Genomic DNA, 128650 nt, shown 5'->3' on the forward strand with positions numbered 1-128650 from the left:
ATATCGGACGGTCTGGGTTCGTTATTCTCGGCACGATTTACTTAATCAGCGGGATACTAAGATCGTGGAGATATTATCCACAATCTTGGGATCATGTAGCGTATCGTGACCAAAGTAACCGGTCATGTTCGCTTATGGTAGTTTCCAAGTTTGGTGTGAGGAGCTCATACCTCGCTTCGGGCTCGGCTTGGGTCGGACAGTTGGGGGTGTCCGGTTACGGGCATCTACCTCGGACGTGCTCGGGCCTTCGTCATAGAGTTCACTTGACGCCGATCATGTCACGAGCCAAGCTTCGGCACGGAGGGGACGTGTCAGGGCAGAGCTTCAATTTGAGCATTCTGAAAGCTCTCCCTCTGAATTCTGAGGCAAGCATCGGTCCTTGCCCAGTCGTGATGAGTCTTCCTGCTATCTAAGCGGATGGTAATATTTGTTTCTGGTCGGACAGTAGGACGGCCTAGAATATTTGTTCTGAGTGTTACACCAACTACTCTGGGCCCAATCCGAGTCGACTACTGACCTCGGAGTAGAAGCGCCAATATGACTTAACTGGGATTCTTCTTCAGTCGTGCTTATCATGTCAGATTCCTGTATGTCCGACTTAATTAGGAAGACGTCAGTCCTCAGAATCGTAAGGGGCCCGGATCTTCTCATAACAGAAGTCCCCTACTCTTCGAGGTCAGCCACGGACTCGGCGAGTAATCACACGGAAGATCAACCGCCTCATTTGCTAAACATTCCACGCATGCCGATATCATTATGATTTCAGCATTCGAAGTGTTGCCTCCTCAAGGTTTCATGCCTGCAGACTGTTCTTTAGTGGACACGTGGCGGTGGTTACGATTTCGAATAATTACTGAGCCTATGATAGTTTGCCACGTACGCCCGAGGAGGCGTCCAAGCGACGCTTCCCCTGCTCAGGCGCCATTTCATATACCGGAGCGCGCTGTTCGACGTCAGAACCATACCGTCCGGTAGTGACCAAGCCAATAGCAAACGGCCACGTGTGTTCTTGAGTCGGCTCACGATGATTCGGCTGCGGCTATCATTCCTCGTCATTAATGCAAAGATTCTATATGGCCTATATAAACTCCTTTCGGAATCGTTCTCCCCACTTGTATTCTGAATTCGAGTGTGTGCCGGAGGAGGCGATTTCCGGTGAAAGCGATTCCGACCGATTTCAAGTTTCCGACAAGGCGATTCCGGCCGATTAAACATTCCTGGCAGAGGCAATTCCCGGTGATCGTCTGGTGAGTCTTTTTTTTTCTTGTGCTTCTCTAAATTCCTTCCAAGATATCATCCGATCTGGAGACGGTCCAGGATTTGAATGATGACTCCGAGCAGGGGAGCTCTAATGATGAAAGAGGGGCATCTGAAGGCCCCTTTGAAGTTGTGCCTCTCTTCCCTCCACCCCTGTAACACCCTGAAAATCGGGGGTCGAGTAGAAGTCTAACTCCCGAGTTCCAACGCATCACTTATGCAACATATTTAATGATGATTAAATGTTGTCTGTATTAGTGCATAAAACATGAATAAGGTTAAGTCAAATCAGCAATACATAATCCAAGGACAGTTGTAATACGCAAGCGGAAGACTTACTCAAATATGTATATCGTTATAACTCAGTATAGGTCCCCAAAGTATGTATGCATTGCTAGGTCAATAATTACATGTATTGTTTCAAATTACAAAATGTCAAAATATAATAGTCCACTACAAGTATAACCCTGAAGCCCCGCCGATCAGAACGGTTTAGGTAAACCCGCCAGAATACTGCATATATGAGAAGGCATCCTCATCGTTTACGAAGTCCGCCTTCGCCTCCTTAGTCGGGTCTCCATCTGTAACTAAGACAGAGACTGGTTGGTGTGTACAACACCATCCCAAAACGTGGGAGTGAGTGATCAACTCAGTGGAACAATAAAGCAAAGGTTAACATGTTCTCAATTCAGTCAAGCAGTAATGATAAAACAATACAATCAAACATACCTAAGTACTCTGATTAATGCAAGAATGGTATGAATAAATGATGCATGCCCTCGCTTGCACTCCCTCTGCGATCTTTATCTAACGATCGCGCATGTCAGTCACTTTCTCAGTGCTCTGCCCAACGCTAAATGACACATGCAGTGCGTTCTATGAACGTGATTACCAAGTTCTTATTAGTCCTTTTCATACAGCAGGATTGGAAAGCTAAGGTACCTCCCTTATATCAATTCTCAAACGGTGATCCATTCTAGGGTCGTCAATCCTAGTGAATCTCATATGATGTTACGGTTCTAGGTCATTGCAAAGGGCTCGTCACCTTATCAGTGCAGGGCTAGTATGTACTCTTGTTGCTACGTAAGGGCTCGTCGCCTCTACGCATCTTAGCGTACACTCGAGGTCACTACAAAGGGCTCGTCACCTTATTAGTGTAGGCCGACAGCTCGAATACAGTGTCCTATACCACCGTATTCGGCTCACTAGACTGTGTTGCTCACTGGACACTATGGGGAGGCTCGTCACCCTGCGTAGGCCGATAACTCGACCACGGTATCCCATACCACCATGCTCAGTTCATGAGTCTTAGTGGATCGAGGTACCAAGGTTTAACGAAGTTTTTACTGGTGAGTTTAGTACCTTAGATTCAAGCAGTAACATCCATACAGGGTGAACATACATCGGGTCAATCAGGTTACTTGACGAGCTCGACTAGTATGAGCGCACGTTGAGTTGACCGACATGAAGTACGTAAGTACTCCGTATGGCCTCACCATTGCCGACATCCCAAGTATGGCTCGGATTCATCGATCACGTCCTATGTGGCGAGATAACCTCAGCCACCTATTCAGTGCCTATTACCGATTGCCTGGACTATTCCGTAGTCCTAAATACATTCAATTATAACAGATAATCATATAAGATAATTAGAACAGTAATGGATCAACAATTCCAATCATACAAGCATGTGAGCATTTGATGAATTTCAACTTAAACATGAATTCACACATATGCAATCCTTAAGTCAAACAGACAAAGAATATATGTTACATGGAGGAAATCATACACATCATTAAGGTAGTTGAGAATCTCTTCTCAACGCCCATATAAGGTACAATTTATTACACACTTGTTCATTCAGACATTTCTACAAATACTTAGACTACATATTTCAACATACATGATGTATGTTGGTGATAGCACGTATTAGGGCAAATCCTTTCACTAAGGAATTGTCACATATACCTCAACCATATGTCTACAACAGTTAATCATGGCAAATTCATATCCAGAATCCATACTCATACAAACATTTCAACAAACACAAGAATACACTATATTCACACAGTTCATATATATGTGTAAAGTACGGGAACAACATATCTAAGCATGTGATAGCAATTCAAGTCAGTCATAAATCATTAACTGACATTGAAAGCCTTGAAAACCATAACCTAAACATTTATAGTCCATACCTTTCGCCGGTAGACTCGTAGCGAACTCAGTTTTAAAAGCTAAGTCTTTGTCTACGGCACCACAATAACCTATAATAGGGAATAAGTTAGCTAATTCATTTATTACGCTCGTCGAAAACCCTAAGACAAGTTAGAGTTAGGTTTTCTTACCCAAGTACGGAGTCGAAATCGCCTGTATAGCGATACAGGAATGGCGGTTGAGTGCGTGGAGTAGCGGGATCGGATCTCAGGAAGAATCTCCAACTCTCACTCTCACTTTCTTTCTTTTCCCTTCTCTTTTCTCTTCTCTCTCCCTAGGGTTTCTCAAATTCGTATGAAATATGGGAGAGAGTGTTTAAGGTCCTTATATAGGGCCAGGACTGATGGAAATGGCCCCAGGGCCAAGGTATACTTAGGTTATATCCAAAGGGCGTCTGTTTCAGCCCAACGGAGCACTTCTGGTGGCCCCTTTTCTGCGTGCGGTCGGACTTAAGCTCCCTGACATTGGATCTAGGTCAGGCTGAGTTTTCGTTCCGATCGGATTTACAGATCGACCGTGGCGGACCAGTTTCAGTTCAACGGTCACGGTCACTCGATCAGGGTCACAAGTACACCGACATGTGTGGGACATTTCTCCTGATCCGAGGGTGTATTTGGGTCAGATTCTGACAGTCTGAATCCTTATATTTGGCCCGCAAGCGACACAACTCAGATTACTTAAATTCAGATTTTATTTCTAAATATTTTCACGTTTCTCACACACTTCGCTTCAGGCTCAAGTTGTACGTTTCTATACACAATTAAGACTTGATTTTTGAGGAAGTTGTCAAGTCCAGTAATGCGGTCATAACTGTATAGTTTTGCGGTTATCGGACTTTCAACGTGCGGTCTAGGTCCGATACGAAGTTTCAAGATGCTCCCGAGAGCAACTGGGTTTTGAGATGGATTCTAGATTTCAAGGTAATGTAGCATCAATGATACTGCACGGTTTGGGTCCTGCAAATCACATTTAAAGTGATTAGTATTAATTTCACAAGCACACTAGTTTAGCACTTGCTAATACTAGCTTAATTTCTAAAGGATTTGGCCCCGCGTGATTTCTGCCTGAGGTGGTACTCGGGTCCTTGTACGGATTTTTTCGAGACGTTACAACCCGGGAGATAGAAAGAGACGGGGGCTCGGACTCACCAAGCTGGCAAGAAGAAAGCAGCTAGAGCCACCCGAGCCCCAGTCATAGAGGCCACCGAGATGCCCGCGAGTGGGCGGGCCTCAGAGGCTGTCCCGAGAGGCTCCGTGTTGACGGAGTCTCAGATGGGGTGGATCCGCTTGTAGTTCGATATCCCGGACACTGTATGGATAAGGGCACTCGAGGCCCTACACACTTCTGGCAAGCCTACCGAAGGGGAGGTCGCTATTTTTCTCTATGCACTGCAACGTGGGCTCCGACTCCCTTTGCATCCTTTCGTCCGAGCCCTAACAGCTTACCTCGGACTAGCTCCCGGCAATTCACCTCCAATGCTTGGAGGATGTTGATTTCTTCCTTCATCATCTAGCATAAAGTCGGGAATTCGAAGCTGACCCTAGAGGAGTTGATAAGCCTGTACCTGGTCAAGCACGACAGCCAAGAACCATGGTACTACTTCGCGACCCGAGGCAGCAAGGGGTCGGAGCTGGTAATGAATCTTTCGTCCTCCAATAAGGACTGAAAGAATAAGTGGTTCTAGGCTGTAGGCGAATGGGAGGCACCGACGGCTAAGCTCGAGACTCTAACGACTTAGTTCCCCACCCAATTTTCAAAATCAGGTCGGACTCTAGGCATTCCCTCCTTTTTTTGTGCCCTTCTCTTTTACTCCAGTCAAACTGAAGCTTTCTTTATCCTTATAGATTTCCCAAGGGGCCTGCCTCTCTTCGACTAGGACCAGAAGAACCGCATTGCCAAGGCTAGGGCGCGATCGGGAGAGCTTCGCTCTTGGTCAAACCTAATCACAACCGCTAACCTTCACTGGTCCGGGCTTTACAAGTCCTAACCTCTCCCAACATCTTTTAGTAAGTTTCTCCCTTCCGTTCCCTTTTGAGAGGTCAAACTTATTTACTTGGTTGTTGATTTCTTATTTTATACACAGGCATGGCCGAGGCATCTGGTTCTCAGAGGAGGAAAGCTAACCCAACGGCAGAGGAGATGTTGAGGGTTGAGCCCCGGACGAAGACCACCGTTCGGAGGAGGCAGACTGGTCCTCACGTGGAGGGCCTCTCAGGTCCAGTTTCTATTACTGCAGCTCCGACTGCAGCCCCAATTTCCACTACTGCAACTCTAACTGTGGCACCCGCCAAGGCCCGAGTCCCAGTAATCATTGTTCCGACTCCGATAATCATTATTCTTACTCCTTCCCTCCCGCCTACCGTCACTCCCTCTACTGTGGAGGTTCCTCCTATAGGCTCCGAGCCTTGCATCGCCGTGCCTTCTTCTTCCAAACGAGAGGAAGCCGTTCGGATGACTGATGACATGCTTTCTCCTCCCGACGCCGGGAATAATCTCAGGGCCGAGGCTGAAGTCTCGGCAGGCAGCCGAATCGGGGTTAGGGAAGCTGTGGGCTCGACTCAGGTGGGGATGAGCGGTGGGAGGTTCGAGTCGGGCTACCATATGTCTTGCTTGGTTCCCTTGGCCACCAAGCATGCTCCGGAGGAGGAGATAACCAGCCTCCTCACTAAATCGGACGACTATTTTCTGAATGACATGGCTTCTGTATTTTACAGGGTATCTTCTTCAACTGTTTCTCAGCTTCCATTTCCATTTTTTTATTCATGTGCTCATACTTTCATTTTTCATTCAGTCTGTCCCGAGGCTTCTTTTAACTCGGTAGAGGGTGTGGGAGCTGAAAAAGAGAGATGCCGAGGTGGAGGTCCTCAAGACCGAAGCAGGGATCTTGCGGGATGAAGCCACTTTTCTCCGACTTGAGCAGGGTGAGCTGCGCCGGCAGCTTGAGGATGGGAAGGCTAGAGAGCTCCAGCTGTAGGGGGTCGTGAATGATCTCGAGGCTCGATGCGGTGCGGCGGCGGCTGAATTAACACAAGTCAGGGCCAATGTGGATTCATTAGCCAAGGAGAACGCCTGATTAGGTGAAGTCCTGGAGTGGACTAGGGCCGAGGTGGTAGAAGAATGAAGCCGAGCTGTCTCTCAAGCAATGGAAGCTCAGTGGGCCGAAGATGAGGCCTCTACGGCTGTGACGGTGGCCGCTGTGGTGGACGCCTTCAAGGCTTTAAAGGAGAGAGAAGTCGAAGCCACCAAGTTTTACAAATGTGGCTTCGATGCTTGTATTGAGGCGATCCAGGATTTGTATCCGGACCTCAACCTCGAACCTTTGTTGTTCGAAGACGCCAGAGAGGAGCCCGTCGAAGATGTCTGCCCGGACCAAGTCCTCGATTCCCAAGCTCCTCCGACAGCAGAGTTTTTAGTACTTCTTGACAGAAACTCGGTTTCTTTTTTTGTATGGATTTTATTTTTTGACCCTCTGGAGAGGGCGCTTAGATGATGATGATTTTTGTATTAATTGGTAGTTAATCTTTGGATGTTGCCTGCTAGTTGTTGATTGCTGAACCAACTTACTGATAAGTAGGTTTGCTTTAGGTCATTGTTGAGCCGATTTCCTGACGCATCAGCTCATCCTAATGCCGTTTTGTAGAATTTTAAACTTTTATGGTCTTATTATTATTGAGTCCAGATCTCCAGGGGATTGGCTCGTCCCACGATTGGCGAGAAACCTCTGTTTCATCCGTTAGTTGGGTGATGAGCCGACTCTTCCATTGGTGAGCCAGGTCATCTTTTAGCTTTTCCCCTAAGTAAGAGGGGATGCCTTGTCGAGTTTATTGTGGGATAACGCTCTGACTCATTCTTTAAGGGATCAACTCGTTTAGTTCCCTCCTGCGTATAAGAGGTAACTTTCACTTAGCAGATAATCCGTGTAGGAAAGATAAATTTTATCGAGGGCCTTAAAGGCTGGTCGTTTGGAGGCGTACACTTATTGGGGGCCTTAAAGGCTAGTACATCAGGGATAGTAGATTTTCAGGTGCTCGGCATTCCATGGGTGCGGGAGCTGACGGCCCTCGAGATCTTCCAAGTGGTAAGAGCTCGGTTTGGTCGATCGGACCACATGGTAGGGTCCTTCCCAGTTAGGTTCGAGCGCTTCAACTCCCGGCTCAGCGGTATTCTGGAATACACGCCAAAGGACCAGGTCCTCGGGGCGGAACCTCCTGATCCTGACCTTGGAATTGTAGAATCGCGCCACCTGCTGACGCCAAGAAGTGACCCGGAGCCTTGAGATCTCTCTGACTTCTTCAAGCAGGTCCAGGTTTGCCGCAATCTGCTAGGAATTCTGGTTTTCTTAATAATTCCTTACCCAAGCCGTAGGGAGGCCAATCTCAACCGGCACCATTGCCTTTGAGCCGTAGGAAAGCGAGAATGGAGTTTCCCTAGTTGAGGACTGAGCAATGGTCATGTAGGCCCAGAGGACGAACGGGAGCTCTTCGGCTAAACTACCTTTCGCTTTCTCCAACTTCGTTTTGAGATGGTGCTTGATAATCTTGTTGACCGCTTTCACCTATCCATTGGACTGTGGGTGCCGAGGCAAAGAATATGCATTTGTGATGCCAAATCCTTAACACATGCTTTGGAACTTGTCGTTGTCAAACTGCCGACCATTATCTAACATGATGGTGCGCGGAATCCAAAACCGGTAAATGATGTTTTTCCAGACAAAATCAATCACCTTCTATTCTGTAATTTTCGCAACGAGCTCAGCCTCGGCCCATTTAATGAAGTAGTCGACTGGGACGATGGCGAACTTGACTTACCCCTTTCGTGTGGGCAATGGGCCAATGAGGTCAATTCCCCACTGAGTGAACGACCACGGATCGCTCATGGGAGTTATTTCCTCTATAGGTTGCCTCGGCACAGCTGCATCGTGCTGGCATTTGTTGTACATTTAAACGTAGTTCTTTGAGTCCTCCCTGAGGGTTGGCCAGAAGTACCCTTGTCGGAGTATCTTCAGGGCGAGGGCTTGGCTGCTAGAATGGTTTCCTGTAACGTCTCGGAAAAATTCGTATAAAGACTCAAGCACCACCTCAGGCAAAAATCACTAAGGACCAAATCCTTTAGAAATTAAGCGAGAATTAACTAGTGCTAACTAGGTTATCTGTGAAATTAACACTAATCACTTTAAATACGATCTGTATGACCCAAAATCGGCAGGATCGCTAACGCTATATTGCCTAAAAACTTAGGATCCATCTTTAAACCTGGTTGCTCTCGGGAGCGTATCGAAACTCCATATCGGACCTGTACTGCATGTTGAAAGTCTGATTTCCCTAAAATCTATACGGTTATGACCGCCTTGCTGGACTTGACAACCATCTCAAAAATCAAGTCCTAAAGGTATCCAGAAGTACATAACATGAGCCTAGAGCGAAGTGTGTGAGAAACGCGAATATCTTTATAAAATGAACTGAAACTTAAGTGAATTGAGTCGTTCGCTTACAGGCCAGATCTAAGGATTCAAACTGTTAGATTCTAGCCCAAATACACCCTCGGATAAGGAAAAATTTCTAACACATGTTAGTGCACTCGTGACCCTGATCGAGTACCGGTGACCATTGAACTGAAACTGGTTCGCCACTGTCGATCCACAAATCCAATCAGATCGAAAACTTAGCCTGACCTAGATCCAATGTCAGGGAGCTTAAGTTCGACTGCATGTACAAAAGGGGCCTCCAAAACAGCTCCGTTGGACCGAAACGGCCACTATTTGGCTATAACCCAAGTATACCATGGCCCTGGGGCCATTCCCATCAGTTCTAGGCCTATATAAGCCCCTTAAACCCTCTCTGTCTTTCATTCCATACGAATTTGAAAAACCCTAAGAGAGAAGAAAAAAAGAGAGAGAAAGTGAGAGAGAATTGGTGTTTGTTCCTGGGATTTAATCCCGTCGCTCCACGTGCTTTACCACCTCATTTGTATCACTATACCAGCGATTTTGATTCCGTTCTTAGGTAAGAAAACCTAATCCTAACCTATTTTAGGGTTTCAAATAGTGTAAGTGATGAAATAGCTAACCTATTTCATGCTATAGGTTGTCGTTGTGCCGTAAACATAAACTTAGCATACGAACTGAGTTCGTTACGTGTCTACCACCGTAAGGTGCGGACTATAAACATTTAGGTTATGGTTTTCAAGGCTTTCAATGTCAGTTAATGACTTATGACTAACTTGAGTGCTATCACATATGCGTAGTTAGGATGTTTCAACATTATATATATATATATATATGTAGGTTAGGCTATTTCCAATGCATTCTAAGTGTTTGTTAAAATGTTTGAATGAATATAGAATTATGTTTTGTACTTTTTATGATTATTGATTGCTAATACATGATCATTGTGCGTGTGGGAACTCCTATGTAGGAAGATTTGCTATAACATGTGTTTTAACTGATTTATTATATGTATGTAATATGTGTAGACTAAGTGTTCGATAAAATACCTGAATGAGAAAATGCTGGTTTAAATGTATGTAATGAGGGTGTTGAGATGAGATTCTCAATCCCCTTATCTATGGTTACAGTTTCTTTATATAACCTACCTTACTACTATGTGATTGATGGATGAATTGCCTATGAATTGTAACATGTGTAGTATGTGTCATGTTGAAATGCTCAGATAAGATTTATATTCAGATTTGGTTGTCACATGCTCGCTTTGGTTGTTACACGTGAATGTTAATATTTGAAGTGTGATTGGGGCTACAATGTAGCCCACGTAATAGGTAACAGTTTACGATCGGTGGCCGAGTTGATTTGGCCACGACGAATACGTTCAACGAATCTGAGTCATACGTTGTTTGATGGTAGTGGTTAGGCCACGCGGAATGCTTATGCATTTCATGTCAATTAGGTTGATGTAAGCTCGTACTAGTCGAGCTTGTCAAGTAACCGGATTAGCCCGATATATGTTCACCATGTATGGACGTTACTATTTGAATCTAAGGTACCAACTTACCGGTGTCAAACCCATTTAACCTTGGTACCTCGATCTGATAAGACTCATGAGTTAGACATGGGGGTGTATGAGACACCGTGGTCGAGCTGTCGGCCTACGTTGGGGTGATGAGCCTTCCCGTAGTGACCAGTGAGTCTTCCCGTAGTGACTAGTGAGCAACTCATGAGTCGAATATGGTAGTGTATGAGATACTGTATTCGAGCTATCGGCCTACGACTAAGTGACGAGCCATTTGTAGTGACCTCGAGCACACTCTGAAACTGCACTGAAGTGATGAGCCTTTCCATAGCAAGTAGAGTATAAGCTAGACCTGCATTGAGGTGACGAGCCCTTTATAGCGACCTATTACCGCAACATCGTATGAGACTAACTAGGACTGACGACCCTAGAATGGATCATTGTTTGGGAAATGATATAAGGGAGGTACCTTAGCTTTCCAATCCTGCTGTATGAAAATGTCTAATAAGAATTCGGTAATCATGCTCATACACTGCATTACATGTGCCTTTGGTGTTGGTGTTGAGCACAGAGGAAGGGGTGCATGCCGCGACCGTAAGAGGAAGATCGCAGAGAGAGTGCAGGTGAGGGCATGCATCATTAATACATATCATTTTTTACATTAATACTTAGGGATGCTTGATTGTATTGCTTTATCATTACTGCTTGATTGAATTGATAACATATTAACCTTTGCCTTATAGCTCCACTGAGTTGATCACTCACTCTCACGTTTTGGGATGGTGTTTTGAATACCAACCAGACTCTTTCTTAGCTATAGGTGATGGCGATGCTTATGAGATAGAGCCGGACTATTACGATGACGAGGAGGAGTTATCCTATATGCAACTCTCTGGCGGGTCTATGTAGACCTGAAGTTGCGGGGTTACAGGGTTTTGGATAGAGAACATTGCACAATCTAACTTTGTATATTTTGAATTAAATTTGTAATTATTTAACCTAGTCACATTCATACTCTGAGGGCTTGCTATTACTTTTGCACATTTTATATACATATCATAGTCTTCCGCTAGCATACTTTAAATGCCTCTGGAGTATGATATGCTGTTTTGGTATAATCGCATTCATGTTTAAGGCACTAATACAGACAACATTTAATCATTATTATCTATGTTGCATAAGTGATGTGTTGGAACTCGGGAGTTGAGTTTATGCTCGACCCTCGATTTTCAAGGCGTTACGTTTTCACAAATTCCTTCGTGAATCTCCCGAATCACATAATCTTCTTCGTCGGGTCGGAGGCACCTAAGGTAGGATTGAGAATGCCCTTTCTTATACAGGATACCATCTAAGATGACGTACCGCGCCGCTCTGACTCTCAGGCACCTAGCTTTCAACCGATCCGAGAGGACTTCGCCAGACGTGAGGTAGTCATAGATCGGGTCCATCCAGCTCGGAGTAGCATCTATTAGATTGAGCACTTTCTTCTCCGCCTGATCGATGCTCGGATGTTCTATGAACTCGACGGGGATGATTCGCGGGATCTTCCCTTCTGTGGCTAAGACGAGTTTCGCTAGAGCGTCGGGCCACGACTTTTCTGCTCTAGGGATCTGATGAATTGTGCAACTCTAAAATCTTTCAATTAACTTTCTCGCCTTGTCTAGATAAGCAATCATCCTCGTCTCCTTAACTTCATATTCAGTGGAGATGTGGTTCACCAGCTGCTGAGAATCGCATCGGACCTGGAGGGACTTAACTCCCAGGCTTACTGCCAGTCTGAGTGCTGCAAGCAGGGCCTCATACTCTGCTTCATTATTCGAGGCTTTAAAACCAAGCCTGATCGCATACTGGATGGGTATGGAATCATGCACAATTAAGACAATCCCTGCTCTGGCACGCTTGACATTAGACGACCCGTCTACATAGAGAACCCATCCTGGCTCTGATGTCACCTTTTGATCACTTGGGGGAATAGGCGGAGTCATCTCGACTTTGGTGCTGATCTCTTCTGCACTCGGAGTGGTGAATTCGGCAATGAAGTCGGTCACGGCTTGGCCCTTAATCACTGTCCTTGGACGAAACTGGATGTTGAACTCACCAAGTTCGATGGCCCACTTGGTTAATCAACCCGAAACTTTGGGCCTCTGGAGAACTTGTTTGAGAGGAGAGTCAGTCAACACCACGACAGAATGAGCTTGGAAGTACGGACGTAACCTCCGAGCTGAGAAGACGAGACTAAGTGCAAACTTCTCTAGAGCTGGATACCTCGTCTCGGAGGGCACCATAGCCTTACTCACGTAGTATAAGGGATGCTACTTCCCTCCTACTTCTCTGATTAGGGCTGAGTTAACAGCTGAGGCCGAGACTGCGAGATATAGGAATAGAGGCTCGCCCTCTTCGGGTTTGGATAGCAGTGGTTGTGAGCCTAAATACTGTTTCAATTGTTGGAAGGCATGCTCGCATTCTGACGTTATTCTACCTTCGTATGACCCTTCAACTGCTAAAAGAAGGGGAGGCATTTTTCCATAGCTTTGGAGATAAATTGTCCGAGTGCTGCTACTCGTCCAGTAAGGCATTGTATTTCCTTGACAGTCCAAGGCGAACTCATGTCGAGGAGCGCTTTTATTTTGTCAGGATTTACTTCAATGCCTCTCTGGCTGACCTGAAACCCGAGAAAATTTTCAGAGCCGACTCCGAAGGCGCACTTCACGGGATTCAGCTTCATCCAGTACTCCCAGAGGACAATGAAGGTCTCTCCGAGATTTGTCAAGTGATTGGATGCTCTGATGCTTTTCACCAGCATATCGTTGACGTACACCTCCATAGTGTGTCCGATCTGTTGAGCGAACATCTGATTTATCAGCCTTTGATACGTGGCCCCAACATTTTTCAGGCCAAATGGCATGACCTGGTAACAGTAGAGTCCCTTGTCCATGATGAAGGTAGTCTTATACTTGTCTGGGGGGTGCATCGCGATCTAATTATACCCAGAGTAAGCATCCAGGAAGGAGAGTAATTCATGGCCTGCTGTACTGTCTACCAGCTGATCACTCCGAGGTAATGGGAAGTTATCCTTCGGACATGCCTTATTCAGATTCGAGTAGTCTACACAGACCCGTCATTTTCTGTTGGCTTTTTTGACAAGTACCACGTTTGTAATCCAGTCGGGGTAATACACCTCCTCTATGAAACCAGCGTCGAGCAGGATGGAGACCTCGTCGGCAATGACCTCATACCGCTCAGCATCGAATGGTCTTCTCTTTTGCTTTACCGGTTTATGGTCTGGGTCCACGTTCAGCCTATGGACCAAGACGTCAGGAGAGATCCCTGACATGTCCGCATGCGACCATGCAAAGACGTCCCTGTGTTGCCGTAGAAAAGTTAGCATTTCGGACCGTTGCTCGGAACTTAGTGACGTTCCAAGCTGGATGGTCTTGCTCGGGTCTGCTTCATCAAGGGGCACTTTCTCCAGGTCTTCTATAGATGAGTTCTCTGCAGGTCCTTGGGGATCTAAGATGTTGATAGCAAGCGTTTGCTTCACGGATCCCTTTTTGACTGTTGTTGCATAACATCTTCGAGCCTCGTGCTGGTCCCCTCAAAGGTATCCTATTCAACCCTCGGCTAAGAACTTCATCATTAGGTGATGGTGGAGACGACTGCCCTCATTGTGTTGAGAGAGGGTCTGCGATGACGTTGTGTACGGATGGTACATTGACAACAAGGAAGTCTACCATAAGGGTGACTTGATGTTGCCTTTCTCCCGCAGTTACTTTAACGCCTTGAAAATCGAGGGTCGAGTAGGAGCCTAACTCCCGAGTTTCGATACATCACTTATGCAACATGGATAAAAATGATTAAATGTTGTCTGTATTAGCATATTAAACATGAATGAGATTACACTAAATCAGCATATCATACTCCAGGGACAATTAAATTACGCAAGTGGAAGATTGTGATAAGTATATAGAGCATATAAGTGGTAAGTCCCCAGAGTATCAACATGTCGCCAGGTTAAATAAATTACATATATAGTTCTCAAAATTACAAAATGATAAAGTTTAACGTCATCTATCCATATCTCTGTAGTCCCGATGCGTAACTCTAGGTCTACATAGGCCCGCCAGAGAGTTACATGTAGGAGAACTCCTCCTCGTCATCATAGAAGTCAGGTTCCATCTCGTAAGGCTTGACATCACCTGAAACTACAACTGAGTCTGGTTGGTGTTTTAAAACACTGTCCCAGAGTGGGAGCGAGTGATCAACTCAATGGAGCTATAAGGCAAAGGTTAACATGTTATCAATTCAGTCAAGCAGTAATGACAAAGTAATACAACAAGCATTCCTAGGTACTCTAGTTAATGCAAGGATGATATGTGTTAATGATGCATGCCATCACCTACACTCTCTCTACGGCATCATCTCACGGTCGCGGCATGCATCTCTTCCACTGTGCTCAACTCCTAGGCCAAAGGCACATGTAATGCAGTGCATGATTGTGATTAGTCAAGTTCTTAATTAGTCTTATTTATACAGCAGGTTGGGAAGCTAAGGCACCTCCCTTTATATCATTTACCCAAACAATGATCCATCTAGGGTCGTCAATCCTAGTTAATCTCATACGATAGCAGTTCTAGGTCGATATGGAGAGGCTTGTCACCTCAACGCATGCCTAGTTTATACTTGAAGTCACTACGGAAAAGCTCGTCACCTTAACGTAGTCCTAGTGTATACTCGAGGTCACTACGAGAGGCTCGTCACCTGATCGTAGGCTGACAGCTCGAATACAGTGTCCCATACCACCATATTCGGCTCACGAGTTTAGTTTGCTCACTGGACACTACGAGGAGGCTCGTCACCCCAGCGTAGGCCGACAGCTCGACCACGGTGTCCCATACCATCATGCCCGGCTCATAAGTCTTAGCGGATCGTGGTGCCAAGGTTAAATGAGCTTTTCACTGGTAAGTTGGTACCTTAGATTCAAATAATAGCGTCCATATAAGGTGAACATACATTAGGTCAATCGGGTTACTTGACAAGCTTGACTAGTATGAACTCACGTTGAATTAATCGACATGGAGCGCATACGCACTCCTTGTGGCCTAACCACTGTCAATAATCACCGTACGACTTAGATTCATTGAATGTGTCCATAGTGGCTAAAACAGTTCGGCCACTAATCGTAAACCATTACCGATTGCCTGGACTATATCGTAGCCCCAATCACACTTCAAACAATAGCATTCACATGTGATAGTTAAAGATAGCATGTGACAACCAATCTAAATATAAACCTCATTTGAGCATTTCAACAAATAAATAGTACACATGTTATCATACATATGCATTTCATCCATAAATCACATAGTAGTAAGATAGGTTACATAAAGGAAACTGTAACTATAAATAAGGGAATTGAGAATCCTATCTCAACACCCTCATTAAACACATTTCAACAAGCATTCTCTTATTCAAGTATTTTATCAAACACTTAGACTACACATATCACATACATGTAATAATTTAGTTAAACCACATATTATAGCAAATCCTTCCACATAGGAGTTGCCACATGTACAAAAATCATGTATGCCTAAACAACAATCATGGGAATCACAAATCATAATTCCATACTCATACAAACATTTCAATAAACACATGGAATGCATTAAAATCAACATAGTTCATATATATATATGTAATATACGTAAAACATCGCATCTAAGCATATGTGAGAGCAATCAAGTCAGTCATAAATCATTTCTGACAATGAAAGCCTTGAAAACCATAACCTAAACATTTATAGTCCGCACTTTTTACCGGTAAACTCGTATCGAACTCAGTTTGAACACTAAGTCTTCGTCTATGGCACAACGACAACCTATAGCATAAAATACGTTAACTATTTCACTATTTACTCTATCTAGATACCTAAAACAGGTTACGGTTAGAATTTCTTACCCAACAACGGAATCAGAATTATTGGTGTAGCAATACGGGATAGGAGATTCAGCACGTAGAGCAATGGGAATGAATCCCAGCAACTCTCTCTCACTTTCTCTCACTTCTCCTCACTCTTTCCTTCTCTTTTCTCTCTTCTCTCTCCTAGGGTTTAGGGATTTCGTATGGAATGAGAGAAGGGTGGGTAAAGGCCCTTATATAGGCTCAGAACTGGTCTCAATAGCCCCAGGGCTATGGTATACTTAGGTTATAGCCAAAGAGTAGTTGTTTCGGGCTAACGGAGCTCATCTGGAGGCCCATTTTTTGCATACGGTCCGGTGAAAGTTCCCTGACAATGGATCTACGTCAGGTTAAGTTCTCGTTTCGATCGGATTGACGGATCAACCGCGGAGGACCAGTTTCAGTTCAACGGTCATCGTTACTCGATCAGGGTCACAAGTACACTGACATGTGTTGAAAATTTTTCCTAATCCAAGGGTGTAGTTGGGTCAGAATCTGAGGGTCTAAACCCTTAAATTTGGCCTGCAAGTGAATAACCCAATTCACTTAAGTTTGAGTCTATTTTCTAAAGATATTCGCGTTTCTCACACACTTCGCTCTGGGCTCAAGTAGTGCGTTTCTGGATACTATTGAGACTTAATTTCTGAGATAGTTGTCAAGCCCAGTAAGGCAGTCACAACCACATAGTTTCGCATTAATCAGACTTTCGACGCGTAGTCCAGGTCCGATACGGAGTTTCATGATGCTCCCGAGAGCAATTGAGTTTTGAGATTGATCATAGGTTTTTAGGTAATATAACGTTAGCGATTCTACTGATTTTGGGTCTTACAGATCGTATATAAAGTGGTTCACGCTAATCTACCGATTAATTCAGTTTAACACTTACTTTATTTTCATCTAATTTTTAAAGGATTCGGTCCTTAGCGATTTCTGCCTAAGGTGGCACTCGGGTCTTTGTACGGACTTTTTCGAGACGTTACAGTTACTGGGAGAGAGATGGCTCCCTCAAAGTTCACTCTTTCTCTGGCAAAGCCGTGTAGGGAGGTCTTCACAGGTCGGAAGGGTGATTGTGGAATCCTCATTCTTTCGAAAGCCTTGGAGTAGACCACGTCGGCTGAGCTTCCAGTGTCGATCAGTATACGGTATACCTTATGGTTAGTTATGGTCATAGTAACCACAAGGGCATCGTCGTGTGGATGATAGATTCCGCGTGCGTCGTCCTCTGTGAAGGTCAGGCTATATGGGCTGACCCGAAGTTCCTTATTAGGCCGGGTCAGATGGATGTGGTGCTCCAGACTCTTTCGAGAGTGGGCTTTCCGAGCCCTATTTGAATCTCCCCCACCGGAGGAGCCCCCAAAGATGGTGCGAATCTTGGCTGGCTCTTCCATGGCGTTCTTCGGCTGTTCTCGTTTTCGCTCTTCTTTCCGAGTAGTTCTTTCTCCCTTAGTATAACGGCGCAGATGACCCTTACGAATAAGGGTCTCGATCTCGTCCTTGATGTCCACGCAGTCGACCGTGTTGTGACCGTGATCCCGATGAAAGAGGCAATATTTGCATTTGTTGCGATGTTCCGGGTTGACCTTCATGCACACAGGCTAATTCAGAAGCTTCTCTTCACGGATGTCCAGTAAAATTTGCTTGGTAGATGTGTTGAGGAGGGGTGTATGAATGAAATTTTCCCTCCGGCCTTCTGCTTGGGCACCGATCACAAGGGGTGCGATCATCGGGTCCCTTGCCAGACGGCTGAGACTCCTCATTCCTAGGCTTCTTCCCTTTACCGGTCTGGTCAGTTACTTGGACATTCTTGTGGGCATTAGTGAACTCCTCGGCATTGGTGTATTTCTGAGCTCTGGCGATGAGGTCAGCCAACGTCTTTGGCGGATTCTTCCCAATAGAGAAGATGAATCTTCCCTCTTTCAAGCAGCCGAACACTGCAGAAAGTGCCATCTTATCATTATAGTCTTCCCCCCTATAACGCTTCCTCATTGAAGCATGCAATGTAATCTTTCAGTGATTTCTTGGGCTCTTGTTTGATGGTGAACAGGTGAGTATTTGGCTTCTGACTCTTCTTACCACTAATGAACTGGGTAAGGAATAATCAGTTAAGTTCTGCGAAGGATCCGATAGAGTTTGGCTTGAGTTGATGGTACCAGCTCCGAGTGGATCTTGTGAGTGTATTCGAGAACCCCCTACACATCATCGCGTCTATTGCTGTCTGGATTTGCATCAACAAACGATAAGCTTCCACTTGCTTAGACGGGTCACCCGACCCAGAGTATTGGATGACGGGAGGTATCCGGAACCTCTATGGCATCACCTCATTCTTGATTGTTAAGGTGAAGGGAGGCTCAGTCTCTTCCATCATTGCCTGGACGATGGCGGGAACTGATGATAGCTGCTGCTTCTTTTCCAGCATCGGGAATTTATTGTTGAGCTCTGCTAACTGTTTTTCCCAAGGGTCTTTGTTCTCAGCTACAATCTCTTGGGTGTTTTCTATTTCTAGAGTCCTCCTTCCCCTCCTCCGTTCTAGCTGATGACAGAGATCCATAGGTGTCAAGGTTGAAGTGACCGAAGCATTGGTCGGAGCTCGAGTAGCTGTGTTCCAAGCTGAGACTCGGATTTGGGTCAGGGGAGGATTCTGACCCGAAACCGGCGCTTGAGGGCGTTAGGGCACCTCGGGCCTTATACTCCTCAGTGCGGAGTGAGCTTCCATGACCAGACCGACCAGTTTGGGAATAAGATTTTCCTGAGTCAGGCGTGGTTGTGGCTCCTGTTGCTGCTTCATCCTATTCACCTTATCACGCAGGGCCTGTATCTCATTCTGTATGGCTCGATACTTACTCGCCCGATTGTGAGAACAGTAGGAAGGCCCCGGGGCTGATTCGGCATGAAGTAGTGAGGAAGAGCGAGTCTGATCATTTGGCTCTGGTTTTGCAGCTACTACTTTCTTCTTTCCTCTCGCCATTATGCTTAAGAATAGGAACCTGACTTTTTTATCAGATTCCCATAGATGGCGCCCAAAAATTTTAATGACAAAATTTGCACCACCCTCCACTCAGCGCGGCAAACCTCCAAGGAGCCTTGGTCCTGCACAAAGGTTTAGCAAAGAAGACCCTGGCTAAGCCGGAGGACCCTCCGATGCCTAAGTCAAGTCAAAGGAATCTGGGTCTAAGTTGATTGTAGAGAGATGGTGTGAGATCTTGCGTCCCTGTAGCAATGGGGTTTCATTGTATTTATACCTGAACATCGAACGGTCTGGGTCTGTTATTCTCGGCATGATTTACTCAATCAGCAGGATACTAAGATCATGGAGATATTATCCGCAATCCTAGGATCATACAGCATATCGCGGCCAAAGTAATCGGTCACGTTCGCTTATGGTAGTTTCTGAATTCAGTGTGAGGAGCCCATACCTCGCTTTGGGCTCGGCTTGGGTTGGGCAGCTGAGGGTGTTCGGTTACGAGGATCTGCCTCGGACGTGCTCGGGCCTTCGTCATAGAGTTCACTTGACGCGGATCGTGTCACGAGCTGAGCTTCGGCACGGAGGAGACATGTCAAGGCAGAGCCTCATTTTGAGCATTCTGAAAGCTCTCTCCGAATTCCGAGGCGAGCGTCGGTCCTTGCCTAGTCGTGCGAGTCTTCCTGCTATCTAGGCGGATGGTAATATTTGTTTCTAGTCGGATAGTAGGACGGCCTGAAATATTTGTTCTGAGCGTTACACCAACTACTCTGGGCCCAATCCGAGCCGACTACTGACCTCGGAGTAGAAGTGCCAATATGACTTAACTGAGATTCTTCTTCAATCGTGCTTATCATTTCAGATTCCTGTATGTCCGACTTGATCAGGAAGATGTCAGTCCTCGGAATTGTAAGGGGCCCGGATCTTCCCATAACATAAACCATTAGTACTCTTATTTTCGATGAGATGAGCTGATACCATAGATACTACTTAAATCAAAGCTGCCCCTCTTGAAAATTTCAATGGTGGCATTTGCATTTTAACTGGGAGCGGATTAGGTAAGACCCAGCTTCACCCAAGACAGTGAGGCTGGCCGTGGGGCCCACCTTGATGTGTGTATTCTGTGTCTAGACTGTCCATGTGCTTTTCCAAATCATTTATGGCATTATCTTAAAAATAAAGCAGTTCCAATTATCAAGTGGACCATGCCATAGTAAACCGTGGTGATTGACCATTAATGGGCCACAAAAGTTTTGGATCAAGTCGATATTTGTGTTTGCCCTTCATTCATGCTTATTTGACCTTATGAACAAATTGGATGGCTAATAAACACTAAGAAACATTAAGGGGCATCCTAAGAAGTTTTTAATGGTAGGGCGTCCAATCACCAATATGGTCCAATTGAGATTTGTATCTTCTTCATTTTTTGGATCATGCCTAAAATGAAACGAGAAATGGATGGATGGTTTGGATGTAGAATATATATACGTCAAGGTGGGTGAGGCTGGGGTCTCACCTAAACTGCTCCCCTTCTATCTCTGTTTTGTCAGTTGGCCCACTTGGGTTCCGGATCTATTTCAATTTTTGGCTTCTTCTATCGTGAGCGTGCAAAATTGATGGACCGTATAAGTTGATTGCTGACATTGCAGGCCTGTTTTGGCTTATGCTTTATCCAAAAAGAACAGGCTTCATCAATGGCCCAAACATTAGCTAGCATGCTGGTATAAAAGCTCTATGAACCCCCAATGACGTATGTGTTTTACCTATGCTAGCTGTCAGTTCATTTTTTATGTCATTTTAGAGAAGAAGCTTAAAAATCATGAGACATATCCAAGTCTCAAATGGACCACACCATAGTAAATATTGAGGATTGAAGGCTTATCATTAAAAACATTTTGGTGGCCACGGAAGTTTTAGATCAAGCTTATATTTGTGTTTTCCTTTCATCTAAGTTTAGGCGACATTATCAATAGGTTGGAAAATAAAAATTACAGAAGGCCTCGGAAAGTTTTCAACGGTGGATATTCATTCAAAACTGTTTTCTTATAATGTGGACCATATGAGGTTTGGATCCGTGAGCCCACGGAGCTTTGGCACTAGCCGACGAGGATTTCCAAAGAAAGCCTTTCACATGAAGTTCGTGCACTGGGAACCCAGGTGGGGCGCCACGGTTATGTTTGTGAGATATGCACTCCATTCATCCATTTTGTGAGTTCATTTTAAGAAATTAGTAATAAACCTGATCCAATGCTCAATTGGCCGAAAACATGAGAATTAAACATTCATAATTGAAATATTCGTGCGGCCATATAAATTTTGAATCATGCTAATAGTGGTTTTTTCAATTTATTTCCGTACGAATGATATAGATGGCATGTAAGCATCACTGTCAGCACCAGGGGCTAAGAATTTCCATAACCTTCTTTTCCTTTATCTTTGGTACGGCCACCTTTTACTTTACCTTTAGTATGACTCACTTTAGTCTTGGATCTGATCAATTTTGATTTCATATCCTAAGATTAGCTCACAAATAGATGAAGGGAGGTGGATTCATCCAAACATCAAGTTGGCCTCACCTCGGTTTCCAGCGCAACAGGAACTTTCCGCGAAATGCTTTAACATGTGGGCGCGGACTAGGTACTACCGCCGCCTGTTCGGAGTAGGCTGAGGCTCTGAGGGCCGCTGAGGGGCCACCGTGATGTTTGAATTCTAACCGCACCTTCCATTCATTTTTATATATAATTTTAAATTATAAACCCTAAAATTGAGAAGATCAAATGCTCAAATGGACCACACGGTGGGCATTAAATTCCTACCGTTGAATTATTCTTGGTACCACAAAAGTTTTAAATCAAGATGATATTTGTTTTCTCAATTCACCCAGGTGTGTATGACGGTATCAACAGGTTGGATTGCAAATAAAAAACACGGAGGACCCTAAGAAAGTTTCAATGGTGGGCATCCTTAGCACTGCTGCTTCTTGTGGTGTGGTCCATTTGAACCTTTGATCAGTTTTATTTTTCAGCCAATACTCTAAAATGATATGGAAAAATGGATGAACGGTTTGGATAAAATTCACACATAACGGTGTCATGTCAATGGCCCTTGGAGCCTCCTCCCGTCCCAAGCTCCGAACAGTCAGGGGTCAGGGGTGGTACCTAATCCATGGAAGTGGATTGCATATGGAGAAGCTCAATATGCTTTGGGCCTATTTGGATTAACGTATAAGGGTGTATTGTATTGTATTCAGCTACTGTTCATGTATGCGTTCGATCAATTTCAGAATATATCTAAATCAACATGTCATAAATTAATGTTTGGATAAGAGGTATTGTTTGGGTAAATATACAAATTCTTATACAGATCAATGTTTGGATACGACATATTAGTGTTGCGTATTGTATATACGTATAATATTGATAGCACTTGTACGACGGTAGCTATTTTTAAGTTCTCAAAATGGAAACCTAGGTGGGGCCCACTGTCATGTTTGTAAATAATTTTACTTGTCCATCCATTTTATAATTGAATTTTAGTACATGTTGCCAAAATTGAACTGTCTCAAAAGCTTTGTATGTGTAATCCAGGATAATTCGATGTCCACAGTTGAAATTGGTATGGGGCCACGAAAGTTTTGATTTATGCTAACATTGAATTATTTTCAGTTCATCCCAATAGGAATGACGTTATTAGCGGTATGGATGACATCTAAAATTGTAACATGTCTTAAAATGAACTCATAGAACCGATGAACGAATCAGATCATTCACAAACATGAAAGTGGGCCCCACCCATACCAGCATAGGAACTTCCTACGAAAGGTGATCACAGGAAAGTGGGCCCACCCGATTTGAAAGGTGATTGTAGGCGTCCGATTTGACTTACCAAATCTCTACTCCGTCCCTTCCAAGAGCTCAAGGAGAGATTCAACTGTATAACGAACCTCAGACTTTTGGAGAAGAAACGGAGAACGTTAACGCTCATATGCAATGGAATGGAGATGATACATGGTGATGCTGGTGTAGAATATTTTCATTCTTCATAGATAGAAAACGTTCAAAGAGAGCTACGATGTCTGGCAAAAATACAGCGCGATGACTACACTGCACTGCACGATGCAATACCGTCTGAAATTACACTACTACCTTTTGAAAAATTTGAGATGCTGATGTATTCATGTGCATGGATGGCTACAATACTATCGTATTTCCTGACATACAATTATTATGCAATAATGATGTTAATCCCATTTAATATAATTCAGTACCATTCAATTCCACGGACCATACATGCCCGTAAATTCTGCATGGGACAAAATGCAATTCCATGTGACTAACTGCAGTTACTTGCCACCTAATTCCAGGCTTTTTCATTCTCTCTAAACGGTAGATGAACTTGCACAGGACCAAATGTAATTCTATCCCCCCTAATCCCATCTGATACCCTGCACCAAATGCCCTTAGGCCTAAAATGGAGAAGATCAAAGCCTCAAATGGACCACATGGTGGGAATTAGATTCCTACAGTTGAAAATTTCTTGAGGACCGTGGAAGTTTTGGATCAAGATGATATCTGGTTTTTCAATTCACCCAGGTGTATATGACCGTATCAAAGGTTGGATGGCAAATAAAAAATGAGTCGGGATCCTCTGTTTGCCATAACCACGACTTTCCTGCTTTTTGATTGGTCCATCTCAGTCAGCGATGCATCATTCAATGCATTACACAATCACACGGACGGAAACATAGGATCCGTATTCATAAAAAATACGACGGACCTTAAGAAGATTTCAATGGTGGGCATCCTTAGCACCACTGCTTCCTTTGGTGTGGTCCACTTGAGCCTTAAATCTGTTTTATTTTTGTTCGGTATTCTAAAATGATATGGAAAAATGGATGGATGGTTTCTATAAAATTCATACATCACAGGTAACCCCTCGGTGCCCCTCAGAGCCTCCTCCTGTCCCGAACAGGTAGGGATAGTACCTAATCCGCGTCCAGCTGTGCACGTGCGTAGACATTCAAGCATAAAACTAACCATTTTACCGTCCTTGATTAACCCACTCATTAGGCCCACATTGCCACAAGAAAGTCTATAAAAAGGAGGAAAGAAGAAATGACAAGTGCACAAAGAGCAGATGGAGGTAGGGAAGAACAAGAAGCACTTCGTTCTAGTCCATGGTGCTTGTCATGGAGCATGGTGTTGGTATAAGGTGGCCACACTACTAACATCTGCAGGCAACCGCGTAACGGCCGTCGATCTTGCAGCTTCGGGCATCAACCCCAAGAAGTTCGAGGACGAGGTCCTCAAGTTTTCCGAGTATTCTCAGCCGTTGTTGGACATCATGGCATCTCTCCCTCCACAAGAGAGGGTGATCCTGGTGGGCCACAGCCTTGGAGGTTTGAACTTGGCTTTAGCCATGGATAAGTACCCAGAGAGGGTCTCCGTTGCCGTCTTCCTGACGGCGTTCATGCCAGATTCGTCTAACAGGCCCTCTTATATCTTGGATAAGGTATGTGAATTTCAACGCGTAGTTTTCGAAAAGAAAATATCTTTTCAAGGACTCCCTTATCCTCCGTTTGGAAAACGATCTGGGCGTGGATTTATTTATTTATTTATTTTAATTTTTTTTTAAATTTCTTCAGAGTACTCTTGTTAGAGCTTTTCTAAGCCTATCCACGTCTTCATATGCCTACACATATGCCAACATAGTAGACAGGTCAAAATCCCAGCCATCCATCAGAAGGGTTCCACTATGTAGATGGGAACGGATTCGGTGAGACCCCGGCTTCACCCAAGACGGTGCGGCCATTACCGTTTGGCCCACCTTGATGTATGTATTATCCACGCGGTTCATCCGTTTTCTCCCATCATTTTAGGGTATCATCCAAAAAAAATGAAGTAGATTCAATTATCAGGTGGACCATATCATAGGAAACAGTGGTGATTGACCATCACTGGGCCCCACAAGTTTTGGATCAAGCAGATATTTGGTTTTTTTTTTTCCCTTCATCTAGGCTCATGTAGGATGGCAAATAAGTACCGTAGAAACATTAATTGCCTCCTAAGAAGTTTTTAATGGTAGGATGTCCACTGTTTCCTACGGTATGGTCCACTTTTTTATTTTTTATTTTTTTATTTTTTTGAAAATGAATTTCATATAGATAAAACTATACAGCCAGCTACACATTCGGGCTGGACCGCCTCGACAAAACTGAGGGCCAGGAAGAAATATCTAGCATCTCCAAACCGAACCTAGACCCCCGCGCGCGGATTAGATACTGGCAAGTCGAGTAGCGAGAGTCGCTACTGGAGTGACGTCACCAAGTTCTGTGTACCCCACTATTATGTATGTTTTGTATCCACGCCGTTCATCCGTTTGGAGAGATAATTTTAAGGCATGAATTAGAGAATGAGGCAGATCTAAACCTTTATTGGACCACACCACAGAAAACAGCGGGAAGATTGATGCCCACCATTGAAACCTTTCTAATGCCCACCAGGATGTTTTTTCGAAATCCAACCTGTTCAAAAGTTAGCAAAGACATTAAAGAAGGGAAAACACAAATATTATCTTGATCAAAAACTTTTGTGGCATTTAGAAGTTTTTAATGTTGGCGTCACTCTCCCCTCTGTTTTCTTTGGTGGGATCCACTAGAGCTTTGAATGTGACTCATTCTTTGGATCTTCCACAAAAATTATCTCTCCACATAGGTGGACCGCGTGGATACAGAACATACGTCATGATGGGGCCCACAGATCTTGGTGACGTCACTTCAATAGCAGTTTCGCTACTCACCCCGTCGGTAGCCAATCCGCGCCCACCTAGACCGGACCAGTCCAAAACCAATTCCCCTCGGGCCAGGAGCGGAAGGTCCGTGGAATCTGTGACAATCCTATCGATTTGTGTGGCGCTGCGCATGCGAGCAAGAAAGTCAGCCACCTTGTTCGCTTATCGTGGAATGTGCTTCATCACCATGTTGGTGCTCGCCCGGGTCATTTCGAACCTAATCTTCCAGTAGTGGGAGCTCCACGAGGCCGATCGTCTGAGGAAAGATGGGCTACCACGGCTTGAGAGTTGCTTCCTACTTGGACCCTATTAAAACTTTTCTCCCAACAGAGATGAAGCCCATCAATTACTGCTCTCGACTCAGATAGGAAACTAGATCCTGGGCCGTAGCCTTTGGAGAAGATGGTATGGTTCACCTGATTATTAGACCTACTTCATTTTAAAGATTATTTTCTAAAATGATTGTGAAAAACAGATGAACAACATAAATTAATCCATAATACACACATCAAGGTGGAACCTACAGTAAGGCCCTCACCGTCTCGGGTGAGGCGGGGTCTCACCTAATCCGCTCCCTATGTAGATACCCTATTCTGATATAATGGGCCACAATTAACTGAATGAATTTACCTTTGGATGGTTTGGATATTTCCCTTTGCTTTTGTGGTAATGCGTACAGGGTGAGGTGGACCGGATGGATAGCTTGGATTTTTCGCCTATCTACCACATGTGGTACGGTGTACGTTAGCGGACCTCTGTGATTTCATCAATATAATTGATTTTATAGGGGGGAAAAAACAGTTTTGACCCTACAGTCGTGGACTCAAGTGGGTCTGCAACCCAAACTGCTGATTATTTGTTGGAATCCACGGTTCCTTAATAGCTTTCCATATCCGCGATGTTTTTTTCCATAATTCGAAACACAATCTCAACGGAAGTCCTTGTTGTCTCTTTGATGAATGATAGTACTTCGAGAGGACACCATTGGAGCTCTTCCTGGACACGCAATTCCAGTTTGATCGAGGGCCAGAGAAACCCGCAACGATGCTCTTCGGCCCCAAGTTCTTGTCACAAAAGCTCTATCAACGCTCCTCTCCAGAGGTAAATTTTTTATGTGAATTAGCATACAGCCCCGTCTTTTCCATCATTGGTGTCATGTGTTTACAGGACGAGGGTTCTGTGGATCAGTGAGTGTGGGGCCCACTGTGATTTATGCATTTTATATCCACTCTGTCCATCAACTTGGCCAGCTCATTTTATTCCATGAGTTAAAAGATGAAGTAGATCCAAATCTTAGGTGGAGCACATCATAAAAAACAATAGTGATTGAACACTCACTATAAAAATCTCTAAAAGCAAAAAATAAATTTAATATTATTGAATAAAAGCAATGATTGCGATGTAGCAAAAGATGTCCTCAATTCCTAATCTAAAATAATAAAAGTCAATAAAAAATATATAAATTCTAAATTAGCAAAACATGGAACTCATTAGAATGACAAATTTCAACTTAAAATTTTAATTTACTTTTATAACTATTGTATTTTGTGAAGCTATTTCAAGCCAATAAATCTTGGATGTGGGCTAAGTCCTCCAGCTCATTGATAACTTTCTATTTGCATATTATCCACGTGCAAATTATAGATAAAAAAGTTATGGCCATCAGAAGTTACAGTACATGTCAATGGACATGCTTGTAACTTTATAATTTAATGGTAGACTCACGAGTTTCAACACGAGGTTATAGCTTCGAGCCCATTGCGGTGTGAGTGGGTGGGCATGTGCATGGAGCGTGTGAATGTATGTAATAATAATAATAATTATTATTATTATTTTTTGTTTTTGAATTATTAAGGATAGTTTTAGACAACTAGAACCCTATTCTAACTTGGATTTATATAATCTTAGCCCCTTATTATAAATTTCTCCTTTACCCATTCTACATCACTAAAGTGTAGCATATATATGAAGCGAAAGGCAACAAGAGAAAGTGAGAGGCTGATGTTTTTCATGAGTAAAATAGGAAGTAATGGAGATTGAAAGCCAACTATTGAAAACTTCCTAGGACCACATGAGTTTTGGATCTGCGTTTTCTATTCATCTAGGTCTGTGTGACCATATAAGCAGGTTGACCCAGTATGTATGACCGTATAAGCAGGTTGGATGGCAAATAAATAACATGGTCAGCCGTACGAACGTTTCAACGGTGGGCGTCATTGCCCCCAGTCTTTTCTATCGTGTGGTGCCCTTGAGCTTTGGAAGTGCCTCGTTTAGGGGCTCATGCGTTAAAATGATCTGACAAAATGGATGGACGGTGTGGATATAGCACGTACATCATGATGGGCCTACAGAATTTTGCCACGTCAACACATCACCGAGGTCAACGCAATCCGAGTCTCTTTTAGTGAGGCGCGGCTTCGGTGGATCCCTGGATCCACCGAGGTGCGTGGGACCTGATTGGGGGGCCACCTTGATATATGCGGCTACATCACGCCGTCCATCTATATTGAAAACTCATCTCAGGCATCATCCAAAACATAAAGCAGATCCGAATCTCAGATGAACCACAGGAAACGGTAGTAATTAGTAGTGAAAAACTTCTTGTGGGCCACAAAATCTCTGGATCAAGATGATATTTGTGTGGTTTATTGGTAGAAGTTCTTGGGACCTTATCAACAGGTTGAATGGCAAATAAACATTCCGGTGGACTCCATGAAGTTTTTAATTGTGGGGATTCAATTACAACTGTTTCTTGTGGTGGGGTCAACCTAAGATTTGGGCATGCTTCATTTTTTGGATCATGCCCTAAAATGAGCTTATAAAATGGTTGAACGGTATGGATGTATGAAACATACATCACTGTGGACCTCACAGGTCCCAACCTCCTCGGTGCATCCGGGTCTCACCTAATCCGCTTCCTTATAAAAATAAATAAATAATAAATAATAATAATAATAATAAAAAGACACTCCATGAGATACTTACAAAATAGACTTCGGTGGGCCCGAGAACAAAAAACAGGCAAAGACCCGCCTATCCTAATAACAAAGGAAAGCTATCTCCCTCTCGGGTTTCCCACCTTATTTAAAAAAAAGAAGGCATCTGGGACCACCGGAGAAATTTGGGGCTGCATGGAGAGATCAGCCCGAAAGTTGAGAAAAATATTCCCTTTTTGTACACTTCCCACGTGTACATATCCTGTCTGTGTGGCAGTCACGTTGCAACAATAGGTCAAAGCTATGGAAGGAATGTGTGCCTTCAACGAGCACAAGAACAGACACAGAAACAAACCCATGTACCATCTGAATGTCTATGCATGCTTAGCCCATCACATGGGCTTCTCATTCAGTTACAACGTTCACCATCTAAATATTTGTTTTCCAAAGGCCTACTCTGAGCTAATTTTGTGTCTTTATTTTTATTTTTTCTTTTCTTTTCCTTTTTCTTTTTTTTTTAAATTATTATTTTTATTTATTATAATCTAATTTTAAAATTTTTAAATTTTTAAAATAATATATATATATATATATATTAAAGGTTTTTCAATATCGACCACATCTGAACTTGTTGTAGATCAATTACTAGATTCAGGGCTTCATCATATTTAGGAGACAGATTGTTTTAATCCAAATTACCATACTTGGTTTCTATCTATATTAGAAGCAAATATAATTTTAGAGAAAGCAACACCCTAACCCGACTTAAACCTTTTTTTTTTTTCCGACTTAAAGCCGCTTTCTTTTGCATATAATCTGTCAATTTACTAACAACACTTAACAATGGTACGCACGTGTAGAATCATGATTCACATGTTTTAAATCCAGATAGACAGTAGACGGATCCAACGGTGTAAATGGCCTGACTTGAAAATTGTGTCCCCACTTGTTTGATTGTCCCATTAGCCAATCAGTAAGCTAACCACTTTTAGCAGCCATAGCCCAATAGTAGCTACTATTAGAATTTCTTAACTGGCAAATCCATCATCACCCATTGAACTTCAAGGGATCATTTAGATGCATGGCATCATGTGAAACCATTTACCATTGTGATGAAAGGGCTCTGATTAGGGGAGGACTTTCAATAAGCCTGGATTCTATAGTTGAAATTAATGTAACCTCCCATTTAAAAGTTTCTCAAGTTACCTTTCCAATGAACTAAATATTATCTAAATCCGGCCTTTGAAAAGAGAGTTATATCTGCACTGCAACCTTACTCCAACAGGTGAGGTGTTACCTAATGTTACATGGCCTAGGATTTAAGAGAGCGTCTCCCTTATTTTGGACCTACTTTGTGTTGAGAGTCATTGCCGAGTCTCGCCCATACAACAGGAGGGCCAAACTGGTGGACAACTGATTGTTTGGATTGAATAGGATGCTTGTCAGTAACATTTCATTGGAGTTTTATTTAAAATAAGCAACAATGTTTATTTTAGTTGAGTTTTGAATTAAATTAGTAGTATGGTTATATTAACCTACATGTAAATATGATTCAACTCATTGGCGTCTACCATGCTGACACATGTACCACAATTCACCTCTTCCATGTGGACTGTTCCACTAGATTGAATTTTTAACAAAGAACAAACTTCCATGAAGCCATCATCCATGGACAGATCTCCACATGGCTATCCAAGAAACGGACATAGAATACTTTAAATCCATTGTCCAGGATATAAACATTTTTATGCCTCGAGTTGTGTTTCACACACATGGCACGTGTATGATGATCTAGGCGAGGCATCTTGTGACCCAGAGAATGGTGGCAATGGGGAGGACAAGGATAAAAACCTTCACGTGGACAACCGTTTTTTATATATGCCACCCAACCCATTCATCACGTGATCCCCATGAGGATGAATAAACATCCCAAAAAGCACCTGACCAATTAAAAATGCAGGCCCAGCCAAACCCATAGCTAGGCCTATACATCCTAAAATCCAGCTTGATCCATGTTGTGAGATGTCTTCAATCTATACATACAACATGGGTTCGATCGATCGACTACCTTTGTTGATAAATCAAGTGAACTTTGAATTATATAGATTAATATCTGAACAGTTTCAACCGATCGATTAAACATAATTCGAAAATATTTGTAATCTCTCTAGACACTTTTGAGCATATTGGAGTGATTGAACATGTGGTGTTTGATTGATCGAGGACCAGTTAATCGATGTCAATCGATCGATTCTTATATAAATGGTGCACGCAGTTTTGTATAATTGCGCAATTTATTTCCTATTTTGAGTGTAACACTATACATATGAGCGTAATTAAGGGAATAGAATATTTCAATCCGAGCTTAAAACATTTCTAGGGTTTGAAGAGGAGAAAATGAGAGTTTTCTAATTGTAAATTCATCAATCTCATGTACTTTTCGTTTTCATAGTGATTGTTGTTATTTTGTACCATGATTTTTTTCTGCAAGAATCTTTTCACGTAAAAATCGTGTATTCTCTGTGATGTTTATTTTCGTTTATCTCATTTTTATTTGATTTGAATTCGGAATTTCTTTCCGCAATTCCCCAACAATCTAGTCATAGGCAGAGCCACATCATTGAAAACAGAGGATATCTGATGATCTTCTTAGAGTCAAGTTTTGGACCACCTGAAGGTAAGTAATATGTGGTCTAACCCATCCTTGCATGGCTCTGATGTCCTACACACATGACACATTGACAAGAAAGATGGAAGTGTATGTGATCATTTCTCTTAAGAAATTCTATAAGCTCTTTCAAACCACAGTTAGATTCCTTTAACAAGCGTGTGTATTTTTTTCTTCCTTTTTTTTTTTTCCTACTAAAAATAGGACTACACCTTGGCAACTACACTTGTAAGGGTTGGATCGTTGTTTCAAGAAGATCTGTCAAATGCACCATTCTTTTCAAAGGAGAGATATGGGTCAGTTACCCGAGTTTTCATCGTATGCGATGAAGACATGGCTATTCCAGATGAGTTCCAGCATTGGATGGTCGAGAATAACCCAGTGAAAGAAGTGAAAGTAATCAATGGTTCTGATCACATGCCTATGTTCTGCAAAGCTCAGGAGTTGTGCCACTCTCTACTAGAGATCGCCGAGAGACATGCTTGATCCTTGAGATTCTCTTGAGAATTGACTAGGGTGATTGGATATTGATTGCTTTGTGGAATTTAATATTTCCTTTGTTGTTTCCTTTGCTATTTTCTTTGTTGTCCGAACAGTGTGAAATGCATGTTTTAAATAAAGGAAATTGATGCGCTTTCTTTTCTTGTCTTTTCTTGCCATCCAAACAGGTCCTAACTGAAGATTCTAATTATTAATTTGTTATCTAAATAAGCCTGAGCTTTTTATTTTTATTTTTATTTTATTTATTAACCTTCTAAAATAAACTTTTTGAAGGGGAAATGGTGATGATAGCTTTCATCTATTATTCTACCTAGCAGGCATAATCAAGCACTATGGGACCCACATGACACATGGCGTGTGTTTTGTATCATAACGATCTAACAGGTGCAGTACTCCACCATGACAATTAGACGTCCCAGAACCAGGTCGATCTGATATTCAGGTTGGATGCATGATAGAACTAGATTCAACTGTGGCCGACATTATGATTAGATTGGCTTGTTTTTGAGTGGTCTAATCATCAGCCCGGTTGCACTTTTTTTTTTTTCTGAGAAAAACGTCTTTGTATCATTGATAGACTGGACATCGGATGTACAAGGAAACCTCCAATTCAGGAGGGCTCCACAAAAATCTGGGGCCTCTCCCATCATATCTCCTAACTATCAACAAAAAGCAAAAAACACCCAGGGCCGTAGCTCTTATAGCCCACCACCAAAGGCAAGAAAAGAAAAACAAAACGTTGCGGAACCTAGGGACATTAACTTTTTACATGGCGGGTCCGAAGAACCCCTAATCCAGCCCTGTCAAGGACGAGCAGCCCCCGCACCTGCCACGGGAGGGAGCTCGAGTGCACATGGAAGGAAGGCGATTGGCGCTCACTGCACATAGGGGTCATTCCATCCGCTGGCCCGTTTCCTTTTCTAAAAGTATGAATAAAGGATAAAGAACCTCCCAGTTGAGGGAATTAATCCTCATGACCCATGCTCTCATCAGCCACGAGATGCGGGATTTCCCAAGGAGGAGGTTGAGAATGACTTCGGAGTCAGTTTCAACTTCAATTTTCTTCAATCCTCTCACCAAGCAAAACACGATCCCATCGTGGATCGCTCGCAACTTAGCAAGATTGTTGGAGCCCACCTCATAGCCTGTTGGATTGGTTCTGCTCCAAACATACGATGTGGACACAAAATTTGAACGGGTTGCATGGGTTGTTGTCTAGATGCTTTTTTTCTTTTTTCTTTTTTTTTTTTTTTTTTCCCGTAAAGACTTCACAACTTTTAACAAAAATTTGAAACCTGGGAAACAACCTTGTTTTAGATTACGGTAAACTTTTTTTTTTTTTTTTTTTTAAATTTTTTTTTAACACACGCACACACGCACATACACCCCCACACACTCATGCCATAGGGGATTTCACCACCTATGGATACTCAAACCCTTGACCGGGTGTTGAAACTCCTAAGAGTCTACCACCGGAGCAAGAGTAAGTAAACTAATTTGATTTAAGATATATATATATATATATATATATATATATATATATATATATATATATATATATATATATATATATATATATATAAAAGAGAGATGCTCACATCATAACTAATTCTCATGGAAACTCGTGCACACTTTTAGAGACATGATGTGGACACAAAATTTGAACAGTCTGTTTGATGAGTCTCTTTATAAAACCTTCATAGCCCAAAAGTTAGCTTGATCTAAAAGTCTGGTACGCTGTAGCAAAGTAAGAGGCATTTCGAGGGAGGAAATTCCCTCCCACTTTGCTATTACCCATCAGATTTTTTGATCAAGCTAACTGTTGAGCCCTAGAGATTTCATAGGTGATTCATTGGTGGTCCACCTAATAGGTAGTTTAGTGAAAGTATCACCCCGGCCTTTATTAGAATGGGTACAACCTAATGACTTAAATGACGCCCTCATATAATTTGAAGATTTTACAGGAATTTACTTCTCCAAGCTTTATCAAGCGTGAGTACTTCATTATAAGTTGCAAACACTATAGTAGTTATTCAAACAGAAGCAATTGTTTTATGTGTAAGTAGTTTACAACTTAAAGTCAAACATGACAATTGAGTCCCTACTTGGATGGGTTTTTTTTTTTTTTTTTTCCTGTTGGATGAGGCCGGTGAAGGAGATCATTTTGCTGCTATTCAGCCACGTGAATGTTAGTTGGGGTCAAAGAAGGTTTTTTTTTTTCTTAAGAAAATAAATTTGCCGGCATTTCTTGTTTTGTCTGTGATGATCGCTCTATATATTCCCTTTCCTATTAGTATGTTGTCAACATGAGTAATACAATAGGTGGGCTTGGATATTTTATGGAGCCCACCCAAAATTTGTAAAGTCAATTTTCTTATTAACAAAGTTATAAGTAGTGTGTTCCTACCTTTCTGCAAAATAATAATAATAATAATAATAATAATAATAATAATAGCAAGCCAAGCATAACAAGATACCAAAAACTTTTGATATGAAAGGAGCTTCAACTCAAAAATGTTTAGAACTTAAAACTTTATAGGCATCCCAACGACTCCTCCAGGAGAAAAACATATGAACCAGTTGGTTCATTTCATCCTTCAAAAGGATTGTTTTATGAGGAAAGTGAAGGCTTGCATTGTTATTTAAAGAATCTTGAGATTAGGTAAGTTCTAATTCAATAGAAAACACTTAAGGCACATCTAGATACCAGTCATTAAGTAACATTTTTAACCATTGGTAACAAAAATTTACTTTTATAAGTTAAACTAATTTGATAAGCACATTTTCAAAAGTAACAACTTAAAATATAAAGTCGCAAAATTTTGCTTTTTAACTATTACTTTTTTGCTCTCCCTCTGATCTCCCTCATCTCTCTACATAATGGGCAGTTCATATCAAAGTTGGCCCTGCATGATGTACAACCCAAATCAAAGGTGTGGCCCACCAATGAATTGTCCATTTCAAAGGTGGGCTCCACATGAAGGGCCATCGATGTTGAAGGTGGGACCCACGTGATGGATAATTAACAATATAGTTAGGCCCATATGATGGATGACCTACATCAAGATGGGCCCCACATAATGAGTAGTCCACATCAAAGGTCCCCCTTAATGATGAATGACCCACATCGAAGGCCAGCCCTGCATGATGGACAATTAATTCAATGGTGGGCCCCACATGACGGATGACCCACATCAAGGTGGGCCCTACATAATGGATAGTCCATATCAAAGGCCGGCCCCTAATGATGGACCTACATCTAGGGCAAGCCTTGCACGATAGATGTTCCACATTAAAGGTGGGGCCTACACGTTAGATGGTCCACATCAAAGGTGGCCTCTACATGATGAGTAGTGGACATAGAAAGTGGGTTCCATGTGATTGACAATTAATATAGATGGTGATCCACATGATGGATGACCCACATCAAGGTGGGCCCCACATAATGAGTAGTCACATCAAAGGTCGCCCCTAATGATGATTGCTCCACATCTAAGGTGAGCCTTGCATGATGGATGACCCACATTGAAGGTGGGGCCCACATGATGGACGATCCAAATCAAAGGTGGGCTCCACAAGATGGGGACGAAAAATTGAATGTGGGTCCCAAATGATGGATGACCCATGTCAAGGTGGGCCTCATATAATAGACGGTCCACATCAAAGGTTGGCCCCTAATGATGAACAACTTACATTCAAGGCGGGCCTCGCATGATGGACGACCCACATCAGAGGTAGGACCCACATGATGGATGTTGGATATTGATGGTGGGAAGTGGCTATTGAAGGCAGGCCCAACATGTTGGACAATAACATTGATGGTGGGAAGTACATAATGGATGACACACCTTAGGTCAACCTCGTATGGATAGCTCACATTGAAGTTTGGGTATGGAGTCACATGATAGGTAAGGTTATCTTTTTTTATTTTATTTTTTATCGCACCCACCTTAATATTGGTATAGAAAAGTTACCCAATCAACAAAGTTAGAGATAGTGTGCTCCACCTTTTTGCAAAAAGGGCCTTGCATGATGGAATATCCACTTTGAAGTTGGGCCCCATATGATGGATGGCTCACATTCAATATCCGACATGGTGGACGACCCATCTCCAAGGTAGTCCTCATGTGATGGAAGCTCACATTGAAGGTGGTCCTCGCAAGGTGGATGGTCCACGTTAAAGTATGCCCCAAGCAATGGATGATTTACATTGAAGATAGGGCAAGGTGGGCCCATCATATTGAACAGTCCACATCAAAGGTTGGCCTCATTTGATGGACATTAAGAGTGGACCAAATAAACATGAGGGATAAGTACTACTGGTATAATATTGAAAACCAAACATACGTTTATATATAGTTTTTAACTCATAAGTATATTGTTTACAAAATATAATTAATCTTTGAAAAAGTACAAACCAAGGTAAGCAACTTGAGGTATAAGTGACCTAAGAGCCCTTATTTAAAGTAGATACCAAGTAGCTTAATGTAAAATAACTTAATGATCTAAATGAGCAGTTAATGCATAATAAGATGCAATTGATATTAATGATGAAAGTAATTAATCAATGCGATTTCATATCTAGCATTGGCTTTGTAAAAAGAAAAAAAGAAAAAAAGAAAAAAAACAATTGGCTTTGTCCATGATATTGATCTTTAGTGAGTGATTAGGTATAATGCACAGATTATTTTAATTTTTAGTAAATGACACTGCCATTTGGTACAAGCCTGGATGGATAATGCGAAGCATTTAATACTAGATTCTTTTTCTCACAGCAATACATGTGAGACCCGATTGCATTTTTATTTAGTTCATTTGATCCTCCGGAAAGATTGTATTAGTATGAAAGAGGGAATTGTTGTTTGATAATTGACATGGCGCGATCGAGCACTTCTTCTTATTTTATCATCCGGAAGCCTGAACTTTTTTCTCAACTCTCCAGAATAATTTTTTAAAGGGAAACGGCAATAATGCCCTTCATCTATTATTTTACTTGGTGAGCCTAATCAAGCACTGTCAGGATCACTTGACACATAGCGTTGCATTGCATCAGAACCATCTAACTGTTGCACTCCACCATTAGACGTCCTAGAAATTCACCTGCGCGGGTTAGATTGATTTTTTGGATAGTTTGATCATCTCGGCGGTGCATAGATTGGCTTGATTTTTGGATGGTCTGATCATCATGGCAGGTTGCACCTGTTGGAATGATTGTTTGTCAAACACACATCACTGGTTGGATGGTCTGGATTCTTGTAAAACCATGACACAAGCGCAATTATCTGAGTGCGTGCATATCAATCATCACGTACACTCTAACCCAGCTGTGGAGTCCACTTCCCTTATCAAAGAGAAAATTACCACTGTAGGCCCCATCTTTTATCCAGCGTCTTTTACGAAGGATCCAAAAGTTACACCTTTTACGTACGGACGAGCATTTGAGGACGAAATTACGCCTGCTTACGCTGCTTTTAGCTACAGTTATAATCCGTAGTAAAAGGTCTACAGAAACGAAAATAGACTTTGAAAAGCAGGGGTATTTTCGTCCTGAAATGCTCTGTCCGTACGTAAAAGGTCTAATTTGGAAAGATAAGTTTTGGATTGTCGTAAAAGACGCTGGATAAAGGGTAGAGTCTACAGTGGTAATTTTCTCCTTGTCAAAAGGAAACAGCCGAGTAACTCGCATCCGCATGCGTGGAGAATGCCTACCAGTCACATGGAGGAAGGACTTATGCGTATGAGATCCATCCCATCCATAGGGTGCGCCCTCTCATATTTGTCCCAAATATCAGACGGATCAAACTCAGGTGGGCCAATGATGTAAAAATCATACACAAAACATGCAAGTATTCGAGAACCGTCTATGCTATTTTTATGGGAATGATTGTATATCACACGTACCAAACAGGCCACTAGTGTTTTTATGGATTTTCGGTCCGGATTGCACTGGTGTAACTTACAAATTGTCCCGTTGGTACGTGACTGCATCCAACCGTGGGATTCTACATTCATTAGAAAAAGGTCCCATGATTCGCCATTAAGATCATGTCTGATCATGTCGGGCTCACCTGAGCAAAAAGAAAAAAATTGAATCCCACGTGGCACAAGCCCATATGACATCCACCGCATGTAACCTCAACAGCCGTATCGACTTTAAAAATGACAAGGATATGCCAACTAGACCGAATGTCTTCATGTCCACGTGGCACGACGTGAGGGGTTTAGATGATAACTTTTAAAATGATACCTAGGAGGCGGATTGCGTACTAACAGCGTGCAGAGTAAACTATCCACCGTGATGTGTGCGTCTTATGGTCCATACGTTTTGCCATCTCCTTCAGGGCATGAGTTCAAAATCGAAGAACATCCAAAGCTCAAGCAGACTGCACTGTAGGAAACTGTATAAACTCAACGTCCACCGTTGAGAACTTCTTATGGCCGTGGAAGTTTTGGATCAGGCTTATATTTGTATTTTTCATTCATTCACGTCTTAGTGACCTTTTTGTATCCGTTGGATAACAAATAAACGTCACAGTGGACGTCACTATTCCCTCAGTTTACTGTGGTGCAGTCCATTTGACCTTTCAATATGCTTTAATTTTACACTTTGGAAATGAATGGACTCCGTGGATAACACACATGCATTCATGGTAGGGCCTTCAGAGTTTACTCATAATGGTACAATGTACTTAGTTAGTCCTGATATAATCTGCTTTGGAAAAATTAATTAAAATAACCCTTTTGACATGGTAAAGGTGTTTACTAATGTATCTAAAGTCATTATTTATTTATATTTATGGGCACTTTTTTTTTTTGTTATTTTTAAAAAATAAAAATGCCCATGTGTTAGCCGTCCACTCGTATTACTAAAGCTTTTCGCGGAAGTTAAAAGGATTTTTTTTTGATAATGACAATATGAGCTCCACTAAATCAATGTTCGGGGCCACTCGGTCAATCTGATTCATTTATTTTAATCGGACAGTCGTGAACCCATAATAGAGTCATTAAAAAGTGAAGTTGTCTGTGACCTATAACTGCATTAACATTGTAAGTTAATTTTGAAATGTTTCCTTTGGTGTGGTCTATTCGTGATGAGTTTTGTCCTCAAACTTGGACAAATAGTATGAAATTAAAACTATTTTCATGTGAACAGTTTGGATCTTTTACAATGAGATCTAGTGGGCCCCACATAAGATATTAAAGGAGACCAAATTCCTCTCTTTAATAGCTAGTAGAGGCTCCATATGAGATTAGTTAAAATAACCAAAAGGGCTTGATCATGGCTTTTGTACACACCTAACTTAAACATAGTAAATGTATATTTATCCAAGCCATTAAATTGTAGGATCAAGTAGAGCTGGAGCTCTCAACCCTTCATTAAGTTCCTAGCACACCTACCAAAGTTGGTTCCATTATGAACATCTCATGCTCGGTAATAGTTTGCTGCAGTCATGGAGTGGGTACACATGTATAAGAAAATTGATAATTATAGAAAATGACCAAAAGTATACTTTCAGTTCACATGTGCGGCCCACTTGATGAATGAGATAGGCTTATTTTTCATCCAGTAATGCATGATGGGTTTGCCTGATGAATATCTCATGGTGATTTTAGATGGTGCACTCCCTTTCCTAAGGAACTTTTGATCTCTAACGTATCAGCCTGTTGTCATTGTTTACATACCATATTAGTTTCACACATTATAAGTATTGTGTTTTTATTTTTTGTAAAATGTAGTAAAAATTAAAGTGCAAAATTAAATTACATTTCTAACGAGTATAAGATTATTAAAATCGGATATGTAACGAGGGAGTTATGACTATTTTCTTGGGATCGACGATCCACAGTGAGTACCAATGATCCACAGTAAGTACCGATAATCTACAGTAACTTTGGTCTCGCTTTTGGACAACATTCATTTATTTCAATATTCATTACATTTATACAATACAATATTAATCTATTTTAAAATTAATCAATTACAACATTTTTCCATTGCAAAATTCATCTCTTTCATGAACTCCCCCCATTCATACCCATAAAAAATAATTATAAAGGGAACGTCACAGCTTGTCCTTCTCACAAAATCCCATCATTGATACCCAAAAAAAAAAAAAACCCGTAGTATACACACACACACATACAAAAGTCACTATTATTTTAATCTAAACCATCTTTGCCCGTTATAACTTTTACATCAATAAGTGTGGCCGAAAATCTTTAAGAAAAAAACTTAGAAGCTCGTTAGAATTGAGGGAATGAAGTTAGAAGCTCAGTACTGGAGTGGGTCCTAAGAAGGTGGCAATGGTCTTAATGGCCAAATGGTCCCTTCTTATGAAAAAAATGAAGAGAAAAGAGAAAAGAAAGGCCGGATAGCTTTCACAGCAAAGGGACTCACCTATTGTACCCATCCCGCATCTTTTGTAGGGCCCATTAAATCATCTTATAGTAGATCCAAGTTGTACATATGAAATATGTTTTAATTTCATGTCATTTGCCCCAAGTTTGAAAAAAAAAAAAAACTCATCACAAATAGACTACACTGGATGAAATAATTTGGAATTAACTCACAACGTTAATATATATGTGGGTCATAGACAACTCAAAAAAACAATAATTTAAATGACTCTATTGTGAATTCACGACTGTCCGATTAAAATGAACGAATCAGATCAGTTAAGGAATTGCCATAATCGTTGATTTAGTGGGGCTTATAGCACCATTCTCAAAAGGCCTTCTCCATTAAAAAAAATAATAATAATACCATCATACAAAGGAATGGCTAACAAATGGGCATTTTTATTTTATAAAAATGTAAAAAGTGACAAATGGCTAAATAAATAATGACTTTAAATGTTGGGGTTAGCACCTTTATTTTGTCATAATTAAGGGTTATTTTTAATTAATTTCCCTTTGCTTTAGCATATTAAGTGCACCCTTGCCACACCCAACACAGTGGGCACTTTCGGCACCCACCTTAATGTATGTATTGTATATCCAAGCCATTGATATATTTTGCCAGTTCATCTTAAGGCATGAACCTAAAATGAAGTAGATCCAAACCTTAGGTGTGCTGCACAACAAGAAATAGTGATGATGACCATTCAAAACTTGTTGTGGGCCACAAAAGTTTTGAATCAAGCTGATTTTTGTTTAGAAATGACAGTTTTTTTTTTTTTTTTTTTTCATCCAAAATTTTGTGACCACAAGCTGGATGGCAAATAAACATCATGATGAATAGGGTATCGATAGGCTAGCCTGGACTTCTAGGCTTGGGCTGAGCTTGGCTTGGACTTTGAGGCCCAAGGGTTAGGCTCATGCTTAACTTTCAGGCCCGTTTCTAAATCAGGATGGGCTTGGACTTAGACATCCAAAAGCTTGTGGCCTAGCCTAGCCGATAGAGTTAAAAATTAATTTCGAAATTTAAATTTCAATTGCTTTTGAGGGAAGGGATTTCTGCTTAGGTAGGCTCACCATGGTATTTATGTTAAATCCACTCGACCACTAGGTGTCACACGGCATATTAGGACTAGGGTCCAAAAATCAATTCAGTATGAATTTCAGGTGGACCATGCAATTAAAACCTTCATACAGTGCAACACTCACACTGCAAACCTTTTCACTTGGTGTAGCCCACCTGACTCACAAATCATTATTATGTTTTAACAATTGGCATAATTAGGATTTCACGTTTCATTAAAATGAGATGAACTCATTTTTAAGTGGTAACCAAATAGGGCCTAACTTTTTCATTTTGTTTCTAAAAATAATTTTCAATTCTCCACTTTATTGTAAATAAAAAATAAATGAGGGCAGTAATGTAATACTCCTCGATGAACTCATTTTTAAGTGGTAACCAAATAGGGCCTAACTTTTTCATTTTGTTTCTAAAAATAATTTTCAATTCTCCGCTTTATTGTAAATAAAAAATAAATGAGGGCAGTAATGTAATACTGCTCCCAAAAAGCACTACTTAGGTATAACAATTCCTCTAGGCACTATTTGGTAAAATCCAAATCTTGGAAATATTTTGTAGTAAAAGAATTCAATTAAAAAAAGAATAAACTAGCATTCCCCATAGGAGTTTTCTTCCCCTCATAAATAATGCCTCCAGGAGACGAAATGTCAGGAATTGCTTTTTAGTGCAGAAATTAAAATAATGTCTATTGTATTTTTCCCATTGAAAGTGGTAAAAAATGGAGAATTATAGGGGTCATATTATATCATATCCCATCCTTTCAATAGAGGTAATCTGCCATGAGATTCAGAATAACAAAAAATTTGAGCAATCTAAGAATAAGATGAGCCACAACATAAAAATAATAATATACAACTTGAGACAAAATTCACGTGCAACCCATCTGATGATTTGATCAGAAAGATTTTTGGTTAGTGAGGTTAACATAGATGAGTGTATATATATGACACCCAGATCCATAGCTCAATTGGCAGACTGAGTGGAGATACCTCCTTTCAACACTTGAGGTCTTGGTATCGACCCCTAGTGGGGGTGGCTAACATGGAGTGTGTGTACTGACATGCGTGTGTACTTACAAGCCAACGCCCAAAAAAAAAATAAAAAAAGATGAGTATATATGTTTGAAGGGTTGGATGTCATAACAATACCACGTGAGCCCTACAAATTTCTACTTTATTATTTTTTATAGAAAAATAATGCATGAAGGTACTTAGTACCTTCCCTTACTCAGGTTGCACTATCCATGTATTTTTTATTTGTGTAGAGTAATTCTTTGGTAAATATTGGAATCATGAAGATATTTTCTGGAAAAAAATGTCAAAAACAAAATTTTAACAAGAACCTTAACTCCAAAATTCCTCCAAAAATGCTGATTTTTGCAAATAATGCCTTACAATTTGAATTTATGAGGCAGTGATTCTTAGAAAAAAGTAGTACTAAATTATCCTCATATGCTTTTTTATTTAAAAAGTAATAAGTTTGAGAATTCTAGGCCCACTTGGTATGTATATGACTTCCAACCCCAACATATGCACCCCACCATGATGATCAATTGAACAAATTAAAAAATCCAGTTGATGATCAAATCATTAGATGGGCTACATGTGAATTCTAATGTTTTTGGCAATGTATATTATTTTCTATGGTATGGCCCATCTTTTGGTAAGAACTGATAAAAAAAAAAATAAAAATAAATAAATAAATCCAATCTTCTAATCTTCATGATACGATTTATCTATTGGACGGGTTGAATGTCATACAAGTATACATGAGCCCCATGAATCTTGGCTTCCAACCCCAACATATAGACCCCACCATGATGATCAATTGAACAAATTAAAAAATCCAGTTGATGATCAAATCATTAGATGGGCTACATGTGAATTCTAATGTTTTTGGCAATGTATATTATTTTCTATGGTATGGCCCATCTTTTGGTAAGAACTGATAAAAAAAAATAAAAATAAATAAATAAATCCAATCTTCTAATCTTCATGATACGATTTATCTATTGGACGGGTTGAATGTCATACAAGTATACATGAGCCCCACGAATCTTGGCTTCCAACCCCAACATATAGACCCCACCATGATGATCAATTGAACAAATTAAAAAATCCAGTTGATGATCAAATCATTAGATGGGCTACATGTGAATTCTAATGTTTTTGGCAATGTATATTATTTTCTATGGTATGGCCCATCTTTTGGTAAGAACTGATAAAAAAATTAAAATAAATCCAATCTTCTAATCTTTATGATACGGTTTATCTATTGGACGGGTTGAATGTCATACAAGTATACATGAGCCCCACGAATCTTGGCTTTATCACTTTAAAAGAAGAAGAACCAATGAGCACAAATTTGTTATTTCATCCTTCGAAAGAAACTTCACTGAGTTTTTAATCTTTAGGGGCATAATTTCAAAAAATTGGAACTCCCGAAGAATTTTGTAGTAAATTTTGGTAAAATTGGGCATCCTGCACCACGTAGCAACCTGCTTGAAAACCCTTATTTTTATTTTAAATTGTTGGCTAGACCAAGTGATTTGTGACTAGTCTGTGACTTAGCTAACCCTTACTCTGACCAAGTTGGGATTCAGGCCCATCCCACAAGTGAGTTGCTCAGTGACTCAGCTCAAAATCTCACTGCTAAGCGTTAACTGGGCTGCGTTTTGAGTCCATGCAGTGAGTTTTAGAACCATGATCCAAATCATTGTTAAATTGGACTTTCAAGAGGGACCCAGGTCAAGTTTGGCCTGAATTTCGAACTATTTGAACCGATTTATTCAAAAATTTGAATTTTCTTGGATGGGCCTGGCCCATTGACATCCCTTCCAGTCAATCCATCTACTAAGAACCAACATGGATTACCCACCTTTCACCACTTTTCTTATATTTGACCTCGTACTTGACCATTAGCTAGGGCTGGCTAGGCTCGGGCTTGACAAAATCAAAATTTTAAATTGGTCGAGCCCGTCAGGCCTGGCCCGAACAGTTCAAAATCCAGGCCGAAGCAAACCCCATGCCCACCCCGTTGACAGCCCTACCATTAGCAATTTTCATTTCTACCGTGTCTTTGAGTCTCATCCATGGTGCTATTCAATAGGTGTACCTTCCTCTTTTTTTTTTTTTTCTTTTATATATATATATATATATATATATATATATATATATATATATAAAAGTAGCTCGGTGGACCTGGTTCAAAAAATCACTTTAGAATATGAATTGGGCGGTTTTTTGGTTACTCCTGTGATTTAAGGTCCAAGCATAAAGCTGTGGCATGGCCTGGGGTTGGCTTTGGCGTGGATTTTGAACTTTTCAGGCCAGGCTTATTGAAATTTTAGTTTTGCCTGGCCCAAGCCCAGCCCATCGATAGCCCTATGCAGGCCTGCTCAATGCATCAGAGTGGGCCTTTTCATTGTCTTGAACCAGATTTCTTCATCATCGCCATCTAAGCTAATCCCAACAAATTAGTGTCTGCTAAATTAGTAGAAAGTTTGCAAAACATAGGCTCAGGTGGGTGGAACTCATTTAATAATCAGGATACAAAATTTGGGCAACACCTACCAATGAGCCTCAATGCTAGTCCGTGAGCCCAAACCGTATTGGGCCAGGACTCAAAAGCAAACCCTGCTAGCCGCGGGGACATCTCGTTTCTCTAACAATCAAGATCGATTGGACGTAACGAAAAAATCCATTTCCATCACCACATAAAAATGTAATGCATCATGTGGCTGTATTCACGCACATGTGATGCATCATGTGGCTAGGAGGCAACAAAAAAAGCCCCTTTTCTATTGCCACAAATAAAAATGAAATGCATCATGTGGCTCTGTCCGTGCACGTGTGACACATCATTAGCCTTGCTTGTCCACATTATGTAAACATTTGCCGGGGAAACATCACTTTTCTACCTTTTCTAGAACTTATTATCTCATTTGAATACTACCAAATAAGTGGAGCTTTTTAAACTTATGTAAGTTAATAAGTTACTTTTCTTAGTTAACTTAGTTTGATTATTAAACTTAAATAAGTAACTTTTAATAAAAACATAATTTATTTTTTTCAATCTTTTTTAAATTTCTAAGGTAACTTGTTTTCTTTCATTTTTGTTAGTGACACAACAACTTGAAAAATTTTAAAAGGAAATATGCTCTTTCCGGCCATGAATCCCTCCATGAGATTGGAACCATTCATCAACATGATGAACAATAATATAGATAGTGAGCCTCACATGATGGATGACCAACATCAAATATAGGCCCTACATAATAGATGATGAACATTAAAGGTTAGCCACCAATGATGAATAGCATGCATCCAAGGTGAGCCCTGTATGATGAACTACCCACATCAAAGGTGGGGCCCACGTAATGAACAGTCCACATCAAAGGCTGATGGACAGTAGATGTAAGGTGGACCAATTATACTTGAGAGATCAATACTTATGATCGGAGCTGGGCATAGAATCAAATTGGACCAAGTTAGGGTTGACCCAACTTTATCCGGTTTTGAAATACGCCTGACTCGAACTTGACCCAACTCGGTACCGAGTCCAGCGTACCTAACCCAATCTAAGTCTAGGTTTGGCATGGACTAATCCAGACTGAGACCGACCCGGTCACAAGTATCGAGTCGGGTTGGGTGTAGCGGGTATCCACGGGTTGAAATCACAACCCAAAACCTATATTCACTTGCCAAAATTGCAACCTCTCCATCAGCTACAAGGCATCTCAAATTTGAAAACATCATACCTGAGTTATTTATTTATTTATTTAAATATGTTATACAAGTCGAGTTTCGGATCGAGTCGAGTCAGTACTAAGTTGGATTACGGGTTGGGTCGGGTCGAGTCGAGTAACTGGGTCACTCAAACTCAACTCGATTTGAGTTCCGATTAGAGGAAGTCTACTCGATTAAAATCGACTCACCACTGGGTTTAAATTGAGTTGGATCCAATGAGTCGGATGAGTCAAGTTTGCCAAGTCGAGTTGTCTCGTGCCCAGCTCTACTTATGATGTTAGAAACCAAACACACTTTTCTACTTGTTCGGATGATAAGTATGTTATTATCTCCTTACGTAGAAATATGGCCGTGTAAGTAGATTATCTAAGGTAACTTAGGATCCAGGCCTTATTGTTTTAGGGACTTCAATCTCACAAAACGAGCCTATAAAAGGAAGAAATTAAGAGGGAAAAGGAGAGGAGAAAATGGAGGAAGGGAAGAACAAGAAGCACTTCATTCTAGTTCATGGTGCTTGTCATGGAGCATGGTGTTGGTACAAGGTGGCCACACTACTAACATCCACAGGCAACCAAGTCACGGCTTTGGATCTTGGAGCTTCAGCCACCAATCCGAAAAAGCTCAAGGACGAGGTATGCAAGTTTTCTGACTACTCTCAGCCGCTGCTGGACGTCATGGCCTCTCTTCCTCCACAACAAAAAGTGATTCTGGTGGGCCACAGCCTTGGAGGTTTAACCCTGGCTCTAGCCATGGATAAGTACCCAGAGAAGGTGTCGGCAGCCGTCTTCGTGACGGCACTCATGCCGGATTCTTCTAACAGCCCCTCTTTTGTCTTGGATAAGGTTTGCGGTTGTTAATAGTTGCTTATGAAGATGTGTGCCATTTTCCTTTATTAATTTATTTATTTTTGTATTGAATGATAGTTTTTTGAGTGGAAACTGTTCAATCGCTTCATGGATACTACATTCGACTTTTATCAAGGGCAAGAAAAGTTTCCAAGGATGTTAATGGGCCCTCAGTTTCTGTCGCAAGGTTTATATCAACTCTCCCCCCCAGAGGTAAATACGTGATCAGAAATAGCCCCATGCAAGCACTGTATGTGAACTTTGGTGGGATTTTGAACTATTTAAACTAGGCTGCCCAGGGTTATTTAAAAAGGAATGTTATAGAAAAACTACCTCTTTATTGTTGTAAAATTTACATTCAGGTACCTTTTTAAAAGAATGTTTTCAAAAACCTACGTTATAGCTAGAAAGGGGGTCTACAGCTCGGCTGGTGATGCAGGGATGAAGGTGATGAGGTCATGCACGTCTCCTCAGGGGATAACTATTCTGAATCCACAGAACTTCTCTGGACTCCTCACAGAAATACCTCGAATCCACGAGAAAAATAAGAAAATAGAATAATTTCTTGAAAGTCATAATAAATTGATTGATGATTAAAATGAGCTTACAACCTTCTTAAATAATGACATGAAACCTAAGAAGAAATTTTGGAATTAAGCTACAACTAAAACTCCTAGAAATCACGACTTGCTATATATAGTAAACTTACTATTTATAGGCAGATGTAATTCCTACTAGACATCACGTTTTTTGGCCAAAAATAGTAAATGTCTTGTTTGGGCTTGTGCAACCCAGCGTAGCGGGTCGGCCGGCTAAAGTAGCTCGTCCTACCCCAAAATCATTTATGGCACGTCGGATAACTCATTCCAGTTTGCGAGACACACCTATTTTAAGGTTCTGACAATCCGGATCACTTCCGGCTCCGATCGGGACTTTTCTGGTCCATATTGGCCATGAAATTGTCTACGACCCGCTCTACATCAGCTGGACGTGTAAGAACTCTATTTAGTAGGCCTTACTGATCAACGGTCTGGATTGTCATTCAGTTGGACTGGATGATTGAGTAGACCAGTGGGCCTCACTTCATGTGATTTGCTGCGCAGTCTATCTGCGCACCTCTGCGTACTAGGGCTGGAATGTTATAGCTGTCTTACGCAGACAGCAATTTGAGTTGCACTAGGATGCTACAATGTGGAGCGTGGGAGAGAGAGTTGTGATGGGTTTCAAACTCTCTCTCCACAGATTCTATAAAAGAGAGTTGGGTCCCCGATCCTACACCACAGCAGAAATTCTAGTCCCATCTACTGATTTACAAAAAGGAGAGGAAGATCGTAAGCTCTACAGGAATTCTGGTATTCTGGTATTCTTATCCGGCTTCCATGGCGGCGTCTCATCTAGGTACGCTATCTAAACCCCTGATCGCCATATCCCATGCACAGACAGATCCGTGGGCCTATTCCGCATATAGATTAAATCCCACAGTTGGTATCAGAGACATCTGTGCATAGGTATGGATGATCAGATCCAGCTATATCTGATCATATCAGGGATTTTCGAATTCCTGAAACAGTTGTGATCAGTGATTTTCGAATCCCTGAATTCAAAAATTTTAATTAGGGATTTCGAATCCCTGTATCCTGCAATCAATAAGAGATTTCGAAAACCTGAATCCCTATTTGGGAATTTCAGATTCTACTTCCCATTAGAGACTTTAGATTTCGAATCTCAGATCAGTAATTAGGGGAAATCCAAATTAGCCCCAAATCCAGTTGAAATTAGGGATTTTAGATTCGAACCCCTAAATACAGACATCCAATTAGAGATTTTTTCAGTTATTAGGGATTTGAATCCCAAATACAGAATCCAGACTAGGGATTTCGAATCACTAATCCCTAAATTAGGAATTTTCAAACTCCTATTCTCGAATTGAAATTAGGGATTTCAGATCCAAAACCCCTCATCTTCAATACCGTCGTAGAGAATGCAGGTACTGGCGTTAAGGTGCAGAGGATCTTTTCGCCACCATTCATGGCTGCTGCATGTGGAAACTCTCCACACTAGCTCCGGTAGCCATGTCCTTCAGCCCATTCATCGGTGGTTAAGCGACTGTAGACGATTCTTCTGTCCACCTTCTTCATTCCTGTTCGTTGGAAGGCATGTCTTCGCACCAATGGTAGCCATCGCTGTCGTTGGAGGTGATCCCTCGTTCGAAATTGAGGGAGAAGCCTGCGGCATGGCTTCCGAAAAGTCAGACACTCTTGATGCTAGGGTTTTCAAACCCTGTTTTTTTTTTTTTTAGTTGCATACCTGTTACAATCGGGTCAACAGACCCGATTGCATTAGATTCGGGTCTTCCTATCGGACCCACGATCAACATCTGTTGCTGAATGGGTTGGGCCTGACTCTCATTCTGTGCCCATTGGATCTCGGCTGTGGGCTGTTTGGTGAGATTCAGATAGTCCTGCCTCATTTCACATCTCCCAGGTGGGCTGCATCAGTGGGGTCATGTGAACAAGACCTAGGTTGGGCCCATTTTAGGAAATAATGTGGTTCACAACCATTTTTAGCATGGATGTCAGTTAGGCCCATTTCTTTGGGCCATGTGGTTCACATTAAATTCATATCATATCCATGAACCGTGAAGTTTAATGGGCCCTATATTCATGGCCCAGTTTGGGTCTATGCCCACTTAAAATTTGTTTTGGGTCCATTTTGGCCTCTTGTGTTGATCCTTAATTTAGGCTTGGGGTTAAATTGGGTCTGTCTAGCAATTCATGACAAGGAACCATCTCATGGGCCCACTCCAGTTAATTTTGGGCCCAATTAAGGCCCGATGGTTGACTATATGAAGCCCCTATTATGGGCACATACCAATTTTATTCAGCCCAACTCAGGAAATGTTAAATGCACATTTAATGCTTGAGTCTTCCATTTGGACCAATTTTGGAATCCGTTTCCCAGATCTAAAAGGTCTGTTTAGTTTAAAATAGGCATATAATGGCTCATTCACTAGATAGGACAATAAAGAATATGAAACTTTCACGTTTGGATCTTAAGTATTAGATCTGATCTGTCCATCTTATGGACACTAATGTAAGGATCTAACCATCCATCTATATCGTTCCATATCAACCGTCTATCGTGTGAGTGTCAAAGACAAGACTTATAATGCTTATTAATGATGACCAGATCATACAGAGTCCTGATTCGGCCCTATTATTAGCCCATCACCTATCCTTAGGAGTTGATATAGACCGTTGGAATATATGGTGTGAAACCTGTCCACACGGTTCACTCCAAGGTTCCTTTATTTTCCAAAAGGTCAGTACCAATTAACTTATGGGCTGCATCGGACTAATTAAAATATAATCCATTAAGAGGCAGGATTATAATCGTGATCCTAAGTCTATATTTGTAATATTGGATTCGGTTGTGTTAGCCACCATAGTGACCTCAATCGATGAAAAATATTACAAGTACAAACTTGTAACATTGGGATAAGCGAATTGCATGCAGTTGCGTTCACGTTTTCATGCATACGGTAATGAAAACATAGACGATTACCGTTTGGCAGACACGTGAACGGGTGAAGTAAATGGTGCTAGTAATGTAAAGCTGAAAGATTCATCTTACCCATAGGTGTTGAGTGTTTCAGATTTACATGACTGACATCACTTAGCTTCATGTTCAGGAGGATCACTAACATATTATTATTACCACCCACAGGAAGAATGATAATGATGTAACAGATTCTCACCAGGATATAATGGTTGGGCCCATCTTCATCTTGGATGATTCAGTTGTCGCCTCCCTTAGAAACTGAATTGGTTTACTTTGCCTGATATTTAGTTTTATTCGTGAATTGTTTTATGTAAAACAATTTGTCAATGTAAGTATATTTTGCATTTAGTTCTCATCCTAACCGGATCCGATTATGTTCAATAAAAGGAGTCCATAGAGGTAGTTCTGGAATGGTTACAATTGGAGATCACTTCAGAAAATTCTGAACCGTCAAAACTTTTTGAAAACAGTCAGAACATTGATCTTGTAACCTCAGGATATGTACCTGGACATAATGGAAACAGAAGAGGAAACATGGTTCTAATGAGGGATCCTTTGGATCTTACAGTCCTTTAGGTTCTTCAGTTGAAAACCAACCTGGGAATGGATCGAGTCGCAAGCCGACTAAAGGAAATACTTGCTTCTTTTACAAGAAGTCGAGCCATCAAAAGAAAGACTGCGTAAAGTGTAAGGAATAACTCATAAAGAAGGGTGATAATTCTATTCCAATTTGTTTTAAATCTAATCTAATTGATGTGTTGGTGGATTCTTAGTGGATATATTCAGAAACCACTATTCACATATATACTTCTATACATGACTTTCTACAGACCAGGCCACCAACTGATGCAGAACACTCAGTATACGTAGGCAATGGTGTCAAAGTCAACGTTGAGGCAATTGGAGTCTTAGGTTAGAGTCTGTTTGTTTATTGGATTTAGTAGATACATTTTGTGTGTCTTTTATAAAGTGCAATCCAGTCTTTATTTCTTGTTTAGATAAATTGGGATATTCATTCCAATTTGAGAATAAAGGATTTAGTATTTACCTTAATTTGACTAAAGTCAACACAAACTCTATGGTAAACAACCTATGCTAGCAAGACTTGATTGCCTCACACGTCTACAATGTTAATGACTTGTATGGAAATAAAGTAGGATCCAAGCGAAAACTAGACTATGGGAATTTCTCCATGTTGTGGCACGGGCGGCTATGCCATATATCTCGTGAGAGATTAGACAGGCTTGTGTGAGAAGGAATTTTGCATTCTCTAGACTTTTCTGACTATAAAGTATGCATTGATTGCATAAAAGGAAAACATACTAGAACGAGAAAGAAAGGTGCAACCAGGAGTGTAGATACATTAGAGGTTATACATACAGATATCTGTGGACCATTCCCTACAGTCTCATGGAGTGGCAACAAATATTTCATTACCTTTATAGATGACTACTCTCGCTTTGGGTACCTATACCTTATCAGTGAGAAATCAGATGCCATGGATGCTTTTAAAGATCTATAAGGCCGAGGTTGAAAATCAACTCGATAAAAGAATTAAAGTTGTCAGATCTGACCGTGGTGGTGAATACTATAGCAGATATGACAAATCAGGACGCAATCCAGGGCCATTCGCTAAATACCTGCAGGATTGTGGCATTGTTGCTCAGTACACTATACTTGGTACTCCAGAGCAGAATGGAGTTGCTGAAAAACGTAATCGCACCCTTATGGATATGGTGCGAAGTATGGTCAGCAATTCAACATTGCCAGAATCTCTGTGGGTAGATGCGATCAAAACTGCAGTTCATATATTAAACAGGGTTCCCAGCAAAGCAATAAGCAAAACTCCTTTTGAGTTGTGGAATGAGAGAAAACCAAGTCTCCGATATCTACATGTTTGGGGTCATTCTGCTGAGGCCAAAATTTATAACCCGTATGAAAAGAAGCTTGATCCTAGAGTCATAAGTTGTTTCTTCATTGGATACCCAGAAAGATCAAAAGGTTATCGATTCTACTGTCCTTCCCACTCTATCAGGATTGTTGAGACTAGGAATGCCAGATTCATTGAGGACACTGAAAACAGTGGGAGCATGAACATAAGAAATTTTGTATTTGAGGAATAAAGGACTGTGACTCCTGTCATAGTCAATCCAGATCACATGGACATTAATGATGCAGTCGATTTTGCAGTCACTACAGAGCACCACGTAGAACCTCATATACAAACCACTGATGAGGAAAATCAAGGTTAGACCCAACAAGCTAAACCATTAAGAAGATCTGAAAGAGAGAGAAGGCCTGTAAATCGAGACGATTACATCGTATACTTACAGGAACACGACTTTGACATAGGGGTGAAAATTGATCCTGAATCCTTTACACAAGTTAAACAAAGTGCTGAGCCTTCTCGTTGGTTTAATGCCATGAAAGATGAGTTGAAATCCATGCAGGACAATAAAGTATGGGATCTTGTAGAGTTACCCACTGGAATAAGGCCGATTGGTTGTAAATAGATATTTAAAACCAAACAGAACTTTAAAGGTAATGTCGAACGATATAAAGCCAGACTTGTTGCCAAGGGTTTTAACCAATGTAAGGGCATTGACTTTAAGGAGACTTTCTCACCAGTATCCAAGAAAGACTCATTCAGAATCATAATGGCTCTTGTAGCTCATATGGATTTAGAGTTACATCAGATAGATGTAAAGACTGCATTTCTCAATGGGGATCTGAATGAGAATGTGTACATGTTGCAGCCCGAAGGTTTTGTAGCTATTGGCTTAGAACATTTGGTTTGCAAACTTAAGAAGTCCATCTATGGGTTGAAACAGGCATCGCGACAGTGGTACCTTAAGTTTCATGAAGTAATTTCTTCATATGGCTTTGTAGAAAACACTGCAGATGAATGTATCTACATTAAAACCAGTGGGAGTAAGTTCGTTATGATGATTTTATATGTTGATGACATTCTGTTAGCTAGCAGTGATACCAGGAAGTTGAGTGATACCAAGAAATTTTTATCTCAAAGGTTTGAAATGAAAGACCTTGGTGAAGCTTCTTACGTCATCGGCATTGAAATTCGCCGTGACAGAACACTTGGACTGCTCAGCTTGTCACAGAGAGCCTATATTACTAGGGTACTCGAAAGGTATGGCATGCAAAATTGTGCTTCAGAAAAATCGCCCATTGTGAAGGGCGACAAATTTGGTTTATTTCAGTGTACAAAGAATGATTTAGAAAAGAATCGAATGAAAGAATTTCTGTACGCATCAGTAGTAGGGAGCATCATGTATGCTTAAGTCTGTACGCGACCGGACATTGCCTTTGTTACTGGAATATTGGGAAGAAATCTATCTAATCCAGGAATGCAACATTGGATAGCTGCAAAGAAAGTATTACAGTATCTTCAAAGAACAAAAGACTTCGGACTCACATACAGAAGATCTAATCAATTGGAGCTGATCGGATATTCAGACGCAGACTTAGCAGGCTGCGTTGACACTAAGAAGTCTACTTCAAGATACATCTTCAAGATAGTGGGAGGAGTTGTGTCGTGGAAAAGCGTGAAACAGTCTACCACAGCCTCATCCACTATGGAAGCTGAATTTATTGCCTACCATGAGGCATCTAATCAGGCACTATGGTTACGGAGTTTCTTCTCAGGTTTGCGGGTACTGGAGCATATCCCGAAACCATTGAGAATATTTTGCGATAAACTCGGCTCCTATTTCCTTCTCTAGTAACAACAAGCATTCGTCAAGGTCGATGCATATCGACATCAAGTACCTTGTTGTAAAGGAAAGAGTTCAGAATCATCAAGTGTTCGTGGAATTCATCAGCACTAAGCAGATGATTGCAGATCTGCTCACTAAAGGGCTCCCTATCACGCCATTTCAGGAGCATGTAACATCCATGGGAGTCATTGATCCCATAGATGTTTTCAGTTAGTAGGAGTTGAGCGTACTTTGATTTTCACAGACACTTAGAGATCTCGTTTTATACAGTTTTGTTTGGATGATTTTGATATAAAGATTTATTTCTGCTTCTCTATATATATGCACAAATTATGAGTAAGTAGAACTACAGTCGTGTCTCACTGGAGACATGTAAAAGCTTCAGGACCTCTTAAGGATAGACACATAACATCACACTAAAGTGTGTAATCCTTATACCACATTTCCTAGTTCGTGATCTATGTCGTTAAGATTGAAAGTATTTGTGATCGCGCTTAGACTCACTTCACCTAAATTAAATGTTGTGATGACTACTGCGCTTCGATACTGACTGTCTTGATGGACCAGATTGAATAGCATTACTCGTACTGTCCAACTGTTTTCATTGGTTAACCATTTGGATATTTTCTTAAAAGATCAAAACTTGTTTTCAAAATTATTCTATATGACTATCACTGATGTTGCTCAATGAGGCCCAAGTGGGAGAATGTAAGAACTCTATTTAGTGGGCCTTACTGATCAACGGTCTGGATTGTCATTCAGTTGGACTGGATGATTGAGTAGACCAGTGGGCCCCACTTCATGTGATTTGCTGCGCAGTCTATCTGCGCAGCTCTGCGTACTAGGGCTGGAATGCTATAGCTGTCTTACGCAGACAGCAATTTGAGTTGCACTAGGATGCTACAATGTGGAGCGTGGGAGAGAGAGTTGTGATGGGTTTCAAACTCTCTCTCCACAGATTCTATAAAAGAGAGCTGGGTCCTCGATCCTACACCACAGCAGAAATTCTAGTCCCATCTACTGATTTGCAAAAAGGGTGTGAAGGAGAGGAAGATCGTAAGCTCTACAGGAATTCTGGTATTCTTATCCGGCTTCCATGGCAGCGTCTCATCTAGATACGCTATCTAAACCCTTGATTGCCATGTCCCATGCATAGACAGATCCGTGGGCCTATTCTGCATATAGATTAAATCTCACAGGATGGCCATGATTTTTATGTGAAATAGAACCCGACCACTGTGAAGCCTTGGGCTCAAAACCCAGCTTCATCCGTGATTCAAATGTACCACATGGATGGAAATAGTGTGAAGGGCAACACTCACCCACCTAACTGTTTTCCTTGGTGTGGCCCTCCTGAATCAGTGATGGTCCTGATCTGTAGGACCCATGCCTATATTCTATCGTGGCATCTAGTGGCATGAGTCGATTTCATTTGGTTGGGACTTGTAAAAATTAAGGGTGGACGTATCACTCCCAACTGTTTTTTTTTTTTGGTGTGGCCCACCTAAATCACTATTCAGTTTAACAACAGAGAGGGGAGAGATGGAGAGAAAGGGAGATTTAAACCGATTGAGAGGGAGAGAGGATGGTTGTGCCACATGTGGCGACAATGGGTGGCAGCGGCAGCAGCGGCCATGGCAGCCTCTACCGTAGTTTCTTTGACGACGGCAAGGGAATGGGGAAAAGGAAAAGAGAGGAGTGAGATAGAGATTTCGCCTGCGGCAGTGGGTGTTGTCGACTGCTGCTGTTGACGATGGTGGTAGCAACCACCACTGCTACCATGCTTGCCGCTGCCTCTACCACCTGCCTTTGTCTGGTGCCATTGTACTGATGACAAAGGTAAGTTTTGTTGCCACTGCTCCTCCTTTTCCCTTCTCATTTATTTATTTTAATTTCTCACTTTTTCTCTCCCATTTCAAACCTCATTCCTTTACCTTATGAATCATTATTTACTTTTATTTTTTTTATTTCAATCCCCATTTTCCTCCGTCAAGATGACCGTTTAATGATTTAGTTTTTTTTTTATCGGAATAAGTTCACTGATGATCGATGTCTGAAATTTGAAAAGGGGCATCAAATAATAAAATTTGAGAAAAGGTTTCAAATAATAAATTTTAGGAAAAGAGTAGTAACCGTGATCATAGACTCAAAATTGATTAGAAATCATTTAGTATCTCCGAGACTACTTTTTATCAGATGCGTTAAATTTATCTGTAATTGGTTCTGTCGTTGGTATTCACAGACCACTCAATCCCATGGACTAATCTTATCGAGAAAAAAAATGTCAATTTATTTTAATTGTTGGCCGGTCTGTTTTTGGATCTAAATCAATATGATCAAATATGGCTTCCATCTTATCGAAGAGCCTTCAATGATTGTCCATGCCATCCACAGAAATTTTACGGAATTGGGGGAATTATTTCTTGTGTCGGGTGTAACTCTATATATGGGTGTTATCGCGGAAATAGGGTAATGCCAAGAAAACCTAATCCATTTTAAAGAGGACTAAACATTTTTGAAGACTTGGGGATTAGGATGGGTTCATCAAGTGGTAGTCATATGGACGGCCTGGATTGTATCGCATACCTATTAGGTGGTAGCAATGTTAAAACTTGCTATAAACTTGGGATAAATCTCAGAAATTAGAAATGTTTACAGACAGTGTGCAAATGAACTTCCTTGTACATTCCTACCAACCTGTCACTGTTGAAAAAAGAAATTCCATAGCCGCGCAAAAGGTGGGCCACAATATGATGATTACCTGATGCAAAAATCAGTCTGATCCATTCACCGAGCAAGCTGCACCATATCAAAATCTATGAACGCGGATGATCTTCTCAGCTCGAAGCTGTGGCCCACCTGATGACTAGATGGGCTTAATTTTCAAGTCAGGTAATCTTTTTGGTGTCACCCATCTACTGCATAGCTCCGATATCCTCCACACATGACACGTTGGGCAGAAAAGATGAGGCTAAATGTGACCATTTCTCCTTGAAAATTTTGTAAGCTCTATAAAACTACAACCGGCTGCTTTAACAAGCATTGCTTCTTCTTCTTCTTCTTCTACTACTACTTCTCACTGTTTACAGGATCTCACCTTGGCAACAACACTGATAAGAGCGACACCATTACCCCGAGAAGAACTGTCAAATTCGCCGATCTTTTCGAAGGAAAGATATGGATCTGTTAGCCGAGTTTACATGATATGCGACGAAGATAAATGCATTCCCTACAATTTCCAACATTGGATAATTGAGAATGACCCAGTTAAAGAAGTGAAAGTGATCAATGGCTCCGATCACATGCCCATGCTCTCCAAACCACAGGAGCTATGCCTTTGCCTCTTAAAGATCACCGAAAAATACTCTTGATCGATTAGCTACAATTACTGTTGCTGCTGTTACTGTTGCTCTTGCTACTATTATTGTTATTGCTCTAAATTATTATTAGTAGATGGAACAACCAAGTACAATTTTAAATTCCTAAAATAATTTAATGTTTAGTAATTTAAGTTCAGTGCTTTAAAGTTTGGATGTGGCTGCATTTTGGTGCTCTATTCAATTGAATCGAAACACTTAAAAGAGACATAAATGACTAAACTGCAATTGCCTTTGTTAGTATTCACAATGAAGAGGTAACCCTTATATTTCAACAGTGCTACTTTCGCTGTCCAAACTGAAAGCAGTGTAAATTGCAATTTAGAGCCAAATCTAATATAAATACCACAAAAGGTAATTGCAATTTAGTTGTAATTCAGTATTGCAAATTCAGTTTAATAGCACATTCGGACAGACATAATCTTTTATTTTATTTATTTATTTTTGGATAAAGAGCACAATCACCTGTATATATATGCTATATTTATACACTGGAAAAAGGTTCTATGCGGTCGAGCTCATGGGAACTTCTCATGAGGTCGAGTTGTGTGGGCCCCACTGTGATGCAGGTTGAACATCTACCCCATCAGTCAGATGCACCATTCCATGGTGGGCCTGGGGCTTAAAAATCAAGACAATCCGTGACTTGTGTGGGCCACACCACATACAAAAGTTGAGAGGGGTTACCCTCCATTAAAACATTCATAATCATTTGTTGGGCCCACCAACTTGTGGTTCACAAATCCAGCCCATCCATTATGTGTGTCCAGCTTGGATGAGGGGTCAGACCAAGTTTTAGATGCATCCAAATTTCAGGTGGGCCTATAACGCCCCAGATTTCGTAACCCAAGTTTTGTACTCGTTTTCCAAAATCCCAGGAGTTAACATACAAGGATAGCCCACATTTAAGAGTAATAATTTTTTTTAATTATTTTTCCTTTATAAGTATAAGTGAGCAATCACAACGGAAGAAAACCAAACCACACATGGAAGAAGTGTCTAAAATATATCTCAACTTATATAATTGGTTGCCTATAGGGCTTCGTGAATGCTGGGAAATCAGTGCTCACACTTTTCTTTAGCATTTTTGTGGGAAGATATTTTGTTCTTGAAAATGATTTGTTTGTGGGGGGTGACCTAATTGATGTATGTTTGGAGTCGCCACTAGCCACTTAATCCAAAATCCCGCAGTCGGCTAGAACCTGCAGAATATCTAAAGCTAAAGAATTCGAAGACTCTCTTGGTTTAAGTTGACTCCTGGTCTGCAATCTAGGATTCTGAGTAAAGGACCTCATTACAAAGAGGAAAGGTGTTAGACACCCTCTCTGCTCGTACAAATCTACGGTCTCTACTCTATGTGGTAAGCAAATCTCAAGGGATGATATGATCGAATTTGAATTGGGCAAATCTAGATTTCTGATGTAGCAAGATCCGAAATCCCAGCAAGCCACGGAACATACGTCTAGGGAATGTCTAAAAAAGTGGATGTGATGATGTTATTGTTATGATACTAATATAGTAAAAAAGAGATACTAGGATCATGAGTTTCTGATGTGACAGAATCCGAATATTCGGCAAGTCACAGAGCATACATTCAATGATAATCTAAAAGAGCAAGGGGGTTGAGAAGGGAAGTTATGATATGGTGAATGCTTTATGGAATGACTTGATCTTTGGCTTACTCTTAAGATGGCTAGAACATGGGATGCACCATGTGTAATCTGGGCTAGACTATAGGGTTGGGATGGTTTGGAAGAGGCTAAGAGGTGACTAAAAAAAAAAAATCAGATTTTGGAGGCTTGGAGCTTCTTCTCACCCTCACCCTCTTCTTTTCTCTCTTCCTCTCTTACTTGAGAATTTTGGAATGGGATAGTTGTTTTTTTTCTTTCGTTTTTTTATTTTCTTTTCTTTTCTTTCCTTAAGATGAGGAGAGGTGAAGGCTATTTATAGCCTTTTGTGATGACATTTTGGTAATTGTTGGGTTTATGAAGAGTAAAAGCTGATATAGTAGCTTGGGATTGGTTGAGGAGAGAGAAATGTCATATGATATGCTTTTATAAGCTCTTGAAGTTAGGTAAAATGGTAAATATGGTGAACTTCAGGGATAATTTCATATGAAAGTTGACTTTGGGATAAGGGACAGTTGTGTGCTCAGATGAGACACCTGTTGAATCTGGAGCGGCACTCCGATTACCATGGGCAGTAGTCAGACTACCACTTGTGGTAGTTCGACTATCGCCCGGGCAGAGTTTTCTCTGGTCTTTGTCCGATGGGCTTGATTTGATGTTTTAGCTCGATCCAAAGTCTATTTTCGAGGTTTTGGCTCAAAATAATTGGACGCTTTCTAGGGAATGGGCTTGGGTGGTAGTCGGTGTTTAGATTAGGGTTTAGGCCATGGTTAGGGTCTTAGGTTTAGGATCAGGGTTTGGGTTTAAGGTATGATCAGGATTTTCAGATTGTCTTTGCCTTCTCAAGATGCTAACTTAGGTGGAGTGTCTACAAATGCCCCTCTTTGGCCGACGTTACAAGCAACCGAGTGCCAACACATTCAAATGTCTTGAAATGTTATATATTGTTAGAGTGGATTGAATATAATCATCATGGTGGGCTCTATAAAAATAAAGGGTGAACATCTCTCTCAACTATTTCCTATGTTATGGCTCCACCTCTTTAGTACACCCCACTGTTAGTTCACACTTCTCTGTTAGCCACCCCCACTAGGGATTGATACCAAGACCTCACTGTTGAAACGAGGTATCTTTCACTCAGTCTACCACTTGAGGTATGGATCAGGGTGTTGTTATGGCTCCCCCTCAATCACATATTAGCCTTAGTTATTTTAGCTCCAAGCCTAATATGAGATTACATTTCTAACTGTCAAAGTAAATTTCACATACACATCATGGTGGGCCTCGTCCATTATATATATAAAGGTTCAAGAACAACCAATTGAACTATAGGTTAAGGTTCAACCAAAGATAACTTCTAACCTTTCAAATGTATACAACATCCAATCCATCTAATAGGTTAACCTTATCATGATCATTTCCTCTCGAAAAAATTTATAACAGCCATTCATTAAGTAGACGACGTTTATGTTTCGCTATTTACCGATGTCTAAATATTGTTTTACATGTGGTGTGGCTGAGTTGATGTATAAATAGAAATGACTATTGCACTAAGTGACATGTATTTAATACTTTTGAAGTGACTCATTCTTTGGATCATGCCCTAAATTGATATGTCCAAATGGATGGATGGTGTTGATACAACACATACATTATGGTGGGTCCCACATAAGTTGGTGACTCGCTACTAAAGTGATGTCATCAACTTTTGTGGGACCGACCATGTGTATGTATTGTATCCACACCATCAATCCATTTGGAGAGACCATTTTATGGCATGAGACAAAGAATGAGTCAAATTCAAATATGGAGTGGACCAAAAAACAGTAGGAAGAGTGACGCCCACTGTTGAAATCTTCCTAAGGCCCACTATGAAGTTTATCTGAGATCCAAAGTGATCATAAGTTAAGACAAACATGAAAGAATGGAAAACACAAATTTCAGCTTGATCGAAAACTTTTATGGCCCTTAGAAATTTTTCATGGTGGGCGTCACTCTGTCCACTGCTTTCTATGGTGGGTTCATTCGAGCTTTGGATCTCACTCATTCTCTGGATGATGCCCTGAATTGATATCTCCAAATGGATGGACGGTGTTAATACAATAGATACATTATGGTGGGTCCCACAGAAGTTGGTGAGGTCACTTCAGTAGCGAGTCGGCTACTCAAGCTGTCAGTAGCTAATCCGCGTCCACCATATGGGTGTACTATAGCTTGTGGGAGATAAGATTGGACTTAGGAACTCCCTTCCTGTGTATAAATGTTGTTTCTTGAAAACGGTGCTGTGCTCACATTTGATTTTTAAAAAGGGTCATCATGTTGTGTATGTGAGATTCTTTCCTGCTATTTAGATGTGTATTACCATGGTAAACTCAAATCCAAAAAAAAATCAGGCTAACATGTAATTTAGGTCGGCCACAGCAATAAAAATAATTGGGAGAGAAAGATCTACCTTTGACTTTTATTGTGCCACCGTGATTATTATATTGAATCTACTCCAGCCATTGAATGCCACACTAATACTTAGCCTTAGGGCCAAAAGATTAGGCCTGTTACTGATTTATACAGGCCACACTAAGGAATGGTTTGGAGGGTGAGCTTTACCTTAAACACTGCATCTAATTGTGTGGTCCATATTAATCACGTATGGGACTGATTTTTCGATGCTGGACCTAACATGGTTTGGCACACATGGTAATCCGGTTGGATTTCAAATAAACACCACCATGAGGTCCACCTGAGCCCGTGAGGCCTTTTTGTTCCTTAACTCATGTTCATCAACGTTAACTAATCTTTAATTATTTTTTTATTAAATTATTTTAAAAAAAAAAAAAACTAACCCCTAATTTCTACGCTGCTTTGACGGTGACGGACATCCATCCCATGTATGAGATGGACCTCATGGGAGCTTTCCATGAGGTTGATCTCTTTGGCCCCATCGTGATGTATGATGGACATCCATCGCATCAATCAGATGCATCCTTCCTTGATGAGCCATGAGCCTAAAAAATCAGGTCAATCCATGACTTAAGTGGACCACACCACAAAGAAAAGTTGAAAGTGGATGCCTGCCCATTGAAAACTTCCTGTTCGTATATAGGGCCTACTGAGATGTGGTTTAGATATCCAGTCCATTCATTATGTGTGTTGCACTTGGATGAGGGGTCACGTGAAATTTCAGGCTATTCCAAAACTCAGGTGGGGCCCACCAAGTGTTTTTAGATGTTTTAAGCATGATTTTCCATGGTCTTTTAGATGGTGGGCCCACCAAGTGTTTTTAGATGTTTTAAGCATGATTTTCCATGGTCTTTTAGATGCTGTGGCCCACATGTTCCCAATAGCACATCACATCAGCTAGAGGAGACCTACCAAATGCACAGCGTGATGTCCATATATCACACAAAACGTTGGGGGCGTACAGAGCTCAACCTCGACCTCATGGTACCTTTTCCCGATTATATATTTATGTGTGGGTGTTATATCAACAAAGGTTGGCCAGAGTTACGTCTAGTCCGTGACTCTGTTGGCTCTTAGAGTCTGGCCAAGTTGGGATCAGTTCCACCCCACACCAGTGTTTATGAGCAATGCAGCTCAAAATCTGACCAAGAAGCGTGACTCAGCTGAGTTTCAAGCCGATTCAGCAAGTTCTAGAACTATGATCCAAATCATTGTTAAATTGAAATTTTTTATTTTCCTTTGCTGGGCCTGGCCCGTTGACATCCCTACAATTCAATCAACCTACTATAAGAACCAATCTGGATGACTAGCGTTTCAAAATCAAACCTTCTAGATTATCCCATCCACCACTTTTCTTCAATTTAACCTGGTAGCTGACCATTGCCTATTTTATTTTCTACCATGTCTTTGAGGGTCATCGGTAGTGTTGTCCACATGGTGTGATCTTTGAAGGATAAGCTATCCGTGTAATGGCCAGTAGATCAATGGACCTAGTTCACACACCACTCTAATACATGGGTATGGTGGTTTTTTGGATAGCCCTTTGATTTAAGACCCAATCCTGGTCCACTGACAGCCCTACCCAAGCCTTACCATTATCATATGAATGGGCCTTTTATGGGCTCGAATCAGGATTCATCATCAACATCTAAGCTTATCCTAACCATATGGGGTCCACTAAATTAGTACAAAAGTTCCAAGAACATAGGCTCTGGTGGGCAGAACCCATTTAATAATCAAGAACCCTCTTGTTATTTCTCTATTTTCATCTTTCCATATGATGGGGGGCCCTATCTCTTTTTGTCGATTGGCCCCTCCTGAAATGTATCTGGTTGTAAAGCCTTTGAGTTCCAAGTTATGAAATTAATAGCAGCTATCTTTTAAAAAAATAACAATAATAATAAATAAATAAATAAAAGATACAAAAAATGGACAACACCCCCAAAATGAGCCTTTATGTCAGTCCTTGAGCCGAAACCATATTGGGCCCAGACTCAAAGTGATGTAGGACGTGACACCCATACATTCCTAGCGTGGTTGGACCAAAAGAAGGTGGACCGTAAATTGATCATAACTTTTGATGGAAGTATCATTACGGGATGCACAACCTATCAATCTTTACTGTAATGAGCCATTAGAGGTGAACTAACCCACATAGTGGGTCGCATCCATCTGTTTCATTGGAAAATGTGTGCTTTCAACTCAAAAACAAAAATTTAAGAAAAAATTACTATTTTTTAGTAATTTTGATTTTTTTATAAAAGAAAATTATAATTTTTTTTAATAAATAATTTTTAATCATGATAAGACTCTTTTAGCAAAAGTTTATTTGGAATTTTTATTTTTAAAAATTAGGCTTTAGAAGAGTTTTATTAGAATTAGAATTTTTATTACTGTTATAATTTTGTTATTTTTAAGACAATCAATTAATTTATTATAAATTTCTAGAAATTATTCTATTTTCTTATCTTCCTCATGGATTCGAGGTATATATTGTTGTGACGATTCTAGAGAAGTTCCGTGGATTTAGAATAGTTATCTCTTAAGGAAGATGGCGCTCGACCTCAACACGTCCTTTCCTGCGTCAGTTTAATATCAAAGCCGGTTTTCTCTTCGGATCTATGACTTCTAATGACGAGTTGGGCAACAATCCCAATGATGGTACTTCAGGTAATTATCCTTTAACAGCGACGACTTTTAAAGCAACTTTCGAAGCAACACTGCGAGACAATTAACAAGTCATGTAAGGGCTACAGGTTGTCATCGATCACTTGACGGATACCATAGGGCAACTCTATGTTCATGTTATTAATCCACCCCTTGCAAGCGTTTGAACTCGTAATCACACTGATTGCAAAATGGTGCTGACAGTGAACCACAAGATCACTCTTGAGAAGGCGGTATCCAACAACATGATTCTCCAATATCCTAGACAAGGTAGTGATCGAGCAAATCGAATAGATCGATAATTCAAGATGAGAGTCGATCTTCCTAACTTCAATGGCCAACTTCACAGTGAAGATTTTATCGATTAGCTTTTTAAAGTTGAATAATTCTTGGACTATATGAAAATCCCTGAAGTGAAGAAGGTCAAGCTTGTGGCCTACAAATTGAAAGGCAAAGCTTCAATTGATGGGAGCAACTGCAATTCACACGAACGAGGCAAATGAAAGCGCCAATATGCATGTGGTCACAGATGAAACAGTTATCGTGCATACGATTTCTCCATCAAGATTACAACAAGATCTTATTTCAACAAAACTAAAATTGTTGGCAGGATAGCCGATTAGTAAAGTGTTATGGAGAGAAATCCCCTTATTTATCAACAAGAGACGACCTCATTGAAATGGAGTTGTGAAAGGCCACAGGATTTATCAGTGGCGGACATATGAGCCATATGGGAATGGAAAACTAACCCAAGACTTTTAAAGTGGAGGGCCAATCTCTCATAACTAAACAATATTTGTTAAAAAATCTGAGGAAAGATAAGATGCAGATGCATTGATTGAAAAGGAAAAATATATGGAGCTTGTGAACATCCTAGAGAATTTGAAAACATTGTTGCAAGAATTCAAGGTGATCGTGCTCGATAAACTCCCTAATAAATTGCCTCACATACGAGACATACAAAATCACATTGATCTTGTCATAAGGGCAACTTTTCCTAATTACCCATATTATCATAAGGAATGTGAGATCTTGCAGGCGCACAAGTGAAGGAATTGATATATAATAGTTAAGTCAAAGAGAGCATGAGTACATGTATTGTACCAGCTCAAGAGCCTAATGCAAAGTACAAGGAAAAGGCTGATAAACATTGGTGCCATAAATTGTTTGAGTATCATGTGTGAAGTCATTTGGATAACTCGAGGATGAGTTTTTTCCAATTGAATGGGTCTGATGTAGGATGTGGCACCGATATAGTCATAACTTGGTTGGACCAAAAGAAGGTGGACCGTAAATTAATCATAACTTTTTATCCGGGTATCGTTACGGGATGTACAACCTATCAATATTTATTGTAACGAGCCATCCGAGGTGAACTGACCCACAATATGGGTCACATCTGTCCATTTCGTCAGAAAATATGCGCTTTCAACTCAAAAATGAAAATTTAAGAAAATAATACTATTTTTATTAATTTCAATTTTTGTAATATTTTCTTATTTTTAGAGTTTTAAATTTTCTTCTTTTTATAAATAACTTTTAATCATGATATAACTAGTAAAAGTTTATTTGAAATTTTTAGTTTTAGAAATTAGGTTTTAGAAGAGTTTTACTAGCATTAGGATTTTTATTAGAGTTATAATTTTTTTATTTTTGAGACAATTGTTGAGGGTCAAATATTGCATATTAAACCCCAATTATTATTTTATTTTGCGAACATGATACTGTTTAATGACTTATTTTAATTGTATTTGTAATATAGGTGTATTTAGGAGCCTGTACTGAAAAAAGGTACTAAAAGTATGGATTTGATGTTCATAAATTACCAAGGCAAAGGACGAACTCCAAGGGACTGAGATCGAAGAATTTACACATCCGGGATTCGAGAAAATCTAGTAACTCACATCAAACGGGCCTGAAAGTCGGCCAAAATGTATGATCATAGGGTTCCCACCATCCATTTGACTTGAAACTTGATATCTAGTCTGAGGACCATAAATTAACCGTACACATCAACAATCAGCCATTGGATCTTTATGAAAATGTCCCAACCGATAAATAAGCCCATAGATCATCAATCTGGGGCCCACCTGATATTTGAATATACTTCAATTTGGTCACAACCCGTTAAAGGAGGTGGTAAAACGGATGGACGGAGCAGATTTCTCACACGCATCAAATTGGGACCCATTTGCATGAGTGAGAGTGCACACTGGCTGTGCACTCACCTTGCACCGAGCCAGTGAAGTGGGTCAACAGACGGTTGACCAGCTCAAAATGGAAACTTCTGTTTCTGTCTGCAAAACAAGAAACAGAGGGTGTTTGATGAACTCAGTGGGCCATCATCATGGTCCAAATTCTCAATCCGATCCGTCCATTATGCAGAGGGGTTAGATATGGTGAAATCCATGTTGACCTTTTGTACTCATACACTTACACGTTCCAGTTTCAACGGTCACAAACGGACTGGCTTGCACCGACTGCAGCGTGATTACTACCTTTGGCCGTGTCAATGACATTAAAACACCGGCCCTTTCCGGATGAAATTTCGTTAAAAAGCTGATGTACGGTGTGGATTTCTCAACCGTTGATGATCATGGGCCCCACCAACGTCACAACGCAAAAGCCCTTTCGCAGGCCCTGTTTTCGCGCCCGGACGCTGTCCGTTTTCGCGGACGTTGCACGATCATGGCCATGATCGGATGGCAGATCTTATTTGTTCATCATGTAGGCCACCCCAAAACGTCCCAGGGGACGTTATTCCTTTGGGAAGAAAGCAAGGAAAATGGGCGTTTTTGGACTGTCTTCTTGACTGCGTAACAGGACTTACGCAGGGGAGTTCTCAGCTGCGTAAAGGTTGATGCGCATTCTCCACGGCCTCTCCACGCACCGACTCCAGCTTTACATGCAGCCACCGACTGGAAACACCTATAAAAGGAGATGTGAGAGAGGGAGTGATTCATTCAGTCCTGGGATGAGAGAGAGAGAGAGAGAGTATTTTTAGAGTTTTTATTTGTTTTATTTACTAGTTTTTTTTATTATGATTTTTGAGAGATCTAGTTTGATCATGTTAGGCTAAACCTCTTAGTTAGGGTTAAGAGGTGAAGCTTGTGGCGTAATGGGAATGATTTTATGGCCTTGATTCATGTTACGAGCTGATGTTGATTTTAGTTTGCTTAATAGGAATATTTACAGTTTTTAATGATTTGTTGTGACTTACATTACAATAGATCTGTGATAGCTTTAAGTATTCTTTTTCCATTATTTTGATTATGATGTCAGGAAGCTTGTTGTTCACCATTCACTACGTGAAAAATGAAAAAAAAATGACGGATTTAGAGACAGTTCTGGACCGTCTCTAAAATTGCTTGGTTTAAAGACGCTTTAGAGACGGCCGTAAACCGTCTCTAAAATTTTAGACGGCCCCTGACCGTCCTTAATATTGTCTTAAAAATTTGAACCGTCCACAAATCATTTAAGACGGTCGTTGACCGTCTTATATGGGTCATTTGAGACGGTCGTTGGCCGTCCACATTAGAGACGGTCCTTGACAGTCTTATATGCGGTCATCTGAGACGGTCATTGGCCGTCTTTTACTTGAAATCTGAGACTGTCAAAGACCGTCTCTATTAGAGACGGTCCTTAGCCGTCGTACAATCCTGTAAAAGACCATCTCTATTAGAGACGGCCCTCGACCGTCTTTATTAGAGACTGTCAAGGACCGTCTCTATTAGAGACGGTCCTAAACCGTCTTATAGCCCTATCAAAGACCGTCTCTATTAGAGACTGTCAAAGACCGTTTCTATTAAAGATGGTCCTAATCCATCTCTAATGCTCAATTAAGCCGCTCAAAAAAATTATGAATTTCGAAAAAAAATAGTTAAGAAGCTTAGAAAAATAATTAACAATGTTTACGAAAATTTTAAATTTTGAAAAAAAAAAAAAAACTGTCGATAATTTTGAAAAAAAAAAGATTTCAATAAAAAAATGATATTATGAAAAAGAAAATTTAAAAAATTTAACAAAATTGTGAAATTTTTGACATATTGAAACAAATATATATTTAAAAAAAAAAAGAAAATTAGATTTTGTATTTTGACAAGAAAAATTGAAAGGTTATATATAACAAAAGTGAGATTAAAAAAATGATATTTAAAAAATAATAATTTAAGAAATTAAACAAAAATGTGAAAAAATTGACAAATTGTAAAAAAATATATATTTTTTAAAAAAGAAAATTAGATTTTGTATTTTGACAAGAAAAATTGAAAAGTTAGATAACAAAAGGGAGATTTCAATAAAAAAATGATATTTTGAAAAAGAAAATTTTAAAAAATAAACAAAATTGTGAAAAAATTGTCAAATTGTAAAAAAAATGTATTTTTTAAAAAGGAAAACTAGATTTTGTATTTTAACAAGAAAAATTGAAAAGTTATGTAACAATATTGTATATCCTTGCCGCCCATACGTTTCTCCAACCCATTTTTTGGCCGGGTATAAAAAATTGTGTAGATTTAAATCTTAAGTGGACCACACCATTGGAAAGAATGATAATATAGTACCTCGCCATTAAAAATTTTAAAGAGCCCATTGTAAGGTTTTAGTAATGTTTATTTGCAATCCAACTTGTTGATAGTGTAAAGAAGATATAGATGAAGATAAACTACAAAGATCAAATTGATCCAAAACTTTTGTGGCCTTCAAAAGGTTTTTAATGGTTATTCGTCATATTATTTTGATTGGTATGGCCTACCTAAGATTATTTAGTTCTTATGATTTAAAATCACATCTTAAAATATGATGGAAAAATATATGGACGATGTCGATATACATAAAATATATCAAGGTGGGCTCTACACGGTTAGAGTAACACCCATGAAGGAGTTACCGAAAATAGTGTAATAGTACTATAAGGTCACCTCATGGGAACTTCCCGTACATCATCGTAGCCTATAGAGCTTTGACTCATGGACTGCTGGTGTTGGGGTCACTTGCCAAACCGCGTGCAAATCCTACACCTCCACTCTGTCCATCTATTTTGATAGATCATTTTAGGTTATGATGCCAAAAAGGAGGCAGATAGGAGACTTTGGTGGACCACACCACAGGAAACAGGGGTCACAGCTATAGTCATTTAGGTGGGGCCTATATAGTTTCACAATAATGTCCACCACAAAAATTCATCCATATAGATCATTTCAGGGCATGGGTCAAAGAATGAGGCAGATCAAAATCTCAAGTTGATCCACCACAAAAAAATAAAATAAAATAAAATGTAGGGATTGAATGCTTACTAATAAAAAATTTCAGAGGGCTACAAAAGTCTTGAATCAAGCTGATATTTGATTTTTCTCTTCATCCATGTCTTTTTTTTTTTTTTTTTTTTTAAATACTTATTAACCGGTTATATCTCAAATAAGCATCATAGTGGCCCTAGGAAAGTCTCAATGGTGGGTGTCACTGTCCCCACTGTTTTCGATGGTGGGGCCACTTGAGATTTGGATCTGACTCATTCTTTTGATCATCCCATAAAATGATCTCTCCAAATGAATGGACAATGTTGATATAATACATACATCATGGTGGGGCACACAGATCTAACTCCTTTTTTGGATCAACTGTTAAAAAAATCCGTTAAAATGAATGGACGGAGTGGATAAATAACATACATCACGATGGCCCCCACAAGACTTAAAAACTAGGAGACAGATTGGCTACTCTCCCTGACACCAGCCCCGTGGCTGGTGGTCGGTGCTCCGTGGGGCCCACCATGATGTGTGTTTCATCCATTTTTACAAATCATTTTAGTAATTTATAAAAAAAAAAATAATTATAGGGATATAAATCTTAGGTGGACCACACCATATGAAAAAAATAATGATTGGATATCCACTATTAAAATCCTCCTAAGGCCTAATGTACTGTTTATTTGACATCCAATTTGTTGATTAGGTCATAAATACCCAGATGAAGGGAAAAAATAAATATCAGCTTGATCCAAAACTTTTATGGCCCCCAGAACATTTTTAATGGTCAACGTTCATTAAACACTATTTCCTATAATGTGGTCCACTTGAGATGGAGATATAACTGATTTTTTCCATAGGAAACCGTGGGAATAATGTTTCCACCATTGAAACCTTTCTATGGCCCACGGTGATGCTTATTTGTCATCCAACCTGTTCGTAATATCACAAAGACATGGATGAAATGAAAACACAAATATCAGATTGATCTAAAACTTTTGTGGCCCCCATGAAATTTTCAATGGTAGATGTTCAATTCACACTCTTTCCAGTAGTGTGGTCCATTTGAGCTTTAGATATGCTTCATTTTTAGCCCACAGTGATGTAAGTGTTTTATCCATACTGTCAATTCATTTTTTCAGATCATTTTAGTGGTTGAGCCCAAAATTAAAGCATATCCAAAGCTCAAGTGGACTATACCATAGGAAAAGTGGGAATAATGATTCTCACCGTTGAAATCTTCCCATGGCTTACAGTGATTTTTATTTGTCATCCAATTTGTTCAATAGATCACAAATACATGGATGAAGGGAAAATTAAAATATCAACTTGATCCAAAACTCCAGTGGCCTCTCAAAATTTGGAGATAATAGACATTCAGTTTATACTATTTCCTATGATGTGGTCCACTTAAGATTTTTATAGGCTTCATTTTAAAGCTTATGTAATAAAATTATATGTTAAAATGGATAGATGGAGTGGATAAAATGAATAAATCATAGTAGGCCCACATGAGTTACTTAGTACGCTTGGAACAGATTGACTACTCTCCCTGACACCAGCCTATGGCCGGTGGTTAGTGCTCTGTGGCCCTACCATGATGTATGTATTTCATCCATGCCGTCCATATCTTTTTACAGATAATTTTACAATATGAGACCAAAAATGAAATTTATCCAAATCTCAAGTGGACCCCATTATAGGAAACAATGTTGAATGAGCGTCGACCATTAAAAACATTTCGATAGCCATAAAAGTTTTGGATCAAGCTGATTTTTGTTTTGTCCCTTCATTTGGTCCTATATGACCAAATCAATAGATTGGATGTCAAATAAACAGTACAGTGGGCCTTAGGAGGATTTTAATGGTGGATATCCAATCACTATTGTTCTCATGTGGTGTGGACCACCTGAGATTTATATCCCTCTAATTTTTGGCATAAAGCTCTAAAATCATCTTTAAAAATGGATGAACGGAGTGGATGAAACACATACATCATGGTAGGGCCCACAGAGCACCGTCCATGGTCCTGCCCAAAATTGGGCGCGCGCTCAAAACAAAGCCGCGCCCAATCTCCCCCCATTCTCTCACTCGCCGCCCTCCCTCTTCTTCTCTCTCTCTCTCTCACTCACCCCTGCCCTCTGCCGTGCGTCGCCCTCGAAAACCACCGCTCCATGTATTACATCTGATTCCTTTCATCTCTCTCGATCGAGGTAAGTATCTACGTCTCATTCCTTTCATCTCTCTCGATCGAGGTTAGAAATCGATTTCCGCTCTCATTTTTCTTCTCATTTCTTCCGGCCAAGGTCCGCCAGCCTCCTACCTAGCCCCTTTCAAAACCCCCATCTCCTTCCCATTTTCTTCCAAAACCTCAAACTCATCCCTGTCAAAACCCCCATCATCATCCGCACCTAGCCCCTTTGAAAACCCTAAACCCCTATAGATCGAATCCCATCGATTTTGCATATGAAACCTTCCGATCTGGCAATGCTCCCCTCTGACACCGTCGATCTTCGTCATCTTCTTTGTTTACCAATCGATTTACAAAGGTAAACCATATGGGCTTATGCAGTGCAAAAACGATCTGCCGAGGAGAGATTGCGGTGCGTGTTTAGAAGATGCTATGGGTCGGATTCCTACGTGTTGTAATGGAAAACAAGGTGAGAGAGTTGTTGGACCAAGTTGCAATTTGAGGTATGAGACGTACAAGTTCTATGAGGACTTGGGCACAACACCGACTCCTCCATTAACTAACACAGCTACCACTGTTAAGTTTTCATATATTCTTTTCTTGATTTTTGTCCGTCTTTTTAGTTAATCGAAGACAGAGACAAAAGGCAAAGATTGTAGGCTTGATCTTATTGCTGGGTCAGAACATATTTAAGACTGTACTCACCTAATGAATGGCTTGCATGCAAGCTGTTTGTTTTGTGTTTTTAAAATGGACCGAGCAATGTTGACATGTTTGATGTTGAACTGAGTTTGCAAAAACATGAACTAGCTTTTTAAATTTTTCTAAGGACAGTAACAGGAGTGGATTAGGTGTTACTTGGGTAACACACCTTAGTGGTGTTACCCTTACCATGGAGCCCACTTTGATGATGTGTTGTATATCCACGCCGTCCATACATTTTTGCAGACCATTTAAGATATTTTTTCTTATTTTTTTAGTTATAAAATGGTATATATCTGGAATTATTAGCTGATGCTTCTTCCATGTGGATTTTTTGGAGTATATTTTTCCTTTAGTTTTTTCTTTTTAGTTTTATGACAGTTTGTTATATCAGTTCTTGATCTAGATTAGTTGATTTCATAGACACATTTACATCTGCTAGATTGAGTTCCTCACGTTTGTGACTTTTTTCTTTCACATACTTGATAACCCATGTTTGATGATCTGTATGTTGGGACCTCTTTGATTGATATGTATGTAAAATGTGGTTAGATTAAAGATGCACACATACTGTTCGATAAAATGCTTATGAGAGATGTTTCTGAGATAAATGTGGTTCGTCTAGAAGTGTTTTCTCTTTGGCCCTTGCTAATGTAGTTCTTTGGTTGGGCTGCAGCTCTTGTAATTTTTGTGTTTCCTCTTTCTTTGTCTTTTTTGTTGTTTGTTGTTTTTTTTTCTTTCGGCTTTGCCATTTTTAATAAAGTTGGCATCTTTCAAAAAATAAATAAAATCCGTAATTCCTTCATTGGATTTTGTTGCATCAAACAACTCGCAATTGCCTCATGAAGACATTATGATATTATATTCTAGTATTGTAAGGATTCATCCATTTCAATCATTTAATTCTTTCTCAATTTTGACTATTTTACGTATTGTTATAGAAACTAAAAAGGGGAGTGGTGGAGGCATATCCTTCTTAGAGGGCTCCGATTAAAATGAAGAACAAAAACTAGATGTAGCAAAAAAAAACTGATGGTGAAGAACATGTTGATGGTGATAATGGATAGCCTGTTGAGGAAAATGTCGAAGTAGACTACTCGAATCTTACTGGGAGATAGAAGAAACTGTTTGAATTGACGATGAAGATGGCAACTCTCTTCCAACCCATAAAAATAGTAGTATCATTATGTGAAGTTAACATAACTTGTGTCATTTCCTTTTACCTTAAAATAGTAGTATCACTATGTGAAGTTTAATATGACTATTTCTTGCCATGGTTCTCTACTTGCAAAATGAGGCAAGAAACTTGCCTCCCTTATGTTCACAAATCATCTTTCTTCCTAGCTACAGTGATGTCAGCACGTTACCAGTTTAGGAGCTTGAAATATATTGCTAGGAGATCCATTGAAAAAGTGTATTGTTAGAAGATGATAATTAGCCATTTGCTAAATATTATCCCATGTCATTTTTCTTCAATGCATATGATGTAGGGGAACTGATATGAGCAGTCCACATGGCATACATGTTGGCCTGTTAGACCGTCTTGTAATTATACGGACAGAAACTTATGGTCCAGCTGACATGATACAGGTTCATGCTCAATTACTTCTCTGTTTCTGTAAAAATGCATAATCTACTCTTTGTAAACTTGAATCATTTGATTTGGAGATAATCCTAGATCTTAGCTTCTTTTTCTTCCAGTATGGGATTGTATACCAGCTTGGCATTGCTAATAAAAGCACCAGTATTGCCGTCTATTTGTTGTCTTGGATCTATGTGGTTGTGGTTGTTGCTATTTATCTGGTAATCATGCATGCTCATGACAAGTACTCTACGAAGGAGCACATTTACTACCGGGCAGTTAAATTGTTCGTCATCTGCCTCACAACACTGGTGGTCATCATATTGCTGAGATTCACCAGGTGATGATGTAGTTACTTCAAACACACGGCTTTATGACAGTTTTTTCAAGCAGAGATGCTCCTTGGTGTTGCTGGCCAAATGGGTACTCAAAACTTCAATGTGGCTGATTTTCTTTCTCTGGATTGCTCTGATTTTTCTCTATCCTAGGACTGAATTTTTTTTTTCCTTTTATTTTTCTTTTTTAAGAAAGGAGAACTATCCTAGTTCACTATAGGAATCCTATTTATGTTGTCCTAATTTTGCATGTAACTGTAATAAAATATGATGTTTCTATTGTTGATGGAAAATACTCCACTAATCATAAACTGAACATTCTTTCTGTGGCCTTGTCTCCACTGAAAATGTAGGCTGTTCGCACTTGGCACTTTTCTCCAACAGTCACTTACAGAACAACCAATTCACTGGATCGGTTATCTTCCTGGCTAATCTCCCACTGTCTGAATTTTATGTCTCAAACTCAAGTGTGTTCCTAGCAAGTCTTTAAACATGTTTTATTTTTGTGCTGCACACTAAAGCATTTGCTGATCATTGATTTGCACTGTGCAGCAGGCCTATTTGTGTAATGTCAGCTGTTCCATTTACTTTGGGTTGGCATCTGTAGAGTCTATATAGGGATTTGGGCTGCACAATGTAGTATGGGGTACATGGGGGTCATAAATTTTATTGTACAATATGTTCCATAGAACAAAGAAAAATGCACAATTGAAGATATTTGACTCCAGTGCTTCATTGTAACAAATCTCTGTATACCTGAAATATTGAACCTGATTTTTTGATGAATATATCTGATCTGATTTAATTGGATCTGGACCCAGATTTTTTTGATGATACTATTGCTCAAAGAGCTATCGAATTCATGTTGGGATGGTGAGTCATGGAAACCCTCACATTTATGATTAGTGTCAGATAACAACATGAGCATCTACATCACTGTATGTGAGAAGACCTGCCCAAAGAGAGCATTGGCACAACATTGGTTTCTTTCATCATTTTACGTATAATTCAAAGAGCCTTTAGACAATGTACAATGGTATAGGAAAAAGTTGGTTTTGTTTGGTGATCTTTTGCTGCTATTGCCATCTGACTATATGTTTTTCAATGTAGATTTTAGCAGATGCAATGGGGCTTGGAAAGACTGTAATGACTATTGCATTAATACTTGGAAAACTAGTTAGGGAGAGTCCAGATGACCAACAAGTTGAAGAACAAAATCAGGATTTTGACAACAAGAAAACAAAGAATGGTCAGAAAGATCCTCAAACACAAAAGCCTGCCCACAGTTAAAGGAGGAACTCTTGTTGTCTGTCCAATGGCATTGTTAGGCCAGTAGAAGGTAAGATTTCGTTTCATTTCATAACATGTTTACTACTAATCCTGTAGTTAAAGTTGGCATTCTTTTAATGATGCAATTGAATGAAAAATTAAAATAGCACATTGTTGTCTGTCCAATGGCATTGTTAGGCCAGTGGAAGGTGAGATTTCATTTTTTCCAATTGTTGAACACACTTCAGTCAATAGCGCATCCAAACACAGCCTTGTTGCCTGATTTTTTTATCATTTTAGCTGGTGGGTCTTAAATAAATTACAATAGCCATTAAAATGCCTGTTTTACAATGGTTACAGAATAATCTGGAAGACCTCTACAACCTTTTATGCTTCTTACATGTCGAGCCATGGTGCAATTGGGCTTGGTATGTGCATGAAACATTGGTTATATCTTGTGTGGGTATCTCTCCTTTTGAACTTTCTTTGATTTGGTGAAAATCAATGTGACTTTAGGATGATGTGTGGGCTGTTTTCAATTGAACTTTCTTTGATTTGGTGAAAATCAATGTGACTTTAGGATGATGTGTGGGCTGTTTTCAATTGAACTTTCTTTGATTTGGTGAAAATCAATGTGACTTTAGGATGATGTGTGGGCTGTTTTCAATTGTTTTGGGATGAAAAACCAATGAAAATTGGGATGTTCTTAAGCAGTTTGATGCATATTGGTTGAAAAATGAAGTGTTGTGCAGATTTATTATAATTTTTTGTGGTTTAGATGATGGAATCTTGTGTGGGTGCTTTTGCATTTATCAATTCTTAAAATTTGTGGGATTACTTGATGTGAATCAATGGGAGTTTTTGATGATTAGTAGTTGCTTTTGGGTGTTCTTGGACTGAAACCAATGGAATTTGGGGCACTTTCAAGTTATTTGGACTTGGCATAATTAATGGAGTGTTGTACACATCATTTATGTTACATGTAAGCGAAGCTCATGTGGGTACTTTTGCATTTGGCAGTTTTTGAAGTTTATGTGATCATGTTATATTAATTGATGGGAATTTAGGATGATGGGTACTTGTTTCCGGGATTTATTTTTTTTTGGGACCAAAATAAAGGGAACTTGGGATGTTCTCAAGCAATTTGATGCATATGTATTGACCCAGATGTTCTTCATACTTGGATTATCTAAAAAATGAAGTGGTCATGTAGATACTTTTCTGTTTATTAGTTTTTGAAGTTTGTGTTTATTTGATGAAAATCAATAGGAGTTGAGGATGCTGGGTACTTGTTTTCAGGTGTTTTGATTGGAATGAGAGTAATAAAGGGACATGCTTTAAAATGATCTGATGCACATTGATTGATTTTAATGTTTTTCAGATTTTAATGATTGTATTTATATGCATGTGGTGTCCTCAGGTCTTACATGAACTAATTTATATGCATGTGGTGTCCACGAATCTTACATGAACTAATATGACGCCCCAACTAGATTATGTGGAGCAAGAAAGAAGTTAGTTTTCTTCCCTTTACCATTGTTCTTTGATTGTTAATCCATGCAACGATTTTTTTTTATGCCATAGGTCTTGGTACTTGCTATTTTTCTTAGAATTTATTAGTTTAATAACCTAGCTATGTAAACTATTAGACTTCGTTTCATAAGCATAAATATGAATCACCTTTTTTCTTCTTTCTGCTAGGTGGCATCAAATCTAGATGTCGTAACAGATGTGTATGATTTCCTCCATTTGCTAAGCACCATTTCTAATGAAAAAGAAGTAAGCAATGAATGTCTAGGTGCAGATGCTGATGAAAAAGAAGCAATGAAGCAGGCTGTTCAATCTGATCAATCTACTCCCTGGGGAGGTTGGAAATCAAATGATATGTACAACAATTCAGGTATGGTTTGCACCAATTCAAGAGACTGTACATTAAAGGGTACAATTAGCCTAGCATACAAGTTGAGATGTTTCCATGTATGCTGATAGTTGCTTTGTTTCTTCAGGATACATTCCGTGGAAGGGTGTGTGAGTGTCCGTTGGTTCAGGAAGTGGAGTTTAAGGGAGATGTTTATAGCAGTTGTCAAGGTAAACCTCTCTCTCGCTCTCTAGGGTATATCCTATCTCTGTATCTCACACACACTTTCTTATAAAAGAAAGTGAGTTTTTAGGTTGTAGAAGGGTGTCCTATTTCATGGGATTGCTACTTACTAGTTTTACTTCTTTTCCATTACTCTTACCACTATGTTATGTGCAGGTACCTATGGTCTCCTATACATTTGTTGTACATGATTACTTGGAACTGAATGTGCAAGCCTTCATTACTAGCTATAGTTGCTAGATCCATCTATATGATGGATGAATGGAATGGTTTATTTGAATGTAAAACTGTCATGATATGTTCGTGTGATGTCTGGACAGTCTCTGTAGGTATTTCACACCCTTTTATCATACTTATCTGCAAAATGCACTTATCCACAATGCCTTCAAATTGATTTTGATATATTCTTTGGTGACATCAAGATCTTATATATATGGCTTTTATCATTTATGCAAAACACGCTTATATATAGTGTTTTCAAATTGATTTTGAAACCCAGCATTGTTTCAAGAAGAACCTTCATTTTGTCTCATGAACAGAGGATGGACAAGTGATGAGCTTTTTTGTTATATTAGAAAGAAAATTTGTTAGGAGATGTCTGAGTGAGGCACATGGCATAATTGTGAGTCCATCTCTCCATATATCACATTGGTTATATATGAAAAGATCATCAACTATCTACCCTGTTTCAATCTAGAAAAAAAGAAGCAGTATTTGGTCTAGTTGGATGTATCTGACTAATAAATTGAACCTTACTGATAAATTGGAAATTTTTTATTTAGTAAATGTTTTCTTGATTTTTTCTTATTCCTTATATTGTTTCCCATTTATATTTGTGTTGGTTTCAGAGTACAGGTAGCAATAGAAAGTGTTGGTCGATTGTGGCTTATAGACAAAGGGATGAGTAACCAACAATACGAATATGAGAGGCCTTCTTCAGGTATCCAGATGCTTTTAGATATAATTATGTTGTTTTTAAATGTATTAGCTCGAAATTGATGGAGTAGACCCGGATGTGCGTCGGAGCTATCCGGATGTTGAGCGGGGGTCCCTAGAAGGTGGGAACCGCTGTTATGACCATGATGAAGCTGTCTATTTCCTATGGACAGCATTGGAGTGGCTTGACCATTTGGATAGGCCATGTTTATGTATTTAATACAAATTGATCGAGCAGACCCCAGATGTGCGGCGGAGCTATCCGGATGTTGAGCGGGGGTCCCTGGAAGGTGGGAACCGCTGTTATGACCATGATGAAGTTGTCCATTTCCTATGGACAACATTGGAGTGGCCTGACCATTTGGATAGGCCATGTTTATATATTAACTCGAAATTGATGGAGCAGACCCGGATGTGCGTCGGAGCTATCCGGAAGAGCGGGGTTCCCTGGAAAGAGAGAACCGCTATTATGACCATGATGAAGATGTCCATTTTTTATGGACAGCATTGGAAGGGCCTGGCAATTTGTGTCGGATGGCCGTGTTTATATCTGTATTTGCAGGGACCATACCCTTAACCTAAACCAAAACCTATGACCTAAAACCTTAACCTATAACCTAAACCTCAACCTTAACCTAAACCTAAACCTAAACCTAAACCTAAACCTATAGCCTAAACTCAAATCCCTAAACCTTAACCTATAACCTAACCAAAACCTATACTTATAACCTAAAACTATTCCCAAATCCCAAAACCTATAACCTAAACCTAAGCTTTCCCTAAACTTATAAGCTAAACTCAATTCCCTAAAGATAAACCTACACCTAATCTTTATCTCAACTCCCTAACCTAAATCTAAACATAAACTTGAAAACTCAAACTTAAACCCAATCCCGAACCTGAACCCGATTTCCTAAACCTAAACCATAACCCATTCTCAAATCCAAAAACCTATAACCTAAACCTAAACCTAAACCAAAACCAAAACTTATAACCTAAACCCGAACTCATTCTCAAATCCCAAAACCTATAACTTAAACCAAAACCAAAACCTATAACCTAAACCCGAACCCATTCTCAAATCCCAAAACCTATAACCTAAACATAAACCTTAACCTAAACCTATAACCTATAACCAAAACCTATAACCTAAACCCGAACCCATTCTTAAATCCCAAAACCTATAACCTAAACCTATAACCTATAACATAAATCAAAACCTAAACCTAAACCTAAAACCTAAACCTATAACCTATAACCTAAATCAAAACCACATTGCCCTAAACCTTAGCCTAAACCTATAACCTATAACCTAAATCAAAACTAAAACCAAACCTAAACCTAAACCTAAACCTATAACCTAATGTATTCTCAAATCCCTAAACCTAAACCTACACCTAATCCTAATCTAAACTCCCTAACCTAAACCTAAACCTAAACTTGATAACCCAAACCTAAACCCGATCCTGAACCCAAACCCGATTTCCTAAACCTAAACCTTAACCTATTCTCAATTTCCCTAAACCTATAGCTTATAACCTAAACCGAAACCAAAACCTATACCTTAACCTAAACCTAAACCTAAACCTATAACCTATAACCTAAACATAAACCTAAAACATAAATGTATTTTCAAATCCTTAAACCTAAATCTAAACCTTAACCTAAACCTATAACCTATAGCCTTAACCTAAACCTGTAACCTATAGTCTTAACCTAAACCTAAAACCTAAATGTATTCTCAAATCCCTAAACCTAAACCTACACCTAATCCTAATCTAAACTCCCTAACCTAAACCTAAACCTAAACTTGATAACCCAAACCTAAACCCGATCCTGAACCCCAACCCGATTTCCTAAACCTAAACCCTAAATGTATTCTCAAATCCCTAAACTTAAACCTACACCTAATCCTAATCTAAACTCCCTAACCTAAACCTAAACCTAAGCTTGATAACCCAAACCTAAACCCGATCCTGAACCCAAACCCGATTTCCTAAACCTAAACCTTAACCTATTCTCAATTTCCCTAAACCTATTGCTTATAACCTAAACCGAAACCAAAACCTATACCATAACCTAAACCTAAACCTAAACCTATAACCTATAACCTAAACATAAACCTAAAACCTAAATGTATTCTCAAATCCTTAAACCTAAATCTAAACCTTAACCTAAACCTTAACCTAAACCTATAACCTATAGCCTTAACCTAAACCCGTAACCTATAGCCTTAACCTAAACCTAAAACCTAAATGTATTCTCAAATCCCTAAACCTAAACCTACACCTAATTCTAATTTCAACTCCCTTACCTAAACCTAAACCTAAACTTGAAAACAAAAACCTAAACCCGATCCCAAACCTGAACCCGATTTCCTAAACCTAAACCTTAACCTATTCTCAATTCCCTAAACCAATTGTTTATAACCTAAACCGAAAGCTAAACTTATACCTTAACCTAAACCTATAACTTATAACCTAAACATAACCGAAAACCTAAATGTATTCTCAAATCCCTAAACCTAAACATACACCTAATCCTAATCTCGACTCCCTAACCTAAACCTAAACCTAAACTAGAAAACTCAAACCTAAACCCGATCCCGAACCCGAACTCGATTTTCTAAACCTAAACCTTAACCTATTCTCAATTGCCTAAACCTATAGCTTATAACCTAAACTTAAACCTAAACCTTAACCTAAACCTTAACCTAAACCTATAACCTATAGCATAAACCTAAACCTAAACCTGTAACCTGTAACCTAAACCTAAACCTAAAACCTAAATGTATTCTTAAATCCTTAAACCTAAACCTAAACCTTAACCTAAACCTATAACCTATAGCCTTAACCTAAACCCATAACATATAACTTAAACATAAACCTAAAACCTAAATGTATTCTCAAATCTCTAAACCTAAACTTACACCTAATCCTAATCTCAACTCCCTAACCTAAACCTAAACCTAAACTTGAAAACCAAAACCTAAACCCAATTCTGAACCCGAACCCGATTTCCTATACCTAAACCTTAACCTATTCTCAATTCCTTAAACCAATTGCTTATAACATAAACCGAAACCTAAACTTATACTTTAACCTAAACCTATAACCTATAACCTAAACATAAACCTAAAACCTAAATGTATTCTCAAATCCCTAAACCTAAACCTACACCTAATCATAATCTCAACTCCCTAACCTAAACCTAAACCTAAACTTGAAAACTCAAACCTAAACCCGAACCCGAACCTGATTTCTTAAACCTAAATCTTAACCTATTCTCAATTCCCTAAACCTATAGCTTATAACCTAAACTTAAACCTAAACCGTAACCTAAACCTATAACCTATAGCATAAACCTAAACCTAAACCTAAACCTGTAACCTATAACCTAAACCTAAACCCAAAACCTAAATGTATTCTCAAATCCTTAAACCTAAATCTAAACCTTAACCTAAACATTAACCTAAGCCTATAATCTATAGCCTTAACCTAAACCTGTAACCTATAACCTAAATATAAACCTAAAACCTAAATGTATTCTCAAATCCCTAAACCTAAACCTACACCTAATCCTAATCTCAACTCTCTAACCTAAACCTAAACCTAAACTTGAAAACTCAAACCTAAACCCGATCCCGAACCCGAACCCGATTTCCTCAACCTAAACCTTAACCTATTCTCAATTCCCTAAACCCATTGCTTATAACCTAAACCGAAACCTAAACCTATAACCTAAACATAAACCTATAACCTAAATGTATTCTCAAATCCCTAAACCTTAACCTACACTTAATCCTAATCTTAACTCCCTAACCTAAACCTAAACCTAAAATTGAAAACTCAAACCTAAACCCGATCCCGAACCCGAACCCGATTTTCTAAACCTAAACCTTAATGTATTCTCAAATCCCTAAACATAAACCTACACCTAATCCTAATCTCAACTCCCTAACCTAAACTTAAACCTAAACTTGAAAACCAAAACCTAAACCCGATCCCGAACCCGAACCCGATTTCCTAAACCTAAACCTTAACCTATTCTCAATTTTCTAAACCTAAACCTAGCACCTAAATGTATTCTCGAATCTCTAAACCTAAACCTACACCTAATCCTAATCTTAACTCCCTAACCTAAACCTAAACCTAAACTTGAAAACCCAAACCTAAACCCGATCTCGAACCCGAACCCGATTTCCTAAACCTAAACCTTAACCTATTCTCAATTCCCTAAACTTTTATATTGTAACCTAAACCTAAGCCTAAAGCTATACCTAAACCTGTAACCTATAACTTAAACCTAAACCTAAAACCTATTGCTTATAAGCTAAACCTAAACCTAAACCTAAACCTAAACATTAACCTAAACCTAAATGTATTCTCAAATCCCTAAACCTAAACCTACACCTAATCCTAATCTCAACTCTCTAATCCAAACCTAAACCTGATCCCGAACCCGAACTCGATTTCCTAAACCTAAACGTTAACCTATAACCTAACATAAACCTAAACCTATTACCTGCACTTATAACCTAAACGTAAGCCTAAAACGTAAACCTAAACCTAAAATCGAAATGTATTTTCAAATCCTTGAACCTAAACCTACACCTAATCCTAATCTCAACTCCTTAACCTAAACTTAAACTTAAACTTGATAACCCAAACCTAAACCCGATCCCGAACTCGGACCCGATTTCTTAAACCTAAACCTTAACCTTAACCTATTCTTAATTCCCTAAAGCTATAACCTATATACTATAACCTATAACTAAAACCTACCTTAACCTAAACCTATAACCTAAACCTTAACCTAAACCTAAACCTAAACCTAAACTTATAACCTAAAACCTAATCCTGAACCTAAACCTAAAACCTAACACCTAAAACCTAAACCTGAACTTATTTTAATGATCAATTTTATTTTTAAAAAGTGCTCACTTTTTTGGAAGAAGTTTATGCAATTTTTCATGATTCTGAATTATAATGTTTTGTTGGTTTAATATTTTTTTTTCAGGTGAAAGACACAAAAAGAAAATTGTTGCTTATTTTTTTTCTTTTTTTAGTTATGATGTTAAACTTATATGTATTTATGTGTGGATGAATGTAATGTGGATAAGAGTGCTTGTGTTTGGATGAATGTAATTTATGTAGTTTGGGTTTAGATGGATGTAGTTTATGTTTGGATGAATGTAGTTTATGTTGGATTTACGTAGTTCAGGTTTACATGAATGTGAATATGATGAAATATATTATATAACAGGTGTATATCAGGAAGAATATGATGATGTAACAGGTGTATATTGATCCTCTTATAAAGGACGGTCCATGACAGTCCTTTTTAAGGACGGTTCATGACCGTCCTTTTAAAGGACGGTCTGTGGCCGTCCTTTAAAGGGCTATAAGAGACAGACCATGACAGTCCTTTTTAAGGACGGTCCATGACCGTCCTTAAAAAGGACGGTCTATGGCCGTCCTTTAAAGGCTCATCAGAGACGGTCTATAACAGTCTTTTTTAAGGACGGTCCATGACCGTCCTTTTAAAGGACGGTCGATGGCCGTCCTTTAAAGGCTCATAAGAGACTGTCCGAGACCGTCTTTTTTAAGGACGGTTCACGACCGTCCTTTTTTAGGATGGTCCATGACCGTCCTTTTTTTCGTCAATAAAAATGACGGTTTTCGACCGTCCTTTAAGTAATACGACACGTCAAAATTTGACAGCCCTTGCGACGATCCATGACCGTCCTTTTTGGTCATTTGAGACGGTTTTGGACCGTCCTTTTTTCGCAGTTTTGGCGTAGTGATTGCCCCTTAGACATGGTTGGATGATGGAATCCTTTCCAACATTCATACATCTTCTGATTGGTTGTGGATTGGTTTAATTTTGTTATTTACTTTGTCTCATGGGCATGGTTTTGTGATGGAATCAACTTTAATTCTCATACCTTTCATCTCTTTGAAAACTAGATCGAAGGAAGTTCAGACAGAGTTTTAATGATATATTTTCTAACTAGATGAAGATGGGACTCGAAGTCCAGTTGAGTTCATGAATCAAGCGTAGATCTCCCTGATCTCTACAAGTGGATCCTCTGAATCCCTAGTTTCCCACCTTTGCATTTTACAAATTTTAGTTTACTATTTCACCATTATTCCCTTATATTCACTTAATTGAGATTACATCTTCTTCTAGTTCTAGTTCGAGTTACTTTCAGATTACGTACAAGGTTCAGTCCCTGTGGATTCGACCTCGATCTTACCGAGATTATTACTACATCACAACCCTATACTTGGGGTGTGAACAACAATTAATTAATTTATTACAAATTTTTAAAAATTATTTTATTTTCTTATTTTCCTCGTGTATTTAAGATATATATCTGGGTGAGGAGTTTAGAGAAGTTCCATGAATTTGGAATTGTTATGGCATGAGGAAGATGGTGCGCTGGACCTCAACACATCCTTTCCTGCCTCACAAAGCCAACCGTACTAGCCTAGATTGTACCTGTCTCTAACCATCAAGATTGATTGGAGCTGACGGAAAAGACCCTTTTATCGCCCGTAAAAAAAAAAAAAAGGTTAATCATGTGGTCTTGTCCATGCACATGTGATACTGTTGATGACAGATGTCTTCATTCTGTCAATTGTTGTTCAATGATATCGAAGCCGGTTGATGCCATCGAGTATTTTTGAGTTTTTTAGCCCCGGTCGCTAGACAGTTTTTGTCATTCTTCGATATCATCGAAGGTTGCTCGATGACATCGAAGGTGAACGCAGAATCGTTTGCAAAAATGCAGATTCTGCGGTTTTTGTTTCATATTCCATGTTAGCTTCTTTCTAAACCTATATAAAGGGATGTATGCCGGACTGGGATGTATTCCAAGGGAATTCTAATGCATTCTAGGGTTTCTAAAAGGGTTTTAGGGTTTCAAGGGGTGGAGAAAAGGTGAGGTTTGAGGATTACTCAAGCCGAGTAAGTCTACTATCTTTGTAATCTTTACTTTCATAGTGGAATTTTCTATCGCTTTGTGCCGTGAGTTTTTCTCATTAAATCTTTGTGTTTCTTATGATTGCTTGGTGCTCTTAGAATACTATCCTAAATCCATATCTGTATAATTCCGCAGCACAAATCCCAACAAATACATCATGTGTCCCCCCTCATGTGCATGTCCCAGGGCAAACATCACTTTACTATCTTTTATAATACTTGCTTTGGGCACTTGAATCCCACAAAACGAGCCTACAAAAGGAAGAAACGGAGGAGAAGATGGAGGAAGGGAAGAACAAGAAGCACTTCATTCTAGTGCATGGTGCGTGTCATGGAGCATGGTGTTGGTACAAGGTGATTACGCTACTAACATCCACAGGCAACCAAGTTACAGTGGTCGATCTTGCAGCTTCGGGCATCAATTTGAAGAAGCTCAAGGACGAGGTCAGCACGTTTTCCGACTATTCTCAGCCGTTGCCGGACATCATGGCCTCACTTCCTCCACAAGAAAGGGTGATCCTAGTAGACCACAGCCTTGGAGGTTTGAACCTGGCTCTAGCCATGGATAGGTACCCTGAGAAGGTGTCGGTCGCCGTCTTCCTGACAGCATTCATGCCGGATTCTTCTAACATGCCCTCTCATGTCTTGGATAAGGCATGTACTTGTCATTTAGTTACTTATGAAGATGTGTGCCATTTACAATTTTCCTTCTTCTTATTTTTATTTTTATTTTTATTTTATTTATTTATTTTTTGTTCTTGAATGATAGCATTATGAGCAGACATCGTTGGATCTTCTCATGAACTGTAAATTGGACCTTAATAATGGTCAAGGAGAGCCTTCAACGATCTTATTCGCCCCAGGTTCTTGTCGCAAAGGTGCTATCAGCTCTCCCCTCCAGAGGTAAATATGTTACGATAAATAGTGTCGTGCAAACGGTGCATGTGAACTTTGGTAGACAGCCCTATCTTTAGGTATGCCTCTCAATGGGAAGAGCAGATTACGTAACAGTGATTAAGGTGTTACCAGATGTAGCGTCATTTCATCGATTAGAAGGAGCGGTCAAAGTGGGGCTATCAACTGTTACATCTTGAGTAGGTAAGCTGGTCTGACATACATCTACAGCCAAATGATATGATTGCTGCATAAGGCATAAACCTAAAACTCAATGAGACTTGGATTCCGTAATGATCCCTCCTATACCCATGCTGGTAGGTAGCTGCTAAAAAAGCTTTCTGAGACCCACCCTGATCTAGGATCACCGTTATGTATTTTTGAGTTTAAATATCTGCTCGTCAGAAACAAGAAATTTTTGTTTGTTGGAATGTGACTAGGCCACATCATCAAATACTGCATTGAATGCATCAACGCTAACATTGACTAATCATAATGTAGAAAAATAGAAAATCACTGTTTATGAGAACTAGATGATCAGATTCATGTGTTTATGAGAACTAGATGATCAGATTCATGTGTTTTATGAGGCAGATCCAAATCTTTAGCACGCCACAAGATACCAAAGAGAGGTGGTTGAAACCCACCATTAAAAACTTCTTAGTATCCACTGTAATGTTTATTTGCCACCCAACTCTAGTTAGACTGATCAGAATGAAAGAAAAACACAAATATCAGCTTGACCCAAAATATTTGTTGCTCCAAATAAGTATTTTATGGTGGGTCAATCACCACTGTTTCCTATGGTGTGGTCCGCCTGAAATTTGGATTTGCCTCTTTTTGGGCGCACATTAGAATTAGGTGGACTAATGGATGGATGGTGTGGATGAAAGGCATATATCATGGTGAGGACCACAGAGCTTTTTCCAGCGCCGTCCAAAATCTACTTAGTTATTGGAGGGGTGAATACCTAATCCGAGTCCCTGTCAATGGACCAGCCTATGGTTGTCTTTTTCCCGGATTTTAAAATCTATTTATGCTTTCCATTTATTTTTATTTATTTATTTATTTTTGTAATTTTGCATTTGGTCGACTGACGCCCAGAGCCGTCCCATTTGACCAAACGACCTTTCCATGTATGTGACATACCCCGACTGTGGAGGCGGATTAGGTGAGACACGGGATCCACCAAGGTGGGTGGGACCCCTGATGATGGGGTTCATGGTGATGTATGTACCTTCAATCCACATCGTCCAGACATTTTGAAAGCTCATTTTATAGGATGATCTAAAAAATGAAGCAGATCCAAATCTTATGTGGACCATACAACAGAAAACAATAGTATTAATGAATCCCCACCATTAAAAACTTCATATGAGCCACCGGAATGTTTATTTTCCACCCAACCTATCGATAAGGTTATAAATATCTGGATGAAGAGACCACAAATATCAATTTGATCTAAAACTTGTGTGGCCCACGAGAAGCTTTTAATAGTGGATTACCACTGTTTCCTGTATTATGGTCCACCGAAGAATTGGATCTACTTCAATTTTTTGGAACATACCTTAATTATAATAAGCTTTCAACACAGATGGACAGTGTAGATGTAGTCACATACATCATAGTGGGCCTCACTGTCAGGGGCCCCACCCACCTTGTTTGATCCGGGGTCTCACTTAATAAACTCCCCCAGACAGCGTGACCGTTGCACCAAGCAGCTATGGGTGTCAGTACTCCTTGGGCCCACCGCTATGCATGTATTTTATCCGTGCTGTCCATCCGTTTGGCAAGCTTATTTCAGGCGTGAACCCAAAATTGAAGCATATCCAGCTTAAGTGGACCACACCACAAGGAACAGTGGGTATTTAACGTCTACGTACCATCCAAAACTTCTTGGGGCCACAGAAGTTTTGATTCAAAATTTCAAAGTGATATTCCCTTCATCTACGTCTGTGTGACCTTACGAACAGTTCAGATGACCCACCGGCACCCAATGAAAGGGACAAGATTTCTATAAAGTCAGAATGCAATTTTTTGAACCATTTAAAAATCAAGTTAGGTTCGGACTATCATTTTGGCCCTTTACCTGAATGGACCAGGCCAGTGATCCAGGTCAGCACTCAGTAATATTGTACCACTACAACAAAAGCAGGATTATCCGACAATGTATTTGGCTAATCACCGGCGCTAATTAAAATGGGGTGTCGGGTAGTGATCAGGTATAAATACCCTACCAAAAAGCCCTAACCCTCTTTTGCTCCCCTCTCCTGACTCTCTCCCTCTCACTGCCCCCAACTCTCTCTCTCTCTCTCTCTCTCTCTCTCTCTCTCTCTCTCTATCTAGGTGTTTGCTTATGCAGCCGATATCATTCTTTTATAAGTAGTCTATGATCGACCAAACCCCAATTGAGTCCTAGCATCTCATGGTAATCTCATGCAAAGCAATCGGCAAATTCTTTAAACAGATCGGTCAAGTGCCTTCTATCTTGGGGCCCCAACAAATTGCTGATGAACATAGACTTTGGGTCTTGCTCAGTCCCTAGGTTCACCTCCATGAGGAGATCTTGAACTTGGGCCTGAGAATCCTCCATTTTATCAAGAGCTTCTTTAAACTCCGCGTCCTCTTCCCCGATTGAGACATTTACATGGGATATGTTCACAAGACACCCATCATTGACATCTCTCAGTTTTTCTTCAAGCTTTCTTATTCTAATTGTGAAATCCACCCGGCACTGGTTATCCTTCGGCACACAAATCATGGCATCTCTTCGACGGTATAATGCAGAATCCGCCGAAAAGGATTAATATCCTTTGGCAAGTTATCTAAAATCCGCAAAATAATTTCACGTCTGCATAAAATAGTTTCATGTCTGCATAAATAGTCTGTAGTTGAGTACAATGTCACAGATCAAGATTAGATGTAGGCTGCATTTGGATGCTCTATTCAATTGAATTGAAATACTTAGGTTGAAAGATTACAATCATTGCATCCAATATCCAAACACGAAAGATTACAAAAAAAAAAAAAAAGAAGAAAAAGAAAGTATCCAAACACCAGTTTGATGTTTATTCTTAATTCGTTACGAGTTGTAAAACACAAACATAGCACCCATTCAAATGACTTGTGATTAGCTAACAACACCATACTCATGCCTTATCATATACATCATATTAATTAATGATGTCTTCCTCAATAATCTGGCATAACCGTGATGCGTGGGAGGAGGTGGGTCATTTGGATATCTTGAAGTGATATATCTGAAGATTTTCAACATCCATCTTCTTGAAATTTCCATGAGACCTTTCCTTATAGAACTCCCCCCAATTGTATTCCCTGTATTTAGGAGGGTTCTGTTCACTTGTCAGCTCCTCCAATGGCTTCACCATAGTGTAGTTTGCAGGATTGAAGAAAAAAGGGATGGATAATCTCTCTCTTTCCGAATTAACCGTTGCCCTGTGCTCTATGCTCTCTTACTTGTCATTGCTCCAAACCTTTCAAAAAAAAAAAAAAGTAATTAAAAAAAAATAAAAATCAATGGAAGATCTGTAAATTGACCGGTGCATATTTTTACTGTCCTAAAGATGATTAATGATACAATCCAAATAAAATATAGATTTACGGTACAGTGATCTAGACCATTGATCTGATGGCCCCACCTCCCAAGTCTATGTGATTGGAAGGTCCGAACACTTGAAGAGTGTACATGGGTCCCACCACCTATATGAACCAATTGAAGTGTCCATGTGCACCCCTTGTTTTTAAATCCAACCCTATCATACCAACAGACTTAGGAAGAGTTCACAGCACCTGAATGATGTCCCCAAGGTTGATTATGTAAGAATTCGGGATTGGTTTCACCCTGACCCACTGACCATCTGCCTTCCGCTTCACATTGAGCCCACCAACGTCGTCTTGAGGTTCTTAACCGGCAAGATAATGAAGCGCTCTTACTTCCTCCCTCTATTGAGGAAGTTCACTCTACTTTGATGTCCATCCCAAAAGATGGGGCTGCTGGGCCCGCTGGATTCTCGGCTGCCTTCCAGTCCAATTGTTGGGACGTAGTTGGTAGAGACATCCATAGAGCTGCAATGGAGATGTTGTCCGGGGCCCCGATCCCAAGAGCGTTTACCTCGACGCTTATATGCCTAATCCCAAAGTCTCAATCAGCTGCAAAATTCTTGGATTTCTGTGCAACATCATTTACAAAATTTTCGCAAAATTACTTGCTAACAGATTAAGCTCTTTGCTTCCCAAACTTATTTCACAAGAACAGGGTGCTTTTGTTCAAGGTAGATCAATAGCGGAAAACATTGGACTTGCTCAGGAGGCGATGCGTGCTAAAGACAGAAAGGTTCGACGCGGCAATCTCATTCTCAAATTAGACCTTGAGAAAGCATACGACAGAGTCAACTGGGAGTTCCTTAAATAAGTCCTCCATAAGTTTGGTTTCTGTGACAGATGGATTCAGCTCCTGGAAGCATGTTGGGAAAACAATTGGTTCTCCATTCTCATTAATGGTGAAGCGACGAGGTTCTTTAAATCGTCAAGAGGTCTTAGACAAGGAGACCCCTTTTCTCCAATGTTGTTCATCATTGCTATGGAAGCTTTTTCTGCTAACCTTAACCTCCTCATGTCGGGCGGTGCCTGTCTTCCATTCAACCTGCAACGTGGCTACCCCACCATCTCTCACTTGCTGTACATAGATGACATGCTTCTCTTCCTCAACGATAGTCAGTCGTCCCTGATAGCTATCAAGAATTTCCTGATTCTATTTCAAGAAGCAACAGGCCAACGAATCAACAATAACAAGAGCTGCTTCATATGCTCTACGACCTTAATTTCTAGGAGAATCAGATCAACAGAACGACTCTTAGGATTCGGCAAAGCCTCAGATTCCATCCATTACTTAGGAGCCCCCCTTTCTAAAGGCAAAATTAAATCCTCGGCGTTCCATTTCTTGATTGATAAGGTGCGCAAGAAAACTTCAGGATGGGCGGCCAGACAGATTTCACAAGCGGGCAAAGATACGTTAATCTGATACGTTCTTAGGAGTTTTCCAATCCACATCATGGCTGTAATGCATATCCCACGTCAGGTGATCGCTAATCGTGAAAGCTCTTTTTCATATTTTTTTTGGGGGATGGGCTGATGGGAAAAGAAAATTTTATTGGCTGGCTTGGAAAAAATTGCAAAACCAATTGAAGGAGGGCTAAGTATAAGAAGTTTGAAGGAGGTTTTGAATGCTCAGCGCATGAAATTGACTTGGACTGCAAAGTTCAACGTCTCCCCGGGGCCATGGGTCAACCTTATGCGTAACAGACACTCCAAGGATCTTGGCTCAGAAGTCCCATTGCAGCCACCGCTGAACCTCCCCCTTTTGGAAGCAAATCAAGGAATTCATCCCATTTCTAAATGATAATGTTCAATGGCATGTTGGCCAAGGTGAGTTAAACCTGTGGAAGGTCAATTGGATGGGCAGGGGTACTCTCCAACAATTGGCAGTCAGACCTATCCCAGAGGAGCTGGAAGAGCTAATTGTCAGACCTTCTCGGCAATTCTGGACCTCTCCCCCCTTCTGGGGTGTACTCCTTTCTCCCCTAAGAGATCATTAATGACCTCTTCCATGGAGGATTTGCTACCTCGCAGGAGGCTGCGTCCTGTTTTTGGCCCTGTGATCCGTCAGGGACACTCTCCCTTAAATCTGCATGGAAGTTCATTAGAGGCGTTTCCCCTGTTGTTCGGTGGACCAGTTGGATATGGCACAACTCCCTTCCTCCGAAAATCTCGGTGTTCATGTGGAGGTTGCTGCAGAATGCTACTCTAGTTGATGTCAGAATCCAATCAAAAGGAGTGGCGCTGGCTTCTATGTGTCGTTGCTGCTATGGCAACAGTCATGCTTGCTCGGACACGAAATCTATTACACATTTATTCCTCGATGGTCATCTTGCAGCGTCCTTATAGTCCTTCTTCGATACGTTATGTGATATTCCCACTCTATTTCACTCATTCGTAGAAAGTAGACTGTTTCATTGGTGACGTGCGGCTGCCCAGGGTAACGCCTCCCCTACGATCAGATATCTTCTTCCATTACTTATTCTCTGGGAGATTTGGGGCTCCAGAAACGAGGCCACTTATGATGGAAAACCGGTTAACATCATAAGATCTATTGACCGAATTAGATGGTGGGCCAAGCATGTTATAGGTGCAGGCTTTGTTGACGGCCTCTCACTGCCGATCCTCGCTCCCGTTCTCAAGCTTCCAACAACTACTCAGAGAAGGCCCAATGCTGTCCTGGTTAAATGGAGAAACTCGATCCTTGGTTGGGTCAAATTGAATACAAATGGATCAGCCATTAGGAATCCCCGCCCCTCGGGTGGAGGTGGTATTTGCAGAAGTGACAACGGGGCTTCTCCATTAGCTATGGTGAAGGTTCCAACAACCTGGCGAAACTTCGTGTGATCCACGATGGGATGATGATTTGTATTGAGCAGTGGCTGACTAACATCATGGTAGAATTTGACTCTAGTTTAATGATTGGTTTACTGGCGGGTCATAAAAAGGTTCCGTGGAAATGGAAACCGTAGATAACAAGAATCAATATCTTAAAGCGGTTAGGCAATTTTTCCTTCTCGCACACGCTTAGGGAGGGAAACGGTCCTACCGATTTTTTGGCCCGGAAAGGGAGCCGAAATCAGTCAGCTTTGCTATTCCTTCATTTTCCTGCGCTCCCGTCGCAAGTCCGTGGTCTCATCTTTTTGGACAAAGTCAGGTTAGGGACTCTCAGATCCGTCTCTTAATTTTCTCTCGGTGCAGTTTCCTTTTTGTTCCTCTCTCTCCATGTATATAGGTGGTAACCTTTCGATAGGTCCTCTCGAATTTTGGGAGGACCCAAATGGCGCCCTCTCTAAAGAAGTTTGTACATCCTTTTTTTGGAATGAAAAAAAAAAAAAAAGTTGATTAAAAAGAAAAAAGAAAAGAAAGAATGAATGGACTCATTCAGTCATGAGTCAGGAGTCACCTAAATTGAGGGATGAGTCATACTAGTGGGTCACTTGTGGTGCCAAACTGGATGTAGTCGACCAAGTACAAGTCATTGGCAATCCATGGTTGTGAACCCTAGGTCTCAAATTTTGGAGCATGGATCGAGTTCGAAAACCTAAAAACTAGGTTTGATGCACCTTGGCCTTTTGGATCAAATTCTTGATGGACTTTAACCACCAGGTGCATCACCACATGATTGAAAATAGTGTACAAGGTAATAATTGCCTTCCAAAATGTATTCCTTGGTATGGCCCACAGGAATCATGGATTAGCCTGATCTTTAGGGCCGAGGCCTATATTTTGGTGTGGCATCTAATGGTTGGAGTAGATTTCATATGATTATCACGGTGATCCGTAAAAATCAAGGTGACTTCCCTCTACCAAATATTTCCTTTGTTGTGGCCAGCATGAATCACAGGTGAACCTGATTTTTTTGTCTTTAGAACTAATATGAATCTAAATATCTAAGAGTCAGGACTGGATCTTACATAAACATCCCAATGAGCTCCGTCAAAATCAAGAGTGCCATCTCATACTTTTCCTTTTTCCTAATTATATATCTCTAGGTGTAGTTGGAGGGGATGCCCTGACTTGATTTTTGGCTGGGCCCACCATGATATGTATGCAAAATTCACTCTCACTATTAGATGCTGACGCAGGGATGAACGTGATGAGGATAACTACTCCGAATCCACAGAGCTTCTCTGGACTCCTCACAGAGACTTCTCGAATCCACGAGGAAAGAAAGCAGAAAATAGAAATAAATTCTAAGAAATTTGAAATTGATTAATTGATGAATAAAAACGAGTTCACAAGGGTACCAAGCAATGGAAAAGAAATTAGAATCAAATTACAACTCAAACTCCTAGAATCCGCGACTTACTATAAATAGTAAACTTACTATTTATAGACGGTCATGATGTCTACTAGTGCACAAGGTTTTCGGCCAAAAATAGTAAGTGTCCTATTTGGCTTCACCAAACTGTTTTCCTAATTATTCTAAGCTCTTTTCACGTCGGGCGCAACTCCTAAAGCCTGACGGATGAAGAGTTATAATCAAACTAAAACTTACTATTTATAGTAAAAACGAAATTAAAACAAGAAAACGACCGTCGATCGAGGGGTTTTTCGCAATTCCGGGGTGCGCAACCCAGCATAGCGGGGTTGGTTTGCTTCAGTAGCTCGTTCTACCCCAAAATCATATATTTTACGTCAGATAACTCATTCCGGATTGCAAGATATGCCCGATTTAAGGTTCGATGGTCTGGATCACTTCTGTCGTCGACCGGGCCCTTTCTGATCTATCTTGGCCATGTAACTGTCCGCGACCCGCTCTACATCAGATGCATAATGCCAATTTAAGCCCATAGCAAAATAAATAAATAAAAATAGTGTTCTGCCAGAGAGAGAGAGAGAGAGATATCCACGGATGACTTTTATCAGGTCTACTATGATGATTATATGAAATCCACTCCAACCAGTAGACGCGATGTCAAAATTTAGGCTTCCCATTTATGATTCATATGTGGGCCATTCCAAGAAAAATTGGTCGGAGGGTGATTATACCCGTAAAATGTTTCCAATCATTAGGTATACCGAAATCATGAACGGTGGTGATTTTTATCCCCTAGGACAAAATTATGTTGGGTCTGGCTGAATTTACATAAGCACCATGTTGGGTCTACCCAAACAGCTACCTATTTGTTTGCACGCCCGCTGCTAGGACAATGGTCAATGAGATAGATAGCTTTTCTAAAACCTCTATTCTAAAACCTATATGAAAAAGGTAACAAAATGTAAATTTCATATTAATCAAGTAATCTTTGAAAAGGTAAAAGAATGTAAATTTCGTATTAATTAAGTTGTCTATTGTAAATTTCTCATACAAATATTTTAAAATTTAAATATAAATAGTAACTATAATTTCATAATAAGATTATCGGCTGGCTAAAGAAATGGACCGTCAATTTCATGGGCCCGCGATTACCTGAACTTAGGAGGGTACGCTGGCCATTGGTTTGGCAAAATCTTTGATCCGCAATAGCCCAGTTGATCAGAAGGTAGGATCACGGTCGGATCCTCCACGATGAAATCGAACACCTCCTTCCAATCTCTCACATTCTTGGTATGCTCCGTATCATAGTAGCCGAAAGGATTCGCCTCGTCTCGCCGCACCTTGTGCTTCTCCTCCGAAGGCAAAGCGAAGAACGTCTTAGCCGTTGATTCCATTTTCTCCCGAATTTCTAACGGCACGCTGTTGTTGATCACTTGGAAGAAGCCATAGTCTCTACAGGCGGCCCCGATCTCTGCAACGAGGCCAGCTAGGGCTTGTGGGTCATCTGAATTCAGAGAATTTAACGGTGAGAGATCAATCAATGGGATTCCTCTAGCATCATTGATTGAGTGACTGGGCCTGTATTCTAAGGTTTGGATGAATGCATGATCCACCTCGTGGCCCATTTCTCTCTAACACCCCAAAATAGTGTAACTAATGAATGAGTGTATCCTCCCTCTCCTTTGTACTTGTAGGTGGATTTGCTCTACTCTGTGCGTCGGAAGAAATTTGTTAAATTGTGACAACTTATCTACTGTACACGTGGCATTGATTCACGTCCATCGCGGGCCACCTACATCGGATGGACGCATTAGCTACTGACGCAGGGATGAACGTGATGAGGATAACTACTCCAAATCCACGGAGCTTCTCTAGACTCCTCACAAAGACTTCTCGAATCCACAAGGAAAGAAAGCAGAAAATAGAAATAAATTCTAATAAATTCGAAATTGATTAATTGATGAATAAAAACGAGTTTACAACCATTTAAATAGAGCTACCAAGCAATGGGAAAGAAATTAGAATCAAAGTACAACTCAAACTCTTAGAATCCGCGACTTACTATAAATAGTAAACTTACTATTTATAGACAGTCCTGATGTCTACTAGTGCGCAAGGTTTTCGGCAAAAAATAGTAAGTGTCCTATTTGGCTTCACCAAACCATTCTCCTAATTATTCTAAGCTCTTTTCATGTTGGGCGCAACTCCTAAAGCCCGACGGATGAAGAGTTATAATCAAACTAAAACTTACTATTTATAGTAAAAAAGAAATTAAAACAGGAAAACAACCGTCAATCCAGGGGTTTTTCGCAATTCCGGGCTGCGCAACCCGGCATAGCCGGGTTGGTTGGCTTCAGTAGCTCGTTCTACCCCAAAATCATATATTTTACGTCAGATAACTCATTCCGGATTGCAAGATATGCCCGATTTAAGGTTCGATGGTCTGGATCACTTCTGTTGTCGACCGGGCCTTTTCTGATCCATCTTGGCCATGTAATTGTCCGCGACCCGCTCTACATCAGCTACTGACAAATCTCACTAATGAAGTGCCATCACCAAGTTCTGCAAGCCCCACCCTGATGTATGTTTTGTATCCCCATCGTCTATCTATTTTTCAAAATCATTTTAAGGCATGATTCAAAGAACTACATAAAACAGTGAGGATTGAACGCCTACCATTAGAAACTTACAAAGCCATAGAAGTTTTCCGACACATTACTTTTTTTGAGCGGTTGATTTGAGCTTTGGATCTAGCTTTCTTTTCTGGCTCATGCTATAACATGATCTCTCGAAATGGATGAACCGTTTAGATACAACGGTGAGGCTCACATAACTTGGTGACGTTACTTCAATAGGGAGATTTGCTACTGACGCTGTCAGAAGTTAATCCGTGTCCACCGAAATCAAGGACCTTCTTGGGATGGAGCAATGTTGGAATTCACATCGATTGGACGATTTTTACCGTCCAACTGGTGGGCGCCGAATGGATGGTTAAGGTTTTCGATGATGCACCATCCACGGTGGGCCCATGATTTGGATCGTCAGGATTGATAACATGTATGATAAGCCTGCGGGGATGAGTTGCCACAACTTACTAAACTGTGGCTTATCCACAACTTAAATCTACCCGCCGAGGAATCTTAGGCAGTCGGCAGACTACAATGTGCTTCTTGTTTCACAACGCACTGAGCTGTGGTGATTCACTCGCCATACACGTGGCATAAGTATATCCTAATCTGGACCATTAAAATCATGGTCCTGTTGTCCTGAAATCAGGGTGAATGGAAGATCTTGATGATCTAACTTTTTCCGTTGAACTTGGGTTCTGAAGATCCCTTTGAACGTCCCTTTGTTGGCTACCAATTGTATGTTTTTGATAATATGAGGTTGGGCAACATCTTGCTCAAAAGGATAACTATTCCGAATCCATGAAACTTCTCTGGACTCCTCACAGAGACTTCTTGAATCTATGAGAAAAGAAAGCAAGAAAATAGAAATAAATTTTAATAAATTTAAAATTAATTGATGATTGAATAAAAATGAGTTCACAACCCTTTAAATAGGGACACAAAGCAATGGGAGAGGAATCAAAATCAAACTACGACTAAAACTCCTAGAATTCGTGACTTACTATAAATACTAAACTTACTATTTATAGACAGTCGTGATGTCTACTAGTGTGCAAGGTTTTCAGCCAAAAATAGTAAGTGTCCTATTTGGCTTGACCAAGCTGTTCTCCTAAATTTTCTAAGCTCTTTTCGTGTTAGGCGCGACTCCTAAAGCCCAACGGATGAAGAGTTATAATCAAACTGAAACTTAATATTTATAGTAAAAATGGAATTAAAATGGGGAAACGACCATCGATATAGTGGTATTTTGCAAATCTAGCCTGTGTAACCCGGCATTGCCAAGTTGGTTGGCTAAAGTAACTCGTTCTACCCCAAAATCATATATTTTACGTCCGATAACTCATTACGGATTGCGAGATACACCTGATTTAAGGTCCGACAGTCTGGATCACTTCTGTCGTCGACCAGGCCTTTTCTGATCCATCTTGGCCATGTAACTGTTTGCGACCCTCTCTTCATTAGTCTCCTCCACTTCAAGCATGAAGTCTATAGAATCCATGTCGTGTTGTATTCATGGGAGACTAAGCACGAAGTCCATAAATAAATCCTCCCAAGGGCCATCAGGCATGGGTAATGGGGTGTAGAGGCCCGTATTATGAGGTTGCCCCTTAGAGGTCTGACAAATATAACAACGTTGGACTGTCTTTCCCACATTACATACCAATTGCGGTCAGTAATACCGCTCTTCCACAAGAGCTTGCATCTTGTCTTGCTCAAGGTATTCACTAAAGCCACATCCATGTAACTCTTGGATTATCTGTTCTCTTAACAAACTTTTGGGGATGCACAGTCGATTTCCCTTCAAAAGGAACCCGTCTTACATATGTATGTCGTCAGGGTGGCCTTCTTGCCATCTAACCCATACGTCCTTGAAGTCATTGTTGCCAGCATATATATATCCTTAAGGTGCTCAAACCCGACAACCTCATTACTCATAGTGGCTAATAAAGTTGCACAACGACGCAGCGCATCGGCTACTTTATTCTGTTGCCCAGACTTATGTTTTAGCACGAACGTGAATTCTTGTAAAAACGAGATCCATCTAACATGAACACGGTTAATGTTAGTTTGCCTATTAATGAATTTGAGAGTTTGATGGTTCGTGTAAAGTATTAATTCCATTTAAATCAAATAACGTCACCAGTGTCACAGTGCCTGGACCACTACGTACAACTCGATTTTATATGTAGACCACTTCTTGCGTGCATCTCTAAGTTTCTCACTGTAAAAGGCCACTGGCCTACCTTCTTGAGACAAAACTCCCCTAATCTCGACATATGAGGCATTACATTCAACTTCAAACAGTTTGTCGAAGTTGGGAAGTACAAAAACTAGGATCGTAGATAACCTGCGCTTAATTTTGGCAAAACTCTTGTCGGCTCCATCAGTGTACTAAAACTGTCATTTCTTCATGCAATTTGTGATTGGTGACATAATAGTACTGAAAATTTTCACGAACTGATGATAGAATGTCGTTAGTCCATGAAAACTTTGTACTTCGTGAATATTTGTGAGAACCGTCCATTCTCTGATTGCATTCACCTTCTCCTCATCCACCCGAATGCCCATGGATGTTATGACAAAATCCAGAAACAACAAGCTATCAGTTATGAAGCAGCACTTTTTAAAATTGAGATACAGTTTATTTTTATTGAGCACTTGAAGGACCTTCTTGAGGTGTTCCATATGGGTGGTTTCATCTTGACTGTATATCAAAATATCATCGAAATAAACTACAACGAACCATCCAATAAAAGGTTTCAGAACTTGGTTCACTAATCTCATGAATGTGCTAGGCGCGTTCGAAAGACCGAAGGGCATGACCATCCATTCGTACAATCCTTCCTTGGTCTTAAAGGTCGTCTTCCACTCATCACCCGACCGTATTCAAATCTGATGGTAGCCGCTCCTCAGATCCAACTTAGAAAATAATTTCGCACCTTCAAGCATGTCCAATATATCGTCCAGCCGTGGTATGGGAAACCTGTATTTTATAGTGATTTTGTTAATGGCCCGGTTGTCGACACACATATGCCAACTCCCATCTTTCTTAGGAGGTGATAGAGCAGGTACAACGCATGGGCTCATACTTTCTCATATGAGACCCTTACGAATCAGTTCCTCCACTTACCCTTGTAGAATTTCGCACTCTTTCGAACTCATCTGATAGTGAGGATGATTTGGTAAGATGGACTCAAGGACAAAGTCGATATGGTGCTGGATATCTCGCATGGGAGGTAATCCATCGAGAAGGTCGTTAGGCCAAATTTCTTTAAACTCATGCAGTAAGGGTTTTAGTTCATTAGGGATGTTAGTGGGATCGAGTTCTTTTCCTTTCACGATTAATGCATAGGCCTATTTTGTTTCTTTTGATTCCTCCACGAAGTCGTGTATGGTTAAGAGAAAATGACCCTCCACTTTAGAAGTTTCAGGTGGTCCCTCTAGATCCATAGGGGCCAATATGGTCTTCCAGCCATCATTGATGAAGATATATATGTTATCTTGCCCTTTATGAGTGTTGTCATGGTCAGATTGGTAAGGTCGACCGAGTAGTATGTGACATGCTTTCATGTCAACTACATTGCATACTACTTTATCCTTATAATGTTTGTCAATTGAAAAGGATATAGTGCACCGTTCAGTTACCTTTGTTTCGCTAACCTTCTTAATCCAACCGATTATATATGGGGAGGGATGACGCTCCGTTTTCAATTGTAATTTTTCTACCATCACTGTGGAGATGATATTCTCGCTGCTTCCGCTGTCGATAATCACATCATAGACTTTTCAATTCACCGTATACCTAGTTCAAAAGATGTTATGCTGTTGTGGGTCTACTTCTTTCCTTGGCGCATACAATAGTCGCCTCACGACGAGTGATTCGTTATGATCCTGCTAAACTCAACCGAACTCATCGGTCTCGTCTTCTATGGCGTGCTCTGGTTCCTCAATACCTGGATCATCGTCGGCGTTTTCAATACTACTATCATTGATGGCGAGGTTTGCCACTTGTCGCTGAGGACAAGTATTTGACAGGTGACCCGGTTGGCCACAACGAAAGCAATGGTCTCCCCTTGGCCGAGCATAGGGGTTCGGGACCATGTTTGAGGCCTAGTTTTCTCTCTTCCTTAATCCCAGTTCATGGGTGTAGGAGGTTGAGTGCGTGCTCCTACAGGCTCCTTCCGTTTGGGTTATGGAGCTCCCTGGGGTGGACCTACCACAGCGACCCTTGCGGTCGGATAGGTCCGAGTGTTAGGACGTTCAAGTTGTGCTTCCGCTCGGGTGGCCAACTTGATTACATTATTCATCTTCCAGACAAACTACATCTGAACCCGATCCTAGATCGTCATACGCAATCCACCGTTGAATCGGGTAACTTGTTGCGATTCAGTCTCGACCAAATCGTTATGCGCCGCCAGGCGGTAAAATTCTTCTGCGTATTCTCTCACCGACCGACTACCCTGTCAACAATTTTGGTATTGTTGGAATAATACTTAATCATAGTTGCTATGAAGGAATCGGGCATGTAGTAGTTGCTTCATTAGCTGTCATGTGCAGATTGGTGCTTTCATCTGCCTGGTTCACACGAGTTGCAGCTGTTCCCACTAAGCTGAAGCTTTACCATTCATCTTGTAGGGCACAAACTTGACCTTCTTTGCTTTAGGGATGTCCATATAGTCGAATAATCACTCAACTTCAGAAAGTCAATCAAGAAAATCCTCAATGATTAGTTAGTCATTGAAGATAGGAATATCAACCCGCATCTTGAATTTTCGATCTGTTTGATCTACTCAATCGCCGCCTTGTCTGGGGTGTTAGAAGATTATGTTATCAATCTCTTCCTCGCTGGATCCACCTTCCTTAGGAATGACTCTTGGATGCACTATCGGTACTATCCTACGATCAGGGCGAGTACGAGTTTCAACAATTGGTGGTGGAGGATTACCATGAGGAGCACGGAACTGCCCTAGGGCCTCTACTATGCGATCCGCCAAGCGATCTACCATGCGATCGATGGAAGCCTGCAGCCTTTACATGGCTTGCCGATTCTCTCACTGCGCTGCTTCGAAAGTCGTTAAAAAATGATTTCATGAAGCACTGTCCATGGGATTATTGCCCGACCAGTCGTTAGAGGCTATCTATCTGAGGAAAAACCTCACTCTAATACGAAACTGACGCAGGGAAAGACGTAAGGTCGAGCACTGTCTTCCTCAAGAGGATAACTATTCCGAATCCATGGAATTTCTCTGGACTCCTCACAGAGACTTCTCGAATCCACGAGGAAAGAAAGCAAGAAAATCAAAATAAATTCTAATAAATTTGAAATTAATTGATGATTGAATAAAAACAAGTTCACAATCCTTTAAATAGGGATACCAAACAATGGGAGAGGAATCAGAATCAAACTAAGACTAAAACTCCTAAAACTCACGACTTACTATAAATAGTAAACTTACTATTTATAGATGGTCGTGATGTCTACTAGTGCGCAAGGTTGGCCAAAAATAGTGTCATATTTGGCTTGACCAAGCTGTTCTCTTAATTTTTCTAAGCTCTTTTCGCGTTGGGCACAACTTCTAGAGCCCAACGGATGAAGAGTTTTTTATTTTTATTTTTTTACACATGCACACACACCTCACACACTCACGCTAGTGTGGAATTTCACCACCTATGGATACTTGAACCCTTGACCGGGTGTTGAAACTCCTGAGAGTCTACCACTTCAGCAAGAGTAAGGATCTCGATGAAGAGCTATAATCAAACTAAAACTTGTAAAAATGGAATTAAAATAGGGAAATGACTATCGATCTGGCGGTATTTCGCAAATCCGGCCTGCGCAACCCAGCATAGCCAGGTTGGTTGGCTAAAGTAACTCGTTCTATCCCAAAATCATATATTTTACATCCGATAACTCATTCCAAATTGCGAGATACGCCTGATTTAAGGTCCGACGGTCTGGATCACTTCTATCGTCGACCAGGCCTTTTCTGATCCATCCTGGCCATGTAACCGTCCGCAACCCTCTCTACGTCATCTTATCAACGCTATTTTCAGAACCTGTTGCGTAGACTTCGGACACACCATTTCGACTAGCCTCGATTGCATGGTTGTTTGTCACAAGTAGGGGTGTACACTACGAACCGAGCTAGCTCGGTTAGCTCACTCGACTCGACTCGAAAAAGCTCGATTCGACTCGGTGCAAAGCTGAGTTTGAGCCGAGTCAAGCTGGTTTTTTGAGCTCGAAAATGAGTTCGAGTCGAGTTCGAGCATGCCCTAGCTTGACTCGACTTGGAGTGAATCCAACTCGGATCAAACCTGTTCGGTGACTCAGTTACTTTCCATTGATGTTGCTCACCAACTATTGACTCGGTTACTTTGCCATTGATGTTGCTCACCAACTATTTGATAAAATGACTCAACGGAATGTGGCAAGGATGGTATGTACATCATGTATAAAAGTTGTTAGGTCCAATAACCAGTTTCCGGGCCTCTGATGTCATCAGACTATTGAATCAAGGGTTGTCCTTGTAGGATCTGTTCTAATGTAGCACGTGTATTAGGTTATGGATATTCATTAGGTGGGCCCCAACATAACATAAACCTAGGCAAAAGAAGAAAAAAGGGTTTGTCCAGGTGGGCCCGGTGTGTATGAATGTGGGCTATTCGTCATGTTTTCTAACTGTTAGCTTTTTGTCGCTTGTGTGTCCAACAGCTGGTATGCTAGCCTGTTTTGGGTTGATGGGATGTTTATAGAGTGTGTGCCTGGTCTGATGAACGGTCTGAATTCTGCACGTGTTTGCCATATCAGCATTGAAAGCCGATGCAGTTCTCATTACATATACATTCCAATGTGTAAGGTGAGTGTGAGATCAGGTCCATTCATCAGGTGGATAACAGCATGGATGGTGCTTCCGGATATCACTGTTGAAAGTGGATTGCGTGGTGTGACACCATACGTTGACTTCATCAAGTTATGTACGCCTTCCTCTTATATCCACGCCGTCCATCCATTTTCTGAGATCAAGTACATTAAACAAATATCATTTTTCTCTTTATTTTTCTTGGTTTTTATGCTACTTGGAAGGTATTTGATAAAATACCTGTAAAACCATTTCCTGTATTTGTAAAACAGTAGAATTTTAAAGTTGCAGTTCAATTATTCATGGAAATGTCTCAATGGCTAACTCGGCTTGAACTCGGCCCAAGCTGCTGACTGAACTGAGCCGAGCTGGCCAGTCAGGCTCGAGGATTGAGCCGAGTTCGAGCTGAGGCCACCTCGACCCGATTCAACTCTATGTACACCCCTAGTCACAAGCCCTGTGTGTGAGTAGCCAAAACTTTTTGAGTGGCTGCAAACGCACATTTCGTCCTTCAACACTATTTCCCTTAATGTGGTCTACTTGAGATTGAGATATACCTCGGTTTTTTTTTCATACCATAAAATGATCTATAAAAATAGATGGACGGCATGGATGAAACACATACATCATGGTGGGGCCCACAGAGCACCACGTACAACTCGGAGCTCAAGGAGCATCAGTGCTCGTCTTTGCACAATGGAAACGGATTGGCTACTCCACCTGCCACGTGGCTGGTGGTCGGTGCTCTATGGGCCCCACCATGATGTATGTGTATCATCCATGCCGTTCATCCATTTTTAAAGATAATTTTATGTCTTAATCCCAAACATTATAAGGATATAAATCACAGGTGGATCACACCACAGGAAAACAATAGTGATTGGATATCTACCATTAAAATCCTCCTACGGCACACCGTGCTGTTTATTTGACATCCAATCTGTTGATTAGATCATACAGACCTAGATGAAGGGGGAAAACAAATATCAACTTCATCCAAAATTTTTATGGCCTCCAAAACATTTTTAATGGTCAACGTTCATTCAACACTATTTCCCGTAATGTGGTCTACTTGATATTGAGATACACCTCAGTTTTTCTTTCATACCATAAAATGATCTACAAAAATAGATGGACGGCATGAATGAAGCACATACATCATGGTGGGGCTCACAGAGCACTGACCACTAGCAAATGGCTAGCCAATCCGTTTCCTACACAATGGAGATTGATTGGCTACTCCCCGTGACACCAGTGGCGGGTGGTCGGTGCTCTGTGGGCCCCATCATGATGTATTTGTTTCATCCATTCCGTTCATCCATTTTTACATATCATTTTACGCTTGATACAAAACATTATAAGGATATAAATCTTAGGGGACCACACCACAGGAAAAAAATAATGACTGGATATCCACCATTGAAATCCTCCTAAGGCCCACTGTACTGTTTATTTGACATTCAATCTGTTGATTAGGTCATAAAGACCCAGATAAAGGGAAACAATAAATATCAGCTGGATCCAAAACTTTTATGGCCCTCAAAATGTTTTTAATGGTCAACGTTCATTCAACACTATTTCCCGTACTGTGGTCTACTTGAGATTGAGATATTCCTTTCATACCATAAAATGATTTATAAAAATAGATGGACGGCATGGATGAAGTACATACATCATGGTGGGGCCCACAGAGCACTGACCACCAGCAAATGGCTGATGGCAGGGGGAGTAGCCAATCCGTTTCCTTCCGCAATGATTCGTAGGAAAGCGGATTGGCTGGTGCACCACACGCCAGCTATATAGCTGCTCTAGGTACGTGTCGTGCGAAGACGAGCACTGACGCTCCCCGAGCTCCGAGTTGTAGGAACGGTTCAAAGGATATCAAAGTTACATGAGCCCCACAGTGGTGTATTTATTATATCTGCACCGTTAATCTACTTTTAGAGATCATTTTAAAGCGTTACGCGACAATGAACCATATCCAAGGATAATTTGGATCACACCATATATAATAAGCAGAGATGATGATTTTCACTTTAAAAAAGTTTTAGGGCTCACTATAACGTTTATTTTACATTCAATCTCTTCATAAGGTCACGAGGACCTAGTAAAGAGTAAAAACAAATTTCATATTGGTCCAAAACTCCAACGACCCTAAAAAGGGTTTCAATGGTATACGTTCAATCTCTCACTGGTTTTTGCAGTGCGGTCCACTTTATAGTTAGATCTATCTTATTTTTCGACTCAAGCCTTAAGACGAGCTCACCAAATGGATAGACGGTTTGGATATGATACATACCTCATGAACGGACCCACAAAACTTGCTAAGGTTAATAGAGCAATTATATAGCTTGTGTGAGGTACACCAGCCAAAATCCGCTTCCCTTTGTAGCCAGACGTTCGGAGGTCTTTGTTTCTAGTTTTTGGACATGAAAAGTACACTGCTTTGGCACGAGGAAATCAGTAATCCGTGTGAAAGATCACAGCTGCTCATTTGGGGATCCCCACTTGATAGATGCCACGTCACGATGACATTGATATAATCATCAGGTGGGCCACCCATCTGATGATCATATCAGACTTACATCAGATATGGAACGGAACAAATAGGATCGACAGGACTCTGATCACCCACATTTTGTATAATTTAGGCCGGGCCTATTCAAAATATTCATTTGAATGGCCCAATCCTGGCCCATTGGCAGCCGTACACAAGCCTCACCAATAACATCAAAGTGGGCCTTTTCATTGGCACGAATCGGGATTCATCATCAGCATCTAAGCTTATCCTAACTAATTGGGGTCCACTAAATTAATTTGCAAAACATAGGCTCCGGTGGGCAGAACTCTTTTAATAATCAGGATACAATATTTTGTGCAAAACCCACCAAGGAGCCTATATGCCAGTCACTGACCCACCGTATTGGGCCAGCACTCGAAGTGGCCCTGACTCTGGGGCCCACCTCGATGAATGTATTGTATAGCCACACCGTCCATCCATCTTGCCAGCTCATTTTAAGGCATGAGCCCAAAAATGAAACAGATCCCAATCTTAAGTGGACCATACCAGAGGAAATAGTGGTGATTGAACGGTAAAAACTCCCCGTGGGCTACAAAAGTTTTGGTTTAAGCTGATATATTTTTATTTTTACTTTTTGTTTTTTGTTTTTTCCCTTCATCTGGTCTGTGTGACCCTATCAACAGGTTGGATATTTAGCAAATAAACATTACAGTGGGTATTACCACCGATCTTGGAAGCTTTTAATGGTAGGCATTCAATCACCACTGTTTCTTCTGGTATGGTTCACCTGAGATTTGGATCTATTGTATTTTTGGGCTCATGTCCTAAAATGAGCTAGAAAACAGCATAGATATACAATACATAAATCAAGGTCGGCCCTATAGTCAGGGCCACGCCATGTTGAGCCTGTTCATGCACATGTCATGAACATTTGCAAGGGCAAACATCACTTTACTGCCGTTTCTTATACTTGCTTTAGACACTTCAATCTCACGAAACAAGCCAACAAAAATAAGAAAGTGGGAAAAGAGAGGAGATGGGGAAGAACAAGAGGTACTTCGTTCCATTTCAACTTGACCTGCATAGGTTGACCCATATCTTATGTGGAGGTTTACACACTGAGTGTAAAAGCCTCATGCATTAATGATCAGCCCTCTCACTATAGGTAATCATCCTGTCTCACTTAATGGATAATCATTATTAGCTAGTTAGACCCCTTACTTACTAGGTCCTCAGTCCATGGTAGAGGCCTTATGGGTACTAACTAGGGTTGAAGACCCGCACCCTAAGACCTCTCCTCCCATCTACCATGGACGCCTTATTGGTACTAACTAGGGTTGAAGACTCGCACCCTAAGACCTCTCCTCCCATCTATTTAAGGGATATCTCAGTTTCAGAGCTTCTGGTGTTCACACACAAGAAATGCTACTTTTCATTCCTTCCCCATTTCTCATATCGATGCATTGTAAGACTCTCATCAGGTGGGCCACACATGATTATCAATTTAGATTTGACCGTTGGATACTAATCACACTTTTCCCCTCTAGGGTCTCCACATTGTAGGTTTCCATATCGGACTTAATAACTGTGTATAGGGACCATGGTTCAAGCGTCTCACCCCAAACATATTTGCAATGATCGCAATTGTAATGGGGCTCACTGAATCAATCAATCTGTTTTGGTCATTTTCCCTATAAATACATGTCTTGGTCCCCTCACCAACACGAGAAATCCCTAGTCCCATCAAGAGGTTCTCCTAAAGGTGTGAGGTGTGAAAGATTAAGATTCAAGTTGGCTATATCGAGGAATCGAAAATGTGTTCCCAATTAGGTACGCTTTAAGGTTATTGCGTTGAATCTTTATTATTAATGCATAAACTATCCATCAATTCTATAATGCGGTTTTAGCCGTTGGTATCAAAGCCTCATATGCATCAATTTTAGTGGTTTTTTTCATTGTTCACATTAAGGTCACCAAGAATTCGGATTTCTTTGGGACCCATTTAGAACAGTCTGCTTGGATGAATTTCAAAGTCGTGTTTAGGCCTTAACAATTAGGGCTGCTCTGGCCATAATTGGAACCCACCACCTCTGACCTGACGAGTGGATGAAACATAAACCGCCGTAGATCTAATTGCAAGAATCCCAAATCTGTTGCTAGCATCCCAAATCTGTAGCCGGCAGCGACATTGCTGCCCTGTTTACACAATCTGGCAGCAATGGCAGCCAGAGGATCTTTCCTTGCCCTAAAGGATCGATCAGATCCATCCCTAAATGACAGATCCACAGCTATAGTTTAAAAAATAAATAAATAAATAAATAATTTGATTGTCGATGGCAACCAGCACCGCAGCAGCCATCGGTGGAAGCCAATGCTGGAAACCGTGGCTATCAAACTCAAAACCACCTTGACTGATGTTTGCTGCCGCCCTTAATCACGACCCATTGCCGTCATACAGTAAAATCATTAGGGTCAGCAGTCGTCAATTGTTGTTGTTATTGCTGCAATATTGTCAAGTCTTCTTATTGTTCTTATCTATTTTCTTATACCTTTGGACATGTGGGTGTTTTTTCTTTAGTGGACCAAACATTCAATTGTCTTAACCTTTCCAATTATTCTCAACAAGGGCCTTTATTACATATTCTAATTTCAAGGAATGTTTGTCATGATTCATTGCCTCTTCTTCAATTCACATGTAAAAGATGAGGTTATCTAAGTTCATATATTTTCTCTTGATGGTGGAAGATTCTCAATTATTAAAACAACATGGAAAGCCCCATCAATCACCATACTCTCATATGAGACTACTCTAAATCATGTACCTATCTCCTAAAGACTATCATCAGACATTTTAAAATCAATATAATGACTTACTACATATTTCTTGGATATGACATCCTTTATTATGAATTCATTTTCAAGGTGATTCAACATATCTTTAACAGACGAGTAATAGCAGTAGATATCATAATTATCATTAGTCATCGCATTCAGAATGTAATTTCACCATACATAGTCATCAACTTTCCATTTAGATAGTTCGAAGGATGCTGCTAGTTCATTTGTCTCAAGTAACAAAGCAGAATCTTTGATAACATATATTAACTTAAGGGTTGTAAGATAAAACTCATCTTTTGCAGCTACCTCTTGAAATTCTTCCCGTAAAAAAAAAATTGATTCTAGGATTTTCATAAACAACTGGTATAGAAATCGAGATTTTGGAGAAGAAAACTGCCTTTAAATTGTTAGTTGTAATATAGATATTCAAAAGAAAATAACATTAATTTAAAGATGAAATAGTAAAGAAATAAACTTCAAAGCTGATATATGTTACAATCACTTTCTTAAAGACAAATTTGCTCCTACAAAGAAGAACATCAATGCATTAGGTCTCAACAACTCTGTCCCTAGGATACAATAGCTCCCCTTTATGACAAATGGCTTCAATTTAGTGCACGTGTGATATCAGTCACACAAACCCAATCTTGCTCATACTGGTTTGCCCAAAAAAAGATTGTAGAAAGAAAACTCAGAGAGAAGAAGATGTGACATTAGATGAAGAAAATTCTATATTTTTTAAAGAGAAAACGAGTTACTTATATAAAGAAAAAAGAAATGAGCATTAGGCTATAGGTGCATGCAAATGGTGTATTAAATGCATGTCTATGCATGCCAACTTATTAAATATTGTGTTGGTACACGACGATTCTTTATCGCATGTGCATGATTATGTCATCATCTATGTCAAGAATATTTTTTTTTAAAAATGTCTTATCAAAGATACACCACACCGCGCCACACTACGCCTTGCCACAACCACGGCCCCCATGCATGCGTGCAAGGTTACACCCAAGACATACTTTTGATCCCCCAATAAAAATATCATGTGGAAGTTTTTAATATAAAGACTTCAAATTTTAATCTTCTTTCAAATGCTTCTTTCAAATGCCTGACTAAACTCAACAAAAGAGAAAACGAAAACTAATCAACAAGAAAAAACCAATTTTTTCTTAATTTTTAAATCAATTTTTTCTAATATAAATTTTTTTAATACAACTTTAAAAAAATAATAATAATAATTAAAAAAATAATTTTAAAAAATCCCAAGGCATGCATGAATCTTAAAATTTCTTTCCTTTCCATACCACGTGGTCCCAAAGCTGTACATTATAAAGATACTTAAATGCTTATATAAATGCTTAGGCAAGAAATCATGGGCTGAATGGCTGGGTCCTAATTCATGGGTTGAGCTTTCCACTTGAACTGGGCATGCATCACAATGCTACAGAGTTTAGATGTAGCCCAACATTCGAATGCTCTGTTTAAATATTGAATTGATATACATGTGTTGATAGACTCATAAATGACCAAATCACAACTTCCTATGTTAGTATTCACATTGAGGAAGAAGCCATCATATTTCAATAACATTCCTACCTAGACTGAAAGCATCATAAATTGAAATTTAGAGCCTACTCCCATATAAATTCTACACTAGGTAATTGCAATTTGGTCATAACCAGTATTACAAATTCAATTCCATAGTGCATCCAAACATAGCCTTAACCATAAAAACTCTCGGTCTTGGGATAACCACAAAAACTCTCCACCTCCCGAGAGAGAGAGAGAGAGAGAGAGAGAGAGAGAGAGAGAGAGCTAATAACATTGTCTTGTTGAATGTTAAATGGGTGACACATTCACGCACATGTTTAATCATTGATTGATTATGATATTATTAAACAATCATATGAATTATTTTTTGAATGACTATTAGGTGTAAGATTTTAAAAAAATATAAACAAATCTGACAATTTTATTTTTAATTCACAACTATTTTAGCGACGGACCAAATTCGTCGCTAATTTCTGAACAAGTTGACAATGGATGACGGATTTGGTCCATCGCCTCCTCATATTAGCGACAGACCTTATCCATCGCCAATATTTTTAATGACAATTTGGGTGGTTTTTTCCAAATTTCAGCAAGATTTTTTATTTTAATGACGGATCTTATTCATCGTTTATTTAGTTTTACGACGGATTTGGTCCGTCGCAAATTTGCGATTTAGCCATCATCAGTCATGTTAGCTCACATGGAGGCAAGAATTCAAACCCGAATGACAAATGATCCTAACCCACGAGTTGTGAACTGTGTAGCTCGATAAGATATGTAAGGCAGCAAAAGTATCAACAAAACTGCCGAAAAAGCCTTCCCTTCTTAAACGTCTGTAGCGCGATGAAGTACCATTTTCATAAATGCGAGCATATGTTGATGCAGATCCTGATCAATTTCGCAGAAGTTTCCTTCCCTGCATTCCTGACAATGTCCACCTTCCCAGAATCATATGTTCCTGAAGGTCAACATTCTGCAGCAATACAAAGGAGAACACATGATCCTAACCCACGAGTTGTGAACTGTGTAGCTCGATAAGATATGTAAGGCAGCAAAAGTATCAACAAAACTGCCGAAAAAGCCTTCCCTTCTTAAACGTCTGTAGCGCAATGAAGTACCATTTTCAACGATGCGAGCATATGTTGATGCAGATCCCGATCAATTTCGCAGAAGTTTCCTTCCCTGTTCCCAGTGCCTCCACCTTCCCAGAATCATATGTTCCTGAAGGTCAACATTCTGCAGCAATACAAAGGAGAACACAATATAGATGTTCTCTTTCTGTTTGTTTTAGGTAAACCCAATATAGATACATTACAGTTTAAAGCAGCCAGCAAGACTACGAAAGCCACAAATCACAAAATAAATAGCCTGTTTGGACGCACTCTCAAAAGGGGCATTGACGCCTAAAAGGGAATTTGAGCAAAAGTCAGTTCACATTGTGCGCTTAGATGCACTTTCGTAAATCCCATCTCATCTCCCTCTTGACAAAGGGCTAAAAAGCCCACTCAAGGAAAATCAATTTCCAAAACTGGAAGTGTGAAAAACCCTTTTGCAAAAACCCTGCGTCCAAATGGGCCCTAAAGCCTTTTTTACCAAATGGAAAAGAATGTCCTAATCCTTTTGAATGACATGTGAGACGCTTGATTATCACTCAAGATGGTTCATTCAATAGTAGAGCTGGGAGCAAGCTATGATCTAAGAATCATGCCAATCGGATGATACTAACCCTATGAGGGAGGCCAATTTGTTATATCAGTTTGTTTTCTATGAGCCATGGATGGCATGGTTAGGATCATTAAACCGAAGTGCTACTTACGAATCATAAGCAATACAAAATGGGATCTATCCAACAGGTGGTCCAAGATGATGATTGGACCTATTTTGTTTATCCGCTCAATCTTGGCTGTCCATTTTCCATACTATTGATTGGATGCTTAGGATCATCCAATTGGAGTGAGTTTTGCACCATGGCCCGTCCCTGGTTGTATGAAAGAATGGGTTCAAACCCTCCCTCCTGCTTTTTATTTTTATTTTTTAGTTTTTAAAAAAGAGAGTTTCATGGTGTCTCGGGTCAAAATCTCTTCGAGTCGAGTCACTGAATTTTAGAACTACGCTAGAAATAGATTGTTTCACATTCACAGCCAAAATAGCCCAAGGAATAGATGGCTAAGTCAAAAGTCTGGATCATTTGACCTAGGGCCATAGTGTAAGAGATAAGGCCCAAGCAATCTGTCTATATCCTCGGCCAAATGACATATAAACTGTCAAAGGAAAGATGAATATGATTCCAGACCTACGTGATGACACGAATTCAGGCATAAATCTAACAATTTACATGGTGATGTGAATTTCAGTAAATGCCAAATAAATTAAAAGAAAATCCCTAAATGGGGGGTCGGGGGAATACCAAATCAATGTCATTGGAGGCCACTCCTCTGTACCATCGCCTTCAAAAATCACTAAGTAAAATGATTTCTGTGAAAAGGTTCACACTTGCTCCAAAGTCCAGTTTGAAACATCTCTTTCCCATGGAACTGGAGTTACTTATTTAGTAGCTCGATGAGGCTAACAAATCCGTCAGCTTCATCATTGTTTAGGTTCCTTTTAAACACTGGCAATCACAATTCACAACACCTTATCTCCACCATATCGTAGCATTGAGAAAACATGATCTTGCAACAGAAGAAGATGAGCGAAAACTAGATACAGGGCATTGATGTTGTACCAATACCACGGGTGGCCTCAGAACTGCATGCATGAACCATCTCCCGGTACTATTGTCTGAGAAAACCTCTTCCACCCTAAAAACTGATTTCCAGTTTCCAGAAGACCAATAATCCATTGTGGGAAGAACCTCTGGTGTACCATCGCCAGGGGGAATGCCTTATTTGCTCTCAATCACTTCCATAGGCTAACAATCTTTGAACCCAAAACATAACCATTTTCCTTATAACACGGATTCATTATTTTCAAAGAATATTCCAGCTCTCTCTAGTTGTTTCGGTTAACCAACCTCACCTCATTTTGTTTTATTCATTTATTTATTTATTCATTTTTTTTAGAAGTGACCTCCCATCATTTTATAAGGTGAAATTTATGATTTTTCTTTCTTTTCTTTTCTTTTCATTCCTTTTTTTTTGTTCGCTCTTTTGGAGAGGGAATGATTGTAGCATTATCAGGGCCAAGTGCTGCAAAATAAGAAAATAAAATAATCGGGTAGAACCCGAGGAAAGGCCGACAACGAGAAGTCATCCAAAAATTTAAACCACACTGCGTGAGGTTGGAATACAACTCATCTCCCCTCCTATAGCTCCTCTCAATAGCATTCATGCCCCCCAATATATCCCTTCTAACAAGCTGGAAGATTGCTTCTACCAACTCATGCCGGTTGTTAAACACTTACAATTTCTTTCCTTCCAAATCCACCATTAAACAGCTAACAAAGACAATTCCATTGAGGCTTTTGAGATTTACCTCCAATCCCGGTCCTGAGCTCAGGGGACCGATAGAGGCATCACCCAAGCAATCTGAAGATAGTCCAAGAACCCCCACTGAACTACTTAGGCATATGAATTTACGGATTCCTCATTATGCAAGAATAGAAGGCATCTGTTAGTTAAAAACATACTCCCCTATCCAAGATGATCGGCAGCTAGAAATTTGTCCAGATAACCAAGCAACTAAAGGCCATAACTCTAGGGTGACCCTGATATCTCCATATTCTAGTTGTAAGGCCTTCAAGAGAAGAAACCTCATCACTGCATAAAAATGAGCAAATTGATATAACAAAGAATCTCCCTGAAGGGGAACATCCGCCTATCCATCTATCTGGATGACTTGGGGATTAGGATGATCCAATAAGACCTCACTAACAAATAAATTTGGAGCTTTCAGTCTCTGTAAGATTACGACAAAAAGTAGGCTGCCATATCACCCTGCCTCCCTCCATGCTAAAGCACTGCAAGAACGATGCTCCCTTATGCGAGGCTTTAGAATAGATCAGCAGAAAACCATGTTCAGGCCTTCAGGGATCGGTTGCCACATGAAGCATAATTCCAAAACCTAATCTTATACGAGAACCATTTCCCATCTCAAACATCGCACATGTAAGCTACAAGAACCATTCCTCACCTCAGAGATGTCAGCCTAAATAAGATTCCAACAGAAGGAAGGCTGCCATACCACCGTGTTTCCCTCCATGGTAAAGCACTGTGAGGAAGCTAATGCATTATTCCACACCTCAAAAAGATGATACCTATGAGGAAGCTAGCTTCCCCTTTGCAAACATCTTTACACATGCCTGAGGCACTATAGTGAGAAGACGCCCTATTTAACCAGCCACCCTCTGTCACCCATATTTAACAATTAAAACACTCTTCCATAGACTGACCTCATTGTCACCAAACCTCCATAGCCACCTCCCAAGAGCTCTTTTCATCAAGTCAAGGTTTTTAATGATTGCACCCCCTACCTGAGGCAAAGATACCTAACCCACTTCACCAAAATAAATTTTGTGGTTTTTAGCATTCACTTGCTCATTGCAATGTTGTCAAATGACATATACTATCATATGCGACCCAAAGTGGCCATGCGCACATGCAATCACAATCGTAAATGCCATCACACAGCCCCTGGAAAAAGTTTTGTTTTTTCTTTTCTTTTCCTTTTTCTTTTTTTTTTTCTAAAAAATAGAAAAAAAAATCAGAAATTAGAATATTATAGGTGTATAAATGGGAAAAAGGGGGCAAAATTATAAAAAGATAAGAAATTTTTATGTATAAATACTAAGGTGTATAGAATTGCTTTTTATAATTTTATAACAAATTTCATATAGTTATATTTATCAAATCTATTAGAATGTTAGACTATAACAAGTCAACTAAAGGAACTACTCTTCCAGGCTGAACATTTCCTCTCAATTATTTTCCCTACATTGTCCAAAAGCCTCTTGGCAGGTTTCTCCATACGTAGTGGAAGCCCAAGACATCGGATCAAACACATAGAAACTTAACATGTTGGACAAGGCAACTTTAGTTAAGAGTGATCTGGCCACCTAAACTAAGGTATCTACTCTTCCATGCTGAAAATATCCTATCAGTTCTTTCCACTACCTTGTCCAAAAGCCTCAGGTTTCTCCGTAACATAGTGGAAGCCCAAGACATCAGATGGACATAGCATGTTGGCCATGTCAGCTTTAGCTAGGGTGATCTGGCTGCCTAAACTGAGGTATCTACTCTTCCAGGCTGAAATTTTCATCTCAATTCTTTCCATTACCTTGTCCCAAAGCCTCTAGGCAAGTATTTTCATATATAGTGGAAGCCCAAGATACTAAGAAAGAACACTCTCCACCATAACTAAAGACAACAACAAAGCAATGAACCTCATCTTCACCCAAAAGAACACTCAAAATTTAATTTTTCTGAATATTAACCTTCTTCCCAGGGACTAGTTCTAAACAATGGATAATCTTCCACAAACTAGAAATTTCAACCTCAAAGGATCAATGTATCATTAGCATACTGAAGATGAGAATCAACTAAGCCCAATCTTCCCACTGCAAAATTGCTAATGAAACCTTCCCTAACTAATCTTTCCAACATTTTTATAAGACTTCTGCAAGCATGATAAATAGGTAAGGTAAAAGAGGTTACAAGTGTCTTAAACCCCCCAAAAAGACTCAGTACTCTAGAAAAAAGCCTTTATGAATCACATTGATGAGGTTCGAAAAGACGCGGTACTCACACACTGATCCATCCATCCTCACCCATCCTTCAGGGCATATACTCCAGGAACTGCCAGACGTCTAGTTCACCTACTCATATGCTTTTTACATATTGAGTTTGCAAATGATACCCAGCTTGCCCTCTCTATTTCTTGAACCCATGCACTCATGTGTACCGATCAAGAAGGACACATGCAGCATAGATATGATGTCCCCCAACACAGTCCTAAGCCTTCAAGTAGAGTCTGCTTTCTCAGCGAATCCTCTCTCCTTCACCAGGATTTTATAGGGCCCGCCAACCAAACTTACCAGGTGAACACCTTTTACAGACTCTGCTCCTGCTTTTCTGGCATTAGAGCAGCGAAAGACGCTACTCGCTCTTTAGAGAGCCAGCCCTTTGATAAAATTCTGTGATGAACTCCATTATGTCCCCTTTAACCAACTCCAAAAACTGAAAGCAACCGGAAAACTGTCTAGAGTTGGGGTGTTGTCCCTACACAACTCCCAAACGACCTTTTTGACCTCAGTTTCCTCATTAGGGAGTTCGAGCCAATCATTGTCAGCATTAGATAACTAAGGAAACTGAAGATTATTGAGATTTGGTCCATGCCACCCCTCATTTTTAGAAGATCAAAATAACAGCTTATAATTTCCAAACAGATTTTTTTTTTTTTTTTTGGGAAAGAAACTTCTTAAAAGATCTCTTGTTTACCTTCCACCTTCCTATCGTCCGTGTCCTTATCCCCTACCTTTAACCACACAACCTTAGATCTTTGGAACCATTTGATATCGTCCTCCGTAGCTTTCCTCCTAAATTGAAGCTTAACTGAATGCATGTGCTGCTTGACTTCCTCTATAAAGAGAGACCACAAGATTGCTCCTTATGGTCGAGATTCTAGATTTCCTCCAGGACCATGGCTTTACAGATCTCAACTAACACAAAGAAGTCTTTCTGTCATCTTTTTCAGAAACCCTTCTAATTTTTCAATTTAATAATGAGCCTAAAACCCATCCAACCTAAAAGAGACTATGAGTTCCCACAACCTCTGACATTTTCCTTGAAAAGTCTTCCTCTAGCACCAATTTAAAACGAAAAGGTCTACACCCCCCATGTATCAATCTAAGCTCCCAAAAGCACCAGGCAATTATCAGAAAGTCAGCTTCAACACCTCTGGGATGCATGTGGAAAAAGGGCAATCCTAAACCGGAAATATGAGAAACCTATCATGACGGGACATAGATGGAGTAGGCTGATTATTTGACTATGCAAACCTCATCCCATTCGTAGGGGTGTACACGAACTGAGCTAGCTCGGTTAGCTCGCTCGACTCGACTCGAAAAAGCTCGATTCGACTCGGTTCGAAGCTGAGTTTGAGCCGAGTCGAGCTGATTTTTTGAGCTTGAAAATGAGTTTGAGCCGAGTTCAAGCTGGCCCCAGCTCAACTCGGATCGAACCAGTTCGGTGACTCGGTTACTTTGATATTGATGTTGCTCACCAAGTGTTTGATGAAATGACTCAAAGAAGCAAGGCTGGTGGCAAAGAATGTATGTATATGAAACCAATACCCTTTTTTTCTTGATTTTTATGTTGCTTAGAAGGTGTTTGATGAAATACCTGTAAAACCATTGTTGCTCTCTCAAATACAGTGAGATTTTGAAGGTACAGCCCAGGTGTTTGTGAAAATACTACAATGGAGAACTTGGCTCGATCTTGGCTCGAACACGGCTCGAACTGGCCCGAGCTGTTGATCGAACCAAGCTGAGCTGGCCAGTCAAGCTCGAGGACCGAGCTGAGCCGAGTTCGAGCGGAGGTCAGCTAGTGGCCAAGCTGAGCCGAGTTGAGGCCAGCTCGACTCGGTTCGACTCGATGTACACCCCTACCCATTCGTAGGCAAATCGATGAGTTTGTTCAAGTACATCCAATCTGAGAACTTCCTCATGCAGCTCAACACCGAATGGCTCCCTCCCCTTTCATACAAGAATTACACTGCATTAACAATCAGAGATCAGAAATCCTGGACCTCAAGACAATCATAAGGAAGATAAATCACAATTTTGTTAGATTGACAATTGCAATTCAATTTGATAGTGCATCCAGATGCATGCCTAAAGAGGTATGAAGTTCATAAAAGATAGCTAGCTTCTAGAGTCAACATAAACAATTCTTGATGTGTGTGTCATCGTTGCACATGGACCCTTCTAATATTTTTTTTATATCCTTCCAATTTTATTGGATGCTTTCAAAGAGATGAACAAGGAACAACATAAACAACTCCGCCATCAAAATACAATCTATATTTTCCATACTCAGATATACCATCAGAAATACCTACAAGGACCATCATGCTGCAAACCATACCAGCACTTGAAATGGTTACACTCGAACCCAATAACAAAAGCAAGCACTAATCATCACTGCAGAAGCTACTGACTTTAAAACTACAGATATTGTAGCAAGAACATCTAAAACAATGCTATTGGGCAAAACCATTCAAGGCTACTCGCCAAATAACTCAAGCAGATCAGAATTTAAAGTACTATATAAAGCACCATCTAGAAAGGATCACCTGCATCAGAAGATCAATATGTTGTTCTCCCATCATCCTCAGTGATCACATCCCTGAAAGCGCCAACACTGGGAATCATTGGCAAGACATGTTCCTGGTGAGGCACAATAACATCCAATAAGTACGGCCCAGGCGTCTCCAACATCTTTCGGATCACATCCCTCACCTCACTCTTCTTTGTCACACAGGCCGCAGGTATGCCACACTGCTCTGCAAACATCAGGAAACTTGGGAATATCTCGTTCTCCTTTGCGGGGTTCCCCAAATACGTATGGCCCCGGTTTGCCTTGTAGAACCGATCTTCCCACTGAACAACCATATCCAAATGCTGGTTATTCAAAATCATAACCTTCACATCGAGATCCTCCACACGGATCGTCGCCAACTCCTGAACGTTCATGAGGAAGCTTCCATCACCATCAATATCCACCACAGTTGTCCCAGGTGAGGCATGGGCTGCACCGATTGCAGCCGGAAGCCCAAACCCCATTGGCGCACTGGCGTGGGCGCTTGTAGTTGTACCACTGCGCAGCCCACATTTGGTGCTGCCCAACACCAGTGGTTATGATCGCATCCGAGTTTGTCAATTCGTCAAGCACTTGGATCGCATATTGAGGAGGAATGGCATCTCCAAGGCACTTATAACTCAAAGGGAATTTCTTCTTCTGTTTTGTGAGTTCCTCCCTCCAAGCAGAAAAATCAAGATCAAGCTTTCGAGCATCTCTCTTCTCCTCCAGCAATGCATTCAACCCCTCCAAACACATTTTCAGGTCAGCACCGATCGATACATGCGGCTGCTTGTTCTTCCCAATCTTTGACGGATCAATGTCAATGTGCACAATCTTGGCATTACTGGCAAACTTCTCCAATTTCCTAGTGACCCGATCATCAAAACAGACACCAAATGCGAGGAGAAGGTCGGATTTATCGATGGCGTAGTTCATGTAAACCGACATCCGCAGCGAGAGATCATCAGCCATCGGGTAAGTGCCGAGGCCCATCAGGGTGCTCGCGACTGGGATGCCCGTGAGCTCCACGAACCGACGTAGCTCCTCACTAGAATTCAGGCAACCACCGCCAACGTACAGGACTGGCTTCTTCGATTCAGATACCAACCATAGGATCTGCTCCAGCTTGGTCACCTCGGGGGGCAGTGGGAGGCAAGAGGCATACCCCTGCAACTGCATGGGGCGGTCCCAGTCGGGCACGACAAGCTGCTGCTGTATGTCCTTAGGGACATCAATCAGGACAGGGCCCGGGCGGCCCGACAAGGCGAGGAAGAACGCCTCCGCGGCGATGCGTGGGATGTCCTCTACATCAAGAACAAGATAATTGTGCTTGGTGATGGAGCGGGTTACCTCGACAATTGGGGTTTCCTTGAAGGCATCAGTCCCGACCATGCGGCGGGGAACCTGCCCGGTGATCACAACAAGGGGAACGCTATCAAGGAGCGCGTCGGCGAGGCCATTGACGAGGTTCGCGGCACCGGGGCTCGACGTCGCGATGCAGACGCCAGGCCGGCCTGACGCCCGGGCATAACCCTCAGCGGCGAAAACCTCGCCCTGGCAGAAGACATTGCTGATCGACGACGATCGAGTGAGGGCCTGATGGATCTCCATCGACGCCTCGCCAGGGTAGGTGAAAACGACCGACACGTCAGCTCGCTCCAACGCCTCGACGAGGACATCTGCGCCTTTTCGCGGCTGGTCAGGGGCAAAACGGGAAATTGGCGGGATCAGAGAGGGGGCTGTTGTAATGAGAGATCGGGAGGACTGTAGTTGTGCCTTTATTATATATATGGAAGGGCGAGGGGGGTTTTGGAAAATTTGCCAGAATGGGAGGGGCCTTTTGGAACGGGTTTTCAGGGGTGTAATGGTAAGGAATGTTGAAGAGGATGGGTTGGCGACTGAATAAATGTTTGTGGCTGGATAGGCCATTTTCTTCTTACGAGGGATTGTAAAGACGGAAAAGATTAAAAATATAAAAATTAATAGGACCGCTGGGGGAGAGGGCTTTTTATACATATGCTTGGAATTGTATTAAAAATATAAAAATTAATGACGCCAGAAGCTCGATGGAGTGGTCCCATGGAGGTGGCAATATTCTTAACAACCAAATGGTCCCCTCCCATGAAAGAAAATGAAGAAGAAAGAAAATGGATGGCTAAATAGCCTTCCTGTACAAGGGGCTCACTTATTGAAACAATCCCACATCCTTGGTGAGGCCTATTAGATCGTCTTGTAATAAATTCATATTGTTGACATGAAAGTAGTTTTAATTTCATGTCATCTGTTCCAATTTAAGGGCAAAACTCATCATGGATGGATCACACTGAAGGAAATAATTCGAAATTGACTCATATCATTAATACATCTGTGGGACATGGATAACTCTATTTTTTTTAAATGACTCTATTATGAGTTTACGATTGTTCGATTATAGTGAATGGATCACATATCGGACAATGAGTGGCTCCAATTATTGATTTAATGGAGCCCACACCCCATTCTTAAGAGACCCTCGCAACTTCCGCAACATATTAGTGTTGTACAAGGGGACGACTGACAAAGGAACATTTTCATCCCTTGAAATGCAAAATATGCCTAGGAGATTAGAAAATCAATAACTTCTAATTTTGATGTCATTGACTTTATTATGTTATAATTAAAGGTTACATATCTTAATTAATATCCAGTTTCGAGCAACTCAAATCCATCGATGTGGGTGGAACCCCTAGTTATGAGGCTCATTGTAATATGTATGACTACATTCAAGCCATCCATCCAAATTGAAAGCTCATTTTAGGACATGAACCAAAAATTTAACTAAATCCAAATATAAGGCGGACCATAATACAGGAAACAATGGTAATTGATGGTTGGGTTTACATGCCCACGGGAAAAGGTGGGAGGGAACCTTCCAAGCCCAACGGTTGTGTTTACATGCCATCTAAACCATTCATAAGGACATTCTCACTGAGGTTACAACCGAAGACACAAAAATATTATCATGATCCCTGCCAGGCATGAGGTTGTTAACATACAGTGCTATTTGGGCTCCACCATGGTATCTGTGCCTTATCCATGCTGCCCATCTATTTTTTCATGTCATTTTAGGGCGTGAGCCCAAAAAGGACATAGATCCAAAATTCAAGTGAACCACACCACATGAAACCGGTCGTGATCCAACGGCCACCATAAAAAACTTCCTAGGGCCCACTGGAATGTTTATTTGCCATCTAACTTGTTCAATCATGTGGACTTTGATAAAAGGAAAATATAAATATCATCTTCATCCAAAACTTTTGTGGCCTTAAATAAAATTTTAATAGTGGGCATTCCATCACCACCGTTTCTTGTGGTGTGGTTCATGTGAGATTTGGATCTCCCTCATTTTTGAGCTCATGCCCTGAAATTATTTAGAAGAAAATGGATGAACAGGGAGGATAAAACACATACATCAAGATGGGCTATAGTGCAATGTCCACTAGCTACTGCCCATGGCCAATGTCAATAGGCAACATGCATCCAATTCCCATTGTTTCCTGTTGCCTCGCGGAATTAAGTTTGAATCTATTATACTTTTAGGCTCATGTCTTAACAAGGTCTGGCTACTGACCATCAACAATATCAATGAGCAACATGCATCCAGATCCTATCGTTTCCTGTTGCCTAGCTCAATTGAGTTTGAATCAATTATACTTTTGGCTTCATGTCCTAATATGGTTTGGCTACTGCCCATGGACAATGCCAACGGGCAACATGCATCCAATTCCCATTGTTTCCTGTTGCCTGGCACAATAGAGTTTGAATTTATTATACTTTTGAACTCATGTCATAACATGGTTTGGCTAATGCCTAGAGGTGGGCATTGAGTCGAGTGAGACTGAGTTAGGTCCAATCCGACTCGATTCGATTTTGAAATAGGCCCGACTCGAACTCGATCCGACTCGGTACCAAGTCTAGCATGTCTGACTCAATCCGAGTCCAAGTCTAGGCTAGGCTGATCTGAACCGAGTCTGACCTGGTCAGAAATACCAAGTCGGATCAAGTTGGCACTGATTTAGATCGAGTCATCAGGCTGGGTTATAAAATGGATGGACAGAGGGATAAAATGGATGGACGAAGGAGATAAAATACATAAATAAGCTTAATCAGATACTTATGGCCGGTGGTCCTCACCAACATTGAAACCTTGCAGGGGGCCCATCTCACTGGATGTGTAGAATCCTTCACATTGTCCATCCATTTTTCTTAATAAACAAGGAACTGTGGTCCCTAGAATGAGGTGGATGCATGATTCAAATGTGCCACCCCAAAGAAACATTGGGTTAAACCTCCTTTTAACATTGATTTTTTTTTTTTTTTTTTTAAAAAAACCATAGCAGGTCACATTATAAAACTGCTAAATATGTTGCAGATGAGAGAGAGAGAGAGAGAGAGAGAGAGAGAGAGAGAGAGAGAGAGAGAGGAGGAGGAGGAGGAGGAGGAGGAGGTGGAAGGCTGGAGCTCAGGGGCTGTTGGCTAATGGGTGTCAGACAGAAAGGGCCAAAGGGGTTGTCGGGTTAGGTTTTTTCAGATTGGGGCATGCGGTGGGTAGAGTAGAGATGGACAAATTAGTTTTTTTTTTTTTTTTAATACACACACACACACACACACACACACACACACACACACACACACACCCTACCCAACAACCTGAGTCGAGTCGAGTTTCAGATCGGGATGAGTCTGACGGATCGAGTTTCGAATTGAGTTGGGTTGAGTTGTTGGGTAACTCGAACCTGACTCGGTTTGAATTTGGATTTGGCGCATCCTACTCAGTTCAGATCGAGTCGGACGAGTCGGATCAGGTGAGTCGAGTCGTCCCACGCCCAACTCTAGCTACTGCCCATTAGCAATGTCAATGGACAACATGCATCCAGTTCCCATTATTTCCTGTTGCCTGGCCCTAATTGAGTTTGAATCTATTATACTTTTGGCTTCATGTCCTAACATAGTCTAATTATTGTCCATCAACAATGCCAATGGTCAACAAGCATCAAGTTCCCATTGTTTCCTTGCGTGGCGCAATTGAGTTTGAATCTATTATACTTTTGGGCTCATGTCCTAACATGGTCTGCTTACTACCCATCGACAATGTTAATGGGCAACATGCATCGAGTTCACATTGTTTTGTGTTGCATGGCTCAATTGAGTTTGAATCTATTATACTTTTGGGCTCATGTCCTAACAATCATCCCATCAACAATGTCAATGGGCAACATGCATCCAGTTCCCATTGTTTCATGTTGTGTGGTCCAAATGAGTTTGAATTTATTATACTTTTGGGCTCATGTCCTAACATGGTCTGGTAGAAAAAAAAATGATAAGGTGGATTCCTTACAAACATCATAGTGGCCCCACCTAGCTTCCTACTGAATGATGAGGACTGCCTGTGACCTCTCAGGAGCTATGTGGGACCACATTATCCTGTCCTCTTTTTGTTAGATCATACAGCATGGACATGAGCCTAAAGACGAGGCGGATCTAAAACTTAAGTGGACCACCTAAAAGGAAAGAGTGGGGAGGAAGGCCACAAACAATTTTTATGGACTTATATTTTTGTATTTTTATTTTATCCCAGTGAAAATGACCTTATAAAGGTTTGGGTGGACCATGGGAAGGTTTCAACCATAGGCATTGCCCTTCTCACTTTTTACTATCACTTGGCTCACTCGAGTTTTGTTTCTGCCTTATTTTTATAGCCTCATGTCTAGACATGAGCTTGCAAAATGGATGGTTGGATTTCCCACAAACATCACGGTGGACCCCACCCAGCTTCTTACCATGAGAAAATCTAAATCATATAAATGCTAAAAATAAATGATAAAAATTGAAAATTAGTTTTATCAAATGACACTCTGATACAAATGTCTTTAACTTGAGCTTAAATGTACGAATGGACGTATGGGCCTACCATGATGTTTTAGTCACATCAAATATATTCATAATATATGCACCGTCCTACGGTCTTTGGCTTCCAAAATTTAAGTTATAATGCGGTCATTACACTATTAAGAAAGATTTGATTTCACCTGTACCATATATATATATATATATATATATATATATATATATATATATATATATATATAGATGAATTAAGTTGTGATTGATTCACGGAAATAGAAAGAGATATACATCTATGTGTGGATATAATGTTACATCCAGTGAAATAAATAAAAAAGATTCATGCCTAAAATATCTAAAAATCACACATTGTGCCTCATCTAAAACAAGAAAAATCATCCTAAAATCTCTAATTCACAAGGTGTGCCTCATCTAAATCATGAAATGGCCTGATTTTTTCATTTGTTGTCTATTCATAATATATATATATATATATATATATATATATATATATATATGTGTGTGTGTGTGTGTGTGTGTGTGTGTGTGTGTGTGTGTGTGAAATGGTTCTATGTGGTCGACCTCATGAGAACTTCCCATGAGGTCACGAGGTCAAGCTATGTGGGCCCCACTGTGATGCGTGTTGAACATCAATATCATGCATTTGATGGGTCCCCTTTAAATTAGGAATATCTCAAAAATTAGCCATATAAGGAACTCATGTGGGCCAGAGCATCTAAAATCATGTGAAGACACGCTTAAAACATATAAAATCCACTACCAAAAAATGGGGTAAAAGCTACGAACTATGGACGTATTTTACTACGATATAATCCGTAGCTATATTACTATGGATTTAAACCGTAACTAAAATTTACTACACCACTAGAGACTCACGGTTCCATAAAGGGATCTATGGAGCCCACAGTAATGTATGTGTTTTATCTAAGCCGTTTATCCATTTTAACAACTTATTTTAGGGCATAAGCCCAAGAAAGGAGGCAGATTGATGGCACAAGTGGACCACACTGGAGGAAATAGTGGAGATTAATTGCATAGTGCTTCTTGTGGTGTGGTCCGTATGGGGCTTAGATCTGCCTCTTTTTTGGGATCATGCCATGAAACTAACAGATAAAATGAATGGACTGTGTGGATAAACCAGATACATCACGGTGGGCCCCACAGAGCCCCCTATGGGATCGTCCGTCTCAAGCCCTTTACATCTGGGGTAATACGAATCCACAGCCAAAAAAGAGCCCGCGAGAGGGATTTCATTCTAGCGGGCTCTCTATTCCTCTCTCTCTCTCTCTCTCTCTCTCTCTCTCTCTCTCTCTCTCTAAATTCCTTCATTTCCCTATCCTCCATCAATCTCTACTAGAGTTGGGCAAAATTGATCTGATCCGGTGGATCCGACCCGATCAGACCCAATCCGACCCGATCCTAACCGAACCGACGGTCTGGATCGGGGTGGATCGAGTTAGCCATTTCAGATTCGGATGATTTTCGGATCAGGATCGGATCGTGGTCAATTCAGACCAATCTGATCCGAAACCCGATCCGAATGGACCCAATCTGGAACCTTAGGAGGATTTTAATGGAGGATATCCAATCATTATTGTTTTCCTGTGGTGTGGTCCACCTGAGATTTTTATACCTCTGATATTTTGTATCAAGACTTAAAATGATATGTAAAAATGAATGAACGGCATCGATGTAATACATACATCATGGTGGGGCCCACAGATCACCGAACAAAGGAGTAGCCAATCCATTTCTGTCAGCATCAGTACCACGAAATTGGATTGTGTACTGAGTTACTCAGTACACTTTTATCGCACCGAGTGCACTAAATTGGGCCTACCATGAATGTGTGTGGATTATCCACATCATACATCCATTTTTCTAGCTAATTTTAGTGGTTGAGCTGAAAATTGAAGCATGCACAAAGCTTAAGTGGACCACACCACAGGAAACAGTGGGAATAATGACTTCCACCGTTGAAACCTTGTTAGGCCCCACAGTGATGTTTATTTGTCATCCAACCTATTCATAAGATCACACATACATGTATGAAAGGAAAACACAAATAATAGATTGACCCAAAACTTTTGTGGCCCCTAAGAAATTTTCAACGGTATAATTTCAATTCACATTGTTTCTCGTGGTGAGGCCCACTTTAGATTTGGATATACTTTGTTTTTGGTCTAGAGCCCTCAAATTATCTTTTAAAATGGATGGACGGAGTGGATAAAATATGTAAATCATGGTGGACCCCATAGAGTTTACTCAGTATGCTTAGCATGCTGAGTTACTCAGTACGCCATCCGCGTCCCAGTACCACCCACCAGCTACTGTGCTATAGCCTAGGCTAGCTGGCCTGGCTAGGTACGTGGCATGCGAAGACGAGACTAATGCTCCTCGAGCTCCGAGTTATACGAACGGTTCAAAGGAGATCAAAGTTATATGGGCCCCACAGTGATGTATTTATTATATCTACAGCGTTCATATATTTTTAGGGATCATTGTAGAGCATTATCCAAAAAATGAATAATATCCAAAGATCATCTGGACCACACCACAAATAGCAGTAGAGAATGATTTTCACAGTTAAACATTTCGTGTGGTCCACTTGATGGTTAGATCTGTCTTATTTTTCGTCTCAAGCCTTATGACGAGCTCGCCAAATGGATGGACGATTTGGATATAACACATACCCCATAATCAGACCCACAAAACTTGCTAATGTCATTACCACAAGTTTGCGTGAAAAGCACTCACTGCACTGCCATGCTCAACACGTGTCCGGTAAAAGCATGGATATGGTAAGGAGAGTTCTTTCAGAGCCATGTGGGGCCCACCTTGATGTATATGTTTTATCTAAGCCGTTCATCCATTTTGAAATATCATTTTAGGCCTTGAGCACAAAATAAGGCAGTATATTAAAGGCTGAAGTAGACCACACCATATGAAATAGTTGGATTAAATTCATACGATATGAATCCTACCACACCCGATCTGACTCGGTTTCCCTGACCGAGTCAGACTCGGTTTGGGTCAGGTCAACCATGCATCGGATTGGTTCAAGTAAGGTGACTCGGATTCGGTTCGGGTCAGGCCATTGAGACTTCGGATCGGGTTGAGTTGGACCCAATTCGATCCGACCCGAACCAATGCTCAGCTTTAAGATTCTCTACCATCGA

The 128650-nt window shown here is 40.4% G+C and overlaps 3 protein-coding genes, 1 long non-coding RNA gene and 2 pseudogenes across 4 annotated transcripts; 4 read left to right on the top strand and 2 right to left on the bottom strand.

Annotated features, from left to right (window-relative positions):
• The first annotated feature begins 24452 nt into the window (after positions 1-24452).
• LOC131236376 (salicylic acid-binding protein 2-like) lies at positions 24453-32393 on the top strand. The gene is made up of 3 exons (XM_058233494.1): positions 24453-24867; positions 27112-27246; positions 31954-32393. Exons 1-3 carry the CDS (start codon positions 24493-24495, stop codon positions 32233-32235), a joined length of 792 nt encoding a protein of 263 aa, XP_058089477.1. The 5' UTR covers positions 24453-24492; the 3' UTR covers positions 32236-32393.
• A 14451-nt stretch (positions 32394-46844) lies between these two features.
• Positions 46845-87115, top strand: LOC131236377 (methylesterase 2-like). The gene is made up of 2 exons (XM_058233495.1): positions 46845-47318; positions 86864-87115. The coding sequence occupies exons 1-2, from the start codon at positions 46944-46946 to the stop codon at positions 86999-87001; spliced, it is 513 nt and encodes a 170-aa protein (XP_058089478.1). The 5' UTR covers positions 46845-46943; the 3' UTR covers positions 87002-87115.
• Positions 75643-76300, top strand: LOC131236379 (uncharacterized). Its single transcript, XR_009166716.1, has 2 exons — positions 75643-75674; positions 75912-76300. It is a non-coding gene; the product is annotated as an uncharacterized LOC131236379 (long non-coding RNA).
• Positions 86335-86986, top strand: LOC131236378 (putative inactive methylesterase 20). Its single transcript, XM_058233496.1, has one exon. It carries the CDS (start codon positions 86374-86376, stop codon positions 86854-86856), a length of 483 nt encoding a protein of 160 aa, XP_058089479.1. The 5' UTR covers positions 86335-86373; the 3' UTR covers positions 86857-86986.
• A 3106-nt stretch (positions 87116-90221) lies between the features above and the next one.
• On the bottom strand, positions 90222-96492 carry LOC131236373 (bi-functional coumaroyl CoA and feruloyl CoA ortho-hydroxylase Diox2-like; annotated as a pseudogene).
• A 22780-nt stretch (positions 96493-119272) lies between these two features.
• On the bottom strand, positions 119273-121571 carry LOC131236375 (acetolactate synthase 1, chloroplastic-like; annotated as a pseudogene).
• Between the last annotated feature and the right edge of the window lie 7079 nt (positions 121572-128650).

The sequence above is a fragment of the Magnolia sinica genome, unplaced genomic scaffold (genome assembly GCF_029962835.1).
Source record: "Magnolia sinica isolate HGM2019 unplaced genomic scaffold, MsV1 ctg50, whole genome shotgun sequence".
Taxonomy (NCBI): Eukaryota; Viridiplantae; Streptophyta; class Magnoliopsida; order Magnoliales; family Magnoliaceae; genus Magnolia; species Magnolia sinica.

What these genes read in the sequence shown, in the direction of transcription:
- LOC131236376 (XM_058233494.1), top strand. Translation starts at nt 24,493, where the DNA reads ATGGAGGTAGGGAAGAACAAGAAGCACTTCGTTCTAGTCCATGGTGCT. An exon ending in CCTCTTATATCTTGGATAAG is followed by an intron (nt 24,868 to 27,111) that starts GTATGTGAATTT and finishes GATGAATGATAG; the next exon opens with TACTTCGAGAGGACACCATT. An exon ending in ATCAACGCTCCTCTCCAGAG is followed by an intron (nt 27,247 to 31,953) that starts GTAAATTTTTTA and finishes TACTAAAAATAG; the next exon opens with GACTACACCTTGGCAACTAC.
- LOC131236378 (XM_058233496.1), top strand. Translation starts at nt 86,374, where the DNA reads ATGGAGGAAGGGAAGAACAAGAAGCACTTCATTCTAGTGCATGGTGCG.
- LOC131236377 (XM_058233495.1), top strand. Translation starts at nt 46,944, where the DNA reads ATGGAGGAAGGGAAGAACAAGAAGCACTTCATTCTAGTTCATGGTGCT. An exon ending in CCTCTTTTGTCTTGGATAAG is followed by an intron (nt 47,319 to 86,863) that starts GTTTGCGGTTGT and finishes CTTGAATGATAG; the next exon opens with CATTATGAGCAGACATCGTT.